Here is a 144,179-nt window from a genome sequence, read left to right as displayed (position 1 = left end):
CTGCAGGGGGGTTTGGGCAAAATGTGACCCACCGCTGCTTTCAGTAATTGGCAGATTTTTGGTATAAAAAGTCGGAATTTCAAACTACGAATAAGTGCAGAGAGCCAGAATTTGGTTCCAAAACATGGCTCACGTATCGAATTTGGGATGTTTGGGATATTTTGAAAACTGCAGGGGGGTTTGGGCAAAATGTGACCCAACGCTGCTTTCAATAATTACAGATTTTTGGTATAAAAAGTCGGAATTTCAAACAGCGAATAGGTGCAGAGAGCCAGAATATGAATCCAAAATATGGCTCAGGTATCGAATTTGGGATATTTGGGATATTTTGAAAACTGCAGGGGGGTTTGGGCAAAATGTGACCCACCGCTGCTTTCAGTAATTGCAGATTTTTGGTATAAAAATTCGGAATTTCAAACGGCGAATAGGTGCAGAGAGCCAGAATTTGGTTCCAAAATATGGCTCAGGTATCGAATTTGGGATGTTTTGGATATTTTGAAAACTGCAGGGGGTTTGGGCAAAATGTTACCCACCGCTGATTTCAGTAATTGGCAGATTTTTGGTATAAAAAGTCGGAATTTCAAACGGCGAATAGGTGCAGAGAGCCAGTATTTCAGCCCAAAATATGGCTCAGGTATCGAATTTGGGATGTTTGGGATATTTTGAAAACTACAGGGGGGTTTGGGCAAAATGTGACCCCTCCGCTTTCAGTAATTGGCATATTTTTGGTATAAAATTCGGAATTTCAAACGGCGAATAGGTGCAGAGAGCCAGAATTTGGTTCCAAAATATGGCTCAGGTATCGAATTTGGGATGTTTGGGATATTTTGACAACTGCAGGGGGTTTGGGCAAAATGTGACCCACCGCTGCTTTCAGTAAATGACATATTTTTGGTATAAATAGTCGGAATTTCAAACTGCGAATAGGTGCAGAGAGCCAGAATTTGGGTCCAAAATATGGCTCAGGTATCGGATTTGGGATGTTTGGGATATTTTGAAAACTGCAGGGGGGTTTGGGCAAAATGTGACCCACCGCTGCTTTCAGTAATTGGCAGATTTTTGGTATAAAAAGTCGGAATTTCAAACTACGAATAAGTGCAGAGAGCCAGAAATTGGGTCCAAAATATGGCTCAGGTGTCGAATTTGGGATGTTTGGGATATTTTGAAAACTGCAGGGGGGTTTGGGCAAAATGTGACCCACCGATGCTTTCAGTAATTGCAGATTTTTGGTATAAAAAGTCGGAATTTCAAACGGCGAAATGGTGCAGAGAGCCAGAATTTGGTTCCAAAACATGGCTCAGGTATCGAATTTGGGATGTTTGGGATATTTTGAAAACTGCTGGGGGGTTTGGGCAAAATATGACCCACCGCTGCTTTCAATAATTACAGATTTTTGGTATAAAAAGTCGGAATTTCAAACAGCGAATAGGTGCAGAGAGCCAGAATATGAATCCAAAATATGGCTCAGGTATCGAATTTGGGATATTTGGGATATTTTGAAAACTGCAGGGGGTTTGGGCAAAATGTGACCCACCGCTGCTTTCAGTAATTGGCAGATTTTTGGTATTAAAAGTCGGAATTTCAAAAGGCGAATAGGTGCAGAGAGCCAGTATTTGGGCCCAAAATATGGCTCAGGTATCGAATTTGGGACGTTTGGGATATGTTGAAAACTGCAGGGGGGTTTGGGCATAATGTGACCCCCTGCCGCTTTCAGTAATTGGCAGATTTTTGGTTGAAAATTCGGAATTTCAAACGGCGAATAGGTGCAGAGATCCAGAATTTGGGTTCAAAATATGGCTCAGGTATCGAATTTGGGATGTTTGGGATATTTTCTGAAAACTGCAGGGGGGTTTGGGCATAATGTGACCCCCTGCCGCTTTCAGTAATTGGCAGATTTTTGGTATAAAAATTCGGAATTTCAAACGGCGAATAGGTGTAGAGAGCCAGAATTTGGGCCCAAAATATGGCTCAGGTATCGAATTTGGGATGTTTAGGATATTTTGAAAACTGCAGAGGGGTTTGGGCAAAATGTGACCCACCGCTGCTTTCAGTAATTGCAGATTTTTGGTATAAAAAGTCGGAATTTCAAACGGCGAATATGTGCAGAGAGCCAGAATATGGATCCAAAATATGGCTCAAGTATCGAATTTGGGATGTTTGGGATATTTTGAAAACTGCAGGGGGTTTGGGGAAAATGTGACCCACCGCTGCTTTCAGTAATTGGCCGATTTTTGGTATAAAAAGTTGGAATTTCAAACGGCGAATAGGTGCAGAGAGCCAGAATTTGGGCCCAAAATATGGCTCAGGTATCGAATGTGGGATGTTTGGGATATGTTGAAAACTGCAGGGGGGTTTGGGCATAATGTGACCCTTGCCTCTCTCAATAATTGGCAGATTTTTGGTATAAACATTCGGAATTTCAAACAGCGAATAGGTGCAGAGAGCCAGAATTTGGGTCCAAAATATGGCTCAGGTATCGAATTTTGGATGTTTGGGATATTTTGAAAACTGAAGGGGGGTTTGGGAAAAATGTGACCAACCGCCGCTTTCAGTAAATGGCAGATTTTTGGTATAAAAAGTCGGAATTTCAAACTGCAAATAGGTGCAGAGAGCCAGAATTTGGGTCCAAAATACGGCTCAGGTATCGATTTGGGGATGTTTGGGATATTTTGAAAACGGCAGTGGGGTTTGGGCAAAATGTGACTCACCGCCGCTTTCAAAAATTGGCATATTTTTGGTATAAAAAATCGGAATTTCAAACTGCAAATTGGTGCAGAGAGCAAGAATTTGGGTCCAAAATATGGCTCGGGTATCGAATTTGGAATGTTTGGGATATTTTGAAAACTACAGGGGGGTTTGGGCAAAATGAGACCTACCACCGCTTTCAGTAATTGGCATATTTTTGGTATAAAATTTCGGAATTTCAAACGGCGAATATGTGCAGAGAGCCAGAATTTGGTTCCAAAATATGGCTCAGGTATCGAATTTGGGATGTTTGGGATATTTTGACAACTACAGGGGGGTTTGGGCAAAATGTGACCCACCGCTGCTTTCAGTAATTGCAGATTTTTGGTATAAAAAGTCGGAATTTCAAACGGCGAAATGGTGCAGAGAGCCAGAATTTGGTTTCAAAACATGGCTCAGGTATCGAATTTGGGATGTTTGGGATATTTTGAAAACTGCAGGGGGGGTTTGGGCAAAATGTGACCCGCCGCTGCTTTCAATAATTACAGATTTTGGAATAAAAAGTCGGAATTTCAAACAGCGAATAGGTGCAGAGAGCCAGAATATGAATCCAAAATATGGCTCAGTTATCGAATTTGGGATGTTTGGGATATTTTTGAAAACTGCAGGGGGGTTTGGGCAAAATGTGACCCACCGCTGCTTTCAGTAATTGGCAGATTTTTGGTATAAAAAGTCGGAATTTCAAACGGCGAATAGGTGCAGAGAGCCGGTATTTGGGCCCAAAATATGGCTCAGGTATCAAATTTGGGATGTTTGGGATATGTTGAAAACTGCAGGGGGTTTGGGCATAATGTGACCCCCTGCCGCTTTCAGTAATTGGCAGATTTTTGGTATAAAAATTCGGAATTTCAAACGGCGAATAGGTGCAGAGATCCAGAATTTGGGTTCAAAATATGGCTCAGGTATCGAATTTGGGATGTTTGGGATATTTTCTGAAAACTGCAGTGGGGTTTGAGCAAAATGTGACCCACCGCCGCTTGCAGTAATTGGCAGATTTTTGGTATAAAAAGTTGGAATTTCAAACGGCGAATAGGTGCAGAGAGCCAGAATATGGATCGAAAATATAGCTCAGGTATCGAATTTGGTATGTTTGGGATATTTTGAAAACCGCAGTGGGGTTTGGGCAAAATGTGACCCACCGCAGCTTGCAGTAATTGCCAGATTTTTTGTATAAAAAGTCGGAATTTCAAACGGCGAATAGGTGTAGAGAGCCAGAATTTGGGCCCAAAATATGGCTCAGGTATCGAATTTGGGATGTTTAGGATATTTTGAAAACTGCAATGGGGTTTGGTCAAAATATGACCCAACGCCGCTTGCAGTAATTGGCAGATTTTTGGTATAAAAAGTCGGAATTTCAGGCGGCGAATAGGTGCAGAGAGCCCGAATTTGGGTCCAGAAAATGGCTCAGGTATCGAATTTGGGATGTTTGGGATATTTGAAAACTGCAGGGGGTTTGGGCAAAATGTGACCCACCGCTGCTTTCAGTAAATGGCATATTTTTGGTATAAAAAGTCGCAATTTCAAACTGCGAATAGGTGCAGAGAGTCAGAATTTGGTTCCAAAATATGGGTCAGGTATCGAATTTGGATGTTTTGGATATTTTGAAAACTGCAGGGGGGTTTGGGCAAAATGTGACCCACTGCCGCTTTCAGTAATTGGCAGATTTTTGGTATAAAAAGTCGAAATTTCTAACTTCTAATAAGTGCAGAGAGCCAGAATTTGGGTCCAAAATATGGCTCAGGTATCGAATTTGTGATGTTTGGGATATTTTGAAAACTGCAGGGGGGTTTGGGCAAAATGTGACCCACCGCTGCTTTCAGTAATTGCAGATTTTTGGTATAAAAATTCGGAATTTCAAACGGCGAATAGGTGCAGAGAGCCAGAATTTGGTTCCAAAATATGGCTCAGGTATCGAATTTGGGATGTTTGGGATATTTTGAAAACTGCAGGGGGTTTGGTCAAAATGTGACCCACCGCTGCTTGCAGTAATTGGCATATTTTTGGTATAAAAAGTCGGAATTTCAAACGGCGAATAGGTGCAGAGAGCCAGTATTTGGACCCAAAATATGGCTCAGGTATCGAATTTGGGATGTTTGGGATATTTTGAAAACTACAGGGGGGTTTGGGCAAAATGTGACCCCCTCCGCTTTCAGTAATTGGCATATTTTTGGTATAAAATTTCGGAATTTCAAACGGCGAATAGGTGCAGAGAGCCAGAATTTGGTTCCAAAATATGGCTCAGGTATCGAATTTGGGATGTTTGGGATATTTTGACAACTGCAGGGGGTTTGGGCAAAATGTGACCCACCGCTGCTTTCAGTAAATGGCATATTTTTGGTATAAATTGTCGGAATTTCAAACTGCGAATAGGTGCAGAGAGCCAGAATTTGGGTCCAAAATATGGATCAGGTATCGAATTTGGGATGTTTGGGATATTTTGAAAACTGCAGGGGGTTTGGGCAAAATGTGACCCACCGCTGCTTTCAGTAATTGGCAGATTTTTGGTATAAAAAGTCGGAATTTCAAACTACGAATAAGTGCAGAGAGCCAGAATTTGGTTCCAAAACATGGCTCACGTATCGAATTTGGGATTTTGGGATATTTTGAAAACTGCAAGGGGGGTTTGGGCAAAATGTGACCCACCGCTGCTTTCAATAATTACAGATTTTTGGTATAAAAAGTCGGAATTTCAAAGCGAATAGGTGCAGAGAGCCAGAATATGAATCCAAAATATGGCTCAGGTATCGAATTTGGGATATTTGGGATATTTTGAAAACTGCAGGGGGGTTTGGGCAAAATGTGACCCACCGCTGCTTTCAGTAATTGCAGATTTTTGGTATAAAATTCGGAATTTCAAACGGCGAATAGGTGCAGAGAGCCAGAATTTGGTTCCAAAATATGGCTCAGGTATCGAATTTGGGATGTTTGGGATATTTTGAAAACTGCAGGGGTTTGGGCAAAATGTTACCCACCGCTGATTTCAGTAATTGGCAGATGTTTGGTATAAAAAGTCGGAATTTCAAACGGCGAATAGGTGCAGAGAGCCAGTATTTGGGCCCAAAATATGGCTCAGGTATCGAATTTGGGATGTTTGGGATATTTTGAAAACTACAGGGGGGTTTGGGCAAAATGTGACCCCCTCCGCTTTCAGTAATTGGCATATTTTTCGTATAAAATTTCGGAATTTCAAACGGCGAATAGGTGCAGAGAGCCAGAATTTGGTTCCAAAATATGGCTCAGGTATCGAATTTGGGATGTTTGGGATATTTTGACAACTGCAGGGGGGTTTGGGCAAATGTGACCCACCGCTGCTTTCAGTAAATGGCATATTTTTGGTATAAATAGTCGGAATTTCAAACTGCGAATAGGTGCAGAGACCAGAATTTGGGTCCAAAATATGGCTCAGGTATCGAATTTGGGATGTTTGGGATATTTTGAAAACTGCAGGGGTTTGGGCAAAATGTGACCCACCGCTGATTTCAGTAATTGGCAGATGTTTGGTATAAAAAGTCGGAATTTCAAACGGCGAATAGGTGCAGAGAGCCAGTATTTGGGCCCAAAATATGGCTCAGGTATCGAATTTGGGATGTTTGGGATATTTTGACAACTACAGGGGGTTTGGGCAAAATGTGACCCACCGCTGCTTTCAGTTAATGGCATATTTTTGGTATAAATAGTCGGAATTTTATACTGCGAATAGGTGCAGAGTGCCAGAATTTGGGTCCAAAATATGGCTCAGGTATCGAATTTGGGATGTTTTGGATATTTTGAAAACTGCAGGGGGTTTGGCCAAAATGTGACCCACCGCCGCTTTCAGTAATTGGCAGATTTTTGGTATAAAAAGTCGGAATTTCAAACTACGAATAAGTGCAGAGAGCCAGAATTTGAGTCCAAAATATGGTTCAGGTGTCGAATTTGGGATGTTTGGGATATTTTGAAAACTGCAGGGGGTTTGGGCAAAATGTGACCCACCGCTGCTTTTAGTAATTGCAGATTTTTGGTATAAAAAGTCGGAATTTCAAACGGCGAAATGGTGCAGAGAGCCACAATTTGGTTCCAAAACATGGTTCAGGTATCGAATTTGGGATGTTTGGGATATTTTGAAAACTGCAGGGGGGTTTGGGCAAAATGTGACCCACCGCTGCTTTCAATAATTACAGATTTTTGGAATAAAAAGTCGGAATTTCAAACAGCGAATAGGTGCAGAGAGCCAGAATATGAATCCAAAATATGGCTCAGGTATCGAATTTGGGATATTTGGGATATTTTGAAAACTGCAGGGGGTTTGGGCAAAATGTGACCCACCGCTGCTTTCAGTAATTGGCAGATTTTTGGTATTAAAAGTCGGAATTTCAAACGGCGAATAGGTGCAGAGAGCCAGTATTTGGGCCCAAAATATGGCTCAGGTATCGAATTTGGGATGTTGGGATATGTTGAAAACTGCAGGGGGGTTTGGGCATAATGTGACCCCCTGCCGCTTTCAGTAATTGGCAGATTTTTGGTTGAAAAATTCGGAATTTCAAACGGCGAATAGGTGCAGAGATCCAGAATTTGGTTCAAAATATGGCTCAGGTATCGAATTTGGGATGTTTGGGATATTTTCTGAAAACTGCAGGGGGGTTTTGGGCATAATGAGACCCCCTGCCGCTTTCAGTAATTGGCAGATTTTTGGTATAAAAATTCGGAATTTCAAACGGCGAATAGGTGTAGAGAGCCAGAATTTGGGCCCAAAATATGGCTCAGGTATCGAATTTGGGATGTTTAGGATATTTTGAAAACTGCAGAGGGGTTTGGGCAAAATGTGACCCACCGCTGCTTTCAGTAATTGGCCGATTTTTGGTATAAAAAGTTGGAATTTCAAACGGCGAATAGGTGCAGAGAGCCAGAATTTGGGCCCAAAATATGGCTCAGGTATCGAATGTGGGATGTTTGGGATATGTTGAAAACTGCAGGGGGGTTTGGGCATAATGTGACCCCTTGCCTCTCTCAATAATTGGCAGATTTTTGGTATAAACATTCGGAATTTCAAACAGCGAATAGGTGCAGAGAGCCAGAATTTGGGTCCAAAACATGGCTCAGGTATCGAATTTGGATGTTTGGGATATTTTGAAAACTGAAGGGGGGTTTGGGAAAAATGTGACCAACCGCCGCTTTCAGTATATGGCAGATTTTTTGTATAAAAAGTCGGAATTTCAAACTGCAAATAGGTGCAGAGAGCCAGAATTTGGGTCCAAAATATGGCTCAGGTATCGATTTGGGGATGTTTGGGATATTTTGAAAACGGCAGTTGGGTTTGGGCAAAATGTGACTCACCGTCGCTTTCAAAAATTGGCATATTTTTGGTATTAAAAGTCGGAATTTCAAACTGCGAATTGGTGCAGAGAGCAAGAATTTGGGTCCAAAATATGGCTCGGGTATCGAATTTGGGATGTTTGGGATATTTTGACAACTACAGGGGGGTTTGGTCAAATGTGACCCACCGCTGCTTTCAGTAATTGCAGATTTTTGGTATAAAAAAGTCGGAATTTCAAACGGCGAAATGGTGCAGAGAGCCAGAATTTGTTTCAAAACATGGCTCAGGTATCGAATTTGGGATGTTTGGGATATTTTGAAAACTGCAGGGGGGGTTTGGGCAAAATGTGACCCGCCGCTGCTTTCAATAATTACAGATTTTTGGAATAAAAAGTCGGAATTTCAAACAGCGAATAGGTGCAGAGAGCCAGAATATGATCCAAAATATGGCTCAGTTATCGAATTTGGGATGTTTGGGATATTTTTGAAAACTGCAGGGGGGTTTGGGCAAAATGTGACCCACCGCTGCTTTCAGTAATTGGCAGATTTTTGGTATAAAAAGTCGGAATTTCAAACGGCGAATAGGTGCAGAGAGCCAGTATTTGGGCCCAAAATATGGCTCAGGTATCAAATTTGGGATGTTTGGGATATGTTGAAAACTGCAGGGGGGTTTGGGCATAATGTGACCCCCTGCCGCTTTCAGTAATTGGCAGATTTTTGGTATAAAAATTCGGAATTTCAAACGGCGAATAGGTGCAGAGATCAGAATTTGGGTTCAAAATATGGCTCAGGTATCGAATTTGGGATGTTTGGGATATTTTCTGAAAACTGCAGTGGGGTTTGAGCAAAATGTGACCCACCGCCGCTTGCAGTAATTGGCAGATTTTTGGTATAAAAAGTTGGAATTTCAAACGGCGAATAGGTGCAGAGAGCCAGAATATGGATCGAAAATATAGCTCAGGTATCGAATTTGGTATGTTTGGGATATTTTGAAAACTGCATGGGGGTTTGGTCAAAATATGACCCACCCCTGCTCTCAGTAATTGCAGATTTTTGGTATAAAAATTCGGAATTTCAAACGGCAAAATGGTGCAGAGAGGCAGAATTTGGATCCAAAATATGGCTCAGGTATCGAATTTGGGATGTTTGGGATATTTTGAAAACTGCAGAGGGGTTTGGGCAAAATGTGGACCCACCGCTGCTTTCAGTAATTGCAGATTTTTGGTATAAAAAGTCGGAATTTCAAACGGCGAATAGGTGCAGAGAGCCAGAATATGGATCCAAAATATGGCTCAGTTATCGAATTTGGGATGTTTGGGATATTTTGAAAACTTCAGGGGGTTTGGGGAAAATGTGACCCACCGCTGCTTTCAGTAATTGGCCGATTTTTGGTATAAAAAGTTGGAATTTCAAACGGCGAATAGGTGCAGAGAGCCAGAATTTGGGCCCAAAATATGGCTCAGGTATCGAATGTGGGATGTTTGGGATATGTTGAAAACTGCAGGGGGGTTTGGGCATAATGTGACCCCTTGCCGCTCTCAGTAATTGGCAGATTTTTGGTATAAACATTCGGAATTTCAAACAGCGAATAGGTGCAGAGAGCCAGAATTTGGGTCCAGAATATGGCTCAGGTATCGAATTTTGGATGTTTGGGATATTTTGAAAACTGAAGGGGGGTTTGGGAAAAATGTGACCCACCGCCGCTTTCAGTAAATGGCAGATTTTTGGTATAAAAAGTCGGAATTTCAAACTGCAAATAGGTGCAGAGAGCCAGAATTTGGGTCCAAAATATGGCTCAGGTATCGATTTGGGGATGTTTGGGATATTTTGAAAACGGCAGTGTGGTTTGGGCAAAATGTGACTCACCGCCGTTTTCAAAAATTGGCATATTTTTGGTATAAAAATTCGGAATTTCAAACTGCGAATTGGTGCAGAGAGCCAGAATTTGGGTCCAAAATATGGCTCAGGTATGGAATTTGGAATGTTTTGGATATTTTGAAACTACAGGGGGGTTTGGGCAAAATGAGACCTACCACCGCTTTCAGTAATTGGCAGATTTTTGGTATAAAAAGTAGGAATTTCAGATTGCGAATAGGTGCAGAGATCCAGAATTTGGGTCCAAAATATGGTTCAGGTATCGAATTTGGGATGTTTGGGATATTTTGAAAACTGCAGGGGGTTTGGGCAAAATGTGACCCACCGCTGATTTCAGTAATTGACAGATTTTTGGTATAAAATTCAGAATTTCATACGGCGAATAGGTGCAGAGAGCCAGTATTTGGGTCCAAAATATGGGTCAGGTATCGAATTTGGGATGTTTGGGATATTTTGAAAACTGCAGGGGGGTTTGGGCAAAATGTGACCCACCGCTGCTTTCGGTAAATGGCATATTTTTTGTATAAAAAGTCGGAATTTCAAACTGCGAATAGGGTGCAGAGAGCCAGAATTTGGGTCCAAAATATGGTTCAGGTATCGAATTTGGGATGTTTTGGATATTTTGAAAACTGCAGGGGGGTTTGGGCAAAATGTGACCCACCGCCGCTTTCAGTAATTGGCAGATTTTTGGTACAAAAATTTGGAATTTCAAACGGCGAATAGGTGCAGAGAGCCAGTATTTGGGCCCAAAATATGGCTCAGGTATCGAATTTGGGATGTTTGGGATATGTTAAAAACTGCAGGGGGGTTTGGGCATAATGTGAACCCATGCCGCTTTCAGTAATTGGCAGATTTTTGTTATAAAAATTCGAAATTTAAAACGGCGAATAGGTGCAGAGATCCAGAATTTGGGTATAAAATATGGCTCAGGTATCGAATTTGGGATGTTTGGGATACTTTGAAAACTGCAGGGGGGTTTGGGCAAGATGTGACCAACCGCCGCTTGCAGTAATTGGCAGATTTTTGGTATAAAAAGTCGGAATTTCAAACGGCGAATAGGTGCAGAGAGCCAGAATATGGATCGAAAATATAGCTCAGGTATCGAATTTGGTATGTTTGGGATATTTTGAAAACTGCATGGGGGTTTGGTCAAAATATGACCCACCGCCGCTTGCAGTAATTGGCAGATTTTTGGTATAAAAAGTCGGAATTTCACGCGGCGAATAGGTGAAGAGAGCCCGAATTTGGGTCCAAAATATGGCTCAGGTATCGAATTTGGGATGTTTGGGATATTTTGAAAACTGTAAGGGGGCTTGGGCAAAATGTGACCCACCGCTGCTCTCAGTAATTGCAGATTTTTGGTATAAAAAGTCGGAATTTCAGACGGCGAAATGGTGCAGAGAGCCAGAATTTGGATCCAAAATATGGCTCAGGTATCGAATTTGGGATGTTTGGGATATTTTGAAAACTGCAGAGGGGTTTGGGCAAAATGTGACCCACCGCTGTTTCAGTAATTGCAGATTTTTGGTATAAAAAGTCGGAATTTCAAACGGCGAATAGGTGCAGAGAGCCAGAATATGGATCCAAAATATGTCTCAGGTATCGAATTTGGGATATTTGGGATATTTTGAAAACTGCAGGGGGTTTGGGCAAAATGTGACCCACCGCTGATTTCAGTAATTGGCAGATTTTTGGCATAAAAAGTCGGAATTTCAAACGGCGAATAGGTGCAGAGAGCCAGTATTTGGGCCCAAAATATGGCTCAGGTATCGAATGTGGGATGTTTGGGATATGTTGAAAACTGCAGGGGGGTTTGGGCATAATGTGACCCCTTGCCGCTTTCAGTAATTGGCAGATTTTTGGTATAAACATTCGGATTTTCAAACGGCGAATACGTGCAGAGAGCCAGAATTTGGGTCCAAAATATGGCTCAGGTATCGAATTTTGGGTGTTTGGGATATTTTGAAAACTGAAGGGGGGTTTGGGCAAATTGTGACCCACCGCCGCTTTCAGTAAATGGCAGATTTTTGGTATAAAAAGTCGGAATTTCAAACTGCAAATAGGTGCAGAGAGTCAGAATTTGGGTCCAAAATATGCCTCAGGTATCGATTTGGGGATGTTTGGGATATTTTGAAAACGGCAGTGGGGTTTGGGCAAAATGTGACTCACCGCCGCTTTCAAAAATTGGCATATTTTTGGTATAAAAAGTCGGAATTTCAAACTGCGAATAGGTGCAGAGAGCCAGAATTTGGGTCCAAAATATGGCTCAGGTATCGAATTTGGGATGTTTGGGATATTTTGAAAACTACAGGGGGGTTTGGTCAAAATGAGACCTACCACCGCTTTCAGTAATTGGCTGAATTTTGGTATAAAAAGTCGGAACTTCAGACTGCGAATAGGTGCAGAGATTCAGAATTTGGGTCCAAAATATGGTTCAGGTATCGAATTTGGGATGTTTGGGATATTTTGAAAACTGCAGGGGGTTTGGGCAAAATGTGACCCACCGCTGATTTCAGTAATTGGCAGATTTTTGGTATAAAAAGTCGGAATTTCAAACGGCGAATAGGTGCAGAGAGCCAGTATTTGGGCTCAAAATATGGGTCAGGTATCGAATTTGGGATGTTTGGGATATTTTGAAAACTGCAGGGGGGTTTGGGCAAAATGTGACCCACCGCTGCTTTCAGTAATTGGCATATTTTTGGTATAAAATTTCGGAATTTCAAACGGCGAATAGGTGCAGAGAGCCAGAATTTGGTTCCAAAATATGGCTCAGGTATCGAATTTGGGATGTTTGGGATATTTTGACAACTGCAGGGGGGTTTGAGCAAAATGTGACCCACCGCTGCTTTCAGTAAATGGCATATTTTTGGTATAAATAGGCGGAATTTCAAACTGCGAATAGGTGCAGAGAGCCAGAATTTGGGTCCAAAATATGGCTCAGGTATCGAATTTGGGATGTTTGGGATATTTTGAAAACTGCAGGGGGGTTTGGACAAAATGTGACCCACCGCCGCTTTCAGTAATTGGCAGATTTTTGGTATAAAAAGTCGGAATTTCAAACTACGAATAAGTGCAGAGAGCCAGAATTTGGGTCCAAAATATGGCTCAGGTGTCGAATTTGGGATGTTTGGGATATTTTGAAAACTGCAGGGGGTTTGGGCAAAATGTGACCCACCGCTGATTTCAGTAATTGGCAGATTTTTGGTATAAAAAGTAGGAATTTCAAACGGCGAATAGGTGCAGAGAGCCAGTATTTGGGCTCAAAATATGGGTCAGGTATCGAATTTGGGATGTTTGGGATATTTTGAAAACTGCAGGGGGGTTTGGGCAAAATGTGACCCACCGCTGCTTTCAGTAATTGGCATATTTTTGGTATAAAATTTCGGAATTTCAAACGGCGAATAGGTGCAGAGAGCCAGAATTTGGTTCCAAAATATGGCTCAGGTATCGAATTTGGGATGTTTGGGATATTTTGACAACTGCAGGGGGGTTTGAGCAAAATGTGACCCACCGCTGCTTTCAGTAAATGGCATATTTTTGGTGTAAATAGGCGGAATTTCAAACTGCGAATAGGTGCAGAGAGCCAGAATTTGGGTCCAAAATATGGCTCAGGTATCGAATTTGGGATGTTTGGGATATTTTGAAAACTGCAGGGGGGTTTGGGCAAAATTTGACCCACCGCCGCTTTCAGTAATTGGCAGATTTTTGGTATAAAAAGTCGGAATTTCAAACTACGAATAAGTGCAGAGAGCCAGAATTTGGGTCCAAAATATGGCTCAGGTGTCGAATTTGGGATGTTTGGGATATTTTGAAAAATGCAGGGGGGTTTGGGCAAAATGTGACCCACCGCTGCTTTCAGTAATTGCAGATTTTTGGTATAAAAAGTCGGAATTTCAAACGGCGAAATAGTGCAGAGAGCCAGAATTTGGTTCCAAAACATGGCTCAAGTATCGAATTTGGGATGTTTGGGATATTTTGAAAACTGCAGGTGGGGTTTGGGCAAAATGTGACCCACCGCTGTTTGCAATAATTACAGATTTTTGGTATAAAAAGTCGGAATTTCAAACAGCGAATAGGTGCAGAGAGCCAGAATATGAATCCAAAATATGGCTCAGGTATAGAATTTGGGATATTTTGAAAACTGCATGGGGTTTGGGCAAAATGTGACCCACCGCTGCTTTCAGTAATTGGCAGATTTTTGGTATAAAAAGTCGGAATTTCAAACGGCGAATAGGTGCAGAGAGCCAGTATTTGGGCCCAAAATATGGCTCAGGTATGGAATTTGGGATGTTTGGGATATGTTGAAAACTGCAGGGGGGTTTGGGCATAATGTGACCCCCTGCCGCTTTCAGTAAATGGCAGATTTTTGGTATAAAAATTCGGAATTTCAAACGGAGAATAGGTGCAGAGATCCAGAATTTGGGTTCAAAATATGGCTCAGGTAACGAGTTTGGGATGTTTGGGATATTTTGAAAACTGCAGGGGGGTTTGGGCAAAATGTGACAAACTGCCGCTTTCAGTAATTGGCAGATTTTTTGTATAAAAAGTCGAAATTTCAAACTTCGAATAAGTGCAGAGAGCCAGAATTTGGGTCCAAAATATGGCTCAGGTATCGAATTTGGGATGTTTGGGATATTTTGAAAAGTGAAGGGGGGTTTGGGCAAAATGTGACCCACCGCTGCTTTCAGTAATTGCCGATTTTTGGTATAAAAAGTCGGAATTTCAAAAAGCGAATAGGTGCAGAGAGCCAGAATATGAATCCAAAATATGGCTCAGGTATCGAATTTGGGATATTTGGGATATTTTGAAAACTGCAGGGGGGTTTGGGCAAAATGTGACCCACCGCTGCTTTCAGTAATTGCAGATTTTTGGTATAAAAAGTCGGAATTTCAAACAGCGAATAGGTGCAGAGAGCCAGAATATGAATCCAAAATATGGCTCAGGTATCGAATTTGGGATTTTTGGGATATTTTGAAAACTGCAGGGGGGTTTGGACAAAATGTGACCCACCGCCGCTTTCAGTAATTGGCAGATTTTTGGTATAAAAATTCGGAATTTCAAACTACGAATAAGTGCAGAGAGCCAGAATTTGGGTCCAAAATATGGCTCAAGTGTCGAATTTGGGATGTTTGGGATATTTTGAAAACTGCAGGGGGTTTGGGCAAAATGTGACCCACCGCTGATTTCAGTAATTGGCAGATTTTTGGTATAAAAAGTAGGAATTTCAAACGGCGAATAGGTGCAGAGAGCCAGTATTTGGGCTCAAAATATGGGTCAGGTATCGAATTTGGGATGTTTGGGATATTTTGAAAACTGCAGGGAGGTTTGGGCAAAATGTGACCCACCGCTGCTTTCAGTAATTGGCATATTTTTGGTATAAAATTTCGGAATTTCAAACGGCGAATAGGTGCAGAGAGCCAGAATTTGGTTCCAAAATATGGCTCAGGTATCGAATTTGGGATGTTTGGGATATTTTGACAACTGCAGGGGGGTTTGAGCACAATGTGACCCACCGCTGCTTTCAGTAAATGGCATATTTTTGGTATAAATAGGCGGAATTTCAAACTGCGAATAGGTGCAGAGAGCCAGAATTTGGGTCCAAAATATGGCTCAGGTATCGAATTTGGGATGTTTGGGATATTTTGAAAACTGCAGGGGGGTTTGGGCAAAATGTGACCCACCGCCGCTTTCAGTAATTGGCAGATTTTTGGTATAAAAAGTCGGAATTTCAAACTACGAATAAGTGCAGAGAGCCAGAATTTGGGTCCAAAATATGGCTCAGGTGTCGAATTTGGGATGTTTGGGATATTTTGAAAACTGCAGGGGGGTTTGGGCAAAATGTGACCCACCGCTGCTTTCAGTAATTGCAGATTTTTGGTATAAAAAGTCGGAATTTCAAACGGGGAAATGGTGCAGAGAGCCAGAATTTGGTTCCAAAACATGGCTCAGGTATCGAATTTGGGATGTTTGGGATATTTTGAAAACTGCAGGTTGGGTTTGGGCAAAATGTGACCCACCGCTGTTTGCAATAATTACAGATTTTTGGTATAAAAAGTCGGAATTTCAAACAGCGAATAGGTGCAGAGAGCCAGAATATGAATCCAAAATATGGCTCAGGTATAGAATTTGGGATATTTGGGATATTTTGAAAACTGCATGGGGTTTGGGCAAAATGTGACCCACCGCTGCTTTCAGTAATTGGCAGATTTTTGGTATAAAAAGTCGGAATTTCAAACAGCGAATAGGTGCAGAGAGCCAGTATTTGGGCCCAAAATATGGCTCAGGTATGGAATTTGGGATGTTTGGGATATGTTGAAAACTGCAGGGGGGTTTGGGCATAATGTGACCCCCTGCCGCTTTCAGTAAATGGCAGATTTTTGGTATAAAAATTCGGAATTTCAAACGGCGAATAGGTGCAGAGATCCAGAATTTGGGTTCAAAATATGGCTCAGGTAACGAATTTGGGATGTTTGGGATATTTTGAAAACTGCAGGGGGGTTTGGGCAAAATGTGACCCACTGCCGCTTTCAGTAATTGGCAGATTTTTGGTATAAAAAGTCGAAATTTCAAACTTCGAATAAGTGCAGAGAGCCAGAATATGAATCCAAAATATGGCTCAGGTATCGAATTTGGGATGTTTGGGATATTTTGAAAACTGCAGGGGGTTTGGGCAATATGTGACCCACCGCTGCATTCAGTAATTAGCATATTTTTAGTATAAAATTCAGAATTTCAAACTGCGAATATTTGCAGAGAGCCAGAATTTGGGTCCAAAATATGGCTCAGGTATCGAATTTGGGATGTTTGGGATATTTTGAAAACTGCAGGGGGTTTGGGCAAAATGTGACCCACCGCTGATTTCAGTAATTGGCAGATTTTTGGCATAAAAAGTCGGAATTTCAAACGGCGAATAGGTGCAGAGAGCCAGTATTTGGGCCCAAAATATGGCTCAGGTATCGAATGTGGGATGTTTGGGATATGTTGAAAACTGCAGGGGGGTTTGGGCATAATGTGACCCCTTGCCGCTTTCAGTAATTGGCAGATTTTTGGTATAAACATTCGGATTTTCAAACGGCGAATACGTGCAGAGAGCCAGAATTTGGGTCCAAAATATGGCTCAGGTATCGAATTTTGGGTGTTTGGGATATTTTGAAAACTGAAGGGGGGTTTGGGCAAATTGTGACCCACCGCCGCTTTCAGTAAATGGCAGATTTTTGGTATAAAAAGTCGGAATTTCAAACTGCAAATAGGTGCAGAGAGTCAGAATTTGGGTCCAAAATATGCCTCAGGTATCGATTTGGGGATGTTTGGGATATTTTGAAAACGGCAGTGGGGTTTGGGCAAAATGTGACTCACCGCCGCTTTCAAAAATTGGCATATTTTTGGTATAAAAAGTCGGAATTTCAAACTGCGAATAGGTGCAGAGAGCCAGAATTTGGGTCCAAAATATGGCTCAGGTATCGAATTTGGGATGTTTGGGATATTTTGAAAACTACAGGGGGGTTTGGTCAAAATGAGACCTACCACCGCTTTCAGTAATTGGCTGAATTTTGGTATAAAAAGTCGGAACTTCAGACTGCGAATAGGTGCAGAGATCCAGAATTTGGGTCCAAAATATGGTTCAGGTATCGAATTTGGGATGTTTGGGATATTTTGAAAACTGCAGGGGGTTTGGGCAAAATGTGACTCACCGCTGATTTCAGTAATTGGCAGATTTTTGGTATAAAAAGTCGGAATTTCAAACGGCGAATAGGTGCAGAGAGCCAGTATTTGGGCTCAAAATATGGGTCAGGTATCGAATTTGGGATGTTTGGGATATTTTGAAAACTGCAGGGGGGTTTGGGCAAAATGTGACCCACCGCTGCTTTCAGTAATTGGCATATTTTTGGTATAAAATTTCGGAATTTCAAACGGCGAATAGGTGCAGAGAGCCAGAATTTGGTTCCAAAATATGGCTCAGGTATCGAATTTGGGATGTTTGGGATATTTTGACAACTGCAGGGGGGTTTGAGCAAAATGTGACCCACCGCTGCTTTCAGTAAATGGCATATTTTTGGTATAAATAGGCGGAATTTCAAACTGCGAATAGGTGCAGAGAGCCAGAATTTGGGTCCAAAATATGGCTCAGGTATCGAATTTGGGATGTTTGGGATATTTTGAAAACTGCAGGGGGGGTTTGGACAAAATGTGACCCACCGCCGCTTTCAGTAATTGGCAGATTTTTGGTATAAAAAGTCGGAATTTCAAACTACGAATAAGTGCAGAGAGCCAGAATTTGGGTCCAAAATATGGCTCAGGTGTCGAATTTGGGATGTTTGGGATATTTTGAAAACTGCAGGGGGTTTGGGCAAAATGTGACCCACCGCTGATTTCAGTAATTGGCAGATTTTTGGTATAAAAAGTAGGAATTTCAAACGGCGAATAGGTGCAGAGAGCAAGTATTTGGGCTCAAAATATGGGTCAGGTATCGAATTTGGGATGTTTGGGATATTTTGAAAACTGCAGGGGGGTTTGGGCAAAATGTGACCCACCGCTGCTTTCAGTAATTGGCATATTTTTGGTATAAAATTTCGGAATTTCAAACGGCGAATAGGTGCAGAGAGCCAGAATTTGGTTCCAAAATATGGCTCAGGTATCGAATTTGGGATGTTTGGGATATTTTGACAACTGCAGGGGGGTTTGAGCAAAATGTGACCCACCGCTGCTTTCAGTAAATGGCATATTTTTGGTATAAATAGGCGGAATTTCAAACTGCGAATAGGTGCAGAGAGCCAGAATTTGGGTCCAAAATATGGCTCAGGTATCGAATTTGGGATGTTTGGGATATTTTGAAAACTGCAGGGGGGTTTGGGCAAAATGTGACCCACCGCCGCTTTCAGTAATTGGCAGATTTTTGGTATAAAAAGTCGGAATTTCAAACTACGAATAAGTGCAGAGAGCCAGAATTTGGGTCCAAAATATGGCTCAGGTGTCGAATTTGGGATGTTTGGGATATTTTGAAAAATGCAGGGGGGTTTGGGCAAAATGTGACCCACCGCTGCTTTCAGTAATTGCAGATTTTTGGTATAAAAAGTCGGAATTTCAAACGGCGAAATAGTGCAGAGAGCCAGAATTTGGTTCCAAAACATGGCTCAAGTATCGAATTTGGGATGTTTGGGATATTTTGAAAACTGCAGGTGGGGTTTGGGCAAAATGTGACCCACCGCTGTTTGCAATAATTACAGATTTTTGGTATAAAAAGTCGGAATTTCAAACAGCGAATAGGTGCAGAGAGCCAGAATATGAATCCAAAATATGGCTCAGGTATAGAATTTGGGATATTTTGAAAACTGCATGGGGTTTGGGCAAAATGTGACCCACCGCTGCTTTCAGTAATTGGCAGATTTTTGGTATAAAAAGTCGGAATTTCAAACGGCGAATAGGTGCAGAGAGCCAGTATTTGGGCCCAAAATATGGCTCAGGTATGGAATTTGGGATGTTTGGGATATGTTGAAAACTGCAGGGGGGTTTGGGCATAATGTGACCCCCTGCCGCTTTCAGTAAATGGCAGATTTTTGGTATAAAAATTCGGAATTTCAAACGGAGAATAGGTGCAGAGATCCAGAATTTGGGTTCAAAATATGGCTCAGGTAACGAGTTTGGGATGTTTGGGATATTTTGAAAACTGCAGGGGGGTTTGGGCAAAATGTGACCCACTGCCGCTTTCAGTAATTGGCAGATTTTTTGTATAAAAAGTCGAAATTTCAAACTTCGAATAAGTGCAGAGAGCCAGAATTTGGGTCCAAAATATGGCTCAGGTATCGAATTTGGGATGTTTGGGATATTTTGAAAAGTGAAGGGGGGTTTGGGCAAAATGTGACCCACCGCTGCTTTCAGTAATTGCCGATTTTTGGTATAAAAAGTCGGAATTTCAAAAAGCGAATAGGTGCAGAGAGCCAGAATATGAATCCAAAATATGGCTCAGGTGTCGAATTTGGGATATTTGGGATATTTTGAAAACTGCAGGGGGGTTTGGGCAAAATGTGACCCACCGCTGCTTTCAGTAATTGCAGATTTTTGGTATAAAAAGTCGGAATTTCAAACAGCGAATAGGTGCAGAGAGCCAGAATATGAATCCAAAATATGGCTCAGGTATCGAATTTGGGATTTTTGGGATATTTTGAAAACTGCAGGGGGGTTTGGACAAAATGTGACCCACCGCCGCTTTCAGTAATTGGCAGATTTTTGGTATAAAAATTCGGAATTTCAAACTACGAATAAGTGCAGAGAGCCAGAATTTGGGTCCAAAATATGGCTCAAGTGTCGAATTTGGGATGTTTGGGATATTTTGAAAACTGCAGGGGGTTTGGGCAAAATGTGACCCACCGCTGATTTCAGTAATTGGCAGATTTTTGGTATAAAAAGTAGGAATTTCAAACGGCAAATAGGTGCAGAGAGCCAGTATTTGGGCTCAAAATATGGGTCAGGTATCGAATTTGGGATGTTTGGGATATTTTGAAAACTGCAGGGAGGTTTGGGCAAAATGTGACCCACCGCTGCTTTCAGTAATTGGCATATTTTTGGTATAAAATTTCGGAATTTCAAACGGCGAATAGGTGCAGAGAGCCAGAATTTGGTTCCAAAATATGGCTCAGGTATCGAATTTGGGATGTTTGGGATATTTTGACAACTGCAGGGGGGTTTGAGCAAAATGTGACCCACCGCTGCTTTCAGTAAATGGCATATTTTTGGTATAAATAGGCGGAATTTCAAACTGCGAATAGGTGCAGAGAGCCAGAATTTGGGTCCAAAATATGGCTCAGGTATCGAATTTGGGATGTTTGGGATATTTTGAAAACTGCAGGGGGGTTTGGGCAAAATGTGACCCACCGCCGCTTTCAGTAATTGGCAGATTTTTGGTATAAAAAGTCGGAATTTCAAACTACGAATAAGTGCAGAGAGCCAGAATTTGGGTCCAAAATATGGCTCAGGTGTCGAATTTGGGATGTTTGGGATATTTTGAAAACTGCAGGGGGGTTTGGGCAAAATGTGACCCACCGCTGCTTTCAGTAATTGCAGATTTTTGGTATAAAAAGTCGGAATTTCAAACGGGGAAATGGTGCAGAGAGCCAGAATTTGGTTCCAAAACATGGCTCAGGTATCGAATTTGGGATGTTTGGGATATTTTGAAAACTGCAGGTTGGGTTTGGGCAAAATGTGACCCACTGCTGTTTGCAATAATTACAGATTTTTGGTATAAAAAGTCGGAATTTCAAACAGCGAATAGGTGCAGAGAGCCAGAATATGAATCCAAAATATGGCTCAGGTATAGAATTTGGGATATTTGGGATATTTTGAAAACTGCATGGGGTTTGGGCAAAATGTGACCCACCGCTGCTTTCAGTAATTGGCAGATTTTTGGTATAAAAAGTCAGAATTTCAAACAGCGAATAGGTGCAGAGAGCCAGTATTTGGGCCCAAAATATGGCTCAGGTATGGAATTTGGGATGTTTGGGATATGTTGAAAACTGCAGGGGGGTTTGGGCATAATGTGACCCCCTGCCGCTTTTAGTAAATGGCAGATTTTTGGTATAAAAATTCGGAATTTCAAACGGCGAATAGGTGCAGAGATCCAGAATTTGGGTTCAAAATATGGCTCAGGTAACGAATTTGGGATGTTTGGGATATTTTGAAAACTGCAGGGGGGTTTGGGCAAAATGTGACCCACTGCCGCTTTCAGTAATTGGCAGATTTTTGGTATAAAAAGTCGAAATTTCAAACTTCGAATAAGTGCAGAGAGCCAGAATATGAATCCAAAATATGGCTCAGGTATCGAATTTGGGATGTTTGGGATATTTTGAAAACTGCAGGGGGTTTGGGCAATATGTGACCCACCGCTGCATTCAGTAATTAGCATATTTTTAGTATAAAATTCAGAATTTCAAACTGCGAATATTTGCAGAGAGCCAGAATTTGGGTCCAAAATATGGCTCAGGTATCGAATTTGGGATGTTTGGGATATTTTGAAAACTGCAGGGGGGTTTGGGCAAAATGTGACCCACCGCCGCTTGCAGCAATTGACAGATTTTTTGTATAAAAAGTCGGAATTTCATGCGGCAAATAGGTGCAGAGAGCCCGAATTTGGGTCCAAAATGTGCCTCAGGTATCGAATTTGGGATGTTTGGAATATTTTGAAAACTGTAGTGGGGTTTGGGCAAAATGTGACCCACCGCTGCTTTCAGTAATTGCAGATTTTTGGTATAAAAAATCGGAATTTTAAACAGCGAAATGGTGCAGAGAGCCAGAATTTCTATCCAAAATATGGCTCAGGTATCGAATTTGGGATGTTTGGGATATTTTGAAAACTGCAGGGGGGTTTGGGCAAAATGTGACCCACCGCTGCTTTCAGTAATTGGCATATTTTTGGTATAAAATTTCGGAATTTCAAACGGCGAATAGGTGCAGAGAGCCAGAATTTGGTTCCAAAATATGGCTCAGGTATCGAATTTGGGATGTTTGGGATATTTTGACAACTGCAGGGGGGTTTGAGCAAAATGTGACCCACCGCTGCTTTCAGTAAATGGCATATTTTTGGTATAAATAGGCGGAATTTCAAACTGCGAATAGGTGCAGAGAGCCAGAATTTGGGTCCAAAATATGGCTCAGGTATCGAATTTGGGATGTTTGGGATATTTTGAAAACTGCAGGTGGGTTTGGGCAAAATGTGACCCACCGCCGCTTTCAGTAATTGGCAGATTTTTGGTATAAAAAGTCGGAATTTCAAACTACGAATAAGTGCAGAGAGCCAGAATTTGGGTCCAAAATATGGCTCAGGTGTCGAATTTGGGATGTTTGGGATATTTTGAAAACTGCAGGGGGGTTTGGGCAAAATGTGACCCACCGCTGCTTTCAGTAATTGCAGATTTTTGGTATAAAAAGTCGGAATTTCAAACGGGGAAATGGTGCAGAGAGCCAGAATTTGGTTCCAAAACATGGCTCAGGTATCGAATTTGGGATGTTTGGGATATTTTGAAAACTGCAGGTTGGGTTTGGGCAAAATGTGACCCACTGCTGTTTGCAATAATTACAGATTTTTGGTATAAAAAGTCGGAATTTCAAACAGCGAATAGGTGCAGAGAGCCAGAATATGAATCCAAAATATGGCTCAGGTATAGAATTTGGGATATTTGGGATATTTTGAAAACTGCATGGGGTTTGGGCAAAATGTGACCCACCGCTGCTTTCAGTAATTGGCAGATTTTTGGTATAAAAAGTCAGAATTTCAAACAGCGAATAGGTGCAGAGAGCCAGTATTTGGGCCCAAAATATGGCTCAGGTATGGAATTTGGGATGTTTGGGATATGTTGAAAACTGCAGGGGGGTTTGGGCATAATGTGACCCCCTGCCGCTTTCAGTAAATGGCAGATTTTTGGTATAAAAATTCGGAATTTCAAACGGCGAATAGGTGCAGAGATCCAGAATTTGGGTTCAAAATATGGCTCAGGTAACGAATTTGGGATGTTTGGGATATTTTGAAAACTGCAGGGGGGTTTGGGCAAAATGTGACCCACTGCCGCTTTCAGTAATTGGCAGATTTTTGGTATAAAAAGTCGAAATTTCAAACTTCGAATAAGTGCAGAGAGCCAGAATATGAATCCAAAATATGGCTCAGGTATCGAATTTGGGATGTTTGGGATATTTTGAAAACTGCAGGGGGTTTGGGCAATATGTGACCCACCGCTGCATTCAGTAATTAGCATATTTTTAGTATAAAATTCAGAATTTCAAACTGCGAATATTTGCAGAGAGCCAGAATTTGGGTCCAAAATATGGCTCAGGTATCGAATTTGGGATGTTTGGGATATTTTGAAAACTGCAGGGGGGTTTGGGCAAAATGTGACCCACCGCCGCTTGCAGCAATTGACAGATTTTTTGTATAAAAAGTCGGAATTTCATGCGGCAAATAGGTGCAGAGAGCCCGAATTTGGGTCCAAAATGTGCCTCAGGTATCGAATTTGGGATGTTTGGAATATTTTGAAAACTGTAGTGGGGTTTGGGCAAAATGTGACCCACCGCTGCTTTCAGTAATTGCAGATTTTTGGTATAAAAAATCGGAATTTTAAACAGCGAAATGGTGCAGAGAGCCAGAATTTCTATCCAAAATATGGCTCAGGTATCGAATTTGGGATGTTTGGGATATTTTGAAAACTGCAGGGGGGTTTGGGCAAAATGTGACCCACCGCTGCTTTCAGTAATTGGCATATTTTTGGTATAAAATTTCGGAATTTCAAACGGCGAATAGGTGCAGAGAGCCAGAATTTGGTTCCAAAATATGGCTCAGGTATCGAATTTGGGATGTTTGGGATATTTTGACAACTGCAGGGGGGTTTGAGCAAAATGTGACCCACCGCTGCTTTCAGTAAATGGCATATTTTTGGTATAAATAGGCGGAATTTCAAACTGCGAATAGGTGCAGAGAGCCAGAATTTGGGTCCAAAATATGGCTCAGGTATCGAATTTGGGATGTTTGGGATATTTTGAAAACTGCAGGTGGGTTTGGGCAAAATGTGACCCACCGCCGCTTTCAGTAATTGGCAGATTTTTGGTATAAAAAGTCGGAATTTCAAACTACGAATAAGTGCAGAGAGCCAGAATTTGGGTCCAAAATATGGCTCAGGTGTCGAATTTGGGATGTTTGGGATATTTTGAAAACTACAGGGGGGTTTGGGCAAAATGTGACCCACCGCTGCTTTCAGTAATTGCAGATTTTTGGTATAAAAAGTCGGAATTTCAAACGGCGAAATGGTGCAGAGAGCCAGAATTTGGTTCCAAAACATGGTTCAGGTATCGAATTTGGGATGTTTGGGATATTTTGAAAACTGCAGGTGGGGTTTGGGCAAAATGTGACCCACCGCTGTTTGCAATAATTACAGATTTTTGGTATAAAAAGTCGGAATTTCAAACAGCGAATAGGTGCAGAGAGCCAGAATATGAATCCAAAATATGGCTCAAGTATAGAATTTGGGATATTTTGAAAACTGCATGGGGTTTGGGCAAAATGTGACCCACCGCTGCTTTCAGTAATTGGCAGATTTTTGGTATAAAAAGTCGGAATTTCAAACGGCGAATAGGTGCAGAGAGCCAGTATTTGGGCCCAAAATATGGCTCAGGTATGGAATTTGGGATGTTTGGGATATGTTGAAAACTGCAGGGGGGTTTGGGCATAATGTGACCCCCTGCCGCTTTCAGTAAATGGCAGATTTTTGGTATAAAAAGTCGGAATTTCAAACGGCGAATAGGTGCAGAGATCCAGAATTTGGGTTCAAAATATGGCTCAGGTAACGAATTTGGAATGTTTGGGATATTTTGAAAACTGCAGGGGGGTTTGGGCAAAATGTGACCCACTGCCGCTTTCAGTAATTGGCAGATTTTTGGTATAAAAAGTCGAAATTTCAAACATCGAATAAGTGAAGAGAGCCAGAATTTGGGTCCAAAATATGGCTCAGGTATCGAATTTGGGATGTTTGGGATATTTTGAAAAGTGCAGGGGGGTTTGGGCAAAATGTGACCCACCGCTGCTTTCAGTAATTGCCGATTTTTGGTATAAAAAGTCGGAATTTCAAACAGCGAATAGGTGCAGAGAGCCAGAATATGAATCCAAAATATGGCTCAGGTATCGAATTTGGGATATTTATGATATTTTGAAAACTGCAGGGGGGTTTGGGCAAAATGTGACCCACCGCTGCTTTCAGTAATTGCATATTTTTGGTATAAAAAGTCGGAATTTCAAACAGCGAATAGGTGCAGAGAGCCAGAATATGAATCCAAAATATGGCTCAGGTATCGAATTTGGGATTTTTGGGATATTTTGAAAACTGCAGGGGGTTTGGGCAAAATGTGACCCACCGCTGCTTTCAGTAATTGCAGATTTTTGGTATAAAAAGTCGGAATTTTAAACAGCGAAATGGTGCAGAGAGCCAGAATTTCTATCCAAAATATGGCTCAGGTATCGAATTTGGGATGTTTGGGATATTTTGAAAACTGCAGGGGGGTTTGGGCAAAATGTGACCCACCGCTGCTTTCAGTAATTGCAGATTTTTGGTATAAAAAGTCGTAATTTCAAACAGCGAATAGGTGCAGAGAGCCAGAATATAAATCCAAAATATGGCTCAGGTATCGAATTTGGGATTTTTGGGATATTTTGAAAACTGCAGGGGGTTTGGGCAAAATGTGACCCACCGCTGCTTTCAGTAATTGGCAGATTTTTGTTACAAAAAGTCGGAGTTTCAAACGGCGAATAGGTGCAGAGAGCCAGTATTTGGGCCTAAAATATGGCTCAGGTATCGAATTTGGGATATGTTGAAAACTGCAGGGGGGTTTGGGCATAATGTGAACCCCTGCCGCTTTCAGTAATTGGCAGATTTTTGGTATAAAAATTCGAAATTTAAAACGGCGAATAGGTGCAGAGATCCAGAATTTGGGTTCAAAATATGGCTCAGGTATCGAATTTGGGATGTCTAGGATATTTTGAAAATTGCAGGGGGGGTTTGGCCAAAATGTGACCCACCGCCGCTTGCAGTAATTGACAGATTTTTGGTATAAAAAGTCGGAATTTCAAACGGCGAATAGGGGAAGAGAGCCAGAATATGGAGCGAAAATATGGCTCAGGTATCGAATTTGGTATGTTTGGGATATTTTGAAAACTGCAGGGGGGTTTGGGCAAAATGTGACCCACCTCAGCTTTCAGTAATTGGCAGATTTTTTGTATAAAAAGTCGGAATTTAAAACGGCGAATAGGTGCAGAGAGTCAGAATATTTATTCAAAATATGGCTCAGGTATCGAATTTGGGATGTTTGGGATATTTTGAAAACTGTAGGGGGGTTTGGGCAAAATGTGACCCACCGCTGCTTTCAGTAATTGCAGATTTTTGGTATAAAAAGTCGGAATTTTAAACAGCGAAATGGTGCAGAGAGCCAGAATTTCTATCCAAAATATGGCTCAGGTATCGAATTTGGGATGTTTGGGATATTTTGAAAACTGCAGGGGGGTTTGGGCAAAATGTGACCCACCGCTGCTTTCAGTAATTGCAGATTTTTGGTATAAAAAGTCGTAATTTCAAACAGCGAATAGGTGCAGAGAGCCAGAATATAAATCCAAAATATGGCTCTGGTATCGAATTTGGGATTTTTGGGATATTTTGAAAACTGCAGGGGGTTTGGGCAAAATGTGACCCACCGCTGCTTTCAGTAATTGGCAGATTTTTGGTACAAAAAGTCGGAGTTTCAAACGGCGAATAGGTGCAGAGAGCCAGTATTTGGGCCCAAAATATGGCTCAGGTATCGAATTTGGGATGTTTGGGATATGTTGAAAACTGCAGGGGGGTTTGGGCATAATGTGAACCCCTGCCGCTTTCAGTAATTGGCAGATTTTTGGTATAAAAATTCGAAATTTAAAACGGCGAATAGGTGCAGAGATCCAGAATTTGGGTTCAAAATATGGCTCAGGTATCGAATTTGGGATGTCTAGGATATTTTGAAAATTGCAGGGGGGGTTTGGCCAAAATGTGACCCACCGCCGCTTGCAGTAATTGACAGATTTTTGGTATAAAAAGTTGGAATTTCAAACGGCGAATAGGTGCAGAGAGCCAGTATTTGGGCCCAAAATATGGCTCAGGTATCGAATGTGGGATGTTTGGGATATGTTGAAAACTGCAGGGAAGTTTGGTCATAATGTGACCCCCTGCCGCTTTCAGTAATTGGCAGATTTTTTATATAAACATTTGGAATTTCAAACAGCGAATAGGTGCAGAGAGCCAGAATTTGGGTCAAAAATATGGCTCAGGTATCGAATTGGGGATGTTTGGGATATTTTGAAAACTGCAGGCGGGTTTGGGCAAAATGTGACCCACCGCTGCTCTCAGTAATTGGCAGATTTTTGGTATAAAAAGTTGGAATTTCAAACAGCGAATAGGTGCAGAGAGCCAGTACTTGGGCCCAAAATATGGCTCAGGTATCGAATTTGGGATGTTTGGGATATGTTGAAAACTGCAGGGAGGTTTGGTCATAATGTGACCCCCTGCCGCTTTCAGTAATTGCCAGATTTTTGGTATAAAAATTCAGAATTTCAAACGGCGAATAGGTGCAGAGATCCAGAATTTGGGTTCAAAATATGGCTCAGGTATCAAATTTGGGATGTTTAGGATATTTTGAAAACTGCAGGGGAGTTTGGGCAAAATGTGACCCACTGCAGCTTGCAGTAATTGGCAGATTTTTTGTATAAAAGTCGGAATTTCAAACGGCGAATAGGTGCAGAGAGCAAGAATATGGATCGAAAATATGGCTCAGGTATCGAATTTGGTATGTTTGGGATATTTTGAAAACCGCAGGGGGGGGGTTTGGGCAAAATGTGACCCACTGCAGCTTGCAGTAATTGCCCAGATTTTGTGTATAAAAAGTCGGAATTTTCGAACGGCGAATAGGTGTAGAGAGCTAGAATTTGGGCCCAAAATATGGCTCAGGTATCGAATTTGGGATGTTTAGGATATTTTAAAAACTGCATGGGGGTTTGGTTAAAATATGATCCACCGCCGCTTGCAGTAATTGGCAGATTTTTGGTATAAAAAGTCGGAATTTCAAACGGCGAATAGGTGCAGAGAGCCAGAATATTTATTCAAAATATGGCTCAGGTATCGAATTTGGGATGTTTGGGATATTTTGAAAACTGCAGGGGGTTTGGGAAAATGTGACCCACCGCTGCTTTCAGTAATTGGCAGATTTTTGGTATAAAAATTCGGAATTTCAAACGGCGAATAGGTGCAGAGATCCAGAATTTGGGTCCAAAATATGGCTCAGGTATCGAATTTGGGATGTTTGGGGATGTTTTGAAAACTGCAGGGGGTTTGGGCAAAATGTGACCCACCGCTGCTTTCAGTAATTGGCAGATTTTTGGTATAAAAAATTCGGAATTTCAAACGGCGAATAGGTGCAGAGATCCAGAATTTGGGTTCAAAATATGGCTCAGGTATCGAATTTTGGGATGTTTAGGATATTTTGAAAACTGCATGGGGGTTTGGTCAAAATATGACCCACCGCCGCTTGCAGTAATTGGCAGAATTTTTGTATAAACAGTCGGAATTTCATGCGGCGAATAGGTGCAGAGAGCCGAATTTGGGTCCAAAATATGGCTCAGGTATTGAATTTGGGATGTTTGGGATATTTTGAAAATTGTAGGGGGTTTGGGCACAATGTGACCCACCGCTGCTTTCAGTAATTGCAGATTTTTGGCATAAAAAGTCGGAATTTCAAACGGCGAATAGGTGCAGAGAGCCAGAATATGGATCCAAAATATGGCTCAGGTATCGAATTTGGGATGTTTGGGATATTTTGAAAACTGTAGGGGGGTTTGGGCAAAATGTGACCCACAGCTGCTTTCAGTAATTGCAGATTTTTGACATAGAAAGTCGAATTTCAAAACGGCGAATAGGTGCAGACAGCCAGAATATGGATCCAAAATATGGCTCAGGTATCGAATTTGGGATGTTTGGGATATTTTGAAAACTGCTGGGGGGTTTGGGCAAAATGTGACCCACCGCTGCTCTCAGTAATTGGCAGATTTTTGGTATAAAAAGTCGGAATTTCAAACGGCGAATAGGTGCAGAGAGCCAGTATTTGGGCCCAAAATATGGCTCTGGTATCGAATTTGGGATGTTTGGAATATGTTGAAAACTGAAGGGGGGTTTGGTCATAATGTGACCCCCTTCCGCTTTCAGTAATTGGCAGATTTTTGGTATAAAAATTCGGAATTTCAAAAGGCGAATAGGTGCAGAGATCCAGAATTTGGGTTCAAAATATGGCTCAGGTATCGAATTTGGGATGTTTAGGATATTTTGAAAACTGCATGGGGGTTTGGTCAAAATATGACCCACCCCCGCTTGCAGTAATTGGCAGATTTTTGGTATAAACAGTCGGAATTTCACGCGGCGAATAGGTGCAGAGAGCCCGAATTTGGGTCCAAAATATGGCTCAGGTATTGAATTTGGGATGTTTGGGATATTTTGAAAATTGTAGGGGGTTTGGCAAAATGTGACCCACCGCTGCTCTCAGTAATTGCAGATTTTTGGTATAAAAAGTCGGAATTTCAAACGGCGAAATGGTGCAGAGAGCCAGAATTTTTATCCAAAATATGGCTCAGGTATCGAATTTGGGATGTTTGGGATATTTTGAAAACTGCTGGGGGTTTGGGCACAATGTGACCCACCGCTGCTTTCAGTAATTGCAGATTTTTGGCATAAAAAGTCGGAAATTCAAACGGCGAATAGGTGCAAGAGCCAGAATATGGATCCAAAATATGGCTCAGGTATCGAAATTTGGGATGTTTGGGATATTTTGAAAACTGTAGATGGGTTTGGGCAAAATGTGACTCCACAGCTGCTTTCAGTAATTGCAGATTTTTGGCATAAAAAGTCGGAATTTCAAAACGGCGAATAGGTGCAGACAGCCAGAATATGGATCCAAAATATGGCTCAGGGTATCGAATTTGGATGTTTGGGATATTTTGAAAACTGCAGGGGGTTTGACCAAAATGTGACCCACCGCTGCTTTCAGTAATTGGCCGATTTTTGGTATAAAAATTAGGAATTTCAAACGGCGAATAGGTGCAGAGAGCCAGAATTTGGGCCCAAAATATGGCTCAGGTATCGAATGTGGGAATGTTTGGGATATGTTGAAAACTGCAGGGGGGTTTGGGCATAATGTGACCCCCCGCCGCTTTCAGTAATTGGCAGATTTTTGGTATAAACATTCGGAATTTCAAACGGCGAATAGGTGCAGAGAGCCAGTATTTGGGCCCAAAAATATGGCTCTGGTATCGAATTTGGGATGTTGGAATATGTTGAAAACTGCAGGGGGGTTTTGGTCATAATGTGACCAACCTGCCGCTTTCAGTAATTGGCAGATTTTTGGTATAAAAATTCGGAATTTCAAACGGCGAATAGGTGCAGAGATCCAGAATTTGGGTTCAAAATATGGCTCAGGTATCGAATTCGGGATGTTAGGATATTTTGAAAACTGCAGGGGGGTTTGGGCAAAATGTGACCCACCGCCGCTTGCAGTAATTGGCTGATTTTTGGTATAAAAAGTCGAATTTCAAACGGCGAATAGGTGCAGAGAGCCAGAATATGGATCGAAAATATGACTCAGGTATCGAATTTGGTATGTTTGGGATATTGTGAAAACTGCAGGGGGGTTTGGGCAAAATGTGACCCACCGCCGCTTGCACCAATTGACAGATTTTTGGTATAAAAAAGTCGGAATTTCATGCGGCGAATAGGTGCAGAGAGCCCGAATTTGGGTCCAAAATGTGCCTCAGGTATCGAATTTGGGATGTTTGGGATATTTTGAAAACTGTAGGGGGATTTGGGCAAAATGTGACCCACCGCTGCTTTCAGTAATTGCAGATTTTTGGTATAAAAAAGTCGAATTTAAACAGCGAAATGGTGCAGAGAGCCAGAATTTCTATCCAAAATATGGCTCAGGTATCGAATTTGGATGTTGGGGATATTTTGAAAACTGCTGGGGGGTTTGGGCAAAATGTGACCACCGCTGCTTTCAGTAATTGCAGATTTTTGGTATAAAAAGTCGTAATTTCAAACTGCGAATAGGTGCAGAGAGCCAGAATATAAATCCAAATATGGCTCAGGTATCGAATTTGGAATTTTTGGGATATTTTGAAAACTGCAGGGGGTTTGGGCAAAATGTGACCCACCGCTGCTTTCAGTAATTGCTCAGATTTTTTGGTACAAAAAGTCGGAATTTCAAACGGCGAAATGGTGCAGAGAGCCAGAATTTGGATCCAAAATATGGCTCAGGTATCGAATTTGGGATGTTTGGGATATTTTGAAAACTGCAGGGGGGGTTTGGGCACAATGTGACCCACCGCTGCTTTCAGTAATTGCAGATTTTTTGGCATAAAAAGTCGGAATTTCAAACGGCGATAGGTGCAGAGAGCCAGAATATGGATCCAAAATATGGCTCAGGTATCGAATTTGGGATGTTTGGGATATTTTGAAAACTGTAGGGGGGTTTGGGCAAAATGTGACCCACAGCTGCTTTCAGTAATTGCAGATTTTTGGCATAAAAAGTCGGAATTTCAAACGGCGAATAGGTGCAGAGAGCCAGAATGATGGATCCAAAATATGGCTCAGGTATCGAATTTGGGATGTTTGGGATATATTGAAAACTGCTGGGGGGTTTGACCAAAATGTGACCCACCGCTGCTTTCAGTAATTGGCCGATTTTTGGTATAAAATTCGGAATTTCAAGACGGCGAATAGGTGCAGAGAGCCAGAATTTGGGCCCAAAATATGGCTCAGGAATCGAATGTGGGATGTTTGGGATATGTTGAAAACTGCAGGGGGGTTTGGGCATAATGTGACCCCCCGCCGCTTTCAGTAATTGGCAGATTTTTGGTATAAACATTCGGAATTTCAAACGGCGAATAGGTGCAGAGAGCCAGAATTTGGGTCCAAAATATGGTTCAGGTATCGAATTGGGGATGTTTGGGATATTTTGAAAACTGCAGGCGGGTTTGGGCAAAATGTGACCCACCGCTGCTCTCAGTAATTGGCAGATTTTTGGTATAAAAAGTCGGAATTTCAAACGGCGAATAGGTGCAGAGAGCCAGTATTTGGGCCCAAAATTTGGCTCTGGTATCGAATTTGGGATGTTTGGAATATGTTGAAAACTGCAGGGGGTTTGGTCATAATGTGACCCCCTGCCGCTTTCAGTAATTGGCAGATTTTTGGTATAAAAATTCGGAATTTCAAACGGCGAATAGGTGCAGAGATCCAGAATTTGGGTTCAAAATATGGCTCAGGTATCGAATTTGGGATGTTTAGGATATTTTGAAAACTGCATGGGGGTTTGGTCAAAATATGACCCACCCCCGCTTGCAGTAATTGGCAGATTTTTGGTATAAACAGTCGGAATTTCACTCGGCGAATAGGTGCAGAGAGCCCGAATTTGGGTCCAAAATATGGCTCAGGTATTGAATTTGGGATGTTTGGGATATTTTGAAAATTGTAGGGGGGTTTGGGCAAAATGTGACCCACCGCTGCTCTCAGTAATTGCAGATTTTTGGTATAAAAAGTCGGAATTTGAAACGGCGAAATGGTGCAGAGAGCCAGAATTTGGATCCAAAATATGGCTCAGGTATCGAATTTGGGATGTTTGGGATATTTTGAAAACTGCAGGGGGGTTTGGGCACAATGTGACCCACCGCTGCTTTCAGTAATTGCAGATTTTTGGCATAAAAAGTCGGAATTTCAAACGGCGAATAGGTGCAGAGAGCCATAATATGGATCCAAAATATGGCTCAGGTATCGAATTTGGGATGTTTGGGATATTTTGAAAACTGCAGGGGGGTTTGGGCAAAATGGGACCCACCGCTGCTTTCAGTTATTGCAGATGTGGGATATTTGGGCTTGATTCGGATTAATTAATAATTAAAGTAATAAATTAAATTACGAAGGACCACCCGCTTTTAAAGTAAAGAGGGAAACTGAGAATTTCAGATCATTAGATAAAATTCTAGAGAAAACCAGTGACTATGGATATGACTAGAAAGTATGATCATAAGAATAATTAATGGGCTGTATTATTAAAGAAACAAACCTCAAACACCTACATTGGGGGTTATTACTGGAGGTAAGTACGTCCAGGAATCAGTGTGGTTCGTTCACTAATTCAATTAATAATAATCTAATCCTATAAATAATGCTGAATATAATATTATTCATATAAAGAAGAACATGAATATGAGCATAGTAATGAGTTACAGTAAATCACACATTAATATTAAACATTCTGAATGTATCAAATTGCAAGAAATGGATAAAAAGAAATAAGCCTTAGCTTGTAGTAGATTCCTTTAGATAACCATGGAAGTCCTCTTAATCTCCAAGTCTGGTACACTGACGAATGGCACGGTTAACATGGAGAAGACAGCATGAGGAATTCGTCTCCCGAGCTGCAAGATAAATAACTACCAGTAGCAATTGATTTAACTACTCAATTCATATTCAAGATTATTAATATCTACAGATGGAATTCTAATCACCTGTTATTAGGTGTTATCTCGCCGCGTGACGAATAATCACCCCGCTATTATTAAACCTGTAAATGATGCATCAAATAAAGGGTACTTAGCTGTGGGCACTGTATAAGTATTAAGATTGCCGTAATTTCGCATCCCAGGCTCCGGTGAACCTATCCTGGATTGATGCGTTTCAAGCTGGCTGATCACGTGTCGTCAGGAACCAAGTCTAGGGGTCCCTCATTTAACACCAGCACTAGTTGAAGATATTATCTGCAAGGTCGTTCACGCCTCACAGTGGCGGCTTTCATATGAGGATGAATAACACCTGCCCGATTTGCTGGGCAATGGCGTCCTTTATGAGTACGGTAAGCACAGTTCTGCCTCCTTTCGGCTCTGCACGTGTCCGCGTACCGACTCAAGGGGATGGTGTCCCTCCATCCCACGCCGAGTTGACGTTCATAACACAAATTATTGTCACGAACATTAATATTTCTCGCATTCGCGCTTGAAACTCTAAAGACTGGACGGGTTTATTATTTAGAGGAACGAAATATTATTATTTACCGATTTAGGAATAGTAAATATATAAGGGAGAGGAATTAATGTCTCCCCATGGCATTCATTGATGGCGTTAACTCTATCGTGAGGTAGACGCTATGATTCTAACGCTCTATTCGGCTTTTAGTTAGAGAACAATTCGTCTGCAATCAGTTGTCATACAGAATGCTTTAATTATGGAGAATCGTATTTAATTCTTACACAAATTGAATATAATGTGTTTTACTGTAAAGAAATCTGGCGCAATACTGGCGTCAGGTGACGTGAGAATTTTATCCTAATGCACAGATGAATTATTAGTACATGAGAATTCTACGAGTTGTTAATTTTACTTACTACAATATTAAGTATGGTTAGTAATAAGTAATGAGAATACAACAATGCTGTATTCGATGTTGGAAATATCCAACATAACTCCGGGGGGGAATCCCAGGGTCGCAGTGTACTGTGTTGTACTGACCTATCCAGAAGTGATATTAAGATTAATACATTAGTATATTAGTATGTTAGTATGTTAGTACACACATAACGAACGTCCCAGATTTATCAAGGACTTACAGGAATTTGAGTCTTGCTATTTACATGTCAATTGAAACATGTTGTTTGTAGCCTACACAATATTTATAGAATTCAACTCTCCCAATTTAAACTAACAGAATCTACAGTGATGCGATATCTTGGGTCATAGTGACGTGTAATGTTTCGTTACATGATATCACATTGTAGTATCATCACAGTTTTCTTAGTGGGAAATGAAGGAAATTACTCTTCTTCAGAGTTGTAATAGGCTTGTGGTTTCCCTTAGTGGAAACATGCATGAAATAATGAAACATTAAATGATTAAGTTATCGGTAATCAGGAACGCTCTAAAGTTCACAATAAACTCAACAACTAGGGTCGCAGTGACATGTAATGGTGTATTACGTAGCTGCTGAATCGTAGGTAAACTCAGAATAAGTTCCTAAGAACTGATAACACTATTGTATGATTATACAGTAAAGTGTTATTAGTCATTTAAGGTCAAGGAGACTATGACACTACAGTAAGGTCACTGTCTAGGGTCGCTGTGACTTGTAACTATTGAGTTACTAGACAATAACATCACGCAGCATCAAGATCACCCCAAATTCAAATGAGGAAGTTGAATTTAATGTGCACTGCCGTGCAGTAGTCATGCTGACTGATGGTACAACTAATTTGCTAACTAGCTAAAATAGAAAAGTGGAGAACTGAAAAGTTTATTCATTAAAATCAAGGAAAATTCTGAGTCGACAGTGAGATTAGTAGCCTAGTCATTCTGACTTATGAGCTAATTAAATGGCAGCTCATAGGCTTGACACTGTAAACTGGTTAGTACGAAATCACCTTTACATGAATTTGAATTTATTAAATCAGTCTCTATAAGTATGGTCAACTGTAATTAATGGTGAGTACAGATTAGGCTAGTACTCAGTTGACACTAACTAAGTCGCTAAACTTACCTAAGTAAGTGACTAAGCTAATTGTGAACAAAATGTACTCAAATTAACATTGTGAGCAGTATTGAGCTCATTAACTGGTCGAGCTATATTGAACTCATGAACATGGTGAGCTACATTGAGCTCGTCAGCAGTGCTGACCGGTTGAGTTGCAGTGAACTCGTCAACAGTGTTGACAGGGTGAGCTACATTGAGCTCGTTAGCAGTGCTAACAGGGTGAGTTGCAGTGAACTCGTCAACAGTGTTGACAGGGTGAGCTACATTGAGCTCGTCAGCAGTGCTGACAGGGTGAGCTACAGTGAGCTCGTTAGCAGTGCTAACAGGGTGAGTTGCAGGGAACTCGTCAACAGTGTTGACAGGGTGAGTTGCAGTGAGCTCGTCAGCAGTGCTGACAGGGTGAGCTACAGTGAGCTCGTTAGCAGTGCTAACAGGGTGAGTTGCAGTGAACTCGTCAACAGTGTTGACAGGGTGAGCTACAGTGAGCTCGTCAGCAGTGCTGACAGGGTGAGCTACCGTGAGCTCGTTAGCAGTGCTAACAGGGTGAGTTCAGTGAACTCGAATTAATGAGGTGGAGTTTTGTCATTTAATTATCATGGCGAGCAATATTAAGCTCGTGCGCATGGTGAACGAGCACTCATATTATTACGTTAATTCTAAGGTGAGCTATATTAAGCTCCGGAAGCATGTTAATTAACAATGCTAATGTTTAACGATAATGCATTAAACATATTAGTTCTCTGAAAATTCACTTACATTTTAGTAAGTTTGCAAGTTTGTTCGTGCTGCGCTCCTACACTAAATAAGCAGAAACGAAAGAAAAACAACTCAAACAATTAATGCAAGTATTTATCACTAACTCTTAGTGCAGAAAACATGGTATTAAGAAGGTTTTCTTGGCAAACCTTTAAGCGCAAGCATAGTGGACCAGTGGTCCTAGTGAATTTGTAATTAAATTCAGGAAATGCCAGTGGCATTAAGTGCAAGATTCTCTAGCCTAACATTATTAATTCCTAGGGAGTACTAGATTCTCTAGCCTAACATTATTAATTCCTAGGGAGTACTAGATTCTCTAGCCTAACATTACAATTTAACTAGGAAGACTGAGTGTGGTCAATTACTACTTGTCGAGAATAATTCTAGGTCTGCAGTGAATTCAATAGTTTGGTCGCTGTGACTTGTACTTGTTTGAGTACGGACCATTGGTTTTCACTGAGAGCTATGAAACAACTCGGCGAGTATCAATTGCACCACATTCAATCTGAGTTTATTACTCAGCTGTATTTCTCCCTTTAGCTTGCTGCTGGAGAATTGATTTACTGCTGACTAATTTATTATTGTTGGCAGGTTTAGGCTTGTTCACATTCAGAACTTTACCAGTAAGTAAGTAGCCTCCTGCAGATTGGAGCATATTCATTCCCAATCGTTTAACATGTCCAGTTATGAACTGGTAATAGTAGTCGGCTCCTACTAGTACATCTATATTGTTAAGGCGGTCAGACATTAATTTGTTGTCAGCCAAATTAATTTCACGTTCCTGCAGGAAGTGGGCTGTGTACCCCAGACCCTTAATATGTAAGTCTAAAGGTATTTGATCTACAACAATGGCTTGGACAGCCTTGGCTTGACTACCTAGTCGTACAAGCGGTTGAACTACTGAATATTCATGGGTTCCTCGATTTATCATGGATCCTGACAAGTTTAATTTTACCTGTCCTATTGGTTGTAAATTAAGTGCCTCTGCTGCCCTTTGAGTAATGAAAGTTCTCTGGGAACCTTGATCAAATAGTCCACGTAGGGTGATCTTGGCTCCTCTGTTCTTCACTTGAAGTTGGGCAGTAGGCAAAGCAGCATCTACTTGAGATGCTTGTGTAGTTACGCTGTACACATCTCGCACCTTGCAGCACTGTACTGGTGTAGATTCTCTACGTCCTATTCTAGGATTGACATAATTAGTCCTAACTAATTTGCACAGTGCAGCATGATGCTTGCCCCTTCTACACCTATTGCAGGTGTTCAATGGGGTGTCACAGCTGTTAACATTATGTGGTTTGAGACACCTAGTACATTTGTGTAACTGTTTGAGTCGTCTGACTCTTGTGTCTCTATTAGGATAATTAGTACATTTGTACAGAGAATGTTTTTGATTGCAAAACAAGCACATTCCCCATCCTACAGATCGTTTAGATGTTACCGGTTTAGGTAAAACAGTATTAGCAGGTGTGATGGTTTTGCTGTTTGCATTTGCTTGTTATTTATTCTCTTGTGAGTACTTGGTGTACTCTGGGGAACCATTAACAGGCTCTTGGGAGTGCTCTTTGGACTATTAGGTCTCTTAGGAGCATTTGTGGAAGCACTAGCAGTGCTCTTTGGACTATTAGTCTCTTAGGAGCACCTGTGGGACTCTTAGGTCTCACTGATAAATCAGTGTTTGACTGATTTTGGTTACATTGATTATTAGCAGTGCTCTTTGGACTATTAAGTCTCTTAGGAGCACCTGTGGGACTCTTAGGCCTCACTGATGAATCAGTATTTGACTGATTGTTGTCACATTGAGTATTAGCACCTTGGTTACCTAGTGACAGTGTCACTTTAGAAGTTTCAGGTAAGGATACTGATGTAGGTACAGTTTTGGTGCATTCAGATTTAGCATTAATTGCTTGGTCTGCTGTATGATTGCTCATATTACGCAAACCTGTAAATATATCCTGCATTGACAGGGTATTACCATTCTGGCATACATATAATTTATTAAGAATGTCACCAGACAATTTCTCTGGATGATAATTTTAGTCATCCACTCAGTAGTTGGGTGATCCACCTCTTTACTGAAAGAATTTATCAGTGACTCAAGCTGAAAACTAAAAGTTTGTAAAGAGTCAACTGATTGCTCTGGTGAAGATAAATTTAATAATTGGTGCACAAGGTTTATAATAGTCTTCTCATTGGTAGCACTTGCTTTAGAAGGCTGTTGTGAGCAATTGTGACCATTACTTGTGTTGCTTAAGGCTTCTTGTTTAGCCTCAGCTTTGATTACAGCTTCGGCTGCTGCTGCAGCATTAGTTTTATCATTTTCTGGTTCAGATTCACTGATCATTGCAGCTTCACTTGTTTCATCTGCAGCTTCACTTGTTTCATCTGCAGCTTCACTTGTTTCTTTGGGTTCTGGTGATAAGCTAGTTAATTCAGTAGCATTATGTATTGAACTTATAGAATCCAGGGAACATTGAGAAGAGTGGTCTGAAATTTGATCAGACTCTGTAAACAAATCATCACATGAAGCTGTATTAGATGAGAGGTTAGAAAATGAAAGTTGAACTTCAGTTGTTGATCTTATATAGTGGTCAGCATTGATTAGAGGATTCTCCTCGTCTTGATGTAGCTCATGTATTTCATCTGAGCTGTGTGCTTGCTCAGTTGTAGTTTTTCTACAAAACGTTCTATCCAATCAGGATCATTTTGTTTCGCAAGCACTCTTTTATAGTGATCTAACTTGTCTTGAATGGTATCTTTATATTCATCAAGATCATATTCGATCTGACTTAATTCGTCTGGGTCAGTATTACTGCTAAAGAGTTTGTCTTTATAAGCCTCGATGGTCTCCTTCACCTGGACGTATTTTTCGTTAGCTGCCTCTGTGTAGAGGTTGAACTCAAAGAAGTCAATTGGATTGTTTTCTAAACAGTTGTCGCAGTCGTTAAGTCGTCTTGATAGGTACCTTTGGAGATTTCTCAAGATAATACTGATTCTCGTTAATATTTCAGAAGTATCCATTCTGGATGTAAATTTGAGCCTAATAGGGCTGATGTAGCTAGTGGTATAGCTATGGTGTCTGCTCCTTGATGCAGAACAGGTATAATTATTTACAGCCTGATAGGGCTTATGTAGCTAGTGGTATAGCTATGTTGTCTGCTCCTTGATGCAGAGCAGGTATAAGTATTGACAGCCTAATATTCTTGAGGCTGGTTGCAATTTACCTCATTTAGAGGTTAGCTACCTACCTAATAATAAGCAACTAAGATTTGAGTGGTACCTTAGTCTCACTACAGGTGTTCCTCAGCTTAGCTCTTCTAAATCAGCCTCGGATGGGTAGTGGACTTACAGTAACACTCAAAGACATACATAGAAATATGCAAAAAAATAATTACACAATAAATGGTTAATCCCACCCTTGATAGGGTCAGCACAAAAGAATAATATATGTGTCACTAACTTGCTCAAGCCTAGTCGTGAGAATTTCTACTTGAGAAACTACAACTATATTTAGTCTGTGCTTGTGCCAAATTCAACACAATCACAGCCTAAATTGCTAACTAATAAAGGTTGGCATAAGATTATATTATGGTGCAGTAATGTGCAAATAATTGTGCTGTGTTTTTGGTTTTTTTGTATTTTATATAATATACACTTGTGTAATTATGTGTATAAGAAATTAAACGAACACAAAAGAATTAATTGTGTTTGGCAAGTATTCTACTGCCGTAAATATTATCTAACTCCTAAATGTACTCCTAATTGTGGAATAAAATATTATCAGGGTTAGTAATGATTAACTAGTATGAGATCAGTAATTTATATTAGTATACTGGATCCCTAAATGTTAATGATCCACTGACTTGAGTGAAGCAGTAACTTTAACATGGATTCAGGCTATAATGGACAGTCTGCTGACAGTCATATATTGAAACATTGGTATAGCCTAAATGGTTAACACGTAATTGGTGTTAGTGATTAATATAAGGTTATGAGCTGTTGCTCTTGGTGATCTAAGGGTTCTACTTCGGTATGAAGTGTAGGTCTAAATGTTGTGGGTACTTGGTTATGACCCACTAAAGCTATGTATAAGGTAGCTGTTAGTGTGATCTAGGCTAACTGATGTGTTACACTGTTAGTTGAAACAATTAATTAAATAGTTAGTCTAGCTTATGTCACACAAGGATTAGTTATTAATGGTTAATATTTTAATTATTAATTTAATGCCTATCCGGTTCGAAGGACCATAATGTGGGATATTTGGGCTTGATTCGGATTAATTAATAATTAAAGTAATAAATTAAATTACGAAGGACCACCCGCTTTTAAAGTAAAGAGGGAAACTGAGAATTTCAGATCATTAGATAAAATTCTAGAGAAAACCAGTGACTATGGATATGACTAGAAAGTATGATCATAAGAATAATTAATGGGCTGTATTATTAAAGAAACAAACCTCAAACACCTACATTGGGGGGTTATTACTGGAGGTAAGTACGTCCAGGAATCAGTGTGGTTCGTTCACTAATTCAATTAATAATAATCTAATCCTATAAATAATGCTGAATATAATATTATTCATATAAAGAAGAACATGAATATGAGCATAGTAATGAGTTACAGTAAATCACACATTAATATTAAACATTCTGAATGTATCAAATTGCAAGAAATGGATAAAAAGAAATAAGCCTTAGCTTGTAGTAGATTCCTTTAGATAACCATGGAAGTCCTCTTAATCTCCAAGTCTGGTACACTGACGAATGGCACGGTTAACATGGAGAAGACAGCATGAGGAATTCGTCTCCCGAGCTGCAAGATAAATAACTACCAGTAGCAATTGATTAACCTACTCAATTCATATTCAAGATTATTAATATCTACAGATGGAATTCTAATCACCTGTTATTAGGTGTTATCTTGCCGCGTGACGAACAATCACCCCGCTATTATTAAACCTGTAAATGATGCATCAAATAAAGGGTACTTAGCTGTGGGCACTGTATAAGTATTAAGATTGCCGTAATTTCGCATCCCAGGCTCCGGTGAACCTATCCTGGATTGATGCGTTTCAAGCTGGCTGATCACGTGTCGTCAGGAACCAAGTCTAGGGGTCCCTCATTTAACACCAGCACTAGTTGAAGATATTATCTGCAAGGTCGTTCACGCCTCACAGTGGCGGCTTTCATCTGAGGATGAATAACACCTGCCCGATTTGCTGGGCAATGGCGTCCTTTATGAGTACGGTAAGCACAGTTCTGCCTCCTTTCGGCTCTGCACGTGTCCGCGTACCGACTCAAGGGGATGGCGTCCTTCCAACCCACGCCGAGTCGACGTTCATAACACAAATTATTGTCACGAAGATTAATATTTCTCGCATTCGCGCTTGAAACTCTAAAGACTGGACGGGTTTATTATTTAGAGGAACGAAATATTATTATTTACCGATTTAGGAATAGTAAATATATAAGGGAGAGGAATTAATGTCTCCCCATGGCATTCATTGATGACGTTAACTCTATCGTGAGGTAGACGCTATGATTCTAACGCTCTATTCGGCTTTTAGTTAGAGAACAATTCGTCTGCAATCAGTTGTCATACAGAATGCTTTAATTATGGAGAATCGTATTTAATTCTCACTCAAATTGAATATAATGTGTTTTACTGTAAAGAAATCTGACGCAATACTGGCGTTAGGTGACGTGAGAATTCTAGCCTAATGCACAGATGAATTATTAGTACATGAGAATTATACGAGTAGTTAATTTTACTTACTACAATATTAAGTATGGTTAGTAATAAGTAATGAGAATACAACAATGCTGTATTCGATGTTGGAAATATCCAACAGCAGATTTTTGGTATAAAAAGTCGGAATTTCAAACGGCGAATAGGTGCAGAGAGCCAGTATTTGGGCCCAAAATATGGCTCAGGTATCGAATGTGGGATGTTTGGGATATTTTGAAAACTGCAGGGGGGTTTGGGCATAATGTGACCCCTTGCCGCTTTCAGTAATTGGCAGATTTTGGGTATAAACATTGGGAATTTCAAACAGCGAATAGGTGCAGAGAGCCAGAATTTGGGTCCAAAATATGGCTCAGGTATCGAATTTTGGATGTTTGGGATATTTTGAAAACTGAAGTGGGGTGTGGGCAAAATGTGACCAACCGACGCTTTCAGTAAATGGCAGATTTTTGGTATAAAAAGTCGGAATTTCAAACTTCAAATAGGTGCAGAGAGCCGGAATTTGGGTCCAAAATATGGCTCAGGTATCGATTTGGGGATGTTTGGGATATTTTGAAAACGGCAGTGGGGTTTTGACAAAATGTGACTCACCGCCGCTTTCAAAAATTGGCATATTTTTGGTATAAAAATTCGGAATTTCAAACTGCGAATAGGTGCAGAGAGCCAGAATTTGGGTCCAAAATATGGCTCACGTATCGAATTTGGGATGTTTGGGATATTTTGAAAACTACAGGGGGGTTTGGGCAAAATGAGACCTACCACCGCTTTCAGTAATTGGTAGATTTTTGTTTTAAAAAGTCGGAATTTCAGACTGCGAATAGGTGCAGAGATCCAGAATTTGGGTCCAAAATATGGCTCAGGTATCGAATTTGGGATATTTGGGATATTTTGAAAACTGCAGGGGGTTTGGGCAAAATGTGACCCACCGCTGATTTCAGTAATTGGCAGTTTTTTTGTATAAAAATTCGGAATTTCAAACGGCGAATATGTGCAGAGAGCCTGTATTTGGGCCCAAAATATGGGTCAGGTATCGAATTTGGGATGTTTGGGATATTTTGAAAACTGCAGGGGGGTTTGGGCAAAATGTGACCCACCGCTGCTTTCAGTAAATGGCATATTTTTGGTAAAAAAAAGTCGGAATTTCAAACTGCGAATAGGTGCAGAGAGCCAGAATTTGGGTCCAAAATAAGGCTCAGGTATCGAATTTGGTATGTTTGGGATATTTTGAAAACTGCAGGGGGGTTTGGGCAAAATGTGACCCACCGCAGCTTTCAGTAATTGGCAGATTTTTGGTATAAAAATTCGGAATTTCAAACTGCGAATAGGTGCAGAGAGCCAGAATTTGGGTCCAAAATATGGCTCAGGTATCGAATTTGGGATGTTTGGGATATTTTGAAAACTACAGGGGGGTTTGGGCAAAATGAGACCTACCACCGCTTTCAGTAATTGGTAGATTTTTGGTATAAAAAGTCGGAATTTCAGACTGCGAATAGGTGCAGAGATCTAGAATTTGGGTCCAAAATATGGCTCAGGTATCGAATTTGAGATGTTTGGGATATTTTGAAAACTGCAGGGGGTTTGGGCAAAATGTGACCCACCGCTGATTTCAGTAATTGGCAGATTTTTGGTATAAAAAGTAGGAATTTCAAACGGCGAATAGGTGCAGAGAGCCAGTATTTGGGCCCAAAATATGGGTCAGGTATCGAATTTGGGATGTTTGGGATATTTTGAAAACTGCAGGGGGGTTTGGGCAAAATGTGACCACCGCTGCTTTCAGTAAATAGCATATTTTTGGTATAAAAAGTCGGAATTTCAAACTGCGAATAGGTGCAGAGAGCCAGAATTTGGGGCCAAAATAAGGCTCAGGTATCGAATTTGGTATGTTTGGGATATTTTGAAAACTGCAGGGGGGTTTGGGCAAAATGTGACCCACCGCAGCTTTCAGTAATTGGCAGATTTTTTGTATAAAAAGTCGGAATTTCAAACGGCGAATAGGTGTAGAGACCCAGAATTTGGGCCCAAAATATGGCTCAGGTATCGAATTTTGGATGTCTAGGATATTTTGAAAACTGCATGAGGGTTTTGTCAAAATATGACCCACCGCCACTTGCAGTAATTGGCAGATTTTTGGTATAAAAAGTCGGAATTTCAAACGGCGAATAGGTGTAGAGAGCCAGAATATTTATTCAAAATATGGCTCAGGTATCGAATTTGGGATGTTTGGGATATTTTGAAAACTGCAGGGGGTTTGGGCAAAATGTGACCCACCGCTGCTTTCAGTAATTAGCATATTTTTAGTATAAAAAGTCAGAATTTCAAACTGCGAATATTTGCAGAGAGCCAGAATTTGGGTCCAAAATATGACTCAGGTATCGAATTTGGGATGTTTGGGATATTTTGAAATCTGTAGGGAGGTTTGGGCAAAATGTGCCCCCCGCTGCTGCTTTCAGTAATTGCAGATTTTTGGTATAAAAATTCGGAATTTCAGACTGCGAATAGGTGCAGAGATCCAGAATTTGGGTCCAAAATATGGCTCAGGTATCGAATTTGAGATGTTTGGGATATTTTGAAAACTGCAGGGGGTTTGGGCAAAATGTGACCCACCGCTGATTTCAGTAATTGGCAGATTTTTGGTATAAAAAGTCGGAATTTCAAACGGCGAATAGGTGCAGAGAGCCAGTATTTGGCCCCAAAATATGGGTCAGGTATCGAATTTGGGATGTTTGGATATTTTGAAAACTGCAGGGGGGTTTGGGCAAAATGTGACCCACCGCTGCTTTCAGTAAATGGCATAATTTTGGTATAAAAAGTCGGAATTTCAAACTGCGAATAGGTGCAGAGAGCCAGAATTTGGGTCCAAAATATGGCTCAGGTATCGAATTTGGTATGTTTGGGATATTTTGAAAACTGCAGGGGGTTTGGGCAAAATGTGACCCACCGCAGCTTTCAGTAATTGGCAGATTTTTGTATAAAAAGTCGGAATTTCAAACGGCGAATAGGTGTAGAGACCCAGAATTTGGGCCCAAAATATGGCTCAGGTATCGAATTTGGGATGTCTAGGATATTTTGAAAACTGCATGGGGGTTTTGTCAAAATATGACCCACCGCCGCTTGCAGTAATTGGCAGATTTTTGGTATAAAAAGTCGGAATTTCAAACGGCGAATAGGTGTAGAGAGCTAGAATATTTATTCAAAATATGGCTCAGGTATCGAATTTGGGATGTTTGGGATATTTTGAAAACTGCAGGGGGTTTGGGCAAAATGTGACCCACCGCTGCTTTCAGTAATTAGCATATTTTTAGTATAAAAAGTCAGAATTTCAAACTGCGAATATTTGCAGAGAGCCAGAATTTGGGTCCAAAATATGGCTCAGGAATCGAATTTGGGATGTTTGGGATATTTTGAAAACTGTAAGAAGGTTTGGCCAAAATGTGACCCACCGCTGCTTTCAGTAATTGCAGATTTTTGGTATAAAAAGTCGGAATTTCAAACGGCGAAATGGTGCAGAGAGCCAGAATTTGGATCCAAAATATGGCTCAGGTATCGAATTTGGGATGTTTGGGATATTTTGAAAACTGTAGGGAGGTTTGGGCAAAATGTGACCCACCACCGCTTTCAGTAATTGCAGATTTTTGGTATAAAAAGTCGGAATTTCAAACGGCGAATAGGTGCAGAGAGCCAGTACTTGAGCCCAAAATATGGCTCAGGTATCGAATGTGGGATGTTTGGGATATGTTGAAAACTGCAGGGGGGTTTGGGCATAATGTGACCCCCCGCCGCGTTCAGTAATTGGCAGATTTTTGGTATAAACATTCGGAATTTCAAACGGCGAATAGGTGCAGAGAGCCAGAATTTGGGTCCAAAATATGGCTCAGGTATCGAATTGAGGATGTTTGGGATATTTTGAAAACTGCAGGCGGGTTTGGAATAAATGTGACCTACCGCTGCTCTCAGTAATATGCAGATTTTTGGTATAAAAAGTCGGAATTTCAAACGGCGAATAGGTGTAGAGAGCCAGAATTTGGGCCCAAAATATGGCTCAGGTATCGAATTTGGGATGTAAGGATATTTTGAAAACTGCAGGGGGATTTGGTCAAAATACGACCCACCGCCGATTGCAGTAATTGGCAGATTTTTGGTATAAAAAGTCGGAATTTCAAGCGGCGAATAGGTGCAGAGAGCCCGAATTTGGGTCCAAAATATGGCTCAGGTATCGAATTTGGGATGTTTGGAATATTTTGAAAACTGCAGGGGGGTTTGGGCAAAATGTGACCCACCGCTGCTTTCAGTAATTGCAGATTTTTGGTATAAGAAGTCGGAATTTCAAACGGCGAATAGGTGCAGAGAGCCAGTATTTGGGCCCAAAATATGGCTCAGGTATCGAATGTGGGATGTTTGGGATATGTTGAAAACTGCAGGGGGGGTTTGGGCATAATGTGACCCATTGCCGCTTTCAGTAATTGGCAGATTTTTGGTATAAACATTCGGAATTTCAAACAGCGAATAGGTGCAGAGAGCCAGAATTTGGGTCCAAAATATGGCTCAGGTATCGAATTTTGGATGTTTGGGATATTTTGAAAACTGAAGGGGGGTTTGGGCAAAATGTGACCCACCGCCGCTTTCAGTAAATGGCAGATTTTTGGTATAAAAATTCGGAATTTCAAACTGCAAATAGGTGCAGAGAGCCAGAATTTGGGTCCAAAATATGGCTCAGGTATCGAAGTTGGGATGTTTGGGATATTTTGAAAACTGCAGGGGGGTTTGGGCAAAATGTGACCCCCGCCGCTTTCAGTAATTGGCAGATTTTGGTATAAAAAGTCGAAATTTCAAACCTCGAATAAGTGCAGAGAGTCAGAATTTGGGTCCAAAATATGGCTCAGGTATCGAATTTGGGATGTTGGGATATTTTGAAAACTGCAGGGGGTTTGGGCAAAATGTGACCCACCGCTGCTTTCAGTAATTGCAGGATTTTTGGTATAAAAAGTCGGAATTTCAAACAGCGAATAGGTGCAGAGAGCCAAAATATGAATCCAAAATATGGCTCAGGTATCGAATTTGGGATATTTTGGGATATTTTGAAAACTGCAGGGGGTTTGGGCGAAATGTGACCCACCAACGCTTTCAGTATATTGGCAGATTTTGGTACAAAAAAGTCGGAATTTCAAACGGCGAATAGGTGCAGAGAGCCAGTATTTGGGCCCAAAATATGGCTCAGGTATCGAATTTGGGATGTTTGGGATATGTTGAAAACTGCAGAGGGGTTGGGCATAATGTGAACCCCTGCCGCTTTCAGTAATTGGCAGATTTTTAGTATAAAATTCGGAATTTCAAACGGCGAGCAGGTGCAGAGATGCAAATTTGGTTCAAAATATGGCTCAAGTATCGAATTTGGGATGTTTAGGATATTTTGAAAACTGCAGTGGGGTTTGGGCAAAATGTGACCCACCGCCGCTTGCAGTAATTGGCAGATTTTTGGTATAAAAAGTCGGAATTTCAAACGGCGAATAGGTGCAGAGAGCCAGAATATGGAGCGAAAATATTGCCTCAGTATCGAATTTGGTATGTTTGGGATATTTTGAAAATTGCAGGGGGGTTTGGGCAAAATGTGACCCACCGCAGCTTTCAGTAATTGGCAGATTTTTTGTAATAAAAGTCGGAATTTCAAACGGCGAATAGGTGTAGAGAGCCAGAATTTGGGCCCAAAATATGGCTCAGGTATCGAATTTGGGAAGTTTGGGATATTTTGAAACTGCATGGGGGTTTTGTCAAAATATGACCCACCGCCGCTTGCAGTAATTGCAGATTTTTGGTATAAAAAGTAGGGAATTTTAAACAGCGAATTGGTGCAGAGAGCCAGAATATTTATTCAAATATGGCTCAGGTATCGAATTTGGGATGTTTGGGATATTTTGAAAACTGCAGGGGGTTTGGTCAAAATGTGACACACCGCTGCTTTCAGTAATTAGCATATTTTTGGTTTAAAAAGTCAGAATTTCAAACTGCGAATATTTGCAGAGAGCCAGAATTTGGGTCCAAAATATGGCTCAATTATCGAATTTGGGATGTTTGGGATATTTTGAAAACTGCAGGGGGGTTTGGGCAAAATGTGACCCACCGGCCGCTTGCAGCAATTAGCAGATTTTTTGTATAAAAAAGTCGGAATTTCAAGCGGCGAATAGGTGCAGAGAGCCCCAATTTGGGTCCAAAATATGGCTCAGGTATCGAATTTGGGATGTTTGGGATATTTTGAAAACTGTAGGGGGGTTTGGGCAAAATGTGACCCACCGCTGCTTTCAGTAATTGCAGATTTATGGTATAAAAAGTCGGAATTTCAAACGGCGAAATGGTGCAGAGAGCCAGAATTTGGATCCAAAATATGGCTCAGGTATCGAATTTGGGATGTTTGGGATATTTTGAAACTGCAGGGGGTTTTGGGCAAAAATGTGACCCACCGCTGCTTTCAGTAATTGCAGATTTTGGTATAAAAAGTCGGAATTTCAAACGGCGAATAGGTGCAGAGAGCCAGAATATGGATCCAAAATATGGCTCAGGTATCGAATTTGGGATGTTTGGGATATTTTGAAAACTGCAGGGGGTTTGGGCAAAATGTGACCCACCGCTGCTTTCAGTAATTGGCCGATTTTTGGTATAAAAAGTCGGAATTTCAAACGGCGAATAGGTGCAGAGAGCCAGTATTTGGGCCCAAAATATGCTCAGGTATCGAATGTGGGATGTTTGGGATATGTTAAAAACTGCAGGGGGGTTTGGGCATAATGTGACCCCTCGCCGCTTTCAGTAATTGGCAGATTTTTGGTATAAACATTCGGAATTTCAAACGGCGAATAGGTGCAGAGAGCCAGAATTTGGGCCCAAAATATGGCTCAGGTATCGAATTTGGGATGTTTGGGAAATGTTGAAAACTGCAGGGGGGTTTGGGCAAAATGTGACGCACCGCCGCTTTCAGTAATTGGCAGATTTTTGTATAAAATGTCTAAATTTCAAACTGCGAATAGGTGCAGAGAGCCAGAATTTGGATCCAAAATATGGCTCAGGTATCGAATTTGGGATGTTTGGGATATTTTGAAAACTGCAGGGGGGTTTGGGCAAAATGTGACCCACCGCTGCTTTCAGTAATTGCAGATTTTTGGTATAAGAAGTCGGAATTTCAAACGGCGAATAGGTGCAGAGAGCCAGTATTTGGGCCCAAAATATGTCTCAGGTATCGAATGTGGGATGTTTGGGATATGTTGAAAACTGCAGGGGGGGTTTGGGCATAATGTGACCCATTGCCGCTTTCAGTAATTGGCAGATTTTTGGTATAAACATTCGGAATTTCAAACAGCGAATAGGTGCAGAGAGCCAGAATTTGGGTCCAAAATATGGCTCAGGTATCGAATTTTGGATGTTTGGGATATTTTGAAAACTGAAGGGGGGTTTGGGCAAAATGTGACCCACCGCCGCTTTCAGTAAATGGCAGATTTTGGTATAAAAATTCGGAATTTCAAACTGCAAATAGGTGCAGAGAGCCAGAATTTGGGTCCAAAATATGGCTCAGGTATCGAATTTGGGATGTTTGGGATATTTTGAAAACTGCAGGGGGGTTTGGGCAAAATGTGACCCACCGCCGCTTTCAGTAATTGGCAGATTTTTGGTATAAAAAGTCGAAATTTCAAACCTCGAATAAGTGCAGAGAGTCAGAATTTGGGTCCAAAATATGGCTCAGGTATCGAATTTGGGATGTTTGGGATATTTTGAAAACTGCAGGGGGGTTTGGGCAAAATGTGACCCACCGCTGCTTTCAGTAATTGCAGATTTTTGGTATAAAAAGTCGGAATTTCAAACAGCGAATAGGTGCAGAGAGCCAAAATATGAATCCAAAATATGGCTCAGGTATCGAATTTGGGATATTTGGGATATTTTGAAAACTGCAGGGGGTTTGGGCAAAATGTGACCCACCAACGCTTTCAGTAATTGGCAGATTTTTGGTACAAAAAGTCGGAATTTCAAACGGCGAATAGGTGCAGAGAGCCAGTATTTGGGCCCAAAATATGGCTCAGGTATCGAATTTGGGATGTTTGGGATATGTTGAAAACTGCAGAGGGGTTTGGGCATAATGTGAACCCCTGCCGCTTTCAGTAATTGGCAGATTTTTAGTATAAAAATTCGGAATTTCAAACGGCGAGCAGGTGCAGAGATGCAAAATTTGGGTTCAAAATATGGCTCAAGTATCGAATTTGGGATGTTTAGGATATTTTGAAAACTGCAGTGGGTTTGGGCAAAATGTGACCCACCGCCGCTTGCAGTAATTGGCAGATTTTTGGTATAAAAAGTCGGAATTTCAAACGGCGAATAGGTGCAGAGAGCCAGAATATGGAGCGAAAATATTGCTCAGGTATCGAATTTGGTATGTTTGGGATATTTTGAAAATTGCAGGGGGGTTTTGGGCAAAATGTGACCCACCGCAGCTTTCAGTAATTGGCAGATTTTTTGTATAAAAAGTCGGAATTTCAAACGGCGAATAGGTGTAGAGAGCCAGAATTTGGGCCCAAAATATGGCTCAGGTATTGAATTTGGGAAGTTTGGGATATTTTGAAAACTGCATGGGGGTTTTGTCAAAATATGACCCACCGCCGCTTGCAGTAATTGGCAGATTTTTGGTATAAAAAGTAGGAATTTCAAACAGCGAATTGGTGCAGAGAGCCAGAATATTTATTCAAAATATGGCTCAGGTATCGAATTTGGGATGTTTGGGATATTTTGAAAACTGCAGGGGGTTTGGTCAAAATGTGACACACCGCTGCTTTCAGTAATTAGCATATTTTTGGTTTAAAAAGTCAGAATTTCAAACTGCGAATATTTGCAGAGAGCCAGAATTTGGGTCCAAAATATGGCTCAATTATCGAATTTGGGATGTTTGGGATATTTTGAAAACTGCAGGGGGGTTTGGGCAAAATGTGACCCACCGCCGCTTGCAGCAATTAGCAGATTTTTTGTATAAAAAGTCGGAATTTCAAGCGGCGAATAGGTGCAGAGAGCCCCAATTTGGGTCCAAAATATGGCTCAGGTATTGAATTTGGGATGTTTGGGATATTTTGAAAAACTGTAGGGGGGTTTGGGCAAAATGTGACCCACCGCTGCTTTCAGTAATTGCAGATTTTTGGTATAAAAAGTCGGAATTTCAAACGGCGAAATGGTGCAGAGAGCCAGAATTTGGATCCAAAATATGGCTCAGGTATCGAATTTGGGATGTTTGGGATATTTTGAAAACTGCAGGGGGTTTGGGCAAAATGTGACCCACCGCTGCTTTCAGTAATTGCAGATTTTTGGTATAAAAAGTCGGAATTTCAAACGGCGAATAGTTAAGAGAGCCAGAATTTGGATCCAAAATATGGCTCAGGTATCGAATTTGGGATGTTTGGGATATTTTGAAAACTGCAGGGGGTTTGGGCAAAATGTGACCCACCGCTGCTTTCAGTAATTGCAGATTTTTGGTATAAAAAGTCGGAATTTCAAACGGCGAATAGGTGCAGAGAGCCAGAATATGGATCCAAAATATGGCTCAGGTATCGAATTTGGGATGTTTGGGATATTTTGAAAACTGCAGGGGGTTTGGGCAAAATGTGACCCACCGCTGCTTTCAGTAATTGGCCGATTTTTGGTATAAAAAGTCGGAATTTCAAACGGCGAATAGGTGCAGAGAGCCAGTATTTGGGCCCAAAATATGGCTCAGGTATCGAATGTGGGATGTTTGGGATATGTTAAAAACTGCAGGGGGGTTTGGGCATAATGTGACCCCTCGCCGCTTTCAGTAATTGGCAGATTTTTGGTATAAACATTCGGAATTTCAAACGGCGAATAGGTGCAGAGAGCCAGAATTTGGGCCCAAAATATGGCTCAGGTATCGAATTTGGGATGTTTGGGAAATGTTGAAAACTGCAGGGGGGGTTTGGGCAAAATGTGACGCACCGCCGCTTTCAGTAATTGGCAGATTTTTGGTATAAAATGTCTAAATTTCAACTGCGAATAGGTGCAGAGAGCCAGAATTTGGGTCCAAAATATGGCTCAGGTATCGAATTTGGGATGTTTGGGATATTTTGAAAACTGCAGGGGGGTTTGTGCAAAATGAGACCCGCCGCTGCTTTCAGTAATTGGCATATTTTTGGTATAAAAAGTCGGAATTTCAAACTGCGAGTAGGAGCAGAGAGGCAGAATTTGGGTCCAAAATTTGGCTCAGGTATCGAATTTTCGATGTTTGGAATATTTTGAAAACTTCAGTGGGGGTTGGGCAAAATGTGACCAACCGCCGCATTAAGTAATTGGCAGATTTTTTGTATAAAAAGTAGGATTTTCAAACTGCGAATAGGTGAAGAAAGCCAGAATTTGGGTCTAAAATATGGCTCAGGTATCGAATTTGGGATGTTTGATATATTTTGAAAACTGCAGGGGGGTTTGGGCAAAATGTGACCCATCGCTGCTTTCAGTAAATGGCATATTTTTGGTATAAAAGTCGCAATTTCAAACTCCGAATAGGTGCAGAGAGCCAGAATTTGGGTCCAAAATATGGATCAGGTATCGAATTTGGGATGTTTTGGATATTTTGAAAACTGCAGGGGGGTTTGGGCAAAATGTGACCCACCGCTGCTTTCAGTATTTGGCATATTTTTGGTACAAAAAGTCGGAATTTCAAACGGCGAACAGGTACAGAGATCCAAAATTTGGGTTCAAAATATGGCTCAGGTATCGAATTTGGGATGTTTAGGATATTTTGAAAACTGCAGGGGGGTTTGGGCAAAATGTGACCCACCGCTGCTTGCAGCAATTGGCAGATTTTTGGTATAAAAAGTCGGAATTTCAAGCGGCGAATAGGTGCAGAGAGCCCGAATTTGGGTCCAAAATATGGCTCAGGTATCGAATTTGGGATGTTTGGGATATTTTGAAAACTGTAGGGGGGTTTGGGCAAAATGTGACCCACCTCTGCATTCAGTAATTGCAGATTTTTGGTATAAAAAGTCGGAATTTCAAACGGCGAAATGGTGCAGAGAGCCAAAATTTGGATCCAAAATATGGCTCAGGTATCGAATTTGGGATGTTTTGGATATTTTGAAAACTGCAGGGGGGTTTGGGCAAAATGTGACCCACCGCCGCTTTCAGTAATTGGCAGATTTTTGGTATAAAAAGTCGGAATTTCAAACTGCGAATAGGTGCAGAGAGCCAGAATTTGGGTCCAAAATATGGCTCAAGTATCGAATTTGGGATGTTTTGGATATTTTGAAAACTGCAGGGGGGTTTGGGCAAAATGTGACCCACCGCCGCTTTCAGTAATTGGCAGATTTTTGGTATAAAAAGTCGAAATTTCAAACCTCGAATAAGTGCAGAGAGTCAGAATTTGGGTCCAAAATATGGCTCAGGTATCGAATTTGGGATGTTTGGGATATTTTGAAAACTGCAGGGGGGTTTGGGCAAAATGTGACCCACCGCTGCTTTCAGTAATTGCAGATTTTTGGTATAAAAAGTCGGAATTTCAAACAGCGAATAGGTGCAGAGAGCCAAAATATGAATCCAAAATATGGCTCAGGTATCGAATTTGGGATATTTGGGATATTTTGAAAACTGCAGGGGGTTTGGGCAAAATGTGACCCACCAACGCTTTCAGTAATTGGCAGATTTTTGGTACAAAAAGTCGGAATTTCAAACGGCGAATAGGTGCAGAAAGCCAGTATTTGGGCCCAAAATATGGCTTAGGTATCGAATTTGGGATGTTTGGGATATGTTGAAAACTGCAGGGGGGTTTGGGCATAATGTGAACCCCTGCCGCTTTCAGTAATTGGCAGATTTTTAGTATAAAAATTCGGAATTTTAAACGGCGAGCAGTTGCAGAGATGCAAAATTTGGGTTCAAAATATGGCTCAAGTATCGAATTTGGGATGTTTAGGATATTTTGAAAACTGCAGGGGGGTTTGGGCAAAATGTGACCCACCGCCGCTTGCAGTAATTGGCAGATTTTTGGTATAAAAAGTCGGAATTTCAAACGGCGAATAGGTGCAGAGAGCCAGAATATGGAGCGAAAATATTGCTCAGGTATCGAATTTGGTATGTTTGGGATATTTTGAAAATTGCAGGGGGGTTTGGGCAAAATGTGACCCACCGCAGCTTTCAGTAATTGGCAGATTTTTTGTATAAAAAGTCGGAATTTCAAACGGCGAATAGGTGTAGAGAGCCAGAATTTGGGCCCAAAATATGGCTCAGGTATCGAATTTGGGAAGTTTGGGATATTTTGAAAACTGCATGGGGGTTTTGTCAAAATATGACCCACCGCCGCTTGCAGTAATTGGCAGATTTTTGGTATAAAAAGTAGGAATTTCAAACAGCGAATAGGTGCAGAGAGCCAGAATATTTATTCAAAATATGGCTCAGGTATCGAATTTGGGATGTTTGGGATATTTTGAAAACTGCAGGGGGTTTGGTCAAAATGTGACCCACCGCTGCTTTCAGTAATTAGCATATTTTTGGTTTAAAAAGTCAGAATTTCAAACTGCGAATATTTGCAGAGAGCCAGAATTTGGGTCCAAAATATGGCTCAATTATCGAATTTGGGATGTTTGGGATATTTTGAAAACTGCAGGGGGGTTTGGGCAAAATGTGACCCACCGCCGCTTGCAGCAATTAGCAGATTTTTTGTATAAAAAGTCGGAATTTCAAGCGGCGAATAGGTGCAGAGAGCCCCAATTTGGGTCCAAAATATGGCTCAGGTATCGAATTTGGGATGTTTGGGATATTTTGAAAACTGTAGGGGGTTTGGGCAAAATGTGTCCCACCGCTGCTTTCAGTAATTGCAGATTTTTGGTATAAAAAGTCGGAATTTCAAACGGCGAAATGGTGCAGAGAGCCAGAATTTGGATCCAAAATATGGCTCAGGTATCGAATTTGGGATGTTTGGGATATTTTGAAAACTGCAGGGGGTTTGGGCAAAATGTGACCCACCGCTGCTTTCAGTAATTGCAGATTTTTGGTATAAAAAGTCGGAATTTCAAACGGCGAATAGGTGCAGAGAGCCAGAATTTGGATCCAAAATATGGCTCAGGTATCGAATTTGGGATGTTTGGGATATTTTGAAAACTGCAGGGGGTTTGGGCAAAATGTGACCCACCGCTGCTTTCAGTAATTGCAGATTTTTGGTATAAAAAGTCGGAATTTCAAACGGCAAATAGGTGCAGAGAGCCAGAATATGGATCCAAAATATGGCTCAGGTATCGAATTTGGGATGTTTGGGATATTTTGAAAACTGCAGGGGGTTTGGGCAAAATGTGACCCACCGCTGCTTTCAGTAATTGGCCGATTTTTGGTATAAAAAGTCGGAATTTCAAACGGCGAATAGGTGCAGAGAGCCAGTATTTGGGCCCAAAATATGGCTCAGGTATCGAATGTGGGATGTTTGGGATATGTTGAAAACTGCAGGGGGGTTTGGGCATAATGTGACCCCTCGCCGCTTTCAGTAATTGGCAGATTTTTGGTATAAACATTCGGAATTTCAAACGGCGAATAGGTGCAGAGAGCCAGAATTTGGGCCCAAAATATGGCTCAGGTATCGAATTTGGGATGTTTGGGAAATGTTGAAAACTGCAGGGGGGGTTTGGGCAAAATGTGACGCACCGCCGCTTTCAGTAATTGGCAGATTTTTGGTATAAAATGTCTAAATTTCAAACTGCGAATAGGTGCAGAGAGCCAGAATTTGGGTCCAAAATATGGCTCAGGTATCGAATTTGGGATGTTTGGGATATTTTGAAAACTGCAGGGGGGTTTGTGCAAAATGAGACCCGCCGCTGCTTTCAGTAATTGGCATATTTTTGGTATAAAAAGTCGGAATTTCAAACTGCGAGTAGGAGCAGAGAGGCAGAATTTGGGTCCAAAATTTGGCTCAGGTATCGAATTTTGGATGTTTGGAATATTTTGAAAACTGCAGTGGGGGTTGGGCAAAATGTGACCAAACGCCGCTTTAAGTAATTGGCAGATTTTTGGTATAAAAAGTAGGATTTTCAAACTGCGAATAGGTGAAGAAAGCCAGAATTTGGGTCTAAAATATGGCTCAGGTATCGAATTTGGGATGTTTGATATATTTTGAAAACTGCAGGGGGGTTTGGGCAAAATGTGACCCATCGCTGCTTTCAGTAAATGGCATATTTTTGGTATAAAAAGTCGCAATTTCAAACTCCGAATAGGTGCAGAGAGCCAGCATTTGGGTCCAAAATATGGATCAGGTATCGAATTTGGGATGTTTTGGATATTTTGAAAACTGCAGGGGGGTTTGGGCAAAATGTGACCCACCGCTGCTTTCAGTATTTGGCATATTTTTGGTACAAAAAGTCGGAATTTCAAACGGCGAACAGGTGCAGAGATCCAAAATTTGGGTTCAAAATATGGCTCAGGTATCGAATTTGGGATGTTTAGGATATTTTGAAAACTGCAGGGGGGTTTGGGCAAAATGTGACCCACCGCTGCTTGCAGCAATTGGCAGATTTTTGGTATAAAAAATTCGGAATTTCAAGCGGCGAATAGGTGCAGAGAGCCCGAATTTGGGTCCAAAATATGGCTCAGGTATCAAATTTGGGATGTTTGGGATATTTTGAAAACTGTAGGGGGGTTTGGGCAAAATGTGACCCACCTCTGCATTCAGTAATTGCAGATTTTTGGTATAAAAAGTCGGAATTTCAAACGGCGAAATGGTGCAGAGAGCCAAAATTTGGATCCAAAATATGGCTCAGGTATCGAATTTGGGATGTTTTGGATATTTTGAAAACTGCAGGGGGGTTTGGGCAAAATGTGACCCACCGCCGCTTTCAGTAATTGGCAGATTTTTGGTATAAAAAGTCGGAATTTCAAACTGCGAATAGGTGCAGAGAGCCAGAATTTGGGTCCAAAATATGGCTCAAGTATCGAATTTGGGATGTTTTGGATATTTTGAAAACTGCAGGGGGGTTTGGGCAAAATGTGACCCACCGCCGCTTTCAGTAATTGGCAGATTTTTGGTATAAAAAGTCGAAATTTCAAACCTCGAATAAGTGCAGAGAGTCAGAATTTGGGTCCAAAATATGGCCTCAGGTATCGAATTTGGGATGTTTGGGATATTTTGAAAACTGCAGGGGGGTTTGGGCAAAATGTGACCCACCGCTGCTTTCAGTAATTGCAGATTTTTGGTATAAAAAGTCGGAATTTCAAACAGCGAATAGGTGCAGAGAGCCAAAATATGAATCCAAAATATGGCTCAGGTATCGAATTTGGGATATTTGGGATATTTTGAAAACTGCAGGGGGTTTGGGCAAAATGTGACCCACCAACGCTTTCAGTAATTGGCAGATTTTTGGTACAAAAAGTCGGAATTTCAAACGGCGAATAGGTGCAGAGAGCCAGTATTTGGGCCCAAAATATGGCTTAGGTATCGAATTTGGGATGTTTGGGATATGTTGAAAACTGCAGGGGGGTTTGGGCATAATGTGAACCCCTGCCGCTTTCAGTAATTGGCAGATTTTTAGTATAAAAATTCGGAATTTTAAACGGCGAGCAGTTGCAGAGATGCAAAATTTGGGTTCAAAATATGGCTCAAGTATCGAATTTGGGATGTTTAGGATATTTTGAAAACTGCAGGGGGGTTTGGGCAAAATGTGACCCACCGCCGCTTGCAGTAATTGGCAGATTTTTGGTATAAAAAGTCGGAATTTCAAACGGCGAATAGGTGCAGAGAGCCAGAATATGGAGCGAAAATATTGCTCAGGTATCGAATTTGGTATGTTTGGGATATTTTGAAAATTGCAGGGGGGTTTGGGCAAAATGTGACCCACCGCAGCTTTCAGTAATTGGCAGATTTTTTGTATAAAAAGTTGGAATTTCAAACGGCGAATAGGTGTAGAGAGCCAGAATTTGGGCCTAAAATATGGCTCAGGAATCGAATTTGGGAAGTTTGGGATATTTTGAAAACTGCATGGGGGTTTTGTCAAAATATGACCCTCCGCCGCTTGCAGTAATTGGCAGATTTTTGGTATAAAAAGTAGGAATTTCAAACAGCGAATAGGTGCAGAGAGCCAGAATATTTATTCAAAATATGGCTCAGGTATCGAATTTGGGATGTTTGGGATATTTTGAAAACTGCAGGGGGTTTGGTCAAAATGTGACCCACCGCTGCTTTCAGTAATTAGCATATTTTTGGTTTAAAAAGTCAGAATTTCAAACTGCGAATATTTGCAGAGAGCCAGAATTTGGGTCCAAAATATGGCTCAATTATCGAATTTGGGATGTTTGGGATATTTTGAAAACTGCAGGGGGGTTTGGGCAAAATGTGACCCACCGCCGCTTGCAGCAATTAGCAGATTTTTTGTATAAAAAGTCGGAATTTCAAGCGGCGAATAGGTGCAGAGAGCCCCAATTTGGGTCCAAAATATGGCTCAGGTATCGAATTTGGGATGTTTGGGATATTTTGAAAACTGTAGGGGGGTTTGGGCAAAATGTGACCCACCGCTGCTTTCAGTAATTGCAGATTTTTGGTATAAAAAGTCGGAATTTCAAACGGCGAAATGGTGCAGAGAGCCAGAATTTCGATCCAAAATATGGCTCAGGTATCGAATTTGGGATGTTTGGGATATTTTGAAAACTGCAGGGGGTTTAGGCAAAATGTAACCCACCGCTGCTTTCAGTAATTGCAGATTTTTGGTATAAAAAGTCGGAATTTCAAACGGCGAATAGGTGCAGAGAGCCAGAATATGGATCCAAAATATGGCTCAGGTATCGAATTTGGGATGTTTGGGATATTTTGAAAACTGCAGGGGGTTTGGGCAAAATGTGACCCACCGCTGCTTTCAGTAATTGTGCCGATTTTTGGTATAAAAAGTCGGAATTTCAAACGTCGAATAGGTGCAGAGAGCCAGTATTTGGGCCCAAAATATGGCTCAGGTATCGAATGTGGGATGTTTGGGATATGTTGAAAACTGCAGGGGGGTTTGGGCATAATGTGACCCCTCGCCGCTTTCAGTAATTGGCAGATTTTTGGTATAAACATTCGGAATTTCAAACGGCGAATAGGTGCAGAGAGCCAGAATTTGGGCCCAAAATATGGCTCAGGTATCGAATTTGGGATGTTTGGGAAATGTTGAAAACTGTAGGGGGGGTTTGGGCAAAATGTGACGCACCGCCGCTTTCAGTAATTGGCAGATTTTTGGTATAAAATGTATAAATTTCAAACTGCGAATAGGTGCAGAGAGCCAGAATTTGGGTCCAAAATATGGCTCAGGTATCGAATTTGGGATGTTTGGGATATTTTGAAAACTGCAGGGGGGTTTGTGCAAAATGAGACCCGCCGCTGCTTTCAGTAATTGGCATATTTTTGGTATAAAAAGTCGGAATTTCAAACTGCGAGTAGGAGCAGAGAGGCAGAATTTGGGTCCAAAATTTGGCTCAGGTATCGAATTTTGGATGTTTGGAATATTTTGAAAACTGCAGTGGGGGTTGGGCAAAATGTGACCAACCGCCGCTTTAAGTAATTGGCAGATTTTTGGTATAAAAAGTAGGATTTTCAAACTGCGAATAGGTGAAGAAAGCCAGAATTTGGGTCTAAAATATTGCTCAGGTATCGAATTTGGGATGTTTGGGATATTTTGAAAACTGCAGGGGGGTTTGGGCAAAATGTGACCCATCGCTGCTTTCAGTAAATGGCATATTTTTGGTATAAAAAGTCGCAATTTCAAACTCCGAATAGGTGCAGAGAGCCAGAATTTGGGTCCAAAATATGGATCAGGTATCGAATTTGGGATGTTTTGGATATTTTGAAAACTGCAGGGGGGTTTGGGCAAAATGTGACCCACCGCTGCTTTCAGTATTTGGCATATTTTTGGTACAAAAAGTCGGAATTTCAAACGGCGAACAGGTGCAGAGATCCAAAATTTGGGTTCAAAATATGGCTCAGGTATCGAATTTGTGATGTTTAGGATATTTTGAAAACTGCAGGGGGGTTTGGGCAAAATGTGACCCACCGCTGCTTGCAGCAATTGGCAGATTTTCGGTATAAAAAGTCGGAATTTCAAGCGGCGAATAGGTGCAGAGAGCCCGAATTTGGGTCCAAAATATGGCTCAGGTATCGAATTTGGGATGTTTGGGATATTTTGAAAACTGTAGGGGGGTTTGGGCAAAATGTGACCCACCTCTGCATTCAGTAATTGCAGATTTTTGGTATAAAAAGTCGGAATTTCAAACGGCGAAATGGTGCAGAGAGCCAAAAATTGGATCCAAAATATGGCTCAGGTATCGAATTTGGGATGTTTGGGATATTTTGAAAACTGCAGGGGGTTTGGGCAAAATGTGACACACTGCTGCTTTCAGTAATTGCAGATTTTTGGTATAAAAAGTCGGAATTTCAAACGGCGAATAGGTGCAGAGAGCCTGAATATGGATCCAAAATATGGCTCAGGTATCGAATTTGGGATGTTTGGGATATTTTGAAAACTGCAGGGGGTTTGGGCAAAATGTGACCCACCGCTGCTTTCAGTAATTGGCCGATTTTTGGTATAAAAAGTCGGAATTTCAAACGGCGAATAGGTGCAGAGAGCCAGTATTCGGGCCCAAAATATGGCTCAGGTATCGAATGTGGGATGTTTGGGATATGTTGAAAACTGCAGGGGGGTTTGGGCATAATGTGACCCCCCGCCGCTCTCAGTAATTGGCAGATTTTTGGTATAAACATTCGGAATTTCAAACGGCGAATAGGTGCAGAGAGCCAGAATTTGGGTCCAAAATATGGCTCAGGTATCGAATTGGGGATGTTTGTGATATTTTGAAAACTGCAGGCGGGTTTGGGCAAAATGTGACCCACCGCCGCTTTCAGTAATTGGCAGATTTTTGGTATAAAAATTCGAAATTTCAAACTTCGAATAAGTGCAGAGAGCCAGAATTTGGGTCCAAAATATGGCTCAGGTATCGAATTTGGGATGTTTGGGATATTTTGAAAACTGCAGGGGGGTTTGGGCAAAATGTGACCCACCGCTGCTTTCAGTAATTGCAGATTCTTTGTATAAAAAGTCGGAATTTCAAACAGCGAATAGGTGCAGAGAGCCAGAATATGAATCCAAAATATGGCTCAGGTATCGAATTTGGGATATTTGGGATATTTTGAAAACTGCAGTGGGTTTGGGCAAAATGTGACCCACCGCTGCTTTCAGTAATTGGCAGATTTTTGGTGCAAAAAGTCGGAATTTCAATCAGCGAATAGGTGCAGAGAGCCAGTATTTGGGCCCAAAATATGGCTCAGGTATCGAATTTGGGATGTTTGGGATATGTTGAAAACTCCAGGGGGGTTTGGGCATAATGTGAACCCCTGCCGCTTTCAGTTATTGGCAGATTTTTTATATAAAAATTCGGAATTTCAAACGGTGAATAGGTGCAGAGATCCAGAATTTGGGTTCAAAATATGGCTCAAGTATCGAATTTGGGATGTTTAGGATATTTTGAAAACTGCAGGGGGGTTTGGGCAAAATGTGACCCACCGCCGCTTGCAGTAATTGGCAGATTTTTGGTATAAAAAGTAGGAATTTCAAACAGCGAATAGGTGCAGAGAGCCAGAATATGGAGCGAAAATATGGCTCAGGTATCGAATTTGGTATGTTTGGGATATTTTGAAAACTGCAGGGGGGTTTGGGCAAGATGTGACCCACTGCCGCTTGCAGTAATTGGCAGATTTTTGGTATAAAAAGCCGGATTTTCAAACTGCGAATAGGTGCAGAGAGCCAGAATTTGGGTCCAAAATATGGCTCAGGTATCGAATTTGGGATGTTTTGGATATTTTGAAAACTGCAGGGGGGTTTGGGCAAAATGTGACCCACCGCCGCTTTCAGTAATTGGCAGATTTTTGGTATAAAAAGTCGAAATTTCAAACTTCGAATAAGTGCAGAGAGCCAGAATTTGGGTCCAAAATATGGCTCAGGTATCGAATTTGGGATGTTTGGGATATTTTGAAAACTGCAGGGGGGTTTGGGCAAAATGTGACCCACCGCTGCTTTCAGTAATTGCAGATTTTTTGTATAAAAAGTCGGAATTTCAAACAGCGAATAGGTGCAGAGAGCCAGAATATGAATCCAAAATATGGCTCAGGTATCAAATTTGGGATATTTGGGATATTTTGAAAACTGCAGTGGGTTTGGGCAAAATGTGACCCACCGCTGCTTTCAGTAATTGGCAGATTTTTGGTGCAAAAAGTCGGAATTTCAAACAGCGAATAGGTGCAGAGAGCCAGTATTTGGGCCCAAAATATGGCTCAGGTATCGAATTTGGGATGTTTGGGATATGTTGAAAACTCCAGGGGGGTTTGGGCATAATGTGAACCCCTGCCGCTTTCAGTAATTGGCAGATTTTTGGTATAAAAATTCGGAATTTCAAACGGTGAATAGGTGCAGAGATCCAGAATTTGGGTTCAAAATATGGCTCAAGTATCGAATTTGGGATGTTTAGGATATTTTGAAAACTGCAGTTGGGTTTGGGCAACATGTGACCCACCGCCGCTTGCAGTAATTGGCAGATTTTTGGTATAAAAAGTAGGAATTTCAAACAGCGAATAGGTGCAGAGAGCCAGAATATGGAGCGAAAATATGGCTCAGGTATCGAATTTGGTATGTTTGGGATATTTTGAAAACTGCAGGGGGGTTTGGGCAAGATGTGACCCACTGCCGCTTGCAGTAATTGGCAGATTTTTGGTATAAAAAGCCGGATTTTCAAACTGCGAATAGGTGCAGAGAGCCAGAATTTTGGTCCAAAATATGGCTCAGGTATCGAATTTGGGATGTTTGGGTTATTTTGAAAACTGCAGGGGTGTTTGTGCAAAATTAGACCCACCGCTGCTTTCAGTAATTGGCATATTTTTGGTATAAAAAGTCGGAATTTCAAACTGCGAATGGGAGCAGAGAGGCAGAATTTGGGTCCAAAATATGGCTCAGGTATCGAATTTTAGATGTTTGGAATATTTTGAAAACTGCAGTGGGGGTTGGGCAAAATGTGACCCACCGCCTCTTTAAGTAATTGGCACATTTTTGGTATAAAAAGTAGGAATTTCAAACTGCGAATAGGTGAAGAAAGCCAGAATTTGCATCCAAAATATGGCTCAGGTATCGAATTTGGGATGTTTGGGATATTTTAAAATAGGCAGGAGGGTTTGGGCAAAATGTGACCCACCGATGCTTTCAGTAATTGGCAGATTTTTGAAATGAAAAGTCGGAATTTCAAACTGCGAATAGGTGAAGAGAGCCAGAATTTGGGTCCAAAATATAGCTCAGGTATCGAATTTGGGATGTTTGGGATATATTGAAAACTGCAGAGGGTTTTGGGCAAAATTTGACCTACCGCCGCTTACAGTAATTGGCATATTTCTGGTATAAAAATTCGGAATTTCAAACTGCGAATAGGTGCAGAGAGCCAGAATTTGGGTACAAAATATGGCTCAGGAATTGAATTTGGAATGTTTGGGATATTTTGAAAACTGCAGGGGGGTTTGGGCAAAATGTGACCCACCGCCGCTTGCAGTAATTGGCAGATTTTTATTAAAAAAAAGTCGGAATTTCAAACTGCGAATAGGTGCAGAGAGTCAGAATTTGGGTCCAAAATATGGCTCGAGTATCGAATTTGGGATGTTTGAGATATTTTGAAAACGGCAGGGGGGGGGGGGGTTTGGGCAAAATGTGACCCACCGCTGCTTTCAGTAATTGGCAGATTTTTGGTATGAAAAGTCGGAATTTCAAACTGCGAATAGGTGCAGAGAGCCAGAATTTGGGTCCAAAATATGGCTCAAGTATCGAATTTTGGATGTTTGGGATATTTTGAAAACTGTAGAGGGCTTTGGGCAAAATGTGACCTACAACCACATGCAGTAATTGACAGATTTTTGGTATAAAAATTCGGAATTTGAAACGGCGAATAGGTGCAGAGAGCCAGAATTTGGATCCAAAATATGGCTCAGGTATCGAATTTGGGATGTTTGGGATATTTGGAAAACTTCAGGGGGGTTTGGGCAAAATGTGACCCACCGCTGCTCTCAGTAATTGGCATATTTTTGGTTTTAAAAGTCGGAATTTCGTACTGCGAATAGGTGCAGAGAGCCAGAATTTGGGTCGAAAATATGGCTCAGGTATCGAATTTGGGATGTTTTGGATATTTTGAAAACTGCAGGGGGGTTTGGGCAAAATGTGACCCACCGCCGCTTTCAGTAATTGGCAGATTTTTGGTATAAAATGTCGAAATTTCAAACTTCGAATAAGTGCAGAGAGCCAGAATTTGGGTCCAAAATATGGCTCAGGTATCGAATTTGGGATGTTTGGGATATTTTGAAAACTGCAGGGGGGTTTGGGCAAAATGTGACCCACCGCTGCTTTCAGTAATTGCAGATTTTTTGTATAAAAAGTCGGAATTTCAAACAGCGAATAGGTGCAGAGAGCCAGAATATGAATCCAAAATATGGCTCAGGTATCGAATTTGGGATATTTGGGATATTTTGAAAACTGCAGTGGGTTTGGGAAAATGTGACCCACCGCTGCTTTCAGTAATTGGCAGATTTTTGGTGCAAAAAGTCGGAATTTCAAACAGCGAATAGGTGCAGAGAGCCAGTATTTGGGCCCAAAATATGGCTCAGGTATCGAATTTGGGATGTTTGGGATATGTTGAAAACTCCAGGGGGGTTTGGGCATAATGTGAACCCCTGCCGCTTTCAGTAATTGGCAGATTTTTGGTATAAAAAATCGGAATTTCAAACAGTGAATAGGTGCAGAGATCCAGAATTTGGGTTCAAAATATGGCTCAAGTTTCGAATTTGGGATGTTTAGGATATTTTGAAAACTGCAGGGGGGTTTGGGCAAAATGTGACCCACCGCCGCTTGCAGTAATTGGCAGATTTTTGGTATAAAAAGTAGGAATTTCAAACAGCGAATAGGTGCATAGAGCCAGAATATGGAGCGAAAATATGGCTCAGGTATCGAATTTGGTATGTTTGGGATATTTTGAAAACTGCAGGGGGGTTTGGGCAAGATGTGACCCACTGCCGCTTGCAGTAATTGGCAGATTTTTGGTATAAAAAGCCGGATTTTCAAACTGCGAATAGGTGCAGAGAGCCAGAATTTGGGTCCAAAATATGGCTCAGGTATCGAATTTGGGATGTTTGGGTTATTTTGAAAACTGCAGGGGTGTTTGTGCAAAATTAGACCCACCGCTGCTTTCAGTAATTGGCATATTTTTGGTATAAAAAGTCGGAATTTCAAACTGCGAATAGGAGCAGAGAGGCAGAATTTGGGTCCAAAATATGGCTCAGGTATCGAATTTTAGATGTTTGGAATATTTTGAAAACTGCAGTGGGGGTTGGGCAAAATGTGACCCACCGCCTCTTTAAGTAATTGGCATATTTTTGGTTTAAAAAGTCGGAATTTCGTACTGCGAATAGGTGAAGAAAGCCAGAATTTGGATCCAAAATATGGCTCAGGTATCGAATTTGGGATGTTTGGGATATTTGGAAAACTTCAGGGGGGTTTGGGCAAAATGTGACCCACTGCTGCTTTCAGTAATTGGCAGATTTTTGGTATAAAAACTCGGAATTTCAAACGGCGAATAGGTGCAGAGCGCCAGAATTTGGGCCCAAAATATGGCTCAGGTATCGAATTTGGGATGTTTGGGATATGTTGAAAACTGCAGGGGGGTTTGGGCAAAATGTGACCCATCGACGCTTTCAGTAATTGGAAGATTTTTTGTATAAAAAGTCGGAATTTCAAACGGCGAATAGGTGCAGAGAGCCAGAATTTGGGTCCAAAATATGGCTCAGGTATTGAATTTGGGATGTTTGGGATATTTTGAGAACTGCAGGGGGGCTTTGGGCAAAATGTGACCCACTGCTGCTTTCAGTAATTGGCATATTTTAGTATAAAAATTCGGAATTTCAAACTGCGAATAGGTGCAGAGAGCCAGAATTTGGGTCCAAAATATAGCTCAGGTATCGAATTTTGGATGTTTGGGATATTTTGAAAATTGCATAGGGGTGTGGGCAAAATGTGACCCATTGCTGCTTTCAGTAATTTGCAGATTTTTTGTATAAAAAGTCGGAATTTCTAACTGCGAATAGGTGCAGAGAGCCAGAATTTGTGTCCAAAATATGGCTCAGGTATCGAATTTGGGATGTTTGGGACATTTTGAAAACTGAAGGGGGGTTTGGGCAAATGTGACCCACCGCCGCTTTCAGTAATTGGCATATTTTTGGTATAAAAATTCGGAATTTCAAACTGCGAATAGGTGCAGAGAGTCAGAATTTGGGCCCAAAATATGGCTCAGATATCGAATTTGGGATGTTTGGGATATTTTGAAAACTGTAGGGGGGTTTGGGCAAAATGTGACCCACCGCCGCTTTCAGTAATTGGTAGATTTTTTGTATAAAAATTCGCAATTTCAAACTGCGAGTAGGTGCAGAGAGGCTGAATTTGGGTCCAAAATAGGGCTCAGGTATCAAATTTTGGATGTTTGGGATATTTTGAAAACTGCAGGGGGGTTTGGGCAAAATGTGACCCACCGCCGTTTTCAGTAATTTGCAGATTTTTGGTATAAAAAGTAGGAATTTCAGACTGCGAATAGGTGCAGAGAGCCAGAATTTGGATACAAAATATGGCTCAGGTATCGAATTTGGGATGTTTAGGATATTTTGAAAACTGCATGGGGGTTTGGGCAAAATGTGACCCACCGCCGTTTGCAGTAATTGGCCGATTTTTGGTATAAAAAGGTCGGAATTTCAAACGGCGAATAGGTGCAGAAAGCCAGAACTTGGATCCAAAATATGGCTCTGGTATCGAATTTGGGATGTTTGGGATATTTTGAAAACTGTTGGGGGGTTTGGGCAAAATGTGACCCACCGCCGCTCTCAGTAATTGGTAGATTTTTTGTATAAAAATTCGCAATTTCAAACTGCGAGTAGGTGCAGAGAGGCAGAATTTCGGTCCAAAATATGGCTCAGGTATCGAATTTTGGATGTTTGGAATATTTTGAAAACTGCAGTGGGGGTTGGGCAAAATGTGACCCACCGCCGCTTTAAGTAATTGGCAGATTTTTGGTATAAAAAGTTGGCTTTTTAAACTGCGAATAGGTGAAGAAAGCCAGAATTTGGGTCCAAAATATGGCTCAGGTATCGAATTTGGGATGTTTGGGATATTTTGAAAACCGCAGGGGGGTTTAGGCAAAATGTGACCCACCGCTGCTTTCAGTAAATGGCATATTTTTGGTATAAAAAGTCGGAATTTCAAACTGCGAATAGGTGCAGAGAGCCAGAATTTGGGTCCAAAATATGGCTCAGGTATCGAATTTGGGATGTTTTGGATATTCTGAAAACTGCTGGGGGGTTTGGGCAAAATGTGACCCACCGCCGCTTTCAGTAATTGGCAGATTTTTGGTATAAAAAGTCGAAATTTCAAACTTCGAATAAGTGCAAAGAGCCAGAATTTGGGTCCAAAATATGGCTCAGGTATCGAATTTGGGATGTTTGGGATATTTTGAAAACTGCAGGGGGGTTTGGGCAAAATGTGACCCACCGCTGCTTACAGTAATTGCTGATTTTTGGTATAAAAAGTCGGAATTTCAAACAGCGAATAGGTGCAGAGAGCCAGAATATGAATCCAAAATATGGCTCAGGTATCGAATTTGGGATATTTGGGATATTTTGAAAACTGCATGGGGTTTGGGCAAAATGTGACGCACCGCTGCTTTCAGTAATTGGCAGATTTTTGGTACAAAAAGTCGGAATTTCAAACGGCGAATAGGTGCAAAGAGTCAGTATTTGGGCCCAAAATATGGCTCAGGTATCGAATTTGGGATGTTTGGGATATGTTGAAAACTCCAGGGGGGTTTGGGCATAATGTGAACCCCTGCCGCTTTCAGTAATTGGCAGATTTTTGGTATAAAAATTCGGAATTTCAAACGGCAAATAGGTGCAGAGATCCAGAATTTGGGTTCAAAATATGGCTCAGGTATCGAATTTGGGATGTTTAGGATATTTATAAAACTGTAGGGGGGTTTGGGCAAAATGTGACCCACCGCCGCTTGCAGTAATTGGCAGATTTTTGGTATAAAAAGTAGGAATTTCAAACGGCGAATAGGTGCAGAGAGCCAGAATATGGAGCGAAAATATGGCTCAGGTATCGAATTTGGTATGTTTGGGATATTTTAAAAACTGCAGGGGGGTTTGGAAAAAATGTGACCCACCGCAGCTTTCAGTAATTGGCAGATTTTTTGCATAAAAAGTCGGAATTTCAAACAGCAAACAGGTGTAGAGAGCCAGAATTTGGGCCCAAAATATGGCTCAGGTATCGAATTTGGGATGTTTAGGATATTTTGAAAACTGCATGGGGGTTTTGTCAAAATATGACCCACCGCCGCTTGCAATAATTGGCAGATTTTTGGTATAAAAAGTCGGAATTTCAAACGGCGAATAGGTGCAGAGAGCCAGAATATTTATTCAAAATATGGCTCAGGTATCGAATTTGGGATGTTTAGGATATTTTGAAAACTGCAGGGGGTTTGGGCAAAATGTGACCCACCGCTGCTTTCAGTAATTAGCATATTTTCGGTATAAAAAGTCAGAATTTCAAACTGCGAATATTTGCAGAGAGCCAGAATTTGGGTCCAAAATATTGCTCAGGTATCGAATTTGGGATGTTTGGGATATTTTGAAAACTGCAGGGGGTTTGGCCAAAATGTGACCCACCGCTGCTTTCAGTAATTAGCATATTTTTGGTATAAAAATTCAGAATTTCAAACTGCGAATATTTGCAGAGCCAGAATTTGGGTCCAAAATATGGCTCAGGTATCGAATTTGGGATGTTTGGGATATTTTGAAAACTGCAGAGGGGTTTGGGCAAAATGTGACTCACCGCCGCTTTCAGTAATTGGCAGATTTTTGGTATAAAAATTCGAAATTTCAAACTTCGAATAAGTGCAGAGAGCCAGAATTTGGGTCCAAAATATGGCTCAGTTATCGAATTTGGGATGTTTGGGATATTTTGAAAACTGCAGGGGGGTTTGGGCAAAATGTGACCCACAGCTGCTTTCAGAAATTGTAGATTTTTCGTATAAAAAGTCGGAATTTCAAACAGCGAATAGGTGCAGAGAGCCAGAATATGAATCCAAAATATGACTCAGGTATCGAATTTGGGATGTTTGGGACATTTTGAAAACTGCAGGGGGGATTGGGCAAAATGTGACCCACCGCCGCTTTCAGTAATTGGCATATTTTTGGTATAAAAATTCGGAATTTCAAACTGCGAATAGGTGCAGAGAGTCAGAATTTGGGCCCAAAATATGGCTCAGATATGGAATTTGGGATGTTTGGGATATTTTGAAAACTGTAGGGGGGTTTGGGCAAAATGTGACCCATCGCTGCTTTCAGTAATTGCAGATTTTTGGTATAAAAAGTCGGAATTTCAAACAGCGAATAGGTGCAGAGAGCCAGAATATGAATCCAAAATATGACTCAGGTATCGAATTTGGGATGTTTAGGACATTTTGAAAACTGCAGGGGGGTTTGGGCAAAATGTGACCCACCGCCGCTTTCAGTAATTGGCATATTTTTGGTATAAAAATTCGGAATTTCAAACTGCGAATAGGTGCAGAGAGTCAGAATTTGGGCCCAAAATATGGCTCAGATATCGAATTTGGGAGGTTTGGGATATTTTGAAAACTGCAGGGGGGTTTGGGCAAAATGTGACCCACCGCCGTTTTCAGTAATTGGCAGATTTTTGGTATAAAAAGTAGGAATTTCAGACTGCGAATAGGTGCAGAGAGCCAGAATTTGGATACAAAATATGGCTCAGGTATCGAATTTGGGATGTTTAGGATATTTTGAAAACTGCAGGGGGGGTTTGGGCAAAATGTGACCCACCGCCGTTTGCATTAATTGGCCGATTTTTGGTATAAAAAGGTCGGAATTTCAAACGGCGAATAGGTGCAGAGAGCCAGAACTTGCATCCAAAATATGGCTCTGGTATCGAATTTGGGATGTTTGGGATATTTTGAAAACTGTTGGGGGGTTTGGGCAAAATGTGACCCACCGCCGCTTTCAGTAATTGGTAGATTTTTTGTTTAAAAATTCGCAATTTCAAACTACGAGTAGGTGCAGAGAGGCAGAATTTGTGTCCAAAATATGGCTCAGGTATCGAATTTTGGATGTTTGGAATATTTTGAAAACTGCAGTGGGGGTTGGGCAAAATGTGACCCACTGCCGCTTTAAGTAATTGGCAGATTTTTGGTATAAAAAGTAGGATTTTCAAACTGCGAATAGGTGAAGAAAGCCAGAATTTGGGTCCAAAATATGGCTCAGGTATCGAATTTGGGATGTTTGGGATATTTTGAAAACCGCAGGGGGGTTTAGGCAAAATATGACCCACCGCTGCTTTCAGTAAATGGCATATTTTTGGTATAAAAAGTCGGAATTTCAAACTGCGAATAAGTGCAGAGAGCCAGAATTTGGGTCCAAAATATGGCTCAGGTATCGAATTTGGGATGTTTTGGATATTTTGAAAACTGCAGATGGTTTTGGGCAAAATGTGACCCACCGCCTCTTTCAGTAATTGGCAGATTTTTGGTATAAAAAGTCGAAATTTCAAACTTCGAATAAGTGCAGAGAGCCAGAATTTGGGTCCAAAATATGGCTCAGGTATCGAATTTGGGATGTTTGGGATATTTTGAAAACTGCAGGGGGGTTTGGGCAAAATGTGACCCACCGCTGCTTTCAGTAATTGCAGATTTTTGGTATAAAAAGTCGGAATTTCAAACAGCGAATAGGTGCAGAGAGCCAGAATATGAATCCAAAATATGACTCAGGAATCGAATTTGGGATGTTTGGGACATTTTGAAAACTGCAGGGGGGATTGGACAAAATGTGACCCACCGCCATTTCAGTAATTGGCATATTTTTGGTATAAAAATTCGGAATTTCAAACTGCGAATAGGTGCAGAGAGTCAGAATTTGGGCCCAAAATATGGCTCAGATATCGAATTTGGGATGTTTGGGATATTTTGAAAACTGTAGGGGGGTTTGGGCAAAATGTGACCCACCGCTGCTTTCAGTAATTGCAGATTTTTGGTATAAAAAGTCGGAATTTCAAACAGCGAATAGGTGCAGAGAGCCAGAATATGAATCCAAAATATGACTCAGGTATCGAATTTGGGATGTTTAGGACATTTTGAAAACTGCAGGGGGGTTTGGGCAAAATGTGACCCACCGCCGCTCTCAGTAATTGGCATATTTTTGGTATAAAAATTCGGAATTTCAAACTGCGAATAGGTGCAGAGAGTCAGAATTTGGGCCCAAAATATGGCTCAGATATCGAATTTGGGATGTTTGGGATATTTTGAAAACTGCAGGGGGGTTTGGGCAAAATGTGACCCACCGCCGTTTTCAGTTATTGGCAGATTTTTGGTATAAAAAGTAGGAATTTCAGACTGCGAATAGGTGCAGAGAGCCAGAATTTGGATACAAAATATGGCTCAGGTATCGAATTTGGGATGTTTAGGATATTTTGAAAACTGCAGGGGGGTTTGGGCAAAATGTGACCCACCGCCGTTTGCAGTAATTGGCCGATTTTTGGTATAAAAAGGTCGGAATTTCAAACGGCGAATAGGTGCAGAGAGCCAGAACTTGGATCCAAAATATGGCTCTGGTATCGAATTTGGGATGTTTGGGATATTTTGAAAACTGTTGGGGGGTTTGGGCAAAATGTGACCCACCGCCGCTCTCAGTAATTGGTAGATTTTTTGTATAAAAATTCGCAATTTCAAACTGCGAGTAGGTGCAGAGAGGCAGAATTTGGGTCCAAAATATGGCTCAGGTATCGAATTTTGGATGTCTGGAATATTTTGAAAACTGCAGTGGGGGTTGGGCAAAATGTGACCCACTGCCGCTTTAAGTAATTGGCAGATTTTTGGTATAAAAAGTAGGATTTTCAAACTGCGAATAGGTGACGAAAGCCAGAATTTGGGTCCAAAATATGGCTCAGGTATCGAATTTGGGATGTTTGGGATATTTTGAAAACTGCAGGGGGGTTTAGGCAAAATGTGACCCACCGCTGCTTTCAGTAAATGGCATATTTTTGGTATAAAAAGTCGGAATTTCAAACTGCGAATAGGTGCAGAGAGCCAGAATTTGGGTCCAAAATATGGCTCAGGTATCGAATTTGGGATGTTTTGGATATTCTGAAAACTGCAGGGGGGTTTGGGCAAAATGTGACCCACCGCCGCTTTCAGTAATTGGCAGATTTTTGGTATAAAAAGTCGAAATTTCAAACTTCGAATAAGTGCAAAAAGCCAGAATTTGGGTCCAAAATATGGCTCAGGTATCGAATTTGGGATGTTTGGGATATTTTAAACTGCAGGGGGGTTTGGGCAAAATGTGACCCACCGCTGCTTACAGTAATTGCAGATTTTTGGTATAAAAAGTCGGAATTTCAAACAGCGAATAGGTGCAGAGAGCCAGAATATAAATCCAAAATATGGCTCAGGTATCGAATTTGGGATATTTGGGATATTTTGAAAACTGCATGGGGTTTGGGCAAAATGTGACGCACCGCTGCTTTCAGTAATTGGCAGATTTTTGGTACAAAAAGTCGGAATTTCAAACGGCGAATAGGTGCAAAGAGTCAGTATTTGGGCCCAAAATATGGCTCAGGTATCGAATTTGGGATGTTTGGGATATGTTGAAAACTCCAGGGGGGTTTGGGCATAATGTGAACCCCTGCCGCTTTCAGTAATTGGCAGATTTTTGGTATAAAAATTCGGAATTTCAAACGGCAAATAGGTGCAGAGATCCAGAATTTGGGTTCAAAATATGGCTCAGGTATCGAATTTGGGATGTTTAGGATATTTATAAAACTGCAGGGGGGTTTGGGCAAAATGTGACCCACCGCCGCTTGCAGTAATTGGCAGATTTTTGGTATAAAAAGTAGGAATTTCAAACGGCGAATAGGTGCAGAGAGCCAGAATATGGAGCGAAAATATGGCTCAGGTATCGAATTTGGTATGTTTGGGATATTTTAAAAACTGCAGGGGTGTTTGGCCAAAATGTGACCCACCGCAGCTTTCAGTAATTGGCAGATTTTTTGCATAAAAAGTCGGAATTTCAAACAGCAAACAGGTGTAGAGAGCCAGAATTTGGGCCCAAAATATGGCTCAGGTATCGAATTTGGGATGTTTAGGATATTTTGAAAACTGCATGGGGGTTTTGTCAAAATATGACCCACCGCCGCTTGCAATAATTGGCAGATTTTTGGTATAAAAAGTCGGAATTTCAAACGGCGAATAGGTGCAGAGAGCCAGAATATTTATTCAAAATATGGCTCAGGTATCGAATTTGGGATGTTTAGGATATTTTGAAAACTACAGGGGGTTTGGGCAAAATGTGACCCACCGCTGCTTTCAGTAATTAGCATATTTTTGGTATAAAAAGTCAGAATTTCAAACTGCGAATATTTGCTGAGAGCCAGAATTTGGGTCCAAAATATAGCTCAGGTATCGAATTTGGGATGTTTGGGATATTTTGAAAACTGCAGGGGGTTTGGCCAAAATGTGACCCACCGCTGCTTTCAGTAATTAGCATATTTTTGGTATAAAAATTCAGAACTTCAAACTGCGAATATTTGCAGAGCCAGAATTTGGGTCCAAAATATGGCTCAGGTATCGAATTTGGGATGTTTGGGATATTTTGAAAACTGCAAGGGGGTTGGGCAAAATGTGACCCACCGCTGCTTTCAGTAATTGGCCGATTTTTGGTATAAAAAGTCGGAATTTCAAACGGCGAATAGGTGTAGAGAGCCAGTATTTGGGCCCAAAATATGGCTCACGTATCGAATGTGGGATGTTTGGGATATGTTGAAAACTGCAGGGGGGTTTGGGCATAATGTGACCCCCCGCCGCTTTCAGTAATTGGCAGATTTTTGGTATAAACATTCGGAATTTCAAACGGCGAATAGGTGCAGAGAGCCAGAATTTGGGTCCAAAATATGGCTCAGGTATCGAATTGGCGATGTTTGGGATATTTTGAAAACTGCAGGCGGGTTTGGGCAAAATTTGACCCACCGCTGCTCTCAGTAATTGGCATATTTTTGGTTTAAAAATTCGGAATTTCGAACTGCGAATAGGTGCAGAGAGCGAGAATTTGGGTCCAAAATATGGCTCAGGTATCGAATTTTGGATGTTTGGGATATTTTGAAAACTGCAGGGGGGTTTGGGCAAGATGTGACCCACTGCCGCTTGCAGTAATTGGCAGATTTTTGGTATAAAAAGCCGGAATTTCAAACTGCGAATAGGTGCAGAGAGCCAGAATTTGGGTCCAAAATATGGCTCAGGTATCGAATTTTGGATGTTTGGAATATTTTGAAAACTGCAGTGGGGGTTGGGCAAAATGTGACCCACTGCCGCTTTAAATAATTGGCAGATTTTGGGTATAAAAAGTAGGAATTTCAAACTGCGAATAGGTGAAGAAAGCCAGAATTTGGGTCCAAAATATGGCTCAGGTATCGAATTTGGGATGTTTGGGATATTTTAAAATTGGCAGAAGGGTTTGGGCCAAATGTGACCCACCGCTGCTTTCAGTAATTGGCAGATTTTTGGTATGAAAATTCGGAATTTCAAACTGCGAATAGGTGCAGAGAGCCAGAATTTGGGTACAAAATATGGCTCAGGTATTGAATTTGGAATGTTTGGGATATTTTGAAAACTGCAGGGGGGTTTGGGCAAAATGTGACCCACCGCCGCTTGCAGTAATTGGCAGATTTTTAGTAAAAAAAAGTCGGAATTTCAAACTGCGAATAGGTGCAGAGAGCCAGAATTTGGGTCCAAAATATGGCTCAAGTATCGAATTTGGGATGTTTGAGATATTTTGAAAACGGCAGGGGGGGTTTGGGGAAAATGTGACCCACCGGTGCTTTCAGTAATTGGCATATTTTTGGTATAAAAATTCGGAATTTCACACTACGAATAGGTGCAGAGAGCCAGAATTTGGGTCCAAAGTATGGCTCAAGTATCGAATTTGGGATGTTTGAGATATTTTGAAAACGGCAGGGGGAGGTTTGGGCAAAATGTGACCCACCGCTGCTTTCAGTAATTGGCAGATTTTTAGTATGAAAAGTCGGAATTTCAAACTGCGAATACGTGCAGAGATCCCGAATTTGGGTCCAAAATATGGCTCAGGTATCGAATTTTGGATGTTTGGGATATTTTGAAAACTGTAGAGGGGTTTGGGCAAAATGTGTCCAACAGCCACATGCAGTAATTGGCAGATTTTTTGTATAAAAAGTCGGAATTTCAAACGGCGAATAGGTGCAGAGAGGCAGAATTTGGGCCCAAAATATGGATCAGGTATCGAATTTGGGATGTTTGGGATATTTTGAAAACTGTTGGGGGGTTTGGGCAAAGTGTGACCCACCGCCGCTTTCAAAAATTGGTAGATTTTTGGTATAAAAATTCGGAATTTCAAACGGCGAATAGTTGCAGAGAGCCAGAATTTGGGCCCAAAATATGGCTCAGGTATCGAATTTGGGATGTTTGGGATATGTTGAAAACTGCAGGAGGGTATGGGCAAAATGTGTCCCACCTCCGCTTTCAGTAATTTGCATATTTTTGGTATAAAAATTCGGAATTTCAAACTGCGAATAGGTGCAGAGAGGCAGAATTTGGATCCAAAATATGGCTCAGGTATCGAATTTGGGATGTTTGGGATATTTTGAAAACTGCAGGGGGGTTTGTGCAAAATGTGACCCACCGCTGCTTTCAGTAATTGGCAGATTTTTGGTATAAAATGTCCGAATTTCAAACAGCGAATAGGTGCAGAGAGCAAGAATTTGGGTCCAAAGTATGGCTCAGGTATCGAATTTAGGATGTTTGGGATATTTTGAAAACTGCAGGGGGGTTTGGGCAAAATGTGACCCACCGCCGCTTTCAGTAATTGGCATATTTTTGGTACATAAATTCAGAATTTCAAACTGTGAATAGGTGCAGAAAGCCAGAATTTGGGTCCAAAATATGGCTCAGGTATCGAATTTGTGATGTTTGGGATATTTTCAAAACTGCGGGGGGGTTTGTGCAATATGTGACGCACCGCCGCTTGCAGTAATTGGCAGATTTTTTGTATAAAGAGTCGGAATTTCAAACTGCGAATAGGTGCTGAAAGCCAGAATCTGGGTCCAAAATATGGCTCAGGTATCGAATTTAGGATGTTTGGGATATTTTGAAAACTGCAGGGGGGTTTGGGGAAAATGTGACCCACCGCTGCTTTCAGTAATAGGCAGATTTTTGGTATAAAAATTCGGAATTTCAAACGGCGAATAGGTGCAGAGAGCCAGAATTTGGGTCCAAAATATGGGTCTGGTATCGAATTTGAGATGTTTAGGATATTTTGAAAACTGCAGGGGGGTTTGGGCTAAATGTGACCCACCGCCGCTTGCAGTAATTGGCAGGTTTTTGGTATAAAAAGTCCGAATTTCATACGGCGAATAGGTGTAGAGAGCCAGAATTTGGGTCCAAAATATGGCTCAAGTATCGAATTTGGGATGTTTGGGATATTTTGAAAACTGCAGGGGGGTTTGGGCAAAATGTGACCCACCATCGGTTTCAGTAATTGGCATATTTTTGGTATAAAAATTCGGAATTTCAAACTGCGAATAGGTGCAGAGAGCCAGAATTTGGGTCCAAAATATGGTTCAGGTATCGAATTTGAGATGTTTGGGATATTCTGAAAACTGCAGGGGGGTTTGGCCAAAATGTGACCCACCGCCTCTTGCAGTATTTGGCCGATTTTTGGTATAAAAAGTCGGAATTTCAGACTGCGAATAGGTGCAGAGAGCCAGAATTTGGATCCAAAATATGGCTCACGTATCGAATTTGGGATGTTTAGGATATTTTGAAAACTGCAGGGAGGTTTGGCCAAAATGTGACCCACCGCCTCTTGCAGTATTTGGCATAATTTTTGGTATAAAAAGTCGGAATTTCAAACGGCGAATAGGTGCAGAGAGCCAGAACTTGCTTCTAAAATATGGATCATTTATCGAATTTGGGATGTTTGGGATATTTTGAAAACTGTTGGGGGGTTTGGGCAACGTGTGACCCACCGCCGCTTTCAAAAATTGGTAGATTTTTGGTATAAAAATTCGGAATTTCAAACTGCGAATAGGTGCAGAGAGCCAGAATTTGGGTCCAAAAAATGGCTCAGGTATCGAATTTGGGATGTTTGGGATATTTTGAAAACTGCAGGGGGTTTGGGCAAAATGTGACTCACCGCCGCTTTCATTAATTGGCAGATTTTTGGTATAAAAAGTCGGAATTTCACATAGCGAATAGGTGCAGAGAGCCAGAATTTGGGTCCAAAATATGGCTCAGGTATCGAATTTGGGATGTTTGGGATATTTTGAAAACTGCAGGGGGGTTTGGGCAAAATGTGTCCCACCGCTGCTTTCAGTAATTGGCCGATTTTTAATATAAAAATTCGGAATTTCAAACGGCGAATAGTTGCAGAGAGCCAGAATTTGGGCCCAAAATATGCCTCAGGTATCGAATTTGGGATGTTTGGGATATGTTGAAAACTGCAGGAGGGTATGGGCTAAATGTGACCCACCGCCGCTTTCAGTAATTGGCATATTTGTGGTATAAAAATTCGGAATTTCAAACTGCGAATAGGTGCAGAGAGCCAGAATTTGGATCCAAAATATGGCTCAGGTGTCGAATTTGGGATGTTTGGGATATTTTGAAAACTGCAGGGGGGTTTGGGCAAAATGTGACCCACCGCCGCTTTCAGTAATTGGCATATTTTTGGTACATAAATTCAGAATTTCAAACTGTGAATAGGTGCAGAGAGCCAGAATTTGGGTCCAAAATATGGCTCAGGTATCGATTTGGGGTTGTTTGGGATATTTAGAAAACTGCAGGGGGGTTTGGGCAAAATGTGACCCACCGCCGCTTTCAGTAATTGGCATATTTATGGTATAAAAAGTCGGAATTTCAAACTGCGATCAGGTGCAGAGAGCCAGAATTTGGGTCCAAAATATGGCTCAGTTATCGAATTTGTGATGTTTGGGATATTTTCATAACTGCGGGGGGGGGGGGGGGTGGGGCAATATGTGACCCACCGCCGCTTGCAGTAATTGGCAGATTTTTGGTATAAAGAGTCGGAATTTCAAACTGCGAATAGGTGTAGAGAGCCAGAATTTGGGTCCAAAATATGTCTCGGGTATCGAATTTGGGATGGTTGGGATATTTTGAAAACTGCAGGGGAGTTTGGGCAAAATGTGACCCACCGCCGCTCTCAGTAATTAGCAGATTTTTGGTATAAAAATTCGGAATTTCATATTTCGAATAGGTGCTGAAAGCCAGAATTTGGGTCCAAAATATGGCTCAGGTATCGAATTTAGGATGTTTGGGATATTTTGAAAACTGCAGGGGGGTTTGGGCAAAATGTGACCCACCGCTGCTTTCAGTAATAGGCAGATTTTTGGTATAAAAATTCGGAATTTCAAACGGCGAATAGGTGCAGAGAGCCAGAATTTGGGTCCAAAATATGGGTCTGGTATCGAATTTGGGATGTTTAGGATATTTTGAAAACTGCAGGGGGTTTTGGGCTAAATGTGACCCACCGCCGCTTGCAGTAATTGGCAGATTTTTGGTATAAAAAGTCGGAATTTCACATGGCGAATAGATGCAGAGAGCCAGAATTTGGGTCCAAAATATGGCTCAGGTATCGAATTTAGGATGTTTAGGATATTTTGAAAACTGCATGGGGGTTTGGCCAAAATGTGACCCACCGCCGCTTGAAGTAATTGGCAGATTTTTGGTATAAAAAGTCGGAATTTCAAACTGCGAATAGGTGCAGAGAGCCAGAATTTGGGTCCAAAATATGGCTCAGGTATCGAATTTGGGATGTTTGGGATATGTTGAAAACTGCAGGGGGGTTTGGGCAAAATGTGACCCACCGCCGCTTTCAGTAATTGGCATATTTTTGGTATAAAAATTTTGAATTTCAAACTGCGAATAGGTGCAGAGAGCCAGAATTTGGATCCAAAATATGGCTCAGGTATCGAATTTGGGATGTTTGGGATATTTAGAAAACTGCAGGGGGGTTTGGGCAAAATGTGACCCACTGCTGCTTTCAGTAATTGGCAGATTTTTGGTATAAAAATTCGGAATTTCAAACAGCGAATAGGTGCAGAGTGCCAGAATTTGGGCCCAAAATATGGCTCAGGTATCGATTTTGGGATGTTTGGGATATTTTGTAAGCTGCAGGGGGGTTTGGGCTAAATGTGACCCACCGCCGTTTGCAGTAATTGGCAGATTTTTGGTATAAAAAGTCGGAATTTCACATGGCGAATAGGTGCAGAGAGCCAGAATTTGGATCCAAAATACGGCTCAGGTATCGAATTTGGGATGTTTGGGATATTTTAAAAAGTGCAGGGGGGTTTGGGCAAAATGTGACCCACCGCTGCTTTCAGTAGTTGGCATATTTTTGGTATAAAAAGTCGGAGTTTCAAACTGCGAATAGGTGCAGAAAGCCAGAATTTGGGTCAAAAATATTGCTCAGGTATCGAATTTAGGATGTTTGGGATATTTTGAAAACTGCGGGGGGGGGTTTGGGCATAATGTGACCCACCGCTGCTTTCAGTAATTGGCATTTTTTTGGTATAAAAAGTCGGAATTTCAAACTGCGAATAGATGCAGAGAGCCAGAATTTGGGTCCAAAATATGGCTCAGGTATCGAATTTGGGATGTTTAGGATATTTTAAAAACTGCAGGGGGGATTGGGCAAAATGTGACCCACCGCCGCTTTCAGTAATTGGCATATTTTTGGTACATAAATTCAGAATTTCAAACTGTGAATAGGTGCAGAGAGCCAGAATTTGGGTCCAAAATATGGCTCAGGTATCGATTTGGGGATGTTTGGGATATTTAGAAAACTGCAGGGGGGTTTGGGCAAAATGTGACCCACCGCCGCTTTCAGTAATTGGCATATTTATGGTATAAAAAGTCGGAATTTCAAACTGCGATCAGGTGCAGAGAGCCAGAATTTGGGTCCAAAATATGGCTCAGTTATCGAATTTGTGATGTTTGGGATATTTTCATAACTGCGGGGGGGGGGGGGGGGGGGCAATATGTGACCCACCGCCGCTTGCAGTAATTGGCAGATTTTTGGTATAAAGAGTCGGAATTTCAAACTGCGAATAGGTGTAGAGAGCCAGAATTTGGGTCCAAAATATGTCTCGGGTATCGAATTTGGGATGGTTGGGATATTTTGAAAACTGCAGGGGAGTTTGGGCAAAATGTGACCCACCGCCGCTCTCAGTAATTAGCAGATTTTTGGTATAAAAATTCGGAATTTCATATTTCGAATAGGTGCTGAAAGCCAGAATTTGGGTCCAAAATATGGCTCAGGTATCGAATTTAGGATGTTTGGGATATTTTGAAAACTGCAGGGGGGTTTGGGCAAAATGTGACCCACCGCTGCTTTCAGTAATAGGCAGATTTTTGGTATAAAAATTCGGAATTTCAAACGGCGAATAGGTGCAGAGAGCCAGAATTTGGGTCCAAAATATGGGTCTGGTATCGAATTTGGGATGTTTAGGATATTTTGAAAACTGCAGGGGGTTTTGGGCTAAATGTGACCCACCGCCGCTTGCAGTAATTGGCAGATTTTTGGTATAAAAAGTCGGAATTTCACATGGCGAATAGATGCAGAGAGCCAGAATTTGGGTCCAAAATATGGCTCAGGTATCGAATTTAGGATGTTTAGGATATTTTGAAAACTGCATGGGGGTTTGGCCAAAATGTGACCCACCGCCGCTTGAAGTAATTGGCAGATTTTTGGTATAAAAAGTCGGAATTTCAAACTGCGAATAGGTGCAGAGAGCCAGAATTTGGGTCCAAAATATGGCTCAGGTATCGAATTTGGGATGTTTGGGATATGTTGAAAACTGCAGGGGGGTTTGGGCAAAATGTGACCCACCGCCGCTTTCAGTAATTGGCATATTTTTGGTATAAAAATTTTGAATTTCAAACTGCGAATAGGTGCAGAGAGCCAGAATTTGGATCCAAAATATGGCTCAGGTATCGAATTTGGGATGTTTGGGATATTTAGAAAACTGCAGGGGGGTTTGGGCAAAATGTGACCCACTGCTGCTTTCAGTAATTGGCAGATTTTTGGTATAAAAATTCGGAATTTCAAACAGCGAATAGGTGCAGAGTGCCAGAATTTGGGCCCAAAATATGGCTCAGGTATCGATTTTGGGATGTTTGGGATATTTTGTAAGCTGCAGGGGGGTTTGGGCTAAATGTGACCCACCGCCGTTTGCAGTAATTGGCAGATTTTTGGTATAAAAAGTCGGAATTTCACATGGCGAATAGGTGCAGAGAGCCAGAATTTGGATCCAAAATACGGCTCAGGTATCGAATTTGGGATGTTTGGGATATTTTAAAAAGTGCAGGGGGGTTTGGGCAAAATGTGACCCACCGCTGCTTTCAGTAGTTGGCATATTTTTGGTATAAAAAGTCGGAGTTTCAAACTGCGAATAGGTGTAGAAAGCCAGAATTTGGGTCAAAAATATTGCTCAGGTATCGAATTTAGGATGTTTGGGATATTTTGAAAACTGCGGGGGGGGGGGTTTGGGCATAATGTGACCCACCGCTGCTTTCAGTAATTGGCATTTTTTTGGTATAAAAAGTCGGAATTTCAAACTGCGAATAGATGCAGAGAGCCAGAATTTGGGTCCAAAATATGGCTCAGGTATCGAATTTGGGATGTTTAGGATATTTTAAAAACTGCAAGGGGGATTGGGCAAAATGTGACCCACCGCCGCTTTCAGTAATTGGCATATTTTTGGTACATAAATTCAGAATTTCAAACTGTGAATAGGTGCAGAGAGCCAGAATTTGGGTCCAAAATATGGCTCAGGTATCGATTTGGGGATGTTTGGGATATTTAGAAAACTGCAGGGGGGTTTGGGCAAAATGTGACCCACCGCCGCTTTCAGTAATTGGCATATTTATGGTATAAAAAGTCGGAATTTCAAACTGCGATCAGGTGCAGAGAGCCAGAATTTGGGTCCAAAATATGGCTCAGTTATCGAATTTGTGATGTTTGGGATATTTTCATAACTGCGGGGGGGGGGGGGGTGGGGCAATATGTGACCCACCGCCGCTTGCAGTAATTGGCAGATTTTTGGTATAAAGAGTCGGAATTTCAAACTGCGAATAGGTGTAGAGAGCCAGAATTTGGGTCCAAAATATGTCTCGGGTATCGAATTTGGGATGGTTGGGATATTTTGAAAACTGCAGGGGAGTTTGGGCAAAATGTGACCCACCGCCGCTCTCAGTAATTAGCAGATTTTTGGTATAAAAATTCGGAATTTCATATTTCGAATAGGTGCTGAAAGCCAGAATTTGGGTCCAAAATATGGCTCAGGTATCGAATTTAGGATGTTTGGGATATTTTGAAAACTGCAGGGGGGTTTGGGCAAAATGTGACCCACCGCTGCTTTCAGTAATAGGCAGATTTTTGGTATAAAAATTCGGAATTTCAAACGGCGAATAGGTGCAGAGAGCCAGAATTTGGGTCCAAAATATGGGTCTGGTATCGAATTTGGGATGTTTAGGATATTTTGAAAACTGCAGGGGGTTTTGGGCTAAATGTGACCCACCGCCGCTTGCAGTAATTGGCAGATTTTTGGTATAAAAAGTCGGAATTTCACATGGCGAATAGATGCAGAGAGCCAGAATTTGGGTCCAAAATATGGCTCAGGTATCGAATTTAGGATGTTTAGGATATTTTGAAAACTGCATGGGGGTTTGGCCAAAATGTGACCCACCGCCGCTTGAAGTAATTGGCAGATTTTTGGTATAAAAAGTCGGAATTTCAAACTGCGAATAGGTGCAGAGAGCCAGAATTTGGGTCCAAAATATGGCTCAGGTATCGAATTTGGGATGTTTGGGATATGTTGAAAACTGCAGGGGGGTTTGGGCAAAATGTGACCCACCGCCGCTTTCAGTAATTGGCATATTTTTGGTATAAAAATTTTGAATTTCAAACTGCGAATAGGTGCAGAGAGCCAGAATTTGGATCCAAAATATGGCTCAGGTATCGAATTTGGGATGTTTGGGATATTTAGAAAACTGCAGGGGGGTTTGGGCAAAATGTGACCCACTGCTGCTTTCAGTAATTGGCAGATTTTTGGTATAAAAATTCGGAATTTCAAACAGCGAATAGGTGCAGAGTGCCAGAATTTGGGCCCAAAATATGGCTCAGGTATCGATTTTGGGATGTTTGGGATATTTTGTAAGCTGCAGGGGGGTTTGGGCTAAATGTGACCCACCGCCGTTTGCAGTAATTGGCAGATTTTTGGTATAAAAAGTCGGAATTTCACATAGCGAATAGGTGCAGAGAGCCAGAATTTGGATCCAAAATACGGCTCAGGTATCGAATTTGGGATGTTTGGGATATTTTAAAAAGTGCAGGGGGGTTTGGGCAAAATGTGACCCACCGCTGCTTTCAGTAGTTGGCATATTTTTGGTATAAAAAGTCGGAGTTTCAAACTGCGAATAGGTGCAGAAAGCCAGAATTTGGGTCAAAAATATTGCTCAGGTATCGAATTTAGGATGTTTGGGATATTTTGAAAACTGCGGGGGGGGGTTTGGGCATAATGTGACCCACCGCTGCTTTCAGTAATTGGCATTTTTTTGGTATAAAAAGTCGGAATTTCAAACTGCGAATAGATGCAGAGAGCCAGAATTTGGGTCCAAAATATGGCTCAGGTATCGAATTTGGGATGTTTAGGATATTTTAAAAACTGCAGGGGGGATTGGGCAAAATGTGACCCACCGCCGCTTGCAGTAATTGGCAGATTTTTAGTATAAAAAGTCGGAATTTCAAACTGCGAATAGGTGCAGAGAGCCAGAATTTGGATCCAAAATACGGCTCAGGTATCGAATTTGGGATGTTTGGGATATTTTAAAAACTGCAGGGGGGTTTGGGCAAAATGTGACCCACCGCTGCTTTCAGTAATTGGCATATTTTTGGTATAAAAAGTCGGAATTTCAAACTGCGAATAGGTGCAGAGAGCCAGAATTTGGGTCCAAAATATGGCTCAGGTATCGAATTTTGGGATGTTTGGGATATTTAGAAAACTGTTGGGGGGTTTGGGCAAAAGGTGACTCACCACCGCTTTCAGTAATTGGTAGATTTTTAGTATAAAGTTTTGGAATTTCAAACTGCGAATAGGTGCAGAGAGCCAGAACTTTGGTCAAAAATATGGCTCACGTATCGAATTTGGGATGTTTAGGATATTTTGAAAACTGCAGGGGGGTTTGGGCAAAATGTGACCCACTACCACTCTCAGTAATTGGCAGATTTTTGGTATAAAAAGTCGGAGTTTCAAACTGCGAATAGGTGCAGAGAGCCAGAATTTGGGTCCAAAATATTGCTCAGGTATCGAATTTAGGATGTTTGGGATATTTTGAAAACTGCGGGGGGGTTTGGGCATAATGTGACCCACCGCTGCTTTCAGTAATTGGCATATTTTTGGTATAAAAAGTCGGAATTTCAAACTGCGAATAGATGCAGAGAGCCAGAATTTGGGTCCAAAATATGGCTCAGGTATCGAATTTTCGATGTTTAGGATATTTTAAAAACTGCAGGGGGGATTGGGCAAAATGTGACCCACCGCCGCTTGCAGTAATTGGCAGATTTTTAGTATAAAAAGTCGGAATTTCAAACTGCGAATAGGTGCAGAGAGCCAGAATTTGGATCCAAAATACGGCTCAGGTATCGAATTTGGGATGTTTGGGATATTTTAAAAACTGCAGGGGGGTTTGGGCAAAATGTGACCCACCGCTGCTTTCAGTAATTGGCATATTTTTGGTATAAAAAGTCGGAATTTCAAACTGCGAATAGGTGCAGAGAGCCAGAATTTGGGTCCAAAATATGGCTCAGGTATCGAATTTTGGGATGTTTGGGATATTTAGAAAACAGTTGGGGGGTTGGGGCAAAAGGTGACCCACCGCTGCTTTCAGTAATTGGCAGATTTTTGGTATATAAAGTCGGAGTTTCAAACTGCGAATAGGTGCAGAGAGCCAGAATTTGGGTTCAAAATATGGCTCAGGTATCGAATTTGGGAAGTTTAGGATATTTTGAAAACTGCAGGAGGGTTTGGGCAAAATGTGACCCACCACCGCTTGCAGTAATTGGCAGATTTTTGGTATAAAAAGTCGGAATTTCAAACGGCGAATAGGTGCAGAGAGCGAGAATTTGCATCCAAAATATGGCTCAGGTATCGAATTTGGGACGTTTGGGATATTTTGAAAAACTGCATAGGGGTTTGGGCAAAATGTGACCCAACGACGCTTTCAGTAATTGTCAGATTTTTGGTATAAAAAGTCGGAATTTCACATGGCGAATAGGTGCAAAGAGCTAGAATTTGGGTCCAAAATATGGCTCAGGTATCGAATTTGGGATGTTTGGAATATTTTGAAAACTGCAGGGGGGTTTGGGCAAAATGTGACCCAACGCTGCTTTAAGAAATTGGCATATTTTTAATATAAAAAGTCGGAATTTCAAACTGCGAATAGGTGCAGATAGCCAGAATTTGGGTCCAAAATATGGCTCAGGTATCGAATTTTGGGATGTTTGGGATATTTAGAAAACTGTTGGGGGGTTTGGGCAAAAGGTGACTCACACCGCTTTCAGTAATTGGTAGATTTTTAGTATAAAAATTTGGAATTTCAAACTGCGAATAGGTGCAGAGAGCCAGAACTTTGGTCAAAAATATGGCTCACGTATCGAATATTGGATGTTTGGGATATTTTGAAAACTGCAGGGGGGTTTGGGCAAAATGTGATCCACTGCCGCTTTCAGTAATAGGCAGATTTTTGGTATAAAAAGTCGGAATTTCAAACTGCGAATAGGTGCAGAGAGCCAGAATTTGAGTCCAAAATATGGCTCAGGCATCGAATTTGGGATGTTTAGGATATTTGGAAAACTGCAGGGTGGTTTGGGCAAAATGTGACCCACCGCCGCTTTAAGTAATTGGTAGATTTTTTGTATAAAAATTCGGAATTTCAAACGGCGAATAGGTGCAGAGCCAGAATTTGGGCCCAAAATATGGCTCCGGTATCGAATTTGGGATGTTTGGGATACGTTGAAAACTGAAGTGGGGTTTGGGCAAAATGTGTCCCACCGCCGCTTTCAGTAATTGGCATATTTTTGTTATGAAAATTCGGAATTTCAAACTGCGAATAGGTGCAGAGAGCCAGAATTTGGGTCCAAAATATGGCTCAGGGTTCGAATTTGGGATGTTTGGGATATTTTGAAAACTGGAGGGGGGTTTGGGCAAAATGTGACCCACCACCGCTTTCAGTAATTGGCAGATTTTTGGTATAAATAGTCGGAATTTCAAACTGCGAATAGGTGCAGAGAGCCAGAATTTAGATCCAAAATATAGCTCAGGTATCGAATTTGGGATGTTTGGGATATTTTGAAAACTGCAGGGGGGTTTGGGCAAAATGTGACCCACCGCTGCTTTCAGTAATTAGCAGATTTTTGGTATAAAAAGTCGGAATTTCAAAAGGCGAATAGGTGCAGAGAGCCAAAATTTGGGTCCAAAATATGGCTCAGGTATCGAATTCCGGATGTTTGGGATATTTTGAAAACTGCAGGGGGGTTTGGGCAAAATGTGACCCACCGCCGCTTTCAGTAATTGGCAGATTTTTGGTATAAAAATTCGGAATTTCACATGGCGAATAGGTGCAAAGAGCTAGAATTTGGGTCCAAAATATGGCTCAGGTATCGAATTTAGGATGTTTGGGATACTTTGAAAATTGCGGGGGGGTTTGGTCAAAATGTTACCCTCCGCTGCTTTCAGTAATTGGCATATTTTTGGTATAAAAAGTCGGAATTTCAAACTGTGAATAGGTGCAGAGAGCCAGAATTTGGGTCCAAAATATGGCTCAGGTATCGAATTTGGGATGTTTAGGATATTTGGAAAACTGCAGGGTGGTTTGGGCAAAATTTGACCCACCGCCGCTTTCAGTAATTGGCAGATTTTTGGTATAAAAAGTCGGAATTTCAAACGGCGAATAGGTGCAGAGAGCGAGAATTTGCATCCAAAATATGGCTCAGGTATCGAATTTGGGACGTTTGGGATATTTTGAAAAACTGCATAGGGGTTTGGGCAAAATGTGACCCAACGACGCTTTCAGTAATTGTCAGATTTTTGGTATAAAAAGTCGGAATTTCACATGGCGAATAGGTGCAAAGAGCTAGAATTTGGGTCCAAAATATGGCTCAGGTATCGAATTTGGGATGTTTGGAATATTTTGAAAACTGCAGGGGGGTTTGGGCAAAATGTGACCCAACGCTGCTTTAAGAAATTGGCATATTTTTAATATAAAAAGTCGGAATTTCAAACTGCGAATAGGTGCAGATAGCCAGAATTTGGGTCCAAAATATGGCTCAGGTATCGAATTTTGGGATGTTTGGGATATTTAGAAAACTGTTGGGGGGTTTGGGCAAAAGGTGACTCACACCGCTTTCAGTAATTGGTAGATTTTTAGTATAAAAATTTGGAATTTCAAACTGCGAATAGGTGCAGAGAGCCAGAACTTTGGTCAAAAATATGGCTCACGTATCGAATATTGGATGTTTGGGATATTTTGAAAACTGCAGGGGGGTTTGGGCAAAATGTGATCCACTGCCGCTTTCAGTAATAGGCAGATTTTTGGTATAAAAAGTCGGAATTTCAAACTGCGAATAGGTGCAGAGAGCCAGAATTTGAGTCCAAAATATGGCTCAGGCATCGAATTTGGGATGTTTAGGATATTTGGAAAACTGCAGGGTGGTTTGGGCAAAATGTGACCCACCGCCGCTTTAAGTAATTGGTAGATTTTTTGTATAAAAATTCGGAATTTCAAACGGCGAATAGGTGCAGAGCCAGAATTTGGGCCCAAAATATGGCTCCGGTATCGAATTTGGGATGTTTGGGATACGTTGAAAACTGAAGTGGGGTTTGGGCAAAATGTGTCCCACCGCCGCTTTCAGTAATTGGCATATTTTTGTTATGAAAATTCGGAATTTCAAACTGCGAATAGGTGCAGAGAGCCAGAATTTGGGTCCAAAATATGGCTCAGGGTTCGAATTTGGGATGTTTGGGATATTTTGAAAACTGGAGGGGGGTTTGGGCAAAATGTGACCCACCACCGCTTTCAGTAATTGGCAGATTTTTGGTATAAATAGTCGGAATTTCAAACTGCGAATAGGTGCAGAGAGCCAGAATTTAGATCCAAAATATAGCTCAGGTATCGAATTTGGGATGTTTGGGATATTTTGAAAACTGCAGGGGGGTTTGGGCAAAATGTGACCCACCGCTGCTTTCAGTAATTAGCAGATTTTTGGTATAAAAAGTCGGAATTTCAAAAGGCGAATAGGTGCAGAGAGCCAAAATTTGGGTCCAAAATATGGCTCAGGTATCGAATTCCGGATGTTTGGGATATTTTGAAAACTGCAGGGGGGTTTGGGCAAAATGTGACCCACCGCCGCTTTCAGTAATTGGCAGATTTTTGGTATAAAAATTCGGAATTTCACATGGCGAATAGGTGCAAAGAGCTAGAATTTGGGTCCAAAATATGGCTCAGGTATCGAATTTAGGATGTTTGGGATACTTTGAAAATTGCGGGGGGGTTTGGTCAAAATGTTACCCTCCGCTGCTTTCAGTAATTGGCATATTTTTGGTATAAAAAGTCGGAATTTCAAACTGTGAATAGGTGCAGAGAGCCAGAATTTGGGTCCAAAATATGGCTCAGGTATCGAATTTGGGATGTTTAGGATATTTGGAAAACTGCAGGGTGGTTTGGGCAAAATTTGACCCACCGCCGCTTTCAGTAATTGTCAGATTTTTTGTATAAAAAGTCGGAATTTCACATGGCGAATAGGTGCAAAGAGCTAGAATTTGGGTCCAAAATATGGCTTAGGGGTCGAATTATGGATGTTTGGGATATTTTGAAAACTGCAGGGGGGTTTGGGCAAAATGTGACCCACCGCCGCTTTCAGTAATTGGCATATTTTTGGTATGAAAATTCGGAATTTCAAACTGCGAATAGGTGCAGACAGCCAGAATTTGGGTCCAAAATATGGCTTAGGGGTCGAATTATGGATGTTTGGGATATTTTTAAAACTGCAGGGGGGTTTGGGCAAAATGTGACCCACCACCGCTTTCAGTAATTGGCAGATTTTTGGTATAAATATTCGGAATTTCAAACTGCGAATAGGTGCAGAGAGCCAGAATTTGGGTCCAAAATATTGCTCAGGTATCGAATTTAGGATGTTTGGGATATTTTGAAAACTGCAGGGGGGTTTGGGCATAATGTGACCCACCGCTGCTTTCAGTAATTGGCATATTTTTGGTATAAAAAGTCGGAATTTCAAACTGCGAATAGATGCAGAGAGCCAGAATTTGGGTCCAAAATATGGCTCAGGTATCGAATTTGGGATGTTTAGGATATTTTAAAAACTGCAGGGGGGATTGGGCAAAATGTGACCAACCGCCGCTTGCAGTAATTGGCAGATTTTTGGTATAAAAAGTCGGAATTTCAAACTGCGAATAGGTGCAGAGAGCCAGAATTTGGATCCAAAATACGGCTCAGGTATCGAATTTGGGATGTTTGGGATATTTTAAAAACTGCAGGGGGGTTTGGGCAAAATGTGACCCACCGCTGCTTTCAGTAATTGGCATATTTTTGGTATAAAAAGTCGGAATTTCAAACTGCGAATAGGTGCAGAGAGCCAGAATTTGGGTCCAAAATATGGCTCAGGTATCGAATTTTGGGTTGTTTGGGATATTTAGAAAACTGTTGGGGGGTTTGGGCAAAAGGTGACTCACCACCGCTTTCAGTAATTGGTAGATTTTTAGTATAAAGTTTTGGAATTTCAAACTGCGAATAGGTGCAGAGAGCCAGAACTTTGGTCAAAAATATGGCTCCGGTATCGAATTTGGGATGTTTAGGATATTTTGAAAACTGCAGGGGGGTTTGGGCAAAATGTGACCCACTACCGCTTTCAGTAATTGGCAGATTTTTGGTATAAATAGTCGGAATTTCAAACTGCGAATAGGTGCAGAGAGCCAGAATTTAGATCCAAAATATAGCTCAGGTATCGGATTTGGGATGTTTGGGATATTTTGAAAACTGCAGGGGGGTTTGGGCAAAATGTGACCCACCGCTGCTTTCAGTAATTGGCAGATTATTGGTATATAAAGTCGGAATTTCAAACTGCGAATAGGTGCAGAGAGCCAGAATTTGGGTTCAAAATATGGCTCAGGTATCGAATTTGGGAAGTTTAGGATATTTTGAAAACTGCAGGAGGGTTTGGGCAAAATGTGACCCACCACCGCTTGCAGTAATTGGCAGATTTTTGGTATAAAAAGTCGGAATTTCAAACGGCAAATAGGTGCAGAGAGCGAGAATTTGCATCCAAAATATGGCTCAGGTATCGAATTTGGGACGTTTGGGATATTTTGAAAACTGCATGGGGGTTTGGGCAAAATGTGACCCACCGCCGCTTTCAGTAATTGTCAGATTTTTGGTATAAAAAGTCGGAATTTCACATGGCGAATAGGTGCAAAGAGCTAGAATTTGGGTCCAAAATATGGCTCAGGTATCGAATTTGGGATGTGTGGAATATTTTGAAAACTGCAGGGGGGTTTGGGCAAAATGTGACCCAACGCTGCTTTAAGAAATTGGCATATTTTTGGTATAAAAAGTCGGAATTTCAAACTGAGAATAGGTGCAGAGAGCCAGAATTTGGGTCCAAATTATGGCTCAGGTATCGAATTTTGGGATGTTTGGGATATTTAGAAAACTGTTGGGGGGTTTGGGCAAAAGGTGACTCACCACCGCTTTCAGTAATTGGTAGATTTTTAGTATAAAAATTTGGAATTTCAAACTGCGAATTGGTGCAGAGAGCCAGAACTTTGGTCAAAAATATGGCTCACGTATCGAATATTGGATGTTTGGGATATTTTGAAAACTGCAGGGGGGTTTGGGCAAAATGTGATCCACTGCCGCTTTCAGTAATAGGCAGATTTTTGGTATAAAAATTCGGAATTTCAAACTGCGAATAGGTGCAGAGAGCCAGAATTTGGGTCCAAAATATGGCTCAGGTATCGAATTTGGGATGTTTAGGATATTTGGAAAACTGCAGGGTGGTTTGGGCAAAATGTGACCCACCGCCGCTTTCAGTAATTGGCAGATTTTTTGTATAAAAATTCGGAATTTCAAACGGCGAATAGGTGCAGAGCCAGAATTTGGGCCAAAAATATGGCTCCGGTATCGAATTTGGGATGTTTGGGATACGTTGAAAACTGAAGTGGGGTTTGGGCAAAATGTGACCCACCGCCGCTTTCAGTAATTGGCATATTTTTGTTATGAAAATTCGGAATTTCAAACTGCGAATAGGTGCAGAGAGCCAGAATTTGGGTCCAAAATATGGCTCAGAAATCGAATTTGGGATGTTTGGGATATTTTGAAAACTACAGGGGGGTTTGGGCAAAATGTGACCCACCACCGCTTTCAGTAATTGGCAGATTTTTGGTATAAATGGTCGGAATTTCAAACTGCGAATAGGTGCAGAGAGCCAGAATTTAAATCCAAAATAAAGCTCAGGTATCGAATTTGGGATGTTTGGGATATTTTGAAAACTGCAGGGGGGTTTGGGCAAAATGTGACCCACCCCTGCTTTCAGTAATTAGCAGAATTTTGGTATAAAAAGTCGGAATTTCAAACTGCGAATAGGTGCAGAGAGCCAGAATTTGGGTCCAAAATATGGCTCAGGTATCGAATTTAGGATGTTTGGGATATTTTGAAAACTGCAGGGGGGTTTGGGCATAATGTGACCCACCGCTGCTTTCAGTAATTGGCATATTTTTGGTATAAAAAGTCGGAATTTCAAACTGCGAATAGATGCAGAGAACCAGAATTTGGGTCCAAAATATGGCTCAGGTATCGAATTTGGGATGTTTAGGATATTTTAAAAACTGCAGGGGGGATTGGGCAAAATGTGACCCACCGCCGCTTGCAGTAATTGGCAGATTTTTAGTATAAAAAGTCGGAATTTCAAACTGCGAATAGGTGCAGAGAGCCAGAATTTAGATCCAAAATACGGCTCAGGTATCCAATTTGGGATGTTTGGGATATTTTAAAAACTGCAGGGGGGTTTGGGCAAAATGTGACCCACCGCTGCTTTCAGTAATTGGCATATTTTTGGTATAAAAAGTCGGAATTTCAAACTGCGAATAGGTGCAGAGAGCAAGAATTTGGGTCCAAAATATGGCTCAGGTATCGAATTTTGGGATGTTTGGGATATTTAGAAAACTGTTGGGGGGTTTGGGCAAAAGGTGACTCACCACCGCTTTCAGTAATTGGTAGATTTTTAGTATAAAGTTTTGGAATTTCAAACTGCGAATAGGTGCAGAGAGCCAGAATTTAGATCCAAAATATAGCTCAGGTATCGGATTTGGGATGTTTTAGATATTTTGAAAACTGAAGGGGGGTTTTGGGCAAAATGTGACCCACCGCCGCTTTCAGTAATTGGCAGATTTTTTGTATAAAAATTCGGAATTTCAAACGGCGAATAGGTGCAGAGCCAGAATTTGGGCCAAAAATATGGCTCCGGTATCGAATTTGGGATGTTTGGGATACGTTGAAAACTGAAGTGGGGTTTGGGCAAAATGTGACCCACCGCCGCTTTCAGTAATTGGCATATTTTTGTTATGAAAATTCGGAATTTCAAACTGCGAATAGGTGCAGAGAGCCAGAATTTGGGTCCAAAATATGGCTCAGGGTTCGAATTTGGGATGTTTGGGATATTTTGAAAACTGCAGGGGGGTTTGGGCAAAATGTGACCCACCACCGCTTTCAGTAATTGGCAGATTTTTGGTATAAATGGTCGGAATTTCAAACTGCGAATAGGTGCAGAGAGCCAGAATTTAGATCCAAAATATAGCTCAGGTATCGAATTTGGGATGTTTGGGATATTTTGAAAACTGCAGGGGGGTTTGGGCAAAATGTGACCCACCGCTGCTTTCAGTAATTAGCAGAATTTTGGTATAAAAAGTCGGAATTTCAAACTGCGAATAGGTGCAGAGAGCCAGAATTTGGGTCCAAAATATGGCTCAGGTATCGAATTCCGGATGTTTGGGATATTTTGAAAACTGCAGGGGGGTTTGGGCAAAATGTGACCCACCGCCGCTTTCAGTAATTGGCAGATTTTTGGTATAAAAAGTCGGAATTTCACATGGCGAATAGGTGCAAAGAGCTAGAATTTGGGTCCAAAATATGGCTCAGGTATCGAATTTAGGATGTTTGGGATATTTTGAAAATTGCGGGGGGGTTTGGGCAAAATGTTACCCGCCGCTGCTTTCAGTAATTGGCATATTTTTGGTATAAAAAGTCGGAATTTCAAACTGTGAATAGGTGCAGAGAGCCAGAATTTGGGTCCAAAATATGGCTCAGGTATCGAATTTGGGATGTTTAGGATATTTGGAAAACTGCAGGGTGGTTTGGGCAAAATTTGACCCACCGCCGCTTTCAGTAATTGGCAGATTTTTGGTATAAAAAGTCGGAATTTCACATGGCGAATAGGTGCAAAGAGCTAGAATTTAGGTCCAAAATATGGCTCCGGTATCGAATTTGGGATGTTTGGGATATTTTGAAAACTGCAGGGGGGTTTGGGCAATATGTGACCCACCGCCGCTTTCTGTAATTGGCTTATTTGTGGAATAAAAAGTCGGAATTTCAAACTGCGAATAGGTACAGAGAGCCAGAATTTGGGTCCAAAATATGGCTCAGGTATCGAATTTGGGATGTTTGGGATATTTTGAACACTGCAGGAGGGTTTGGGCAAAATGTGACCCACCACCGCTTTCAGTAATTGGCAGATTTTTTTGTATAAAAAGTCGGAATTTCAGACTGCAAATAGGTGCAGAGATCCCGAATTTGGGTCAAAAATATGGCTCAAGTATCGAATTTGGAATGTTTGGGATATTTTGAAGACTGCAGGGGGGTTTGGGCAAAATGTGACCCACCGCAGCTTTCAGTAATTGGCAGATTTTTGGTATAAAAATTCGGAATTTCAAACTGCGAATAGGTGCAGAGAGCTAGAATTTGGGTCCAAAATATGGCTCAGGGGTCGAATTTGGGATGTTTGGGATATTTTGAAAACTGCAGGGGGGTTTGGGCAAAATGTGACCCACCACCGCTTTCAGTAATTGGCAGATTTTTGGTATAAATAGTCGGAATTTCAAACTGCGAATAGGTGCAGAGAGCCAGAATTTAGATCCAAAATATAGCTCAGGTATCGAATTTGGGATGTTTGGGATATTTTGAAAACTGCAGGGGCGTTTGGGCAAAATGTGACCCACCGCTGCGTTCAGTAATTGACAGATTTTTGGTATAAAAAATCGGAATTTCAAACTGCGAATAGGTGCATAGAGCAAGAATTTGGGTTCAAAATATGGCTCAGGTATCGAATTTGGGATGTTTAGTATATTTTGAAAACTGCAGGGGGGTTTGGGCAAAATGTGACCCACCACTGCTTGCAGTAATTGGCAGATTTTTTGTATAAAAAGTCGGAATTTCAAACGCCGAATAGGTGCAGACAGCGAGAATTTGGATCCAAAATATGGCTCAGGTATCGAATTTGGGACGTTTGGGATATTTTGAAAACTGCAGGGGGGTTTGGGCAAAATGTGACCCACCGCCGCTTGCAGTAATTGGCAGATTTTTGGTATAAAAATTCGGAATTTCACATGGCGAATAGGTGCAAAGAGCTAGAATTTGGGTCCAAAATATGACTCAGGTATCGAATTTAGGATGTTGGGGATATTTGGAAAATTGCAGGGGGGTTTGGGCAAAATGTGACCCGCCGCTGCTTTCAGTAATTGGCAGATTTTTGGTATAAAAATTCGGAATTTCAAACTGCGAATAGGTGCCGAGAGCCAGAATTTGGGTCCAAAATATGGCTCAGGTATCGAATTTGGGATGTTAAGGATATTTGGAAAACTGAATGGTGGTTTGTGCAAAATGTGACCCACCGTCACTTTTAGTAATTGGCATATTTTTGGTATAAAAATTCGGAATTTCAAACGGCGAATAGGTGCAGAGAGCCAGAATTTGGGCCCAAAATATGGCTCCGGTATTGAATTTGGGATGTTTGGGATACGTTGAAAACTGCAGGGGGGTTTGGGCAAAATGTGACCCACCGCTGCTTTTAGTAATTGGCATATTTTTGGTATAAAACGTCGGAATTTCAAACTGCGAATAGGTGCAGAGAGCCAGAATTTGGGTCCAAAATATGGCTCGGGTATCGAATTTGGGATCTTTAGGATATTTGGAAAACTGCAGGGTGGTTTGGGCAAAATGTGACCCACCACCGCTTTCAGTAATTGGCAGATTTTTGGTATAAATATTCGGAATTTCAAACTACGAATAGGTGCAGAGAGCCAGAATTTAGATCCAAAATATAGCTCAGGTATCGAATTTGGGATGTTTGGGATATTTTGAAAACTGCATGGGGGTTTGGGCAAAATGTGACCCACCGCTGCTTTCAGTAATTGGCAGATTTTTGGTATAAAAATTCGGAATTTCAAACGGCGAATAGGAGCAGAGAGCCAGAATTTGGGTTTAAAATGTGGCTCAGGTATCGTATTTGTGATGTTTGGGATATTTTGAAAACTGCAGGAGTGTTTGGGCAATATGTGACCCACCGCTGTTTCAGTAATTGGCTTATTTTTGGTATAAAAAGTCGGAATTTCAAACTGCGAATAGGTACAGAGAGCCAGAATTTGGGTCCAAAATATGGCTCAGGTATCGAATTTGGGATGTTTGGGATATTTTGAACACTGCAGGAGGGTTTGGGCAAAATGTGACCCACCACCGCTTTCAGTAATTGGCAGATTTTTTTGTATAAAAAGTCGGAATTTCAGACTGCGAATAGGTGCAGAGATCCCGAATTTGGGTCCTAAATATGGCTCAGGTATCGAATTTGGGATGTTTGGGATATTTTGAAAATTGCGGGGGGGTTTGGGCAAAATGTTACCCGCCGCTGCTTTCAGTAATTGGCATATTTTTGGTATAAAAAGTCGGAATTTCAAACTGTGAATAGGTGCAGAGAGCCAGAATTTGGGTCCAAAATATGGCTCAGGTATCGAATTTGGGATGTTTAGGATATTTGGAAAACTGCAGGGTGGTTTGGGCAAAATTTGACCCACCGCCGCTTTCAGTAATTGGCAGATTTTTGGTATAAAAAGTCGGAATTTCACATGGCGAATAGGTGCAAAGAGCTAGAATTTAGGTCCAAAATATGGCTCCGGTATCGAATTTGGGATGTTTGGGATATTTTGAAAACTGCAGGGGGGTTTGGGCAATATGTGACCCACCGCCGCTTTCAGTAATTGGCTTATTTGTGGTATAAAAAGTCGGAATTTCAAACTGCGAATAGGTACAGAGAGCCAGAATTTGGGTCCAAAATATGGCTCAGGTATCGAATTTGGGATGTTTGGGATATTTTGAACACTGCAGGAGGGTTTGGGCAAAATGTGACCCACCACCGCTTTCAGTAATTGGCAGATTTTTTTGTATAAAAAGTCGGAATTTCAGACTGCGAATAGGTGCAGAGATCCCGAATTTTGGTCCAAAATATGGCTCAAGTATCGAATTTGGAATGTTTGGGATATTTTGAAGACTGCAGGGGGGTTTGGGCAAAATGTGACCCACCGCAGCTTTCAGTAATTGGCAGATTTTTGGTATAAAAATTCGGAATTTCAAACGGCGAATAGGTGCAGAGAGCCAGAATTTGGGCCCAAAATATGGCTCCGTTATCGAGTTTGGGTTGTTTGGGATACGTTGAAAACTGCAGTGGAGTTTGGGCAAAATGTGACCCACCGCCGCTTTCAGTAATTGGCATATTTTTTGTATGAAAATTCGGAATTTCAAACTGCGAATAGGTGCAGAGAGCTAAAATTTGGGTCCAAAATATGGCTCAGGGGTCGAATTTGGGATGTTTGGGATATTTTGAAAACTGCAGGGGGGTTTGGGCAAAATGTGACCCACCACCGCTTTCAGTAATTGGCAGATTTTTGGTATAAATAGTCGGAATTTCAAACTGGGAATAGGTGCAGAGAGCCAGAATTTAGATCCAAAATATAGCTCAGGTATCGAATTTGGGATGTTTGGGATATTTTGAAAACTGCAGGGGCGTTTGGGCAAAATGTGACCCACCGCTGCGTTCAGTAATTGGCAGATTTTTGGTATAAAAAATCGGAATTTCAAACTGCGAATAGGTGCATAGAGCAAGAATTTGGGTTCAAAATATGGCTCAGGTATCGAATTTGGGATGTTTAGTATATTTTGAAAACTGCAGGGGAGTTTGGGCAAAATGTGACCCACCACTGCTTGCAGTAATTGGCAGATTTTTGGTATAAAAAGTCGGAATTTCAAACGGCGAATAGGTGCAGACAGCGAGAATTTGGATCCAAAATATGGCTCAGGTATCGAATTTGGGACGTTTGGGATATTTTGAAAACTGCAGGGGGGTTTGGGCAAAATGTGACCCGCCGCAGCTTTCAGTAATTGGCAGATTTTTGGTATAAAAAGTCGGAATTTCAAACTGCGAATAGGTGCCGAGAGCCAGAATTTGGGTCCAAAATATGGCTCAGGTATCGAATTTGGGATGTTAAGGATATTTGGAGAACTGAATGGTGGTTTGTGCAAAATGTGACCCTTCGCCGCTTTCAGTAATTGGCAGATTTTTGGTATAAATAGTCGGAATTTCAAACTGCGAATAGGTGCAGAGAGCCAGAATTTAGATCCAAAATATAGCTCAGGTATCGGATTTGGGATGTTTTAGATATTTTGAAAACTGCAGGGGGGTTTGGGCAAAATGTGAACCACTACCGCTTTCAGTAATTGGCAGATTTTTGGTATAAATAGTCGGAATTTCATACTGCGAATAGGTGCAGAGAGCCAGAATTTAGATCCAAAATATAGCTCAGGTATCGGATTTGGGATGTTTTAGATATTTTGAAAACTGCAGGGGAGTTTTGGGCAAAATGTGACCCACCGCTGCTTTCAGTAATTGGCAGATTTTTGGTATATAAAGTCGGAATTTCAAACTGCGAATAGGTGCAGAGAGCCAGAATTTGGGTTCAAAATATGGCTCAGGTATCGAATTTGGGAAGTTTAGGATATTTTGAAAATTGCAGGAGGGTTTGGGCAAAATGTGACCCACCACCGCTTGCAGTAATTGGCAGATTTTTGGTATAAAAAGTCGGAATTTCAAACGGCGAATAGGTGCAGAGAGCGAGAATTTGCATCCAAAATATGGCTCAGGTATCGAATTTGGGACGTTTGGGATATTTTGAAAACTGCATGGGGGTTTGGGCAAAATGTGACCCACCGCCGCTTTCAGTAATTGTCAGATTTTTGGTATAAAAAGTCGGAATTTCACATGGCGAATAGGTGCAAAGAGCTAGAATTAGGGTCCAAAATATGGCTCAGGTATCAAATTTGGGATGTTTGGAATATTTTGAAAACTGCAGGGGGGTTTGGGCAAAATGTGACCCAACGCTGCTTTAAGAAATTGGCATATTTTTGGTATAAAAAGTCGGAATTTCAAACTGCGAATAGGTGCAGAGAGCCAGAATTTGGGTCCAAAATATGGCTCAGGTATCGAATTTTGGGATGTTTGGGATATTTAGAAAACTGTTGGGGGGTTTGGGCAAAAGGTGACTCACCACCGCTTTCAGTAATTGGTAGATTTTTAGTATAAAAATTTGGAATTTCAAACTGCGAATAGGTGCAGAGAGCCAGAACTTTGGTCAAAAATATGGCTCACGTATCGAATATTGGATGTTTGGGATATTTTGAAAACTGCAGGGGGGTTTGGGCAAAATGTGATCCACTGCCGCTTTCAGTAATAGGCAGATTTTTTGTATAAAAAGTCGGAATTTCAAACTGCGAATAGGTGCAGAGAGCCAGAATTTGGGTCCAAAATATGGCTCAGGTATCGAATTTGGGATGTTTAGGATATTTGGAAAACTGCAGGGTGGTTTGGGCAAAATGTGACCCACCGCCGCTTTCAGTAATTGGCAGATTTTTTGTATAAAAATTCGGAATTTCAAACGGCGAATAGGTGCAGAGCCAGAATTTGGGCCAAAAATATGGCTCCGGTATCGAATTTGGGATGTTTGGGATACGTTGAAAACTGAAGTGGGGTTTGGGCAAAATGTGACCCACCGCCGCTTTCAGTAATTGGCATATTTTTGTTATGAAAATTCGGAATTTCAAACTGCGAATAGGTGCAGAGAGCCAGAATTTGGGTCCAAAATATGGCTCAGGGTTCGAATTTGGGATGTTTGGGATATTTTGAAAACTGCAGGGGGGTTTGGGCAAAATGTGACCCACCACCGCTTTCAGTAATTGGCAGATTTTTGGTATAAATGGTCGGAATTTCAAACTGCGAATAGGTGCAGAGAGCCAGAATTTAGATCCAAAATATAGCTCAGGTATCGAATTTGGGATGTTTGGGATATTTTGAAAACTGCAGGGGGGTTTGGGCAAAATGTGACCCACCGCCGCTTTCAGTAATTGGCAGATTTTTGGTATAAAAAGTCGGAATTTCACATGGCGAATAGGTGCAAAGAGCTAGAATTTGGGTCCAAAATATGGCTCAGGTATCGAATTTAGGATGTTTGGGATATTTTGAAAATTGCGGGGGGGGTTTGGGCAAAATGTTACCCGCCGCTGCTTTCAGTAATTGGCATATTTTTGGTATAAAAAGTCGGAATTTCAAACTGCGAATAGGTGCAGAGAGCCAGAATTTGGGTCCAAAATATGGCTCAGGTATCGAATTTGGGATGTTTAGGATATTTGGAAAACTGCAGGGTGGTTTGGGCAAAATTTGACCCACCGCCGCTTTCAGTAATTGGCAGATTTTTGGTATAAAAAGTCGGAATTTCACATGGCGAATAGGTGCAAAGAGCTAGAATTTAGGTCCAAAATATGGCTCCGGTATCGAATTTGGGATGTTTGGGATATTTTGAAAACTGCAGGGGGGTTTGGGCAATATGTGACCCACCGCCGCTTTCAGTAATTGGCTTATTTGTGGTATAAAAAGTCGGAATTTCAAACTGCGAATAGGTACAGAGAGCCAGAATTTGGGTCCAAAATATGGCTCAGGGGTCGAATTTGGGATGTTTGGGATATTTTGAACACTGCAGGAGGGTTTGGGCAAAATGTGACAAACCACCGCTTTCAGTAATTGGCAGATTTTTTTGTATAAAAAGTCGGAATTTCAGACTGCGAATAGGTGCAGAGATCCCGAATTCGGGTCCAAAATATGGCTCAAGTATCGAATTTGGAATGTTTGAGATATTTTGAAGACTGCAGGGGGGTTTGGGCAAAATGTGACCCACCGCAGCTTTCAGTAATTGGCAGATTTTTGGTATAAAAATTCGGAATTTCAAACGGCGAATAGGTGCAGAGAGCCAGAATTTGGGCCCAAAATATGGCTCCGGTATCGAGTTTGGGTTGTTTGGGATACGTTGAAAACTGCAGTGGAGTTTGGGTAAAATGTGACCCACCGCCGCTTTCAGTAATTGGCATATTTTTGGTATGAAAATTCGGAATTTCAAACTGCGAATAGGTGCAGAGAGCTAGAATTTGGGTCCAAAATATGGCTCAGGGGTCGAATTTGGGATGTTTGGGATATTTTGAAAACTGCAGGGGGGTTTGGGCAAAATGTGACCCACCACCGCTTTCAGTAATTGGCAGATTTTTGGTATAAATAGTCGGAATTTCAAACTGCGAATAGGTGCAGAGAGCCAGAATTTAGATCCAAAATATAGCTCAGGTATCGAATTTGGGATGTTTGGGATATTTTGAAAACTGCAGGGGCGTTTGGGCAAAATGTGACCCACCGCTGCGTTCAGTAATTGGCAGATTTTTTGTATAAAAAATCGGAATTTCAAACTGCGAATAGGTGCATAGAGCAAGAATTTGGGTTCAAAATATGGCTCAGGTATCGAATTTGGGATGTTTAGTATATTTTGAAAACTGCAGGGGGGTTTGGGCAAAATGTGACCCAACGCTGCTTTAAGAAATTGGCATATTTTTGGTATAAAAAGTCGGAATTTCAAACTGCGAATAGGTGCAGAGAGCCAGAATTTGGGTCCAAAATATGGCTCAGGTATCGAATTTTGGGATGTTTGGGATATTTAGAAAACTGTTGGGGGGTTTGGGCAAAAGGTGACTCACCACCGCTTTCAGTAATTGGTAGATTTTTAGTATAAAAATTTGGAATTTCAAACTGCGAATAGGTGCAGAGAGCCAGAACTTTGGTCAAAAATATGGCTCACGTATCGAATATTGGATGTTTGGGATATTTTGAAAACTGCAGGGGGGTTTGGGCAAAATGTGATCCACTGCCGCTTTCAGTAATAGGCAGATTTTTTGTATAAAAAGTCGGAATTTCAAACTGCGAATAGGTGCAGAGAGCCAGAATTTGGGTCCAAAATATGGCTCAGGTATCGAATTTGGGATGTTTAGGATATTTGGAAAACTGCAGGGTGGTTTGGGCAAAATGTGACCCACCGCCGCTTTCAGTAATTGGCAGATTTTTTGTATAAAAATTCGGAATTTCAAACGGCGAATATGTGCAGAGCCAGAATTTGGGCCAAAAATATGGCTCCGGTATCGAATTTGGGATGTTTGGGATACGTTGAAAACTGAAGTGGGGTTTGCGCAAAATGTGACCCACCGCCGCTTTCAGTAATTGGCATATTTTTGTTATGAAAATTCGGAATTTCAAACTGCGAATAGGTGCAGAGAGCCAGAATTTGGGTCCAAAATATGGCTCAGGGTTCGAATTTGGGATGTTTGGGATATTTTGAAAACTGCAGGGGGGTTTGGGCAAAATGTGACCCACCACCGCTTTCAGTAATTGGCAGATTTTTGGTATAAATGGTCGGAATTTCAAACTGCGAATAGGTGCAGAGAGCCAGAATTTAGATCCAAAATATAGCTCAGGTATCGAATTTGGGATGTTTGGGATATTTTGAAAACTGCAGGGGGGTTTGGGCAATATGTGACCCACCGCCGCTTTCAGTAATTGGCAGATTTTTGGTATAAAAAGTCGGAATTTCACATAGCGAATAGGTGCAAAGAGCTAGAATTTGGGTCCAAAATATGGCTCAGGTATCGAATTTAGGATGTTTGGGATATTTTGAAAATTGCGGGGGGGTTTGGGCAAAATGTTACCCGCCGCTGCTTTCAGTAATTGGCATATTTTTGGTATAAAAATTCGGAATTTCAAACGGCGAATAGGTGCAGAGAGCCAGAATTTGGGTCCAAAATATGGCTCAGGGGTCGAATTTGGGATGTTTGGGATATTTTGAAAACTGCAGGGGGGTTTGGGCAAAATGTGACCCACCACCGCTTTAAGAAATTGGCATATTTTTGGTATAAAAAGTCGGAATTTCAAACTGCGAATAGGTGCAGAGAGCCAGAATTTGGGTCCAAAATATGGCTCAGGTATCGAATTTTGGGATGTTTGGGATATTTAGAAAACTGTTGGGGGGTTTGGGCAAAAGGTGACTCACCACCGCTTTCAGTAATTGGTAGATTTATAGTATAAAAATTTGGAATTTCAAACTGCGAATAGGTGCAGAGAGCCAGAACTTTGGTAAAAAATATGGCTCACGTATCGAATATTGGATGTTTGGGATATTTTGAAAACTGCAGGGGGGTTTGGGCAAAATGTGATCCACTGCCGCTTTCAGTAATAGGCAGATTTTTTGTATAAAAAGTCGGAATTTCAAACTGCGAATAGGTGCAGAAAGCCAGAATTTGGGTCCAAAATATGGCTCAGGTATCGAATTTGGGATGTTTAGGATATTTGGAAAATTGCAGGGTGGTTTGGGCAAAATGTGACCCACCGCCGCTTTCAGTAATTGGCATATTTTTGTTATGAAAATTCGGAATTTCAAACTGCGAATAGGTGCAGAGAGCCAGAATTTGAGTCCAAAATATGGCTCAGGGTTCGAATTTGGGATGTTTGGGATATTTTGAAAACTGCAGGGGGGTTTGGGCAAAATGTGACCCACCACCGCTTTCAGTAATTGGCAGATTTTTGGTATAAATGGTCGGAATTTCAAACTGCGAATAGGTGCAGAGAGCCAGAATTTAGATCCAAAATATATCTCAGGTATCGAATTTGGGATGTTTGGGATATTTTGAAAACTGCAGGGGGGTTTGGGCAAAATGTGACCCACCGCTGCTTTCAGTAATTAGCAGAATTTTGGTATAAAAATTCGGAATTTCAAACTGCGAATAGGTGCAGAGAGCCAGAATTTGGGTCCAAAATATGGCTCAGGTATCGAATTCCGGATGTTTGGGATATTTTGAAAACTGCAGGGGGTTTGGGCAAAATGTGACCCACCGCCGCTTTCAGTAATTGGCAGACTTTTGGTATAAAAAGTCGGAATTTCACATGGCGAATAGGTGCAAAGAGCTAGAATTTGGGTCCAAAATATGGCTCAGGTATCGAATTTAGGATGTTTGGGATATTTTGAAAATTGCGGGGGGGTTTGGGCAAAATGTTACCCGCCGCTGCTTTCAGTAATTGGCATATTTTTGGTATAAAAAGTCGGAATTTCAAACTGCGAATAGGTGCAGAGAGCCAGAATTTGGGTCCAAAATATGGCTCAGGTATCGAATTTGGGATGTTTAGGATATTTGGAAAACTGCAGGGTGGTTTGGGCAAAATTTGACCCACCGCCACTTTCTGTAATTGGCAGATTTTTGGTATAAAAAGTAGGAATTTCACATGGCGAATAGGTGCAAAGAGCTAGAATTTAGGTCCAAAATATGGCTCCGGTATCGAATTTGGGATGTTTGGGATATTTTGAAAACTGCAGGGGGGTTTGGGCAATATGTGACCCACCGCCGCTTTCAGTAATTGGCTTATTTGTGGTATAAAAAGTCGGAATTTCAAACTGCGAATAGGTACAGAAAGCCAGAATTTGGGTCCAAAATATGGCTCAGGTATCGAATTTGGGATGTTTGGGATATTTTGAACACTGCAGGAGGGTTTGGGCAAAATGTGACCCACCACCGCTTTCAGTAATTGGCAGATTTTTTTGTATAAAAAGTCGGAATTTCAGACTGCGAATAGGTGCAGAGATCCCGAATTTGGGTCCAAAATATGGCTCAAGTATCGAATTTGGAATGTTTGGGATATTTTGAAGACTGCAGGGGGGTTTGGGCAAAATGTGACCCACCGCAGCTTTCAGTAATTGGCAGATTTTTGGTATAAAAATTCGGAATTTCAAACGGCGAATAGGTGCAGAGAGCCAGAATTTGGGCCCAAAATATGGCTCCGGTATCGAGTTTGGGTTGTTTGGGATACGTTGAAAACTGCAGTGGAGTTTGGGCAAAAAGTGACCCACCGCCGCTTTCAGTAATTGGCATATTTTTGGTATAAAAATTCGGAATTTCAAACTGCGAATAGGTGCAGAGAGCTAGAATTTGGGTCCAAAATATGGCTCAGGGGTCGAATTTGGGATGTTTGGGATATTTTGAAAACTGCAGGGGGGTTTGGGCAAAATGTGACCCACCACCGCTTTCAGTAATTGGCAGATTTTTGGTATAAATAGTCGGAATTTCAAACTGCGAATAGGTGCAGAGAGCCAGAATTTAGATCCAAAATATAGCTCAGGTATCGAATTTGGGATGTTTGGGATATTTTGAAAACTGCAGGGGCGTTTGGGCAAAATGTGACCCACCGCTGCGTTCAGTAATTGGCAGATTTTTGGTATAAAAAATCGGAATTTCAAACTGCGAATAGGTGCATAGAGCAAGAATTTGGGTTCAAAATATGGCTCAGGTATCGAATTTGGGATGTTTAGTATATTTTGAAAACTGCAGGGGGGTTTGGGCAAAATGTGACCCAACGCTGCTTTAAGAAATTGGCATATTTTTGGTATAAAAAGTCGGAATTTCAAACTGCGAATAGGTGCAGAGAGCCAGAATTTGGGTCCAAAATATGGCTCAGGTATCGAATTTTGGGATGTTTGGGATATTTAGAAAACTGTTGGGGGGTTTGGGCAAAAGGTGACTCACCACCGCTTTCAGTAATTGGTAGATTTTTAGTATAAAAATTTGGAATTTCAAACTGCGAATAGGTGCAGAGAGCCAGAACTTTGGTCAAAAATATGGCTCACGTATCGAATATTGGATGTTTGGGATATTTTGAAAACTGCAGGGGGGTTTGGGCAAAATGTGATCCACTGCCGCTTTCAGTAATAGGCAGATTTTTTGTATAAAAAGTCGGAATTTCAAACTGCGAATAGGTGCAGAGAGCCAGAATTTGGGTCCAAAATATGGCTCAGGTATCGAATTTGGGATGTTTAGGATATTTGGAAAACTGCAGGGTGGTTTGGGCAAAATGTGACCCACCGCCGCTTTCAGTAATTGGCATATTTTTGTTATGAAAATTCGGAATTTCAAACTGCGAATAGGTGCAGAGAGCCAGAATTTGGGTCCAAAATATGGCTCAGGTATCGAATTCCGGATGTTTGGGATATTTTGAAAACTGCAGGGGGTTTGGGCAAAATGTGACCCACCGCCGCTTTCAGTAATTGGCAGACTTTTGGTATAAAAAGTCGGAATTTCACATGGCGAATAGGTGCAAAGAGCCAGAATTTAGATCCAAAATATAGCTCAGGTATCGAATTTGGGATGTTTGGGATATTTTGAAAACTGCAGGGGGGTTTGGGCAAAATGTGACCCACCACTGCTTTCAGTAATTAGCAGAATTTTGGTATAAAAAGTCGGAATTTCAAACTGCGAATAGGTGCAGAGAGCCAAAATTTGGGTCCAAAATATGGCTCAGGTATCGAATTCCGGATGTTTGGGATATTTTGAAAACTGCAGGGGGGTTTGGGCAAAATGTGACCCACCGCCGCTTTCAGTAATTGGCAGATTTTTGGTATAAAAAGTCGGAATTTCACATGGCGAATAGGTGCAAAGAGCTAGAATTTGGGTCCAAAATATGGCTCAGGTATCGAATTTAGGATGTTTGGGATATTTTGAAAATTGCGGGGGGGTTTGGGCAAAATGTTACCCGCCGCTGCTTTCAGTAATTGGCATATTTTTGGTATAAAAAGTCGGAATTTCAAACTGCGAATAGGTGCAGAGAGCCAGAATTTGGGTCCAAAATATGGCTCGGGTATCGAATTTGGGATGTTTAGGATATTTGGAAAACTGCAGGGTGGTTTGGGCAAAATTTGACCCACCGCCGCTTTCTGTAATTGGCAGATTTTTGGTATAAAAAGTCGGAATTTCACATGGCGAATAGGTGCAAAGAGCTAGAATTTAGGTCCAAAATATGGCTCCGGTATCGAATTTGGGATGTTTGGGATATTTTGAACACTGCAGGAGGGTTTGGGCAAAATGTGACCCACCACCGCTTTCAGTAATTGGCAGATTTTTTTGTATAAAAAGTCGGAATTTCAGACTACGAATAGGTGCAGAGATCCCGAATTTGGGTCCAAAATATGGCTCAAGTATCGAATTTGGGATGTTTAGGATATTTGGAAAACTGCAGGGTGGTTTGGGCAAAATGTGACCCACCGCCGCTTTCAGTAATTGGCATATTTTTGTTATGAAAATTCGGAATTTCAAACTGCGAATAGGTGCAGAGAGCCAGAATTTGGGTCCAACATATGGCTCAGGTATCGAATTCCGGATGTTTGGGATATTTTGAAAACTGCAGGGGGTTTGGGCAAAATGTGACCCACCGCCGCTTTCAGTAATTGGCAGACTTTTGGTATAAAAAGTCGGAATTTCACATGGCGAATAGGTGCAAAGAGCCAGAATTTAGATCCAAAATATAGCTCAGGTATCGAATTTGGGATGTTTGGGATATTTTGAAAACTGCAGGGGGGTTTGGGCAAAATGTGACCCACCACTGCTTTCAGTAATTAGCAGAATTTTGGTATAAAAAGTCGGAATTTCAAACTGCGAATAGGTGCAGAGAGCCAAAATTTGGGTCCAAAATATGGCTCAGGTATCGAATTCCGGATGTTTGGGATATTTTGAAAACTGCAGGGGGGTTTGGGCAAAATGTGACCCACCGCCGCTTTCAGTAATTGGCAGATTTTTGGTATAAAAAGTCGGAATTTCACATGGCGAATAGGTGCAAAGAGCTAGAATTTGGGTCCAAAATATGGCTCAGGTATCGAATTTAGGATGTTTGGGATATTTTGAAAATTGCGGGGGGGTTTGGGCAAAATGTTACCCGCCGCTGCTTTCAGTAATTGGCATATTTTTGGTATAAAAAGTCGGAATTTCAAACTGCGAATAGGTGCAGAGAGCCAGAATTTGGGTCCAAAATATGGCTCGGGTATCGAATTTGGGATGTTTAGGATATTTGGAAAACTGCAGGGTGGTTTGGGCAAAATTTGACCCACCGCCGCTTTCTGTAATTGGCAGATTTTTGGTATAAAAAGTCGGAATTTCACATGGCGAATAGGTGCAAAGAGCTAGAATTTAGGTCCAAAATATGGCTCCGGTATCGAATTTGGGATGTTTGGGATATTTTGAACACTGCAGGAGGGTTTGGGCAAAATGTGACCCACCACCGCTTTCAGTAATTGGCAGATTTTTTTGTATAAAAAGTCGGAATTTCAGACTGCGAATAGGTGCAGAGATCCCGAATTTGGGTCCAAAATATGGCTCAAGTATCGAATCTGGAATGTTTGGGATATTTTGAAGACTGCAGGGGGGTTTGGGCAAAATGTGACCCACCGCAGCTTTCAGTAATTGGCATATTTTTGGTATGAAAATTCGGAATTTCAAACGGCGAATAGGTGCAGAGAGCCAGAATTTGGGCCCAAAATATGGCTCCGGTATCGAATTTGGGTTGTTTGGGATACGTTGAAAACTGCAGTGGAGTTTGGGCAAAATGTGACCCACCGCCGCTTTCAGTAATTGGCATATTTTTGGTATGAAAATTCGGAATTTCAAACTGCGAATAGGTGCAGAGAGCTAGAATTTGGGTCCAAAATATGGCTCATGGGTCGAATTTGGGATGTTTGGGATATTTTGAAAACTGCAGGGGGGTTTGGGCAAAATGTGACCCACCACCGCTTTCAGTAATTGGCAGATTTTTGGTATAAATAGTCGGAATTTCAAACTGCGAATAGGTGCAGAGAGCCAGAATTTAGATCCAAAATATAGCTCAGGTATCGAATTTGGGATGTTTGGGATATTTTGAAAACTGCAGGGGCGTTTGGGCAAAATGTGACCCACCGCTGCGTTCAGTAACTGGCAGATTTTTGGTATAAAAAATCGGAATTTCAAACTGCGAATAGGTGCATAGAGCAAGAATTTGGGTTCAAAATATGGCTCAGGTATCGAATTTGGGATGTTTAGTATATTTTGAAAACTGCAGGGGGGTTTGGGCAAAATGTGACCCACCACTGCTTGCAGTAATTGGCAGATTTTTGGTATAAAAAGTCGGAATTTCAAACGGCGAATAGGTGCAGACAGCGAGAATTTGGATCCAAAATATGGCTCAGGTATCGAATTTGGGACGTTTGGGATATTTTGAAAACTGCAGGGGGGTTTGGGCAAAATGTGACCCACCGCCGCTTTCAGTAATTGGCAGATTTTTGGTATAAAAATTCGGAATTTCACATGGCGAATAGGTGCAAAGAGCTAGAATTTGGGTCCAAAATATGACTCAGGTATCGAATTTAGGATGTTGGGGATATTTGGAAAATTGCAGAGGGGTTTGGGCAAAATGTGACCCGCCGCTGCTTTCAGTAATTGGCATATTTTTGGTATAAAAAGTCGGAATTTCAAACTGCGAATGGGTGCAGAGAGCCAGAATTTGGGTCCAAAATATGGCTCAGGTATCGAATTTGGGATGTTTGGGTTATTTTGAAAACTGCAGGGGGGTTTGGGCAAAATGTGACCCACCGCTGCTTTTAGTAATTGGCATATTTTTGGTAAAAAACTTCGGAATTTCAAACTGCGAATAGGTGCAGAGAGCCAGAATTTGGGTCCAAAATATGGCTCGGGTATCGAATTTGGGATGTTTAGGATATTTGGAAAACTGCAGGGTGGTTTGGGCAAAATGTGACCCACCACCGCTTTCAGTAATTGGCAGATTTTTGGTATAAATATTCGGAATTTCAAACTGCGAATAGGTGCAGAGAGCCAGAATTTAGATCCAAAATATAGCTCAGGTATCGAATTTGGGATGTTTGGGATATTTTGAAAACTGCATGGGGGTTTGGGCAAAATGTGACCCACCGCTGCTTTCAGTAATTGGCAGATTTTTGGTATAAAAATTCGGAATTTCAAACGGCGAATAGGAGCAGAGAGCCAGAATTTGGGTTTAAAATATGGCTCAGGTATCGTATTTGTGATGTTTGGGATATTTTGAAAACTGCAGGAGTGTTTGGGCAATATGTGACCCACCGCCGTTTCAGTAATTGGCTTATTTTTGGTATAAAAAGTCGGAATTTCAAACTGCGAATAGGTACAGAGAGCCAGAATTTGGGTCCAAAATATAGCTCAGGTATCGAATTTGGGATGTTTGGGATATTTAGAACACTGCAGGAGGGTTTGGGCAAAATGTGACCCACCCCCGCTTTCAGTAATTGGCAGATTTTTTTGTATAAAAAGTAGGAATTTCAGACTGCGAATAGGTGCAGAGATCCCGAATTTGGGTCCTAAATATGGCTCAGGTATCGAATTTGGGATGTTTGGGATATTTTGAAAACTGCAGGGGGGTTTGGGCAAAATGTGACCCACCGCTGCTTTCAGTAATTGGCATATTTTTGGTATAAAAAGTCGGAATTTCAAACTGCGAATAGGTGCAGAGAGACAGAATTTGGGTCCAAGATATGGTTCAGGTATCCAATTTCGGATGTTTGGGATATTTTGAAAACTGCAGGGGGGTTTGGTCAAAATGTTACCACCTCCGCTTTCAGTAATTGGCAGATTTTTGTATAAAAAGTCGGAACTTCACATGGCGAATAGGTGCAAAGAGCTCGAATTTGGGTCCAAAATATGGCTCAGGTATCGAATTTAGGATGTCTGGATATTTTGAAAATTGCAAGGGAGTTTGGGCAAAATGTGACCCTTCGCCGCTTTCAGTAATTGGCAGATTTTTGGTATAAAAATTCGGAATTTCAAACAGCGAATAGGTGCAGAGAGCCAGAATTTGGGCCCAAAATATGGCTCCGGTATTGAATTCGGGATGTTTGGGATACGTTGAAAACTGCAGTGGGGTTTGGGCAAAATGTGACCCACCGCCGCTTTCAGTAATTGGCATATTTTTGGTATGAAAATTCGGAATTTCAAACTGCGAATAGGTGCAGAGAGCCAGAATTTGGGTCCAAAATATGGCTCAGGTATCGAATTTGGGACGTTTGGGATATTTTTTTAAACTGCAGGGGGGTTTGGGCAAAATGTGACCCACTGCCGCTTTCAGTAATTGCAGATTTTTGGCATAAAAATTCGGAATTTCACATGGCGAATAGGTGCAAAGAGCTAGAATTTGGGTCCAAAATATGGCTCAGGTATCGAATGTAGGATGTTGGGGATATTTTGAAAATTGCAGGGGGGTTTGGGTAAAATGTGACCCACCGCTGCTTTCAGTAATTGGCATATTTTTGGTATAAAAAGTCGGAATTTCAAACTGCGAATGGGTGCAGAGAGCCAGAATTTGGGTCCAAAATATGGCTCAGGTATTGAATTTGGGATGTTTGGGTTATTTTGAAAACTGCAGGTGGGTTTGGGTCAAAATGTGACCCACCGCTGCTTTTAGTAATTGGCATATTTTTGGTATAAAACGTCGGAATTTCAAACTGCGAATAGGTGCAGAAAGCCAGAATTTGGGTCCAAAATATGGCTCAGGTATCGAATTTGGGATGTTTGGGATATTTTGAAAACTGCAGTGGGGTCTGGGCAAGATTTGACCCACCGCCGCTTTCAGTAATTGGCAGATTTTTGGTATAAAAATTCGGAATTTCAAACGGCGAATAGGTGCAGAGAGCCAGAATTTGGGCCCAAAATATGGAACAGGTATCGAATTTAGGATGTTTGGGATATTTTGAAAACTGCAGTGGGGTTTGGGCCAAATGTGACCCACCACCGCTTTCAGTAATTGGCAGATTTTTGGTATAAATATTCGGAATTTCAAACTGCGAATAGGTGCAGAGAGCCAGAATTTAGATCCAAAATATGGCTCAGGTATCGAATTTGGGATGTTTGGAATATTTTGAAAACTGCACGGTGGTTTGGGCAAAATGTGACCCACCGTCGCTTTCAGTAATTGGCATATGTTTGGTATGAAAATTCGGAATTTCAAACTGCGAATAGGTGCAGAGAGCCAGAATTTGGGTCTAAAATATGGCTCAGGGGTCGAATTTGGGATGTTTGGGATATTTTGAAAACTGCAGGGGGGTTTCGGCAAAATGTGACCCACCACCTCTTTCAGTAATTGGCAGATTTTTGGTATAAATATTCGGAATTTCAAACTGCGAATATTTGCAGAGAGCCAGAATTTAGATCCAAAATATAGCTCAGGTATCGAATTTGGGATGTTGGGGATATTTGGAAAATTGCAGAGGGGTTTGGGCAAAATGTGACCCGCCGCTGCTTTCAGTAATTGGCATATTTTTGGTATAAAAAGTCGGAATTTCAAACTGCGAATGGGTGCAGAGAGCCAGAATTTGGGTCCAAAATATGGCTCAGGTATCGAATTTGGGATGTTTGGGTTATTTTGAAAACTGCAGGGGGGTTTGGGCAAAATGTGACCCACCGCTGCTTTTAGTAATTGGCATATTTTTGGTATAAAACTTCGGAATTTCAAACTGCGAATAGGTGCAGAGAGCCAGAATTTGGGTCCAAAATATGGCTCGGGTATCGAATTTGGGATGTTTAGGATATTTGGAAAACTGCAGGGTGGTTTGGGCAAAATGTGACCCACCACCGCTTTCAGTAATTGGCAGATTTTTGGTATAAATATTCGGAATTTCAAACTGCGAATAGGTGCAGAGAGCCAGAATTTAGATCCAAAATATAGCTCAGGTATCGAATTTGGGATGTTTGGGATATTTTGAAAACTGCATGGGGGTTTGGGCAAAATGTGACCCACCGCTGCTTTCAGTAATTGGCAGATTTTTGGTATAAAAATTCGGAATTTCAAACGGCGAATAGGAGCAGAGAGCCAGAATTTGGGTTTAAAATATGGCTCAGGTATCGTATTTGTGATGTTTGGGATATTTTGAAAACTGCAGGAGTGTTTGGGCAATATGTGACCCACCGCCGTTTCAGTAATTGGCTTATTTTTGGTATAAAAAGTCGGAATTTCAAACTGCGAATAGGTACAGAGAGCCAGAATTTGGGTCCAAAATATAGCTCAGGTATCGAATTTGGGATGTTTGGGATATTTAGAACACTGCAGGAGGGTTTGGGCAAAATGTGACCCACCCCCGCTTTCAGTAATTGGCAGATTTTTTTGTATAAAAAGTAGGAATTTCAGACTGCGAATAGGTGCAGAGATCCCGAATTTGGGTCCTAAATATGGCTCAGGTATCGAATTTGGGATGTTTGGGATATTTTGAAAACTGCAGGGGGGTTTGGGCAAAATGTGACCCACCGCTGCTTTCAGTAATTGGCATATTTTTGGTATAAAAAGTCGGAATTTCAAACTGCGAATAGGTGCAGAGAGACAGAATTTGGGTCCAAGATATGGTTCAGGTATCCAATTTCGGATGTTTGGGATATTTTGAAAACTGCAGGGGGGTTTGGTCAAAATGTTACCACCTCCGCTTTCAGTAATTGGCAGATTTTTGTATAAAAAGTCGGAACTTCACATGGCGAATAGGTGCAAAGAGCTCGAATTTGGGTCCAAAATATGGCTCAGGTATCGAATTTAGGATGTCTGGATATTTTGAAAATTGCAAGGGAGTTTGGGCAAAATGTGACCCTTCGCCGCTTTCAGTAATTGGCAGATTTTTGGTATAAAAATTCGGAATTTCAAACAGCGAATAGGTGCAGAGAGCCAGAATTTGGGCCCAAAATATGGCTCCGGTATTGAATTCGGGATGTTTGGGATACGTTGAAAACTGCAGTGGGGTTTGGGCAAAATGTGACCCACCGCCGCTTTCAGTAATTGGCATATTTTTGGTATGAAAATTCGGAATTTCAAACTGCGAATAGGTGCAGAGAGCCAGAATTTGGGTCCAAAATATGGCTCAGGTATCGAATTTGGGACGTTTGGGATATTTTTTTAAACTGCAGGGGGGTTTGGGCAAAATGTGACCCACTGCCGCTTTCAGTAATTGCAGATTTTTGGCATAAAAATTCGGAATTTCACATGGCGAATAGGTGCAAAGAGCTAGAATTTGGGTCCAAAATATGGCTCAGGTATCGAATGTAGGATGTTGGGGATATTTTGAAAATTGCAGGGGGGTTTGGGTAAAATGTGACACACCGCTGCTTTCAGTAATTGGCATATTTTTGGTATAAAAAGTCGGAATTTCAAACTGCGAATGGGTGCAGAGAGCCAGAATTTGGGTCCAAAATATGGCTCAGGTATTGAATTTGGGATGTTTGGGTTATTTTGAAAACTGCAGGTGGGTTTGGGTCAAAATGTGACCCACCGCTGCTTTTAGTAATTGGCATATTTTTGGTATAAAACGTCGGAATTTCAAACTGCGAATAGGTGCAGAAAGCCAGAATTTGGGTCCAAAATATGGCTCAGGTATCGAATTTGGGATGTTTGGGATATTTTGAAAACTGCAGGGGGGTCTGGGCAAGATTTGACCCACCGCCGCTTTCAGTAATTGGCAGATTTTTGGTATAAAAATTCGGAATTTCAAACGGCGAATAGGTGCAGAGAGCCAGAATTTGGGCCCAAAATATGGAACAGGTATCGAATTTAGGATGTTTGGGATATTTTGAAAACTGCAGTGGGGTTTGGGCCAAATGTGACCCACCACCGCTTTCAGTAATTGGCAGATTTTTGGTATAAATATTCGGAATTTCAAACTGCGAATAGGTGCAGAGAGCCAGAATTTAGATCCAAAATATGGCTCAGGTATCGAATTTGGGATGTTTGGAATATTTTGAAAACTGCACGGTGGTTTGGGCAAAATGTGACCCACCGTCGCTTTCAGTAATTGGCATATGTTTGGTATGAAAATTCGGAATTTCAAACTGCGAATAGGTGCAGAGAGCCAGAATTTGGGTCTAAAATATGGCTCAGGGGTCGAATTTGGGATGTTTGGGATATTTTGAAAACTGCAGGGGGGTTTCGGCAAAATGTGACCCACCACCTCTTTCAGTAATTGGCAGATTTTTGGTATAAATATTCGGAATTTCAAACTGCGAATATTTGCAGAGAGCCAGAATTTAGATCCAAAATATAGCTCAGGTATCGAATTTGGGATGTTGGGGATATTTGGAAAATTGCAGAGGGGTTTGGGCAAAATGTGACCCGCCGCTGCTTTCAGTAATTGGCATATTTTTGGTATAAAAAGTCGGAATTTCAAACTGCGAATGGGTGCAGAGAGCCAGAATTTGGGTCCAAAATATGGCTCAGGTATCGAATTTGGGATGTTTGGGTTATTTTGAAAACTGCAGGGGGGTTTGGGCAAAATGTGACCCACCGCTGCTTTTAGTAATTGGCATATTTTTGGTATAAAACTTCGGAATTTCAAACTGCGAATAGGTGCAGAGAGCCAGAATTTGGGTCCAAAATATGGCTCGGGTATCGAATTTGGGATGTTTAGGATATTTGGAAAACTGCAGGGTGGTTTGGGCAAAATGTGACCCACCACCGCTTTCAGTAATTGGCAGATTTTTGGTATAAATATTCGGAATTTCAAACTGCGAATAGGTGCAGAGAGCCAGAATTTAGATCCAAAATATAGCTCAGGTATCGAATTTGGGATGTTTGGGATATTTTGAAAACTGCATGGGGGTTTGGGCAAAATGTGACCCACCGCTGCTTTCAGTAATTGGCAGATTTTTGGTATAAAAATTCGGAATTTGAAACGGCGAATAGGAGCAGAGAGCCAGAATTTGGGTTTAAAATATGGCTCAGGTATCGTATTTGTGATGTTTGGGATATTTTGAAAACTGCAGGAGTGTTTGGGCAATATGTGACCCACCGCCGTTTCAGTAATTGGCTTATTTTTGGTATAAAAAGTCGGAATTTCAAACTGCGAATAGGTACAGAGAGCCAGAATTTGGGTCCAAAATATAGCTCAGGTATCGAATTTGGGATGTTTGGGATATTTTGAACACTGCAGGAGGGTTTGGGCAAAATGTGACCCACCACCGCTTTCAGTAATTGGCAGATTTTTTTGTATAAAAAGTAGGAATTTCAGACTGCGAATAGGTGCAGAGATCCCGAATTTGGGTCCTAAATATGGCTCAGGTATCGAATATGGGATGTTTGGGATATTTTGAAAACTGCAGGGGGGTTTGGGCAAAATGTGACCCACCGCTGCTTTCAGTAATTGGCATATTTTTGGTATAAAAAGTCGGAATTTCAAACTGCGAATAGGTGCAGAGAGACAGAATTTGGGTCCAAGATATGGTTCAGGTATCGAATTTCGGATGTTTGGGATATTTTGAAAACTGCAGGGGGGTTTGGCCAAAATGTTACCACCTCCGCTTTCAGTAATTGGCAGATTTTTTGTATAAAAAGTCGGAATTTCACATGGCGAATAGGTGCAAAGAGCTCGAATTTGGGTCCAAAATATGGCTAAGGTATCGAATTTAGGATGTCTGGGATATTTTGAAAATTGCAAGGGGGTTTGGGCAAAATGTGACCCGCCGCAGCTTTCAGTAATTGGCAGATTTTTGGTATAAAAAGTCGGAATCTCAAACTGCGAATAGGTGCCGAGAGCCAGAATTTGGGTCCAAAATATGGCTCAGGTATCGAATTTGGGATGTTAAGGATATTTGGAAAACTGAATGGTGGTTTGTGCAGAATGTGACCCACCGTCGCTTTCAGTAATTGGCATATTTTTGGTATAAAAATTCGGAATTTCAAACGGCGAATAGGTGCAGAGAGCCAGAATTTGGGCCCAAAATATGGCTCCGGTATTGAATTTGGGATGTTTGGGATACGTTGAAAACTGCAGGGGGGTTTGGGCAAAATGTGACCCACCGCTGCTTTTAGTAATTGGCATATTTTTGGTATAAAACGTCGGAATTTCAAACTGCGAATAGGTGTAGAGAGCCAGAATTTGGGTCCAAAATATGGCTCGGGTATCGAATTTGGGATGTTTAGGATATTTGGAAAACTGCAGGGTGGTTTGGGCAAAATGTGACCCACCACCGCTTTCAGTAATTGGCAGATTTTTGGTATAAATATTCAGAATTTCAAACTGCGAATAGGTGCAGAGAGCCAGAATTTAGATCCAAAATATAGCTCAGGTATCGAATTTGGGATGTTTGGGATATTTTGAAAACTGCATGGGGGTTTGGGCAAAATGTGACCCACTGCTGCTTTCAGTAATTGGCAGATTTTTGGTATAAAAATTCGGATTTTCAAACGGCGAATAGGAGCAGAGAGCCAGAATTTGGGTTTAAAATGTGGCTCAGGTATCGTATTTGTGATGTTTGGGATATTTTGAAAACTGCAGGAGTGTTTGGGCAATATGTGACCCACCGCCGTTTCAGTAATTGGCTTATTTTTGGTATAAAAAGTCGGAATTTCAAACTGCGAATAGGTACAGAGAGCCAGAATTTGGGTCCAAAATATGGCTCAGGTATTGAATTTGGGATGTTTGGGATATTTTGAACACTGCAGTTGGGTTTGGGCAAAATGTGACCCACCACCGCTTTCAGTAATTGGCAGATTTTTTTGTATAAAAAGTCGGAATTTCAGACTGCGAATAGGTGCAGAGATCCCGAATTTGGGTCCTAAATATGGCTCAGGTATCGAATTTGGGATGTTTGGGATATTTTGAAAACTGCAGGGGGGTTTGGGCAAAATGTGACCCACCGTTGCTTTCAGTAATTGGCATATTTTTGGTATAAAAAGTCGGAATTTCAAACTGCGAATAGGTGCAGAGAGACAGAATTTGGGTCCAAGATATGGCTCAGGTATCAAATTTCGGATGTTTGGGATATTTTGAAAACTGCAGGGGGGTTTGGCCAAAATGTTACCACCTCCGCTTTCAGTAATTGGCAGATTTTTGTATAAAAAGTCGGAACTTCACATGGCGAATAGGTGCAAAGAGCTCGAATTTGGGTCCAAAATATGGCTCAGGTATCGAATTTAGGATGTCTGGGATATTTTGAAAATTGCGGGGGGGTTTGGGCAAAATGTTACCCGCCGCTGCTTTCAGTAATTGGCATATTTTTGGTATAAAAAGTCGGAATTTCAAACTGTGAATAGGTGCAGAGAGCCAGAATTTGGGTCCAAAATATGGCTCAGGTATCGAATTTGGGATGTTTAGGATATTTGGAAAACTGCAGGGTGGTTTGGGCAAAATTTGACCCACCGCCACTTTCTGTAATTGGCAGATTTTTGGTATAAAAAGTCGGAATTTCACATGGCGAATAGGTGCAAAGAGCTAGAATTTAGGTCCAAAATATGGCTCCGGTATCGAATTTGGGATGTTTGGGATATTTTGAAAACTGCAGGGGGGTTTGGGCAATATGTGACCCACCGCCGCTTTCAGTAATTGGCTTATTTGTGGTATAAAAAGTCGGAATTTCAAACTGCGAATAGGTACAGAAAGCCAGAATTTGGGTCCAAAATATGGCTCAGGTATCGAATTTGGGATGTTTGGGATATTTTGAACACTGCAGGAGGGTTTGGGCAAAATGTGACCCACCACCGCTTTCAGTAATTGGCAGATTTTTTTGTATAAAAAGTCGGAATTTCAGACTGCGAATAGGTGCAGAGATCCCGAATTTGGGTCCAAAATATGGCTCAAGTATCGAATTTGGAATGTTTGGGATATTTTGAAGACTGCAGGGGGGTTTGGGCAAAATGTGACCCACCGCAGCTTTCAGTAATTGGCAGATTTTTGGTATAAAAATTCGGAATTTCAAACGGCGAATAGGTGCAGAGAGCCAGAATTTGGGCCCAAAATATGGCTCCGGTATCGAGTTTGGGTTGTTTGGGATACGTTGAAAACTGCAGTGGAGTTTGGGCAAAAAGTGACCCACCGCCGCTTTCAGTAATTGGCATATTTTTGGTATAAAAATTCGGAATTTCAAACTGCGAATAGGTGCAGAGAGCTAGAATTTGGGTCCAAAATATGGCTCAGGGGTCGAATTTGGGATGTTTGGGATATTTTGAAAACTGCAGGGGGGTTTGGGCAAAATGTGACCCACCACCGCTTTCAGTAATTGGCAGATTTTTGGTATAAATAGTCGGAATTTCAAACTGCGAATAGGTGCAGAGAGCCAGAATTTAGATCCAAAATATAGCTCAGGTATCGAATTTGGGATGTTTGGGATATTTTGAAAACTGCAGGGGCGTTTGGGCAAAATGTGACCCACCGCTGCGTTCAGTAATTGGCAGATTTTTGGTATAAAAAATCGGAATTTCAAACTGCGAATAGGTGCATAGAGCAAGAATTTGGGTTCAAAATATGGCTCAGGTATCGAATTTGGGATGTTTAGTATATTTTGAAAACTGCAGGGGGGTTTGGGCAAAATGTGACCCAACGCTGCTTTAAGAAATTGGCATATTTTTGGTATAAAAAGTCGGAATTTCAAACTGCGAATAGGTGCAGAGAGCCAGAATTTGGGTCCAAAATATGGCTCAGGTATCGAATTTTGGGATGTTTGGGATATTTAGAAAACTGTTGGGGGGTTTGGGCAAAAGGTGACTCACCACCGCTTTCAGTAATTGGTAGATTTTTAGTATAAAAATTTGGAATTTCAAACTGCGAATAGGTGCAGAGAGCCAGAACTTTGGTCAAAAATATGGCTCACGTATCGAATATTGGATGTTTGGGATATTTTGAAAACTGCAGGGGGGTTTGGGCAAAATGTGATCCACTGCCGCTTTCAGTAATAGGCAGATTTTTTGTATAAAAAGTCGGAATTTCAAACTGCGAATAGGTGCAGAGAGCCAGAATTTGGGTCCAAAATATGGCTCAGGTATCGAATTTGGGATGTTTAGGATATTTGGAAAACTGCAGGGTGGTTTGGGCAAAATGTGACCCACCGCCGCTTTCAGTAATTGGCATATTTTTGTTATGAAAATTCGGAATTTCAAACTGCGAATAGGTGCAGAGAGCCAGAATTTGGGTCCAAAATATGGCTCAGGTATCGAATTCCGGATGTTTGGGATATTTTGAAAACTGCAGGGGGTTTGGGCAAAATGTGACCCACCGCCGCTTTCAGTAATTGGCAGACTTTTGGTATAAAAAGTCGGAATTTCACATGGCGAATAGGTGCAAAGAGCCAGAATTTAGATCCAAAATATAGCTCAGGTATCGAATTTGGGATGTTTGGGATATTTTGAAAACTGCAGGGGGGTTTGGGCAAAATGTGACCCACCACTGCTTTCAGTAATTAGCAGAATTTTGGTATAAAAAGTCGGAATTTCAAACTGCGAATAGGTGCAGAGAGCCAAAATTTGGGTCCAAAATATGGCTCAGGTATCGAATTCCGGATGTTTGGGATATTTTGAAAACTGCAGGGGGGTTTGGGCAAAATGTGACCCACCGCCGCTTTCAGTAATTGGCAGATTTTTGGTATAAAAAGTCGGAATTTCACATGGCGAATAGGTGCAAAGAGCTAGAATTTGGGTCCAAAATATGGCTCAGGTATCGAATTTAGGATGTTTGGGATATTTTGAAAATTGCGGGGGGGTTTGGGCAAAATGTTACCCGCCGCTGCTTTCAGTAATTGGCATATTTTTGGTATAAAAAGTCGGAATTTCAAACTGCGAATAGGTGCAGAGAGCCAGAATTTGGGTCCAAAATATGGCTCGGGTATCGAATTTGGGATGTTTAGGATATTTGGAAAACTGCAGGGTGGTTTGGGCAAAATTTGACCCACCGCCGCTTTCTGTAATTGGCAGATTTTTGGTATAAAAAGTCGGAATTTCACATGGCGAATAGGTGCAAAGAGCTAGAATTTAGGTCCAAAATATGGCTCCGGTATCGAATTTGGGATGTTTGGGATATTTTGAACACTGCAGGAGGGTTTGGGCAAAATGTGACCCACCACCGCTTTCAGTAATTGGCAGATTTTTTTGTATAAAAAGTCGGAATTTCAGACTGCGAATAGGTGCAGAGATCCCGAATTTGGGTCCAAAATATGGCTCAAGTATCGAATCTGGAATGTTTGGGATATTTTGAAGACTGCAGGGGGGTTTGGGCAAAATGTGACCCACTGCAGCTTTCAGTAATTGGCATATTTTTGGTATGAAAATTCGGAATTTCAAACGGCGAATAGGTGCAGAGAGCCAGAATTTGGGCCCAAAATATGGCTCCGGTATCGAGTTTGGGTTGTTTGGGATACGTTGAAAACTGCAGTGGAGTTTGGGCAAAATGTGACCCACCGCCGCTTTCAGTAATTGGCATATTTTTGGTATGAAAATTCGGAATTTCAAACTGCGAATAGGTGCAGAGAGCTAGAATTTGGGTCCAAAATATGGCTCAGGGGTCGAATTTGGGATGTTTGGGATATTTTGAAAACTGCAGGGGGGTTTGGGCAAAATGTGACCCACCACCGCTTTCAGTAATTGGCAGATTTTTGGTATAAATAGTCGGAATTTCAAACTGCGAATAGGTGCAGAGAGCCAGAATTTAGATCCAAAATATAGCTCAGGTATCGAATTTGGGATGTTTGGGATATTTTGAAAACTGCAGGGGCGTTTGGGCAAAATGTGACCCACCGCTGCGTTCAGTAATTGGCAGATTTTTGGTATAAAAAATCGGAATTTCAAACTGCGAATAGGTGCATAGAGCAAGAATTTGGGTTCAAAATATGGCTCAGGTATCGAATTTGGGATGTTTAGTATATTTTGAAAACTGCAGGGGGGTTTGGGCAAAATGTGACCCACCACTGCTTGCAGTAATTGGCAGATTTTTGGTATAAAAAGTCGGAATTTCAAACGGCGAATAGGTGCAGACAGCGAGAATTTGGATCCAAAATATGGCTCAGGTATCGAATTTGGGACGTTTGGGATATTTTGAAAACTGCAGGGGGGTTTGGGCAAAATGTGACCCACCGCCGCTTTCAGTAATTGGCAGATTTTTGGTATAAAAATTCGGAATTTCACATGGCGAATAGGTGCAAAGAGCTAGAATTTGGGTCCAAAATATGACTCAGGTATCGAATTTAGGATGTTGGGGATATTTGGAAAATTGCAGAGGGGTTTGGGCAAAATGTGACCCGCCGCTGCTTTCAGTAATTGGCATATTTTTGGTATAAAAAGTCGGAATTTCAAACTGCGAATGGGTGCAGAGAGCCAGAATTTGGGTCCAAAATATGGCTCAGGTATCGAATTTGGGATGTTTGGGTTATTTTGAAAACTGCAGGGGGGTTTGGGCAAAATGTGACCCACCGCTGCTTTTAGTAATTGGCATATTTTTGGTAAAAAACTTCGGAATTTCAAACTGCGAATAGGTGCAGAGAGCCAGAATTTGGGTCCAAAATATGGCTCGGGTATCGAATTTGGGATGTTTAGGATATTTGGAAAACTGCAGGGTGGTTTGGGCAAAATGTGACCCACCACCGCTTTCAGTAATTGGCAGATTTTTGGTATAAATATTCGGAATTTCAAACTGCGAATAGGTGCAGAGAGCCAGAATTTAGATCCAAAATATAGCTCAGGTATCGAATTTGGGATGTTTGGGATATTTTGAAAACTGCATGGGGGTTTGGGCAAAATGTGACCCACCGCTGCTTTCAGTAATTGGCAGATTTTTGGTATAAAAATTCGGAATTTCAAACGGCGAATAGGAGCAGAGAGCCAGAATTTGGGTTTAAAATATGGCTCAGGTATCGTATTTGTGATGTTTGGGATATTTTGAAAACTGCAGGAGTGTTTGGGCAATATGTGACCCACCGCCGTTTCAGTAATTGGCTTATTTTTGGTATAAAAAGTCGGAATTTCAAACTGCGAATAGGTACAGAGAGCCAGAATTTGGGTCCAAAATATAGCTCAGGTATCGAATTTGGGATGTTTGGGATATTTAGAACACTGCAGGAGGGTTTGGGCAAAATGTGACCCACCCCCGCTTTCAGTAATTGGCAGATTTTTTTGTATAAAAAGTAGGAATTTCAGACTGCGAATAGGTGCAGAGATCCCGAATTTGGGTCCTAAATATGGCTCAGGTATCGAATTTGGGATGTTTGGGATATTTTGAAAACTGCAGGGGGGTTTGGGCAAAATGTGACCCACCGCTGCTTTCAGTAATTGGCATATTTTTGGTATAAAAAGTCGGAATTTCAAACTGCGAATAGGTGCAGAGAGACAGAATTTGGGTCCAAGATATGGTTCAGGTATCCAATTTCGGATGTTTGGGATATTTTGAAAACTGCAGGGGGGTTTGGTCAAAATGTTACCACCTCCGCTTTCAGTAATTGGCAGATTTTTGTATAAAAAGTCGGAACTTCACATGGCGAATAGGTGCAAAGAGCTCGAATTTGGGTCCAAAATATGGCTCAGGTATCGAATTTAGGATGTCTGGATATTTTGAAAATTGCAAGGGAGTTTGGGCAAAATGTGACCCTTCGCCGCTTTCAGTAATTGGCAGATTTTTGGTATAAAAATTCGGAATTTCAAACAGCGAATAGGTGCAGAGAGCCAGAATTTGGGCCCAAAATATGGCTCCGGTATTGAATTCGGGATGTTTGGGATACGTTGAAAACTGCAGTGGGGTTTGGGCAAAATGTGACCCACCGCCGCTTTCAGTAATTGGCATATTTTTGGTATGAAAATTCGGAATTTCAAACTGCGAATAGGTGCAGAGAGCCAGAATTTGGGTCCAAAATATGGCTCAGGTATCGAATTTGGGACGTTTGGGATATTTTTTTAAACTGCAGGGGGGTTTGGGCAAAATGTGACCCACTGCCGCTTTCAGTAATTGCAGATTTTTGGCATAAAAATTCGGAATTTCACATGGCGAATAGGTGCAAAGAGCTAGAATTTGGGTCCAAAATATGGCTCAGGTATCGAATGTAGGATGTTGGGGATATTTTGAAAACTGCAGGGGGGTTTGGGTAAAATGTGACCCACCGCTGCTTTCAGTAATTGGCATATTTTTGGTATAAAAAGTAGGAATTTCAAACTGCGAATGGGTGCAGAGAGCCAGAATTTGGGTCCAAAATATGGCTCAGGTATTGAATTTGGGATGTTTGGGTTATTTTGAAAACTGCAGGTGGGTTTGGGTCAAAATGTGACCCACCGCTGCTTTTAGTAATTGGCATATTTTTGGTATAAAACGTCGGAATTTCAAACTGCGAATAGGTGCAGAAAGCCAGAATTTGGGTCCAAAATATGGCTCAGGTATCGAATTTGGGATGTTTGGGATATTTTGAAAACTGCAGGGGGGTCTGGGCAAGATTTGACCCACCGCCGCTTTCAGTAATTGGCAGATTTTTGGTATAAAAATTCGGAATTTCAAACGGCGAATAGGTGCAGAGAGCCAGAATTTGGGCCCAAAATATGGAACAGGTATCGAATTTAGGATGTTTGGGATATTTTGAAAACTGCAGTGGGGTTTGGGCCAAATGTGACCCACCACCGCTTTCAGTAATTGGCAGATTTTTGGTATAAATATTCGGAATTTCAAACTGCGAATAGGTGCAGAGAGCCAGAATTTAGATCCAAAATATGGCTCAGGTATCGAATTTGGGATGTTTGGAATATTTTGAAAACTGCACGGTGGTTTGGGCAAAATGTGACCCACCGTCGCTTTCAGTAATTGGCATATGTTTGGTATGAAAATTCGGAATTTCAAACTGCGAATAGGTGCAGAGAGCCAGAATTTGGGTCTAAAATATGGCTCAGGGGTCGAATTTGGGATGTTTGGGATATTTTGAAAACTGCAGGGGGGTTTCGGCAAAATGTGACCCACCACCTCTTTCAGTAATTGGCAGATTTTTGGTATAAATATTCGGAATTTCAAACTGCGAATATTTGCAGAGAGCCAGAATTTAGATCCAAAATATAGCTCAGGTATCGAATTTGGGATGTTGGGGATATTTGGAAAATTGCAGAGGGGTTTGGGCAAAATGTGACCCGCCGCTGCTTTCAGTAATTGGCATATTTTTGGTATAAAAAGTCGGAATTTCAAACTGCGAATGGGTGCAGAGAGCCAGAATTTGGGTCCAAAATATGGCTCAGGTATCGAATTTGGGATGTTTGGGTTATTTTGAAAACTGCAGGGGGGTTTGGGCAAAATGTGACCCACCGCTGCTTTTAGTAATTGGCATATTTTTGGTATAAAACTTCGGAATTTCAAACTGCGAATAGGTGCAGAGAGCCAGAATTTGGGTCCAAAATATGGCTCGGGTATCGAATTTGGGATGTTTAGGATATTTGGAAAACTGCAGGGTGGTTTGGGCAAAATGTGACCCACCACCGCTTTCAGTAATTGGCAGATTTTTGGTATAAATATTCGGAATTTCAAACTGCGAATAGGTGCAGAGAGCCAGAATTTAGATCCAAAATATAGCTCAGGTATCGAATTTGGGATGTTTGGGATATTTTGAAAACTGCATGGGGGTTTGGGCAAAATGTGACCCACCGCTGCTTTCAGTAATTGGCAGATTTTTGGTATAAAAATTCGGAATTTCAAACGGCGAATAGGAGCAGAGAGCCAGAATTTGGGTTTAAAATATGGCTCAGGTATCGTATTTGTGATGTTTGGGATATTTTGAAAACTGCAGGAGTGTTTGGGCAATATGTGACCCACCGCCGTTTCAGTAATTGGCTTATTTTTGGTATAAAAAGTCGGAATTTCAAACTGCGAATAGGTACAGAGAGCCAGAATTTGGGTCCAAAATATAGCTCAGGTATCGAATTTGGGATGTTTGGGATATTTTGAACACTGCAGGAGGGTTTGGGCAAAATGTGACCCACCACCGCTTTCAGTAATTGGCAGATTTTTTTGTATAAAAAGTAGGAATTTCAGACTGCGAATAGGTGCAGAGATCCCGAATTTGGGTCCTAAATATGGCTCAGGTATCGAATTTGGGATGTTTGGGATATTTTGAAAACTGCAGGGGGGTTTGGGCAAAATGTGACCCACCGCTGCTTTCAGTAATTGGCATATTTTTGGGATAAAAAGTCGGAATTTCAAACTGCGAATAGGTGCAGAGAGACAGAATTTGGGTCCAAGATATGGTTCAGGTATCGAATTTCGGATGTTTGGGATATTTTGAAAACTGCAGGGGGGTTTGGCCAAAATGTTACCACCTCCGCTTTCAGTAATTGGCAGATTTTTTGTATAAAAAGTCGGAATTTCACATGGCGAATAGGTGCAAAGAGCTCGAATTTGGGTCCAAAATATGGCTAAGGTATCGAATTTAGGATGTCTGGGATATTTTGAAAATTGCAAGGGGGTTTGGGCAAAATGTGACCCGCCGCAGCTTTCAGTAATTGGCAGATTTTTGGTATAAAAAGTCGGAATCTCAAACTGCGAATAGGTGCCGAGAGCCAGAATTTGGGTCCAAAATATGGCTCAGGTATCGAATTTGGGATGTTAAGGATATTTGGAAAACTGAATGGTGGTTTGTGCAGAATGTGACCCACCGTCGCTTTCAGTAATTGGCATATTTTTGGTATAAAAATTCGGAATTTCAAACGGCGAATAGGTGCAGAGAGCCAGAATTTGGGCCCAAAATATGGCTCCGGTATTGAATTTGGGATGTTTGGGATACGTTGAAAACTGCAGGGGGGTTTGGGCAAAATGTGACCCACCGCTGCTTTTAGTAATTGGCATATTTTTGGTATAAAACGTCGGAATTTCAAACTGCGAATAGGTGTAGAGAGCCAGAATTTGGGTCCAAAATATGGCTCGGGTATCGAATTTGGGATGTTTAGGATATTTGGAAAACTGCAGGGTGGTTTGGGCAAAATGTGACCCACCACCGCTTTCAGTAATTGGCAGATTTTTGGTATAAATATTCAGAATTTCAAACTGCGAATAGGTGCAGAGAGCCAGAATTTAGATCCAAAATATAGCTCAGGTATCGAATTTGGGATGTTTGGGATATTTTGAAAACTGCATGGGGGTTTGGGCAAAATGTGACCCACTGCTGCTTTCAGTAATTGGCAGATTTTTGGTATAAAAATTCGGATTTTCAAACGGCGAATAGGAGCAGAGAGCCAGAATTTGGGTTTAAAATGTGGCTCAGGTATCGTATTTGTGATGTTTGGGATATTTTGAAAACTGCAGGAGTGTTTGGGCAATATGTGACCCACCGCCGTTTCAGTAATTGGCTTATTTTTGGTATAAAAAGTCGGAATTTCAAACTGCGAATAGGTACAGAGAGCCAGAATTTGGGTCCAAAATATGGCTCAGGTATTGAATTTGGGATGTTTGGGATATTTTGAACACTGCAGGAGGGTTTGGGCAAAATGTGACCCACCACCGCTTTCAGTAATTGGCAGATTTTTTTGTATAAAAAGTCGGAATTTCAGACTGCGAATAGGTGCAGAGATCCCGAATTTGGGTCCTAAATATGGCTCAGGTATCGAATTTGGGATGTTTGGGATATTTTGAAAACTGCAGGGGGGTTTGGGCAAAATGTGACCCACCGTTGCTTTCAGTAATTGGCATATTTTTGGTATAAAAAGTCGGAATTTCAAACTGCGAATAGGTGCAGAGAGACAGAATTTGGGTCCAAGATATGGCTCAGGTATCAAATTTCGGATGTTTGGGATATTTTGAAAACTGCAGGGGGGTTTGGCCAAAATGTTACCACCTCCGCTTTCAGTAATTGGCAGATTTTTGTATAAAAAGTCGGAACTTCACATGGCGAATAGGTGCAAAGAGCTCGAATTTGGGTCCAAAATATGGCTCAGGTATCGAATTTAGGATGTCTGGGATATTTTGAAAATTGCGGGGGGGTTTGGGCAAAATGTTACCCGCCGCTGCTTTCAGTAATTGGCATATTTTTGGTATAAAAAGTCGGAATTTCAAACTGTGAATAGGTGCAGAGAGCCAGAATTTGGGTCCAAAATATGGCTCAGGTATCGAATTTGGGATGTTTAGGATATTTGGAAAACTGCAGGGTGGTTTGGGCAAAATTTGACCCACCGCCACTTTCTGTAATTGGCAGATTTTTGGTATAAAAAGTCGGAATTTCACATGGCGAATAGGTGCAAAGAGCTAGAATTTAGGTCCAAAATATGGCTCCGGTATCGAATTTGGGATGTTTGGGATATTTTGAAAACTGCAGGGGGGTTTGGGCAATATGTGACCCACCGCCGCTTTCAGTAATTGGCTTATTTGTGGTATAAAAAGTCGGAATTTCAAACTGCGAATAGGTACAGAAAGCCAGAATTTGGGTCCAAAATATGGCTCAGGTATCGAATTTGGGATGTTTGGGATATTTTGAACACTGCAGGAGGGTTTGGGCAAAATGTGACCCACCACCGCTTTCAGTAATTGGCAGATTTTTTTGTATAAAAAGTCGGAATTTCAGACTGCGAATAGGTGCAGAGATCCCGAATTTGGGTCCAAAATATGGCTCAAGTATCGAATTTGGAATGTTTGGGATATTTTGAAGACTGCAGGGGGGTTTGGGCAAAATGTGACCCACCGCAGCTTTCAGTAATTGGCAGATTTTTGGTATAAAAATTCGGAATTTCAAACGGCGAATAGGTGCAGAGAGCCAGAATTTGGGCCCAAAATATGGCTCCGGTATCGAGTTTGGGTTGTTTGGGATACGTTGAAAACTGCAGTGGAGTTTGGGCAAAAAGTGACCCACCGCCGCTTTCAGTAATTGGCATATTTTTGGTATAAAAATTCGGAATTTCAAACTGCGAATAGGTGCAGAGAGCTAGAATTTGGGTCCAAAATATGGCTCAGGGGTCGAATTTGGGATGTTTGGGATATTTTGAAAACTGCAGGGGGGTTTGGGCAAAATGTGACCCACCACCGCTTTCAGTAATTGGCAGATTTTTGGTATAAATAGTCGGAATTTCAAACTGCGAATAGGTGCAGAGAGCCAGAATTTAGATCCAAAATATAGCTCAGGTATCGAATTTGGGATGTTTGGGATATTTTGAAAACTGCAGGGGCGTTTGGGCAAAATGTGACCCACCGCTGCGTTCAGTAATTGGCAGATTTTTGGTATAAAAAATCGGAATTTCAAACTGCGAATAGGTGCATAGAGCAAGAATTTGAGTTCAAAATATGGCTCAGGTATCGAATTTGGGATGTTTAGTATATTTTGAAAACTGCAGGGGGGTTTGGGCAAAATGTGACCCAACGCTGCTTTAAGAAATTGGCATATTTTTGGTATAAAAAGTCGGAATTTCAAACTGCGAATAGGTGCAGAGAGCCAGAATTTAGATCCAAAATATAGCTCAGGTATCGAATTTGGGATGTTTGGGATATTTTGAAAACTGCATGGGGGTTTGGGCAAAATGTGACCCACCGCTGCTTTCAGTAATTGGCAGATTTTTGGTATAAAAATTCGGAATTTCAAACGGCGAATAGGAGCAGAGAGCCAGAATTTGGGTTTAAAATATGGCTCAGGTATCGTATTTGTGATGTTTGGGATATTTTGAAAACTGCAGGAGTGTTTGGGCAATATGTGACCCACCGCCGTTTCAGTAATTGGCTTATTTTTGGTATAAAAAGTCGGAATTTCAAACTGCGAATAGGTACAGAGAGCCAGAATTTGGGTCCAAAATATAGCTCAGGTATCGAATTTGGGATGTTTGGGATATTTAGAACACTGCAGGAGGGTTTGGGCAAAATGTGACCCACCCCCGCTTTCAGTAATTGGCAGATTTTTTTGTATAAAAAGTAGGAATTTCAGACTGCGAATAGGTGCAGAGATCCCGAATTTGGGTCCTAAATATGGCTCAGGTATCGAATTTGGGATGTTTGGGATATTTTGAAAACTGCAGGGGGGTTTGGGCAAAATGTGACCCACCGCTGCTTTCAGTAATTGGCATATTTTTGGTATAAAAAGTCGGAATTTCAAACTGCGAATAGGTGCAGAGAGACAGAATTTGGGTCCAAGATATGGTTCAGGTATCCAATTTCGGATGTTTGGGATATTTTGAAAACTGCAGGGGGGTTTGGTCAAAATGTTACCACCTCCGCTTTCAGTAATTGGCAGATTTTTGTATAAAAAGTCGGAACTTCACATGGCGAATAGGTGCAAAGAGCTCGAATTTGGGTCCAAAATATGGCTCAGGTATCGAATTTAGGATGTCTGGATATTTTGAAAATTGCAAGGGAGTTTGGGCAAAATGTGACCCTTCGCCGCTTTCAGTAATTGGCAGATTTTTGGTATAAAAATTCGGAATTTCAAACAGCGAATAGGTGCAGAGAGCCAGAATTTGGGCCCAAAATATGGCTCCGGTATTGAATTCGGGATGTTTGGGATACGTTGAAAACTGCAGTGGGGTTTGGGCAAAATGTGACCCACTGCCGCTTTCAGTAATTGCAGATTTTTGGCATAAAAATTCGGAATTTCACATGGCGAATAGGTGCAAAGAGCTAGAATTTGGGTCCAAAATATGGCTCAGGTATCGAATGTAGGATGTTGGGGATATTTTGAAAATTGCAGGGGGGTTTGGGTAAAATGTGACCCACCGCTGCTTTCAGTAATTGGCATATTTTTGGTATAAAAAGTAGGAATTTCAAACTGCGAATGGGTGCAGAGAGCCAGAATTTGGGTCCAAAATATGGCTCAGGTATTGAATTTGGGATGTTTGGGTTATTTTGAAAACTGCAGGTGGGTTTGGGTCAAAATGTGACCCACCGCTGCTTTTAGTAATTGGCATATTTTTGGTATAAAACGTCGGAATTTCAAACTGCGAATAGGTGCAGAAAGCCAGAATTTGGGTCCAAAATATGGCTCAGGTATCGAATTTGGGATGTTTGGGATATTTTGAAAACTGCAGGGGGGTCTGGGCAAGATTTGACCCACCGCCGCTTTCAGTAATTGGCAGATTTTTGGTATAAAAATTCGGAATTTCAAACGGCGAATAGGTGCAGAGAGCCAGAATTTGGGCCCAAAATATGGAACAGGTATCGAATTTAGGATGTTTGGGATATTTTGAAAACTGCAGTGGGGTTTGGGCCAAATGTGACCCACCACCGCTTTCAGTAATTGGCAGATTTTTGGTATAAATATTCGGAATTTCAAACTGCGAATAGGTGCAGAGAGCCAGAATTTAGATCCAAAATATGGCTCAGGTATCGAATTTGGGATGTTTGGAATATTTTGAAAACTGCACGGTGGTTTGGGCAAAATGTGACCCACCGTCGCTTTCAGTAATTGGCATATGTTTGGTATGAAAATTCGGAATTTCAAACTGCGAATAGGTGCAGAGAGCCAGAATTTGGGTCTAAAATATGGCTCAGGGGTCGAATTTGGGATGTTTGGGATATTTTGAAAACTGCAGGGGGGTTTCGGCAAAATGTGACCCACCACCTCTTTCAGTAATTGGCAGATTTTTGGTATAAATATTCGGAATTTCAAACTGCGAATATTTGCAGAGAGCCAGAATTTAGATCCAAAATATAGCTCAGGTATCGAATTTGGGATGTTGGGGATATTTGGAAAATTGCAGAGGGGTTTGGGCAAAATGTGACCCGCCGCTGCTTTCAGTAATTGGCATATTTTTGGTATAAAAAGTCGGAATTTCAAACTGCGAATGGGTGCAGAGAGCCAGAATTTGGGTCCAAAATATGGCTCAGGTATCGAATTTGGGATGTTTGGGTTATTTTGAAAACTGCAGGGGGGTTTGGGCAAAATGTGACCCACCGCTGCTTTTAGTAATTGGCATATTTTTGGTATAAAACTTCGGAATTTCAAACTGCGAATAGGTGCAGAGAGCCAGAATTTGGGTCCAAAATATGGCTCGGGTATCGAATTTGGGATGTTTAGGATATTTGGAAAACTGCAGGGTGGTTTGGGCAAAATGTGACCCACCACCGCTTTCAGTAATTGGCAGATTTTTGGTATAAATATTCGGAATTTCAAACTGCGAATAGGTGCAGAGAGCCAGAATTTAGATCCAAAATATAGCTCAGGTATCGAATTTGGGATGTTTGGGATATTTTGAAAACTGCATGGGGGTTTGGGCAAAATGTGACCCACCGCTGCTTTCAGTAATTGGCAGATTTTTGGTATAAAAATTCGGAATTTCAAACGGCGAATAGGAGCAGAGAGCCAGAATTTGGGTTTAAAATATGGCTCAGGTATCGTATTTGTGATGTTTGGGATATTTTGAAAACTGCAGGAGTGTTTGGGCAATATGTGACCCACCGCCGTTTCAGTAATTGGCTTATTTTTGGTATAAAAAGTCGGAATTTCAAACTGCGAATAGGTACAGAGAGCCAGAATTTGGGTCCAAAATATAGCTCAGGTATCGAATTTGGGATGTTTGGGATATTTTGAACACTGCAGGAGGGTTTGGGTAAAATGTGACCCACCACCGCTTTCAGTAATTGGCAGATTTTTTTGTATAAAAAGTAGGAATTTCAGACTGCGAATAGGTGCAGAGATCCCGAATTTGGGTCCTAAATATGGCTCAGGTATCGAATTTGGGATGTTTGGGATATTTTGAAAACTGCAGGGGGGTTTGGGCAAAATGTGACCCACCGCTGCTTTCAGTAATTGGCATATTTTTGGGATAAAAAGTCGGAATTTCAAACTGCGAATAGGTGCAGAGAGACAGAATTTGGGTCCAAGATATGGTTCAGGTATCGAATTTCGGATGTTTGGGATATTTTGAAAACTGCAGGGGGGTTTGGCCAAAATGTTACCACCTCCGCTTTCAGTAATTGGCAGATTTTTTGTATAAAAAGTCGGAATTTCACATGGCGAATAGGTGCAAAGAGCTCGAATTTGGGTCCAAAATATGGCTAAGGTATCGAATTTAGGATGTCTGGGATATTTTGAAAATTGCAAGGGGGTTTGGGCAAAATGTGACCCGCCGCAGCTTTCAGTAATTGGCAGATTTTTGGTATAAAAAGTCGGAATCTCAAACTGCGAATAGGTGCCGAGAGCCAGAATTTGGGTCCAAAATATGGCTCAGGTATCGAATTTGGGATGTTAAGGATATTTGGAAAACTGAATGGTGGTTTGTGCAGAATGTGACCCACCGTCGCTTTCAGTAATTGGCATATTTTTGGTATAAAAATTCGGAATTTCAAACGGCGAATAGGTGCAGAGAGCCAGAATTTGGGCCCAAAATATGGCTCCGGTATTGAATTTGGGATGTTTGGGATACGTTGAAAACTGCAGGGGGGTTTGGGCAAAATGTGACCCACCGCTGCTTTTAGTAATTGGCATATTTTTGGTATAAAACGTCGGAATTTCAAACTGCGAATAGGTGTAGAGAGCCAGAATTTGGGTCCAAAATATGGCTCGGGTATCGAATTTGGGATGTTTAGGATATTTGGAAAACTGCAGGGTGGTTTGGGCAAAATGTGACCCACCACCGCTTTCAGTAATTGGCAGATTTTTGGTATAAATATTCAGAATTTCAAACTGCGAATAGGTGCAGAGAGCCAGAATTTAGATCCAAAATATAGCTCAGGTATCGAATTTGGGATGTTTGGGATATTTTGAAAACTGCATGGGGGTTTGGGCAAAATGTGACCCACTGCTGCTTTCAGTAATTGGCAGATTTTTGGTATAAAAATTCGGATTTTCAAACGGCGAATAGGAGCAGAGAGCCAGAATTTGGGTTTAAAATGTGGCTCAGGTATCGTATTTGTGATGTTTGGGATATTTTGAAAACTGCAGGAGTGTTTGGGCAATATGTGACCCACCGCCGTTTCAGTAATTGGCTTATTTTTGGTATAAAAAGTCGGAATTTCAAACTGCGAATAGGTACAGAGAGCCAGAATTTGGGTCCAAAATATGGCTCAGGTATTGAATTTGGGATGTTTGGGATATTTTGAACACTGCAGGAGGGTTTGGGCAAAATGTGACCCACCACCGCTTTCAGTAATTGGCAGATTTTTTTGTATAAAAAGTCGGAATTTCAGACTGCGAATAGGTGCAGAGATCCCGAATTTGGGTCCTAAATATGGCTCAGGTATCGAATTTGGGATGTTTGGGATATTTTGAAAACTGCAGGGGGGTTTGGGCAAAATGTGACCCACCGTTGCTTTCAGTAATTGGCATATTTTTGGTATAAAAAGTCGGAATTTCAAACTGCGAATAGGTGCAGAGAGACAGAATTTGGGTCCAAGATATGGCTCAGGTATCAAATTTCGGATGTTTGGGATATTTTGAAAACTGCAGGGGGGTTTGGCCAAAATGTTACCACCTCCGCTTTCAGTAATTGGCAGATTTTTGTATAAAAAGTCGGAACTTCACATGGCGAATAGGTGCAAAGAGCTCGAATTTGGGTCCAAAATATGGCTCAGGTATCGAATTTAGGATGTCTGGGATATTTTGAAAATTGCGGGGGGGTTTGGGCAAAATGTTACCCGCCGCTGCTTTCAGTAATTGGCATATTTTTGGTATAAAAAGTCGGAATTTCAAACTGTGAATAGGTGCAGAGAGCCAGAATTTGGGTCCAAAATATGGCTCAGGTATCGAATTTGGGATGTTTAGGATATTTGGAAAACTGCAGGGTGGTTTGGGCAAAATTTGACCCACCGCCACTTTCTGTAATTGGCAGATTTTTGGTATAAAATGTCGGAATTTCACATGGCGAATAGGTGCAAAGAGCTAGAATTTAGGTCCAAAATATGGCTCCGGTATCGAATTTGGGATGTTTGGGATATTTTGAAAACTGCAGGGGGGTTTGGGCAATATGTGACCCACCGCCGCTTTCAGTAATTGGCTTATTTGTGGTATAAAAAGTCGGAATTTCAAACTGCGAATAGGTACAGAAAGCCAGAATTTGGGTCCAAAATATGGCTCAGGTATCGAATTTGGGATGTTTGGGATATTTTGAACACTGCAGGAGGGTTTGGGCAAAATGTGACCCACCACCGCTTTCAGTAATTGGCAGATTTTTTTGTATAAAAAGTCGGAATTTCAGACTGCGAATAGGTGCAGAGATCCCGAATTTGGGTCCAAAATATGGCTCAAGTATCGAATTTGGAATGTTTGGGATATTTTGAAGACTGCAGGGGGGTTTGGGCAAAATGTGACCCACCGCAGCTTTCAGTAATTGGCAGATTTTTGGTATAAAAATTCGGAATTTCAAACGGCGAATAGGTGCAGAGAGCCAGAATTTGGGCCCAAAATATGGCTCCGGTATCGAGTTTGGGTTGTTTGGGATACGTTGAAAACTGCAGTGGAGTTTGGGCAAAAAGTGACCCACCGCCGCTTTCAGTAATTGGCATATTTTTGGTATAAAAATTCGGAATTTCAAACTGCGAATAGGTGCAGAGAGCTAGAATTTGGGTCCAAAATATGGCTCAGGGGTCGAATTTGGGATGTTTGGGATATTTTGAAAACTGCAGGGGGGTTTGGGCAAAATGTGACCCACCACCGCTTTCAGTAATTGGCAGATTTTTGGTATAAATAGTCGGAATTTCAAACTGCGAATAGGTGCAGAGAGCCAGAATTTAGATCCAAAATATAGCTCAGGTATCGAATTTGGGATGTTTGGGATATTTTGAAAACTGCAGGGGCGTTTGGGCAAAATGTGACCCACCGCTGCGTTCAGTAATTGGCAGATTTTTGGTATAAAAAATCGGAATTTCAAACTGCGAATAGGTGCATAGAGCAAGAATTTGGGTTCAAAATATGGCTCAGGTATCGAATTTGGGATGTTTAGTATATTTTGAAAACTGCAGGGGGGTTTGGGCAAAATGTGACCCAACGCTGCTTTAAGAAATTGGCATATTTTTGGTATAAAAAGTCGGAATTTCAAACTGCGAATAGGTGCAGAGAGCCAGAATTTGGGTCCAAAATATGGCTCAGGTATCGAATTTTGGGATGTTTGGGATATTTAGAAAACTGTTGGGGGGTTTGGGCAAAAGGTGACTCACCACCGCTTTCAGTAATTGGTAGATTTTTAGTATAAAAATTTGGAATTTCAAACTGCGAATAGGTGCAGAGAGCCAGAACTTTGGTCAAATATATGGCTCACGTATCGAATATTGGATGTTTGGGATATTTTGAAAACTGCAGGGGGGTTTGGGCAAAATGTGATCCACTGCCGCTTTCAGTAATAGGCAGATTTTTTGTATAAAAAGTCGGAATTTCAAACTGCGAATAGGTGCAGAGAGCCAGAATTTGGGTCCAAAATATGGCTCAGGTATCGAATTTGGGATGTTTAGGATATTTGGAAAACTGCAGGGTGGTTTGGGCAAAATGTGACCCACCGCCGCTTTCAGTAATTGGCATATTTTTGTTATGAAAATTCGGAATTTCAAACTGCGAATAGGTGCAGAGAGCCAGAATTTGGGTCCAAAATATGGCTCAGGTATCGAATTCCGGATGTTTGGGATATTTTGAAAACTGCAGGGGGTTTGGGCAAAATGTGACCCTCCGCCGCTTTCAGTAATTGGCAGACTTTTGGTATAAAAAGTCGGAATTTCACATGGCGAATAGGTGCAAAGAGCCAGAATTTAGATCCAAAATATAGCTCAGGTATCGAATTTGGGATGTTTGGGATATTTTGAAAACTGCAGGGGGGTTTGGGCAAAATGTGACCCACCACTGCTTTCAGTAATTAGCAGAATTTTGGTATAAAAAGTCGGAATTTCAAACTGCGAATAGGTGCAGAGAGCCAAAATTTGGGTCCAAAATATGGCTCAGGTATCGAATTCCGGATGTTTGGGATATTTTGAAAACTGCAGGGGGGTTTGGGCAAAATGTGACCCACCGCCGCTTTCAGTAATTGGCAGATTTTTGGTATAAAAAGTCGGAATTTCACATGGCGAATAGGTGCAAAGAGCTAGAATTTGGGTCCAAAATATGGCTCAGGTATCGAATTTAGGATGTTTGGGATATTTTGAAAATTGCGGGGGGGTTTGGGCAAAATGTTACCCGCCGCTGCTTTCAGTAATTGGCATATTTTTGGTATAAAAAGTCGGAATTTCAAACTGCGAATAGGTGCAGAGAGCCAGAATTTGGGTCCAAAATATGGCTCGGGTATCGAATTTGGGATGTTTAGGATATTTGGAAAACTGCAGGGTGGTTTGGGCAAAATTTGACCCACCGCCGCTTTCTGTAATTGGCAGATTTTTGGTATAAAAAGTCGGAATTTCACATGGCGAATAGGTGCAAAGAGCTAGAATTTAGGTCCAAAATATGGCTCCGGTATCGAATTTGGGATGTTTGGGATATTTTGAACACTGCAGGAGGGTTTGGGCAAAATGTGACCCACCACCGCTTTCAGTAATTGGCAGATTTTTTTGTATAAAAAGTCGGAATTTCAGACTGCGAATAGGTGCAGAGATCCCGAATTTGGGTCCAAAATATGGCTCAAGTATCGAATCTGGAATGTTTGGGATATTTTGAAGACTGCAGGGGGGTTTGGGCAAAATGTGACCCACCGCAGCTTTCAGTAATTGGCATATTTTTGGTATGAAAATTCGGAATTTCAAACGGCGAATAGGTGCAGAGAGCCAGAATTTGGGCCCAAAATATGGCTCCGGTATCGAATTTGGGTTGTTTGGGATACGTTGAAAACTGCAGTGGAGTTTGGGCAAAATGTGACCCACCGCCGCTTTCAGTAATTGGCATATTTTTGGTATGAAAATTCGGAATTTCAAACTGCGAATAGGTGCAGAGAGCTAGAATTTGGGTCCAAAATATGGCTCAGGGGTCGAATTTGGGATGTTTGGGATATTTTGAAAACTGCAGGGGGGTTTGGGCAAAATGTGACCCACCACCGCTTTCAGTAATTGGCAGATTTTTGGTATAAATAGTCGGAATTTCAAACTGCGAATAGGTGCAGAGAGCCAGAATTTAGATCCAAAATATAGCTCAGGTATCGAATTTGGGATGTTTGGGATATTTTGAAAACTGCAGGGGCGTTTGGGCAAAATGTGACCCACCGCTGCGTTCAGTAATTGGCAGATTTTTGGTATAAAAAATCGGAATTTCAAACTGCGAATAGGTGCATAGAGCAAGAATTTGGGTTCAAAATATGGCTCAGGTATCAAATTTGGGATGTTTAGTATATTTTGAAAACTGCAGGGGGGTTTGGGCAAAATGTGACCCACCACTGCTTGCAGTAATTGGCAGATTTTTGGTATAAAAAGTCGGAATTTCAAACGGCGAATAGGTGCAGACAGCGAGAATTTGGATCCAAAATATGGCTCAGGTATCGAATTTGGGACGTTTGGGATATTTTGAAAACTGCAGGGGGGTTTGGGCAAAATGTGACCCACCGCCGCTTTCAGTAATTGGCAGATTTTTGGTATAAAAATTCGGAATTTCACATGGCGAATAGGTGCAAAGAGCTAGAATTTGGGTCCAAAATATGACTCAGGTATCGAATTTAGGATGTTGGGGATATTTGGAAAATTGCAGAGGGGTTTGGGCAAAATGTGACCCGCCGCTGCTTTCAGTAATTGGCATATTTTTGGTATAAAAAGTCGGAATTTCAAACTGCGAATGGGTGCAGAGAGCCAGAATTTGGGTCCAAAATATGGCTCAGGTATCGAATTTGGGATGTTTGGGTTATTTTGAAAACTGCAGGGGGGTTTGGGCAAAATGTGACCCACCGCTGCTTTTAGTAATTGGCATATTTTTGGTAAAAAACTTCGGAATTTCAAACTGCGAATAGGTGCAGAGAGCCAGAATTTGGGTCCAAAATATGGCTCGGGTATCGAATTTGGGATGTTTAGGATATTTGGAAAACTGCAGGGTGGTTTTGGCAAAATGTGACCCACCACCGCTTTCAGTAATTGGCAGATTTTTGGTATAAATATTCGGAATTTCAAACTGCGAATAGGTGCAGAGAGCCAGAATTTAGATCCAAAATATAGCTCAGGTATCGAATTTGGGATGTTTGGGATATTTTGAAAACTGCATGGGGGTTTGGGCAAAATGTGACCCACCGCTGCTTTCAGTAATTGGCAGATTTTTGGTATAAAAATTCGGAATTTCAAACGGCGAATAGGAGCAGAGAGCCAGAATTTGGGTTTAAAATATGGCTCAGGTATCGTATTTGTGATGTTTGGGATATTTTGAAAACTGCAGGAGTGTTTGGGCAATATGTGACCCACCGCCGTTTCAGTAATTGGCTTATTTTTGGTATAAAAAGTCGGAATTTCAAACTGCGAATAGGTACAGAGAGCCAGAATTTGGGTCCAAAATATAGCTCAGGTATCGAATTTGGGATGTTTGGGATATTTAGAACACTGCAGGAGGGTTTGGGCAAAATGTGACCCACCCCCGCTTTCAGTAATTGGCAGATTTTTTTGTATAAAAAGTAGGAATTTCAGACTGCGAATAGGTGCAGAGATCCCGAATTTGGGTCCTAAATATGGCTCAGGTATCGAATTTGGGATGTTTGGGATATTTTGAAAACTGCAGGGGGGTTTGGGCAAAATGTGACCCACCGCTGCTTTCAGTAATTGGCATATTTTTGGTATAAAAAGTCGGAATTTCAAACTGCGAATAGGTGCAGAGAGACAGAATTTGGGTCCAAGATATGGTTCAGGTATCCAATTTCGGATGTTTGGGATATTTTGAAAACTGCAGGGGGGTTTGGTCAAAATGTTACCACCTCCGCTTTCAGTAATTGGCAGATTTTTGTATAAAAAGTCGGAACTTCAAATGGCGAATAGGTGCAAAGAGCTCGAATTTGGGTCCAAAATATGGCTCAGGTATCGAATTTAGGATGTCTGGATATTTTGAAAATTGCAAGGGAGTTTGGGCAAAATGTGACCCTTCGCCGCTTTCAGTAATTGGCAGATTTTTGGTATAAAAATTCGGAATTTCAAACAGCGAATAGGTGCAGAGAGCCAGAATTTGGGCCCAAAATATGGCTCCGGTATTGAATTCGGGATGTTTGGGATACGTTGAAAACTGCAGTGGGGTTTGGGCAAAATGTGACCCACCGCCGCTTTCAGTAATTGGCATATTTTTGGTATGAAAATTCGGAATTTCAAACTGCGAATAGGTGCAGAGAGCCAGAATTTGGGTCCAAAATATGGCTCAGGTATCGAATTTGGGACGTTTGGGATATTTTTTTAAACTGCAGGGGGGTTTGGGCAAAATGTGACCCACTGCCGCTTTCAGTAATTGCAGATTTTTGGCATAAAAATTCGGAATTTCACATGGCGAATAGGTGCAAAGAGCTAGAATTTGGGTCCAAAATATGGCTCAGGTATCGAATGTAGGATGTTGGGGATATTTTGAAAATTGCAGGGGGGTTTGGGTAAAATGTGACCCACCGCTGCTTTCAGTAATTGGCATATTTTTGGTATAAAAAGTCGGAATTTCAAACTGCGAATGGGTGCAGAGAGCCAGAATTTGGGTCCAAAATATGGCTCAGGTATTGAATTTGGGATGTTTGGGTTATTTTGAAAACTGCAGGTGGGTTTGGGTCAAAATGTGACCCACCGCTGCTTTTAGTAATTGGCATATTTTTGGTATAAAACGTCGGAATTTCAAACTGCGAATAGGTGCAGAAAGCCAGAATTTGGGTCCAAAATATGGCTCAGGTATCGAATTTGGGATGTTTGGGATATTTTGAAAACTGCAGTGGGGTCTGGGCAAGATTTGACCCACCGCCGCTTTCAGTAATTGGCAGATTTTTGGTATAAAAATTCGGAATTTCAAACGGCGAATAGGTGCAGAGAGCCAGAATTTGGGCCCAAAATATGGAACAGGTATCGAATTTAGGATGTTTGGGATATTTTGAAAACTGCAGTGGGGTTTGGGCCAAATGTGACCCACCACCGCTTTCAGTAATTGGCAGATTTTTGGTATAAATATTCGGAATTTCAAACTGCGAATAGGTGCAGAGAGCCAGAATTTAGATCCAAAATATGGCTCAGGTATCGAATTTGGGATGTTTGGAATATTTTGAAAACTGCACGGTGGTTTGGGCAAAATGTGACCCACCGTCGCTTTCAGTAATTGGCATATGTTTGGTATGAAAATTCGGAATTTCAAACTGCGAATAGGTGCAGAGAGCCAGAATTTGGGTCTAAAATATGGCTCAGGGGTCGAATTTGGGATGTTTGGGATATTTTGAAAACTGCAGGGGGGTTTCGGCAAAATGTGACCCACCACCTCTTTCAGTAATTGGCAGATTTTTGGTATAAATATTCGGAATTTCAAACTGCGAATATTTGCAGAGAGCCAGAATTTAGATCCAAAATATAGCTCAGGTATCGAATTTGGGATGTTGGGGATATTTGGAAAATTGCAGAGGGGTTTGGGCAAAATGTGACCCGCCGCTGCTTTCAGTAATTGGCATATTTTTGGTATAAAAAGTCGGAATTTCAAACTGCGAATGGGTGCAGAGAGCCAGAATTTGGGTCCAAAATATGGCTCAGGTATCGAATTTGGGATGTTTGGGTTATTTTGAAAACTGCAGGGGGGTTTGGGCAAAATGTGACCCACCGCTGCTTTTAGTAATTGGCATATTTTTGGTATAAAACTTCGGAATTTCAAACTGCGAATAGGTGCAGAGAGCCAGAATTTGGGTCCAAAATATGGCTCGGGTATCGAATTTGGGATGTTTAGGATATTTGGAAAACTGCAGGGTGGTTTGGGCAAAATGTGACCCACCACCGCTTTCAGTAATTGGCAGATTTTTGGTATAAATATTCGGAATTTCAAACTGCGAATAGGTGCAGAGAGCCAGAATTTAGATCCAAAATATAGCTCAGGTATCGAATTTGGGATGTTTGGGATATTTTGAAAACTGCATGGGGGTTTGGGCAAAATGTGACCCACCGCTGCTTTCAGTAATTGGCAGATTTTTGGTATAAAAATTCGGAATTTCAAACGGCGAATAGGAGCAGAGAGCCAGAATTTGGGTTTAAAATATGGCTCAGGTATCGTATTTGTGATGTTTGGGATATTTTGAAAACTGCAGGAGTGTTTGGGCAATATGTGACCCACCGCCGTTTCAGTAATTGGCTTATTTTTGGTATAAAAAGTCGGAATTTCAAACTGCGAATAGGTACAGAGAGCCAGAATTTGGGTCCAAAATATAGCTCAGGTATCGAATTTGGGATGTTTGGGATATTTAGAACACTGCAGGAGGGTTTGGGCAAAATGTGACCCACCCCCGCTTTCAGTAATTGGCAGATTTTTTTGTATAAAAAGTAGGAATTTCAGACTGCGAATAGGTGCAGAGATCCCGAATTTGGGTCCTAAATATGGCTCAGGTATCGAATTTGGGATGTTTGGGATATTTTGAAAACTGCAGGGGGGTTTGGGCAAAATGTGACCCACCGCTGCTTTCAGTAATTGGCATATTTTTGGTATAAAAAGTCGGAATTTCAAACTGCGAATAGGTGCAGAGAGACAGAATTTGGGTCCAAGATATGGTTCAGGTATCCAATTTCGGATGTTTGGGATATTTTGAAAACTGCAGGGGGGTTTGGTCAAAATGTTACCACCTCCGCTTTCAGTAATTGGCAGATTTTTGTATAAAAAGTCGGAACTTCACATGGCGAATAGGTGCAAAGAGCTCGAATTTGGGTCCAAAATATGGCTCAGGTATCGAATTTAGGATGTCTGGATATTTTGAAAATTGCAAGGGAGTTTGGGCAAAATGTGACCCTTCGCCGCTTTCAGTAATTGGCAGATTTTTGGTATAAAAATTCGGAATTTCAAACAGCGAATAGGTGCAGAGAGCCAGAATTTGGGCCCAAAATATGGCTCCGGTATTGAATTCGGGATGTTTGGGATACGTTGAAAACTGCAGTGGGGTTTGGGCAAAATGTGACCCACCGCCGCTTTCAGTAATTGGCATATTTTTGGTATGAAAATTCGGAATTTCAAACTGCGAATAGGTGCAGAGAGCCAGAATTTGGGTCCAAAATATGGCTCAGGTATCGAATTTGGGACGTTTGGGATATTTTTTTAAACTGCAGGGGGGTTTGGGCAAAATGTGACCCACTGCCGCTTTCAGTAATTGCAGATTTTTGGCATAAAAATTCGGAATTTCACATGGCGAATAGGTGCAAAGAGCTAGAATTTGGGTCCAAAATATGGCTCAGGTATCGAATGTAGGATGTTGGGGATATTTTGAAAATTGCAGGGGGGTTTGGGTAAAATGTGACCCACCGCTGCTTTCAGTAATTGGCATATTTTTGGTATAAAAAGTCGGAATTTCAAACTGCGAATGGGTGCAGAGAGCCAGAATTTGGGTCCAAAATATGGCTCAGGTATTGAATTTGGGATGTTTGGGTTATTTTGAAAACTGCAGGTGGGTTTGGGTCAAAATGTGACCCACCGCTGCTTTTAGTAATTGGCATATTTTTGGTATAAAACGTCGGAATTTCAAACTGCGAATAGGTGCAGAAAGCCAGAATTTGGGTCCAAAATATGGCTCAGGTATCGAATTTGGGATGTTTGGGATATTTTGAAAACTGCAGGGGGGTCTGGGCAAGATTTGACCCACCGCCGCTTTCAGTAATTGGCAGATTTTTGGTATAAAAATTCGGAATTTCAAACGGCGAATAGGTGCAGAGAGCCAGAATTTGGGCCCAAAATATGGAACAGGTATCGAATTTAGGATGTTTGGGATATTTTGAAAACTGCAGTGGGGTTTGGGCCAAATGTGACCCACCACCGCTTTCAGTAATTGGCAGATTTTTGGTATAAATATTCGGAATTTCAAACTGCGAATAGGTGCAGAGAGCCAGAATTTAGATCCAAAATATGGCTCAGGTATCGAATTTGGGATGTTTGGAATATTTTGAAAACTGCACGGTGGTTTGGGCAAAATGTGACCCACCGTCGCTTTCAGTAATTGGCATATGTTTGGTATGAAAATTCGGAATTTCAAACTGCGAATAGGTGCAGAGAGCCAGAATTTGGGTCTAAAATATGGCTCAGGGGTCGAATTTGGGATGTTTGGGATATTTTGAAAACTGCAGGGGGGTTTCGGCAAAATGTGACCCACCACCTCTTTCAGTAATTGGCAGATTTTTGGTATAAATATTCGGAATTTCAAACTGCGAATATTTGCAGAGAGCCAGAATTTAGATCCAAAATATAGCTCAGGTATCGAATTTGGGATGTTGGGGATATTTGGAAAATTGCAGAGGGGTTTGGGCAAAATGTGACCCGCCGCTGCTTTCAGTAATTGGCATATTTTTGGTATAAAAAGTCGGAATTTCAAACTGCGAATGGGTGCAGAGAGCCAGAATTTGGGTCCAAAATATGGCTCAGGTATCGAATTTGGGATGTTTGGGTTATTTTGAAAACTGCAGGGGGGTTTGGGC

The sequence above is a fragment of the Procambarus clarkii genome, chromosome 17, assembly GCF_040958095.1.
Source record: "Procambarus clarkii isolate CNS0578487 chromosome 17, FALCON_Pclarkii_2.0, whole genome shotgun sequence".
NCBI classification, from domain to species: Eukaryota; Metazoa; Arthropoda; class Malacostraca; order Decapoda; family Cambaridae; genus Procambarus; species Procambarus clarkii.
This window is presented reverse-complemented; position numbering follows the sequence as displayed.